This window comes from Rhinichthys klamathensis, unplaced genomic scaffold (assembly GCF_029890125.1).
Source record: "Rhinichthys klamathensis goyatoka isolate OS25496 unplaced genomic scaffold, OSU_Roscu_1.1 h1tg000695l_1, whole genome shotgun sequence".
NCBI lineage: Eukaryota > Metazoa > Chordata > Actinopteri > Cypriniformes > Leuciscidae > Rhinichthys > Rhinichthys klamathensis.
The window spans coordinates 99,882-234,075 of NW_026607121.1; the positions used below are offsets into that span (position 1 = coordinate 99,882).

The following is a 134,194-nucleotide window of genomic DNA, read 5'->3' on the forward strand; positions in this document are numbered from 1 at the left end:
TCTGAGGACTCGCCTGGCATCATTCTCCGAGCCTTCACCGCAGCCCGCCGTGGTGCCGCGCCGCAAGAAGCGCCGCGCCCAGCGCGCTCCCGAGTTTTCTCCAGCCCGCCAAAGCTCGCCGGTTCGCCCGCCAGCTTCGCCGGCTTCGCTCGAGTCGCTCACTGACGGACAACGGCCGCCACCTGCCGCCGCGTCCATCCACGAGTTTGACGAACCCACCGAGGCGTGTTCTCTTCTGGCATCCGATAGCGAGGATTGGGCGAGCTCCGTGGACCTCCCCTCCGCTAGCGTTTCCCGCCAGACCACTGGTAAGAGAGCCGGCATTGAGACTGAGCTGATGCGTCTGCTCTCTCAGGCCGTGGAAAGCATCGGCCTCGATTGGGAAGCGCCCGCGCAACCGCCGCGCAACAGGCGAGCTCTGTGGACCTCCGCCTTCTGTCCGCGAGTCGTCAAGGAAACGGGCCAGCATCAAGACCGCGAGCCCTAAAACCGCGGCTAGCTTTCTTTCCGTTATAAGAAATCTACCCCGCCCCTCATTGGCGTGCGTCACCGGCAAATGAGAAAAGAGTGTGTTTTAGTCCCCGCCGAGGCCGGACTAATCTCCATTTCTTAAACATTTCTCGGCTCCTAGTTTGAGCGGCTGAAAATGTCATTATTGCAGCAATGAGCCTGTTGTATAACACGCACACCTGCATACAAACGCCGACACACACAAAACTGTGTTGACGTTCTCTTATCTGCTTGCGCTAGTGTAGTTCTCCCTGTGGCCCTGTGGCGGAACCCGAAGCTTTCACGCGAGAGACCCGTGTTCGATCCCGGCTCTCGCAGCAGATAAAAATTTAGTCTCGCCGCGGCCAGACTTCCACCAAAAACTTTTCGCTCGTTCAGTTCCAGAAAATGCGACTGTTCCAGTGTATTTTGCAGTAAACAAGCTGGTACCACGGCCCGCTTGCCTGCACATAAAGGCCGTTTCCACGGCGACCCAGAAAAATCATGTAATCATTGTATTTCTGGTTTTCCGGCCACAGCCGATGGTGTTATAAGTGTAATAAAATGCTCACAGCCCAGTGTTCATTTCTACACACAAACACAGCCCGCCACGGTACAGGGCTCGCACAAATTAAATGTAGTAAATGTGCCCACAACCCAGTGCCCACAAACACTACCACGGTTTCTGTAAAACGAAACCAACACAAGTCTTCCTAGCCTCCTAGGAAATCGACGGTGTTTCAGTCTCGCCGTGGCCAGACTTCCACTGAAATTTTCGCTCGTTCAGTTCCAGAAAATGTGACTGTTCCAGTGTATTATGCAGTAAGCAAGCCAGTACCATGCCCGCTTGCCTGCACACAAATGCTGTTCCCACGGCGACCCAGATGAATCACATAAATGGTGTATTTTCTGGTATTCCGGCCACAGCCGATGGTGTTATGAGTGTATTGAAAATGCCTACAACCCAGGGCTCATTTCTACACACAAACACAGCCCGCAAAAATGCAGGGCTCGCACAAACAAAATCGCCTCATGTCGATTGTGCACTAAATGTAGTGAATGTGCCTACGTCTCAGTGCCCACAAACACTACACACCACATGTCCCACGGGTTCTGTGAAAACGAAACCAACACGCATTCAGTCAGCTCAGGCCGACGGTGTTTTTCAGTGCAGTAAATGTGCCCGCTGTCCTGCGCCCACATTCACTCACAGACATGTTAAGCCCCACGGGGCTCGCCCCGCTCTCTCTCCCTCAGCAAACTGCTATAAGGGTTTTGAGCGCGGCCAGGCTGCCCGCCGCGATCGGCGCGCCCCCCGTCTCACACACTGTAAACACAGTGTCTGCGTTACAGCACGCCGGAGCTCTCTTGCCGTCACTATGTCTCGGCCAGAGCCCAGATCTCATTCTACCCCTAGCTATTCACGCGAAAGTGTGGGCACAGCTTCCTGGGGTATCAGAATGGGTGCTGAACACTATAAATAGAGGCTATTCGCTACAGTTCGCTCTACGTCCCCGCCGTTATACGGCGCGCGTCGAGACGACGGTGGAAAACGAAGTATCTCATCTACTTCGAGCCGAGATAGCGAAACTACTGAGCAAAGGTGCTATAGAACCTTTATCTCAAGCTCAGAGCAAAGGGGGCCTACACAGCAGATATTTTCTGGTACCGAAAAAAGATGGAGGTCTCAGACCCATTTTAGATCTGTGACAGCTGAACAGAGCGCTTGTGAAGCGCCAGTTCAGAATGCTTACGACCAGGAAAATCCTCGCGCAAGTGCGCCACGGGGACTGGTTTATGTCAATAGATCTGAAAGACGCCTATTTCCAAATACAAATGGCGTCCCATCACAGGCGATTCTTGAGATTCGCTTTCGAGGGCCAGGCATATCAATACACAGTCCTGCCGTTCGGCCTGTCCCTAGCACCTCGTACATTTACGAAGTGCATGGACGCGGCGCTCGCACCCCTGAGACTTCAGGGCATGCGAGTCCTGAACTACTTGGACGATTGGCTGATTCTAGCTCGATCACGATCGGAGCTCATAGAACACAGGGCCGCATTACTCGAGCACCTCGAGGAGCTGGGCCTCACAGTCAATTGGGCGAAGAGCTCGCTGTCTCCCAGTCAGAAAATTTCCTTTCTGGGAACCGTGTTGGACTCGCTGTCCATGACAGCACGCCTGTCACCAGAGCGCGGGCTAAATATTCAGCACGGCGCGAAATCCTTCCGCCACGGCGCGATAGTTCCGCTCAAAAGGTTTCAGAAAATGCTGGGGCTGATGGCCTCAGCGGCCTCTGTACTCCAGTTGGGCTTGCTGCGCATGCGCCCTCTGCAGATGTGGCTGAAAGCGCGGGTTCCACCCAGGGCATGGACAGCAGGTCTGTTTCGCCTCAGGGTCGACCTTCAGTGTGTTTCAGCTCTGAAACCTTGGAACTCAAAAATCTAAGACTTTTTCTATGTACACAAAAGACCTATTTCTCTCAAATATTGTTCACAAATCTGTCTAAATCTGTGTTAGTGAGCACTTCTCCTTTGCCGAGATAATCCATCCACCTCACAGGTGTGGCATATCAAGATGCTGATTAGACAGCATGATTATTGCCTTAGGCTGGCCACAATAAAAGGCCACTTTAAGGCCCTGTCCACACAGACACGGGTATTTTTATAACCGTGACTTTTTTTACGCGGTTCGGCCGTTCGTCCACACGAAAACGCACTGAAACCGAACATTTTTGAAAACCCCTGCCAGGGTGACGATTTTCAGAAACGCCGGTTACAGTGTTGTCGTGTAGACAGTGAAACCGGGGTTTTTGCCTTGCGACGTCAGAGTGTGCGCCGTTATCAGCTGTGTTTGACGTCAGATTTGCGCTTCTGATTGGCCAACGTGGCTTTAGGGTTAAGGTTTATATCGCCGCCTGCTGGCGTGGCATGTTCTTGACCGCGCTTGATTGCGTGTTTTTACGTTTTCATGTAGACGGAGACCGAGCATGTGTGGACGGGATTTTTTTTAAAAACGCTGTAGGAAAAACTCCGGTTATAAAAATACCCGTGTCCGTGTGGAAATGGCCTAAAATGTGCAGTTTTATCACATAGCACAATGCCACAGATGTCGCAAGTTTTGAGGGAGCGTGTAATTGGCATGCTGACTGCACGAATGTCCACCAGAGCTGTTGTCCGTGAATTGAATGTTCATTTCTCTACCATAAGCCGTATCCAAGGGTGTTTCAGAGAATTTGGCAGTACATCCAACCGGCCTCACAACCGCAGACCACATGTAACCACACCAGCCCAGGACCTCCACATCCAGCATCTTCACCTCCAAGATTGTCTGAGACCAGCCACCCGGACAGCTGCTGCAACAATCGTTTTGCATAACCAAAGAATTTCTGCACAAACTGTCAGAAACGTCTCAGGGAAGCTCATCTGCATGCTCATCATTGACCTCATCGGGGTCTCCACCTGACTGCAGTTCGTCGTTGTAACCGACTTGAGTGGGCAAATGCTCACATTCAATGGCGTCTGGCACTTTGGGGAAGTGTTCTCTTCATGGATGAATCCCGGTTTCTCTGTACAGGGCAGATGGCAGACAGCGTGTATGGCGTCGTGTGGGTGAGCGGTTTGCTGATGTCAACGTTGTGAATCGATTGGCCCATGGTGGCGGTGGGGTTATGGCATGGGCAGGCGCATGTTATGGACAATGAACACAGGTGCATTTTATTGATGGCATTTTGAATGCACAGAGATAACGTGACGAGATCCTGAGGCCCATTGTTGTGCCATTCATCCATGACCATCACCTCATGTTGCAGCATGATAATGCACGGCCCTATGTTGCAAGGATCTGTACACAATTCCTGGAAGCTGAAAACATCCCAGTTCTTGCATGGCCAGCATACTCACCAGATATGTCACCCATTGAGCATGTTTGGGATGCTCTGGATTGGCGTATACTACAGCGTGTTCCAGGTCCTGCCAATATCCAGCAACTTCGCACAGCCATTGAAGAGGAGTGGACCAACATTCCACAGGCCACAATCAACAACCTGCTCAACTCTATGCGAAGGAGATGTGTTGCACTGCGTGAGGCAAATGGTGGTCACACCAGATACTGACTGGTTTACGCCCGGACCCCCCCAATACAGTACAATACAGTAAATCTGCACATTTTAGAGTGGCCTTTTATTGTGGCCAGCCTAAGGCACACCTGTGCAATAATCATGCTGTCTAATCAGCATCTTGATATGCCACACCTGTGAGTTGGATGGATTATCTCGGCAAAGGAGAAGTGCCCACTAACACAGATTTAGACAGATTTGTGAACAATATTTGAGAGAAATAGGCCTTTTGTGTACATAGAAAAAGTCTTAGATCTTTGAGTTCAGCTCATAAAAAATGGGGGCAAAAACAAAAGTGTTGTGTTTATAATTTTGTTCAGTGTATATATGCACTTATGCACGCACCAACAATGCGCCTGAACACACCTCGTTTTCAGACATGGGCACACAAATGGGCGCAAATGCATTTGCTATTTAAACAACGTGGCGCATGACGTGAAAATGATAACTACATCGGGCTGAAGCTAGTAAATGGAAATTTTGCTGATCCTTGACGTGATCGCGGGCAGCAGAAAGTTGATTCTGTGCTATTTTGATGTAATATTTCTTTCTTTTTAAAAATGTTGTAGATGTAAGAATAGCAAATGAGAAACGATGAAATTATTGACTACATTTTGAAACAAATGTCTTCTTAATGATTTTCAGTTTTGTTGAAGGAAATTTCAGAAACAGTTTTTCAATAACGGAAGAATTATGTAAAAGTATATTGTAGTCCTTCACAAATCAACCCTCAACAAACTACTTGTCTGGTCTTAAAAATGTATAATACAGAAATTGTTGTCATGTCTGCGTAGCCACGCGAACTGGAATTATCCCAACAACGTTTTATCTGTACAGAGGTAAATGTCACCGGGGTTAAGGCCAAGGGTTTATTCACCACACTCCGGAGGAGCAGACACCAGAGGACACCAAGAGGCAGACAACCACAGTGACTTTAAAAGGTAAGTTTTTATTCAGTTTAAACAGGGTAAAAGCAGGGACAGGGACGTTCGTGGCTCTTTGCGTCGTCAGACTCGTCGAATAGGCTCATGGGACAGACAGTGACTCCTCTCGTCGTCAGGGTCGTCGAATAGGCTCGTGGGACAGACAGTGACTCCTCTCGTCGTCAGGGTCGTCGAATAGGCTCGTGGGACAGACAGTGACTCCTCTCGTCGTCAGGGTCGTCGAATAGGCTCGTGGGACAGACAGTGACTCCTCTCGTCGTCAGGCTCGTCGAATAGGCTCGTGGGACAGACAGTGGTTTAAAAGCTTACTTCACCAGCGATGCTGCATACTTCCAGACTCGGACGGTAAGTAGGACAGGTAAGGATTCTTCACAGTACCAAAGTACTCTTCATCGGTGCACAGTAATGAGACAGTGGTTTAAAAGCTTACTTCACCAGCGATGCTGCATACTTCCAAACTCAGACAGTGAGTAGAAAGGTAAGGATTCTTCACAGTACAAAGTACTCTTCGGTTCACGGTAGTGAGACAGTGGTTTAAAAGCTTACTTCATCAGCGATGCTGCATACTTACAAACTCAGACAGTGAGTAGAAAGGTAAGGATTCTTCACAGTACAAAGTACTCTTCAGTTCACAGTAGTGAGACAGTGGTTGACAAGCTTACTTCATCAGCGATGCTGCATACTTCCAAACTCAGACAGTGAGTAGAAAGGTAAGGATTCTTCACAGTACAAAGTACTCTCCAGCTCAGCTGTATCACTCTGGCTTCTGATGGAGAGCAGAATAATAACAACTTTCCACAAACGTGTAAACATGGATTGAGCCACTTCTCAGCAAAAACACCCCACACTCGTGTTCACTTCAAATCCATAGCCAGGAATCAATGTGTATCAATAAGGCAAAAGCACTGCAATTCACTCACATGATAGGGCTGATCAGAGGCCTACGATCCGTCTGTTACACTCACGTGGGGGAGATTCGATCTCCAGTTCCTCCTCGACACACTCTGCAACACACACTTATCTAATAGTCGGTTCACACTCACTGCATCCTCTTCAGGCTGTTTGAATGTTCTCAAGATGAAATCAATGCACTTATCTCTCTCTCTCTCTCTTCGCAGTGCAGGTCCAATCGATAACTCGGTCCAGCAGATTTCCCACAGACGATCACTCGGATCCAGCAGACTTCAAATGGGCGGCTTTCACACCCAGACAATTTTCCCGAGGAAGCTTGTGCCCAAAACTGCACCGAGGCAACCAGCGCGCCTGCGCTGAGGCAACCAGCGCCTGCACTGAGACAACCACTTCTCCCCTGCCTGTACTCCAAGCCCCTCTCTTTATACTCCTTTTTCCCGGGCATGTAGTTCAATGAAGCACTACTCATTGGCTTCAGCTGGCGCTCATTATGGTCGGCGGTCATGATGCGTAAACCCAGAGCCGGCCCGGTGTTACACCGGCATTTCTTCCCCCTGGAAACGAGTCAACAAAATTTTTTTGGTTCCCGGTTTGTTCACCCGGTGACATAAAGGGAGGGAGGCCTTCACAGGGGAGAGACTAGTTGACACTTCAGGACTGCATTGTCGTCATGTCCAGGCGCAGGTCCTTCATCAGATCTGAATACGGCCTGGATCCGGCAGACTGCGGTAAACCTCGGGATAAAGAAAATAGTAAACTTTGCTAAAGGGATTGTTTTGAACAAGTATGGTTTATTTTCACACAGAATCTGTTGCTCCATCAATGTTCAATACAAACACACATATACATATTGTATATATATATATATATTTGTTCTGCAATCATACACTATGGAAGAAGTGAAAAGCTATTTTTTCTTAAGCTGTGCCTTTAGCCCCGTTGTACCCTATGTTTATGTCATTTAAAATATATATCCCTGCAACATTTCAGCCGTAAATAAATTATAAATGTTAGCTAGATTTTGTTCATTACCTGTCTATCTTTGTGTGTTTATGCTGAAACATATATAACGGTTGGTCCCACTTTATATTAAGTGGTTCTCTTACGAGAGTATCTCTCGTACTGCGTAATAGCTTACGCTAGGGGAAAAACTCTTTTCCGCGAGATATTGAAGCCAAAAATTATCCTTAATTTTTTATTAATGTAAAACGCTTTGCAGCAGCAAGCAGACATAGGCGAAACAGCTCGCGCGCCTATTGGTTGCTCTGCAGCAAATGCAGCAGCCTATCGAGAGAGACTCTGCGTGACGTAATGACCAATGGGGGCAATTCGCGCCCATATCGTCACGTCCCGCCAGAAGGGGCGTGGTCTCACCCTATAAATATGCTCGTTAGGCTGATACAAGCTGATTTTTACCTCTTCAGCGAAGCACACGCATCGCTGGATCCGGAGTGAGAAGCCGCGCCGTCGAAGCAAGTCTTTCAGCGGGACGAGCTCTGGAGTCGCTGGCCTCGCCGCCTTCAACTGCCGTACCAGCTGCGCTTTCCGGCGTTCTATATCCTTTCATACTCTGTGTGTATTTACTCTGTTGAGAGTGTTTGCTCGCTTACTTGACGCGACTCACACTTCTCTCACAAAAAGAGCTGCGTCTTTTTAAAGATGCCTTCCTGTGGCTCGTGCCGCGCCCCGCTCAGCGATGGAGACCGGCACGTCATCTGTGTTTCCTGCCTGGGTGAGGATCACGCGGCTCTCGCGCTCGCTGATGGCGGATGCCCTCATTGCGAGCTTTTGCCCATGGTGACTCTGAGGACTCGCCTGGCATCATTCTCCGAGCCTTCACCGCAGCCCGCCGTGGTGCCGCGCCGCAAGAAGCGCCGCGCCCAGCGCGCTCCCGAGTTTTCTCCAGCCCGCCAAAGCTCGCCGGTTCGCCCGCCAGCTTCGCCGGCTTCGCTCGAGTCGCTCACTGACGGACAACGGCCGCCACCTGCCGCCGCGTCCATCCACGAGTTTGACGAACCCACCGAGGCGTGTTCTCTTCTGGCATCCGATAGCGAGGATTGGGCGAGCTCCGTGGACCTCCCCTCCGCTAGCGTTTCCCGCCAGACCACTGGTAAGAGAGCCGGCATTGAGACTGAGCTGATGCGTCTGCTCTCTCAGGCCGTGGAAAGCATCGGCCTCGATTGGGAAGCGCCCGCGCAACCGCCGCGCAACAGGCGAGCTCTGTGGACCTCCGCCTTCTGTCCGCGAGTCGTCAAGGAAACGGGCCAGCATCAAGACCGCGAGCCCTAAAACCGCGGCTAGCTTTCTTTCCGTTATAAGAAATCTACCCCGCCCCTCATTGGCGTGCGTCACCGGCAAATGAGAAAAGAGTGTGTTTTAGTCCCCGCCGAGGCCGGACTAATCTCCATTTCTTAAACATTTCTCGGCTCCTAGTTTGAGCGGCTGAAAATGTCATTATTGCAGCAATGAGCCTGTTGTATAACACGCACACCTGCATACAAACGCCGACACACACAAAACTGTGTTGACGTTCTCTTATCTGCTTGCGCTAGTGTAGTTCTCCCTGTGGCCCTGTGGCGGAACCCGAAGCTTTCACGCGAGAGACCCGTGTTCGATCCCGGCTCTCGCAGCAGATAAAAATTTAGTCTCGCCGCGGCCAGACTTCCACCAAAAACTTTTCGCTCGTTCAGTTCCAGAAAATGCGACTGTTCCAGTGTATTTTGCAGTAAACAAGCTGGTACCACGGCCCGCTTGCCTGCACATAAAGGCCGTTTCCACGGCGACCCAGAAAAATCATGTAATCATTGTATTTCTGGTTTTCCGGCCACAGCCGATGGTGTTATAAGTGTAATAAAATGCTCACAGCCCAGTGTTCATTTCTACACACAAACACAGCCCGCCACGGTACAGGGCTCGCACAAATTAAATGTAGTAAATGTGCCCACAACCCAGTGCCCACAAACACTACCACGGTTTCTGTAAAACGAAACCAACACAAGTCTTCCTAGCCTCCTAGGAAATCGACGGTGTTTCAGTCTCGCCGTGGCCAGACTTCCACTGAAATTTTCGCTCGTTCAGTTCCAGAAAATGTGACTGTTCCAGTGTATTATGCAGTAAGCAAGCCAGTACCATGCCCGCTTGCCTGCACACAAATGCTGTTCCCACGGCGACCCAGATGAATCACATAAATGGTGTATTTTCTGGTATTCCGGCCACAGCCGATGGTGTTATGAGTGTATTGAAAATGCCTACAACCCAGGGCTCATTTCTACACACAAACACAGCCCGCAAAAATGCAGGGCTCGCACAAACAAAATCGCCTCATGTCGATTGTGCACTAAATGTAGTGAATGTGCCTACGTCTCAGTGCCCACAAACACTACACACCACATGTCCCACGGGTTCTGTGAAAACGAAACCAACACGCATTCAGTCAGCTCAGGCCGACGGTGTTTTTCAGTGCAGTAAATGTGCCCGCTGTCCTGCGCCCACATTCACTCACAGACATGTTAAGCCCCACGGGCTCGATCGCCCCGCTCTCTCTCCCTCAGCAAACTGCTATAAGGGTTTTGAGCGCGGCCAGGCTGCCCGCCGCGATCGGCGCGTCCCCCGTCTCACACACTGTAAACACAGTGTCTGCGTTACAGCACGCCGGAGCTCTCTTGCCGTCACTATGTCTCGGCCAGAGCCCAGATCTCATTCTACCCCTAGCTATTCACGCGAAAGTGTGGGCACAGCTTCCTGGGGTATCAGAATGGGTGCTGAACACTATAAATAGAGGCTATTCGCTACAGTTCGCTCTACGTCCCCGCCGTTATACGGCGCGCGTCGAGACGACGGTGGAAAACGAAGTATCTCATCTACTTCGAGCCGAGATAGCGAAACTACTGAGCAAAGGTGCTATAGAACCTTTATCTCAAGCTCAGAGCAAAGGGGGCCTACACAGCAGATATTTTCTGGTACCGAAAAAAGATGGAGGTCTCAGACCCATTTTAGATCTGTGACAGCTGAACAGAGCGCTTGTGAAGCGCCAGTTCAGAATGCTTACGACCAGGAAAATCCTCGCGCAAGTGCGCCACGGGGACTGGTTTATGTCAATAGATCTGAAAGACGCCTATTTCCAAATACAAATGGCGTCCCATCACAGGCGATTCTTGAGATTCGCTTTCGAGGGCCAGGCATATCAATACACAGTCCTGCCGTTCGGCCTGTCCCTAGCACCTCGTACATTTACGAAGTGCATGGACACGGCGCTCGCACCCCTGAGACTTCAGGGCATGCGAGTCCTGAACTACTTGGACGATTGGCTGATTCTAGCTCGATCACGATCGGAGCTCATAGAACACAGGGCCGCATTACTCGAGCACCTCGAGGAGCTGGGCCTCACAGTCAATTGGGCGAAGAGCTCGCTGTCTCCCAGTCAGAAAATTTCCTTTCTGGGAACCGTGTTGGACTCGCTGTCCATGACAGCACGCCTGTCACCAGAGCGCGGGCTAAATATTCAGCACGGCGCGAAATCCTTCCGCCACGGCGCGATAGTTCCGCTCAAAAGGTTTCAGAAAATGCTGGGGCTGATGGCCTCAGCGGCCTCTGTACTCCAGTTGGGCTTGCTGCGCATGCGCCCTCTGCAGATGTGGCTGAAAGCGCGGGTTCCACCCAGGGCATGGACAGCAGGTCTGTTTCGCCTCAGGGTCGACCTTCAGTGTGTTTCAGCTCTGAAACCTTGGAAAATAACCGACTGGTATCAGTCAGGTGTGAGTCTGGGGACCGCTTCGAGTGTGAAGGTGGTGTCTACGGACGCCTCCACCTCGGGGTGGGGAGCGCTGCTCGAGGGCAGACCGCTAGCTGGCCTGTGGTCAGAACGGGAAAAGCTCCTTCACATAAACTGCTTGGAGATGATAGCAGTCGACAAAGCGCTACAGCGTTTTTGTCCCCAGGTAACAGGCCACCACGTCTTGGTCCGGTCGGACAACATGTCAGTGGTGGCATACATAGATCGCCAGGGCGGCGTCAGGTCACGAAACCTTCACAGGCTGACGGAACGCCTCCTGGTCTGGGCTCAGCACAACCTGCTCTCACTGAGAGCAGCGCACGTGCCTGGTCACCTGAATGTGGGACCAGACAGACTGTCCAGGAACAATGTTCCAGCAGGGGAATGGTCGCTGCACCCGCAGACGGTCCAGCTGTTGTGGAAAACGTTCGGCAGAGCACAGGTGGACCTATTCGCGTCCCACGAAAACGCTCATTGCCCGGAGTTTTTCTCGAAAAGCAAGGACGCGCTGGCTCATGTTTGGCCCCGCTGCCCCCTATATGCTTTTCCTCCTGTCTCGCTCCTGCCTCAGGTGTTGGAACGAATCAGGGAGAACGGATGCCCAGTGCTGCTCGTAGCTCCGCTCTGGACAAACCAGACGTGGTTCCCTGCCCTGATGCAGCTGACCAGCACTGCCCCATGGCCTGTACCATTGAGGAGAGACCTCCTCTCTCAGGCGGAGGGCTCGATTTGGCACCCTCGCCCGGAGTTGTGGTCCCTGCACGCATGGGCCATCAACGGGTACCCGCTAGCCTCCCAGAAGGAGTGTTAAACACGATCGCGCAGGCTAGAGCTCCGTCTACCAGGCGGCTCTACTCCTCGAAATGGTCTGTTTTCTCTGCATGGTGTCAAGCCCAGAGCTTTTCACCTGTGGAATGCGGGGTTTCGGAAGTGCTTTCCTTCCTTCAAGAGCTACTGGATAAGGGCAGGACCCCATCCACGCTCAAAGTATATGTGGCGGCCATAGCAACGTTTGCAAAACCGGTGTCTGGCCAGTCGCTGGGGAAAAACGACTTAGTCGTGCGTTTCCTTAGGGGAGCTCGGAGGCTGAACCCTCCCAGGCCCCCTTCAGTCCCGCCGTGGGACCTTTCCACGGTCCTGGAGGCCATGAAAGGCGCCCCGTTCGAGCCAATCCAGCTGGTGGACATAAAACACCTGTCGTTCAAAACAGTGTTTCTCATGGCTCTCGCTTCAGTGAAGCGCATAGGGGACTTACAGGCGCTTTCAGTAAGCGCGTCGTGTATGGAGTTTGGGCCTAATGACTCGAAGGTCATTCTCAAACCAAAGCACGGGTATGTCCCGAAATCCCTCAATACACCGTTCAGGGCCCAGGTAATTTCCCTGTCCGCCCTTCCGGTTCTCAGTGAGGAGGAGGATGCGAGTCTCCTTTGCCCCGTCAGGGCATTGAGAGCTTATGTGTCACGCTCGTCTGTTTTCAGACAGACGGAGCAGCTTTTTGTTTTGTTTGGCGGGCGTTCCAAGGGACTCGCCGCCTCAAAACAGAGCCTATCCAGATGGATAGTGGATGCCATTGCGCTCGCTTTCTCTGCGAACGGCCTACAGTGCCCCTTGGGTGTCAGGGCGCACTCCACGAGAGGCGTGGCCTCTTTGTGGGCATGGTCGAGCGGGGTTTCCCTGCAAGATATCTGTACGGCCGCGGGCTGGGCCTCGCCGTCTACATTTATAAAATACTATAACCTGGAGGTACCCGCCTTACAAGCTAAGCTTTTGGCGGTCTAAAATTCAGTGCTATCTGCCCCGCTGTGCGGCCCAGATGCTGAGTTTACTGCAGCCCCATGAGTGTTGACACACGTATGGCCACCCAGATCAGGCTGAAAGCTTTCACCCTGGCTGCGCGTTTTATTGTCATATAATAGCCCCGCTGGGTGCTTTTTTATAGGGAATGACGCTTCCAGCCTCTCTTCCTCCACTCTATGTGAGTTTATGGTGATTATGCACTACATGAGCCCTGGGCTTCGGCCCCCGGGACTTTGGTGTTGGATCCCTGTACGCACGGCGTGTTGCATTGTGTTCCCCTAGCGTAAGCTATTACGCAGTACGAGAGATACTCTCGTAAGAGAACGTACTCGGTTACTAACGTAACCTCGGTTCTCTCTAGAGAGGGAACGAGTACTGCGTATCTTGCCGTGCTTGGAATACGCTCTGGTTCGCTTCAGTGATAAAAACCAGCTTGTATCAGCCTAACGAGCATATTTATAGGGTGAGACCACGCCCCTTCTGGCGGGACGTGACGATATGGGCGCGAATTGCCCCCATTGGTCATTACGTCACGCAGAGTCTCTCTCGATAGGCTGCTGCATTTGCTGCAGAGCAACCAATAGGCGCGCGAGCTGTTTCGCCTATGTCTGCTTGCTGCTGCAAAGCGTTTTACATTAATAAAAAATTAAGGATCATTTTTGGCTTCAATATCTCGCGGAAAAGAGTTTTTCCCCTAGCGTAAGCTATTACGCAGTACTCGTTCCCTCTCTAGAGAGAACCGAGGTTACGTTAGTAACCGAGTACGCTTTAAGTACTAAAAAAACAAAAAACAAAAAACAAACAAAAATAACGACTTTATTCAACTAATCATTTCCTTCTCTGTGGGCCGTGATATTTCACGTAGTGAAACTACGCAAAGCTTCTAGGTTGTACATCACGCATCACACACATGACCAGCGTCGGCCAATAGTGAGCCTACGTGTGACGTGCAACCTAGAAGCTTTGCGCAATATCACTACGTGGAATATCACGGCCTTACAGAGAAGGAAATGATTAGTTGATTAGTTGGTGCAAGAGTTATCAGTCATCATCGTAACTGTATTCATTTTATTATTTATTTAAACGAGATTTGGTTTTCTCTGTGACACTTTTGTCCTATGTTGTAAACAGTAAATATTAAAATAACACAGTTGAGACAAATGTAGCATGTGACTTTCTGGAAAGCAGGATCACTACAGGCGGATGGCAGGTGGACACAGCGTAAAACAGAAGCGAGAGCGGGCGGGTCACTGGTGAAGAGAGAGCACATGAAGCGCAGGATGAAAAAAGTAGTCCCTTGCAGACTTCTACACAGAAATAACTAAGCATTAGCTGTCAACATGCTGAAATTTCATGCATATACAGACATTATGAGTTCTTAATCTTATTTTATCTTAATCTTTCTTTGTGCTTTATTTGTTGTTCCCTTTGCTTCGGTAAATGAAGTAGCCTACCACAGAATTTACATGTCGCAGAGGTTTTCCTTTTTAAAGTCTTACTGCATATGGATTCTTTGTGGCTCTTTTATGCAAACTGAATAATGGATGATTTAGCAGACATTTTCAATACATAGTTGAGCTATAGGCTTATGACATCCTGACCTGACCTGAGTCCTGCTGCCTTTGCGCTAACGTTAGTCTAAGTCATGCGCAGTTTTTCACAAGAAAATCACCAATCATTGGACGTGTCAATCAAACATAAATTTGAAGAAATATTAACATACAGTAATAACCATGAAAAATATTTTGAATTGGACTCGAGTGGACTCGGGAATAAGTCAGAGTCCTAATATGTTCGAGTCCGAGTCAATACCGAGTCAAAATGTACACGAGTCCATGACAAGACCAAGACCATTAAAATATGGTCTCGAGACCGAGTCCGAGACGAGTCCGAGTCTCGAGTACTACAACACTGCATGAGGGTGAGTTATTACTGACAGAATTTTCATTTTTGGGTGAACTAACCCTTTAAGTGAACATAGTGAGCATTGAGGCTCCCTTATTTTCACGGTGCATTCTGGAAGTAGCAACATTTTCAATGCACTGGTAGGATTTTGCTATTGAGACAGCCCTTAAAATGGCCAACTTCCTGATCAGTGCCCTAACTACTGAACTAGGAAGCTGATTGAGACACACACATTGTCTTTAACATTAATACCAGGATAGATGCAATAGATTTAAGAAACAATGATTCCTTATTTGTTATATAATAAAAGAGGAGAGGATTGGGTTTGTTACACATTCCTGCACGTTTTACTGCCAAATCACTAAAGGTGCCCTAGAATGTGTTGAAATAATATTTTAATTTTGTCTCTGATATCTACATAGAGGGTATGTGGCTTATTTAAGGGCATTTAAAATGTTAAAATGGTTTTGCAGGTCCATTTTCAACTCTAGAAATTGGCCCTAGAATGAAATGGTCTGTTTTTACCTTATTTGGAAGGGTCATGAATAGTAATGAGGAGTTCTGCTTTGATTGGCTGTTTCACTGTTTCACTTCACACACTCTGAAATACAAGCGTGCAAAATAATCAAACATCAGTTTTCAAAAATTAAAACATTTTAACAAATGGACTAACGTTAGATGCCTTGTCAAATAAATAGCTTCAACTTACACTCACCTAAAGGATTATTAGGAACACCTGTTCAATTTCTCATTAATACAATTATCTAATCAACCAATCACATGGCAGTTGCTTCAAAGCATTTAGGGGTGTGGTCCTGGTCAAGACAATCTCCTGAACTCCAAACTGAATGTCAGAATGGGAAAGAAAGATGATTTAAGCAATTTTGAGCGTGGCATGGTTGTTGGTGCCAGACGGGCCGGTCTGAGTATTTCACAATCTGCTCAGTTACTGGGATTTTCACGCACAACCATTTCTAGGGTTTACAAAGAATGGTGTGAAAAGGGAAAAACATCCAGTATGCGGCAGTCCTGTGGGCGAAAATGCCTTGTTGATGCTAGAGGTCAGAGGAGAATGGGCCGACTGATTCAAGCTGATAGAAGAGCAACTTTGACTGAAATAACCACTCGTTACAACCGAGGTATGCAGCAAAGCATTTGTGAAGCCACAACACGCACAACCTTGAGGCGGATGGGCTACAACAGCAGAAGACCCCACCGGGTACAACTCATCTCCACTACAAATAGCAAAAAGAGGCTACAATTTGCAAGAGCTCACCAAAATTGGACAGTTGAAGACTGGAAAAATGTTGCCTGTCTGATGAGTCTCGATTTCTGTTGAGACATTCAGATCGTGGAGTCAGAATTTGGTGTAAACAGAATGAGAACATGGATCCATCATGCCTTGTTACCACTGTGCAGGCTGCTGGTGGTGGTGTAATGGTGTGGGGGATGTTTTCTTGGCACACTTTATAGGCCGCTGTACGTGAGCTGTATCGTTCAGTTTCGTTCCGACAAACGGGGCACTACATTTTCTTTTGCTCAATATGTTCAACGTTAATAAAAGGTATCCAAGCAAAAAGTTCTCCACGCATTATCCTGCAGTTAATGAGAAAAGTGTAATTTATTGGCGCACCATATTGACTGCGTATTGAGACATATAAAACTGTTTAGCTAGATTTTCAACCAATCAGCATCGAAAATGTAAGTAGGTCACAGCCAAAATCAAGCTAATATCACTACGCACATGTAAACATTGAGGAGGATGTAAGCAGCGCATCTTCATCTGATAGCGGCGATCAAGCTCGATTAACACCCGTAAAGTGTATTCTTCATGTCGGAAAAGATGGCTGGAAGGTCCGCAGCCCTTTACTGAACTCCGATGGGAACAAATCAAGCAATGTGCGAAGGAATGGCTCAAAACGTCGGACACTACGGAGCTAGCTAAACCATGCTGCAGGTAAGTTACTTTCATAACATATCAATATTTGTTCATTATCTTTGGGTGATGCTAATTTACAAACTTCCCGATCAGAATCCCGATAAAAACATCGACACGATGAGAGACGTTGTCCTCCGTTGCTTGATCTGTTATCTGGGTGAAAAATAGGATAACCTCATCCATGAGTACAATGTAAGTGACAAGAATTATTCTATATATTTATGGTGTTTTGAGAAATGTATTTGTACATAGTTTTTATTTATAAAAATAGAAATGCAACTTAAACAATAATCTTTTTTCTAATTAAATTATATAAAGCTAATGTGAAAATATTTAACACAAAATAGATTTTTGTCAGCCACTTATATGAAAAAAGGTAACACTTTATTTTGATGGTCCACTTTAGACATTCTACTGACTATAAGTAACTGCAACTACATGTTAACTTACTCTATTAACCCTAACCTAGCAGTCTACTAATACTCTGTGTTAGTTGACATGTTACTATACAGTTAGTAGAATGTCTATGGACCAGCTAAATTTAATTTCCCCCTCTACATTATAGTGTCACCAAATGTAATTTTAAATTTATTAAATTTTTTCTTCCTGAATACACCCTCTGTCATTGGTGAAACTGTACTTATGTTATTGTGACAGTCTTTGTGGTCCGCAAAGTGGTGGTCTTTGTGGTTTCAGTGATTACAAAGAAAATAAACTATAATGGTGTCTTAGCATTTTAAGCTGTTATAAGAAATTTTTACAACCGTACACAAATCAAGTTTATAATTATGGACAGACTTATAATGAGACAGACGAGATAAAAATACTTCTTTAATGTTTGTTTTACAGTGTGACAATGGAGATATCCTGTAGCACATAATGAAAATTGCCATCTGCAAGAGGGATTCTCAGGAGGATTTCAGCATCATCTTGGAGGGGATGCAAGTCATGGCTGGCTTGGAAAATCTGACCAGGGGCCTCATTTATAAAACTGTGCGTAGGATACTTACTAAAAGTGTACGTGCGCCCGAAAGCCAAAAATGGCATACGCAAAAAAATATTCAGATTTATAAAACCGTGCGTACGCCAGAACCTGCGCAGAATTCACTTTATAAATCCCGATAAATCTCAGTCAGCGGAAGATTGTGCGCACATGCGTCTCCTCCCCGAAATAACCATATATGGAGCTTACAACGCCTAGTTTTGCTATGCATATCCTCATCTGCATATCATTTGCATATGATTATTCATCCACGTGATAACATGTTTAACGGTACAAGACATTAGGAAAATATGAAATAGCCTAATACGGATGTGCCGTCACATTACATTAATAAAAATAATTTAGTAGCCTATCCTTGCCTTGTTTTTAAATATAAATAAATCAAATAGTGTAAAATACATTTCAGAGAAAGTTTTCACAATCTTTTCCACTGACCAAATAGCCTATTTTTAATTGATTTATATTTTTAATGGAAACAGATAGACTGTTGTGCATTATTTGCACGAAACTATTTTCTCAGACAATCTGCTATTATCATGATAAGCAATTATCTCTTTAGTTAAAACATTAAAACACAGCATGCCAGAGGAAAAGTGTTCAAAAGCATTGCATCCACAACAAATATTTATATTTATTGAATATAAAAAATGTTGTAACTTCTCAGTAATGGTTTCATGTTTAAGTGTTTAACTCCATCAATGACAATGGCATATTTAATCTAAATGTTTATATCAGAAGTAAAACAGTTTAAATCATTCTTTTATTTATTTAAACTGTTGTGAACATGCACAGTTTTTATGATTAGGACTCTGTCGTTAGATAGGCGTTAGTTTCACTAAACGGCCCAACGCGCTCGCTGGCGCGGACATTTAAGAAGGGATGAATATTTGCCTCAAGTGATATGCTTAGTGAGTGAAATTATATTTGTATTATCTTTCTGTATAGCCTATGTATAATTTTCTTTAGATTTTCTGTCTAAAAGTGACCAAAAAGACATTTAACTACAGCTCACCATCGGTGTCGCCAAACTGCTCCGTCTCCAAAACGTTCGTACGCATGGGTCAGAGTTTGCGTGCAGGTGCGCACATTTTTCCGTCAAGTTTGTTTTTATAAATCACATCTTATGCGTCGGAAGTGGCGTACGCCTCTTTCAGGGCCTGTTTTGTGCGTCCGCAACGGTTATAAATGAGGCCCCAGGCCTGTGCTGTTCTGGACTCACGTATGCACTAAACCTCACCTACCCGAAAGAACTGAGGCACACTTTTAAGGCCTTTCAGAAGCTCTTCTTGGAACTGGATGTTTGCAAGTTTTCCCCGAAATTACTAACACTTAAAAACAAACTCATGACTTAGATTGAGACAATGCATTATGACCAAGTTCTGGTGGAAAAACAAACTGCATTGATTGATGAACGTTTAATATTGTTCTACAAGCTTTCAGCAAGTACAAATGATTTGTTTTGCTACAAGTTATTCACAAGTTTTAGTCAAGAATGTGACTTTTCCAACAGAAATTTGTATGCACATGTTTTTGTGTAACAAAATTATTTTTCTCAATGACATGGAAAATGTTAGCATTTTTTTGCTTTTATTTTTCATATCTTAAAACTGCTGTCTTACATTTTATATAGATTTGTTTTATTTGTGCAAAAAAATACAGAATAAAAGCATGTTTGATAACAAAAAGTGCATTATGAAGTCATTATTATCTTAACCTGAAAAATGCAGTAAATGTTATAATTAAGTCAATTTCATTAATACAAACGAGTAAATTCTGCTTAATTTATTATTGAGACAACTTATATTAAAAAAGCACATTCCACACTAATAATATTAAATGCATCATGTGCCATAGACTAAATAATTTAGGAAATTTTACTTAATTTATTTGGGTAGATTTCACACAAAAAAAAACCTCAAAATCTACTCAAATATAATACGTGTAATATTGTTAGCATAATTGTTTTAAGTATAGCATGTAAAAAATGTGTACATGCAGTGCAGTTACTGCTCGTGTATGCGAATTGACAATTCACCATTAAATGCGTTATTTTGAAAAGTGTTTTTTTAATATATATATAGCCTATATATATATATATATATATATATTATATTTTGGCTGAATTCTATTTGTAATTCAGATTTTACCTCAAATATTACCTTTGAATTGGAACAACATAATGAGAAGTAATTGGGATGTTAATGCTACAGTAGAAGTTTTCTTGATAATCTTATCATGTTTACTGTGCCTAGATTGCAACTTCAGGTATATCACATATTTTAAACTGGTTTATTTTGTACCTCAAGTGGTAATTCGGCATTTTTGGGTTTATATGATAAACCGGTTTGAAAGTGCAAAATTCCCTATGTTTTCCCTTTATTTCAAAATGGGCACCTTTAGCATCATTTTTCTCAAAAACTGCAAGGTTGTGTGCGGAGAACTTTTTCCTAAGGAATCTCTATATATTTCTGATGTTAAATATAAAAAAAGTAGGTAGTGCCCCACGTGGTGGAACGAAACCCTATTTCTAGGCCTCTTTTAGGCTACCGACAGCGGCCTATTAGGCCCCTTAGTGCCAATTGGGCATCGTTTAAATGCCACGGCCTACCTGAGCATTGTTTCTGACCATGTCCATCCCTTTATGGCCACCATGTACCCATCCTCTGATGGCTACTTCCAGCAGGATAATGCACCATGTCACAAAGCTCGAATCATTTCAAATTGGTTTCTTGAACACAGGCCAGCTGACAGTCTTGCCTGGGCCCGGGACAAGATAATCTTAGATGGGGCCCCCCCACGATTCTTTTTATTTTTATAAAACACCATATACTTTTACCCAAAATGAATAATAAAAACACGTTTAAATGGGTACATTTTCTATAAATCATGTCTTCATTTTCTTTTCTGACATAGCCTACTGCAGTTCTTGTTAAAACACCCTAGACATGCATAATCTGTGCATTTTGGGCACTTTTTGTGTGAAATCATATTTATTTTTTGTCCATCAAAAGTGTGCTTTCACTTTTAAGCATGAGCAGCGCAGCAAAAATAGACTCGGATCTGACCCATTATCTGTTCACCGATGATGACGATGCATTTCAGCCGGCTTTTTATTTCTCATCTCCATAAATAGTAGTAAAGCTAATCCAAGGGCTATAAATCAATGAATTCTTTGCTAATACTTCCTCGTCATCATGGAGAGCGCAGTTTGCACCGCTTTCTCCTTTCCACAAGCGTTTGCTCTCCCGTGGCGTCTGTCGTTGCTATGCAACAATGAACTTAGGCGCGCCTGTAAAAACGAGCGCGCCGCGTCGCTATTATGAGCTATATCCAAAATATTTCCATATGTAGCTCTTTCCTCCTTTCTTATCAACAAGTGGATTTACAGCCACCACAGCAGCAGCACCGCCGGTCGCCATGTCTCAGCGCTTTTATGAAGAGGACGCAACTGCACGCGCTTTGGGCATGCACGCGCATCCCGGGTTTGAGAAAACCTGGTACCGTGGCGTGACGTTTAAAAATAAATTTGTACCGACTTGGTACCGAAGTGCCGGGTCTTTGACAACACTCATAAACGTTGGCTGCGCTGTTTCTTACCTTGCTCTACGTTGACCACTATTTCAAGGACAATTAGGAAGAAAGCGAATAAAAAGCTTTTATGTAACTCAAATATTAGATATTTTTTCAACAAATATGCCTATTTATTTTTTATTTTTTTTACAATTATTCCATAATTTAATGAGGGCCCAGTTCTGGGCCCCCCTCCCTACCCTGGGCCCGGGACAACAGACCCGTTTGTCCCCCCCTGTCGGCGGGCCTGCTTGAACATGACAATGAGTTCACTGTACTAAAATGGCCCCCACAGTCACCTGGGGCCTCATTTATAAAACTGTGCGTGGGATCCTTACTAAAAGTGTACCTGCGCCCGAAAGCCAAAAATGGCGTACGCAAAAAAATATTCAGATTTATAAAACCGTGCGTACGCCAGAACCTGCGCAGAATTCACTTTATAAATCCCGATAAATCTCAGTCAGCGGAAGATTGTGCGCACACGCGTCTCCTCCCCGAAATAACCATATATGGAGCTTACAACGCCTAGTTTTACTATGCATATCCTCATCTGCATATCATTTGCATATGATTATTCATCCACGTGATAACATGTTTAACGGTATAGACATTAGGAAAATATGAAATAGCCTAATACGGATATGCCGTCACATTAGCCTACATTAATAAAAATAATTTAGTAGCCTATCCTAGCCTTGTTTTTGAATAAATAAATCAAATAGTTTAAAATACATTTCAGAGAAAGTTTTCACAATCTTTTCCACTGACCAAATAGTATTTTTTATTGATTTATATTTTTAATGGAAACAGATAGACTGTTGTGCATTATTTGCACAAAACTATTTTCTCAGACAATCTGCTATAAGCAATTATCTCTTTAGTTAAAACATTAAAACACAGCATGCCAGAGGAAAAGTGTTCAAAAGCATTGCACCCACAACAAATATTTATATTTATTGAATATAAAAAATGTTGTAACTTCTCAGTAATGATTTCATGTTTAAGTGTTTAACTCCATCAATGACAATGGCATATTTAATCTAAATGTTTATATCAGAAGTAAAACAGTTTAAATCATTATTTTATTTATTTAAACTGTTATTGTGAACATGCACTGTTTTTATGATTAGGACTCTGTCGTTAGATAGGCGTTAGTTTCACTAAACGGCACAACGCGCTCTCTGGCGCGGACATTTAAGAAGGGATGAATATTTGCCTCAAGTGATATGCTTGGTGAGTGAAATTATATTTGTATTATCTTTCTGTATATCCTATGTATAATTTTCTTTAGATTTTCTGTCTAAAAGTGACCAAAAAGACATTTAACTCCAGCTCACCATCGGTGTCGCCAAACTGCTCGGTCTCCAAAACGTTCGTACGCATGGGTCAGAGTTTGCGTGCAGGTGCGCACATTTTTCCGTCAAGTTTGTTTTTATAAATCACAACTTATGCATCGGAAGTGGCGTACGCCTCTTTTAGGGCCTGTTTTGTGCGTACGCAACGGTTATAAATGAGGCCCCAGATCTCAACCCAATAGAGCATCTTTGGGATGTGGTGGAACGGGAGCTTCATGCCCTGGATGTGCATCCCACAAATCTCCATCAACTGCAAGATGCTATCCTATCAATATGGGCCAACATTTCTAAAGAATGCTTTCAGCACCTTGTTGAATCAATGCCACATAGAATTAAGGCAGTTCTGAAGGCAAAAGGGGGTCAAACACAGTATTAGTATGGTGTTCCTAATAATCCTTTAGGTGAGTGTATGTGGTGGAGAATGTGACGTTAGCTAGAAGGATCGAGTGAGCTAACATTATCTGTGAGCAACTAAACTAACGTAGTTAGCCCCTGACGTGTTGTTGATGAAATAGATGAAAGTAAAATTATTTGACAAAAGGGAATTTACATACGTAGTATTATTTTGTAGATTTATATGACAACACAGGCAAGAAATATTAACCTTAGCGTAAATACTTTGTCATACTATTTAGTTATGTATGCTAGTTACTTGGAGTTTGCTATTGTTACTGTACTAGGATCTTGCACTGGATCTAGATAACACAGTGTAAATTATATGAAGTTCCTAAACGTAAGTTAGGGAGGAGTGAGCCAATCTAATCTTTCAATCAACAGCCTGAGTTTATAAGCAGCCGCTTACCTCTCCCTAGCATCAGCTGTTCCAGTTCTCTTACGAGAGTATCTCTCGTACTGCGTAATAGCTTACGCTAGGGGGAAAAACTCTTTTCCACGAGATATTGAAGCCAAAAATTATCCTTAATTTTTTATTAATGTAAAACGCTTTGCAGCAGCAAGCAGACATAGGCGAAACAGCTTGCGCGCCTATTGGTTGCTCTGCAGCAAATGCAGCAGCCTATCGAGAGAGACTCTGCGTGACGTAATGACCAATGGGGGCAATTCGCGCCCATATCGTCACGTCCCGCCAGAAGGGGCGTGGTCTCACCCTATAAATATGCTCGTTAGGCTGGTACAAGCTGATTTTTATCTCTTCAGCGACGCACACGCATCGCTGGATCCGGAGTGAGAAGCCGCGCCGTCGAAGCAAGCCTTTCAGCGGGACGAGCTCTGGAGTCGCTGGCCTCGCCGCCTTCAACTGCCGTACCTGCTGCGCTTTCCGGCGTTCTATATCCTTTTATACTCTGTGTGTATTTACTCTGTTGAGAGTGTTTGCTCGCTTACTTGACGCGACTCACACTTTTCTCACAAAAGAGCTGCGTCTTTTTAAAGATGCCTTCCTGTGGCTCGTGCCGCGCCCCGCTCAGCGATGGAGACCGGCACGTCATCTGTGTTTCCTGCCTGGGTGAGGATCACGCGGCTCTCGCGCTCGCTGACGGCGGATGCCCTCATTGCGAGTTTTTGCCTATGGTGACTCTGAGGACTCGCCTGGCATCATTCTCCGAGCCTTCACCGCAGCCCGCCGTGGTGCCGCGCCGCAAGAAGCGCCGCGCCCAGCGCGCTCCCGAGCTTTCTCCAGCCCGCCAAAGCTCGCCGGTTCGCCCGCCAGCTTCGCCGGCTTCGCTCGAGTCGCTCACTGACGGACAACGGCCGCCGCCTGCCGCTGCGTCCATCCACGAGTTTGACGAACCCACCGAGGCGTGTTCTCTTCTGGCATCCGATAGCGAGGGTTGGGCGAGCTCCGTGGACCTCCCCTCCGCTAGCGTTTCCCTCCAGACCACTGGTAAGAGAGCCGGCATTGAGACTGAGCTGATGCGTCTGCTCTCTCAGGCCGTGGAAAGCATCGGCCTCGATTGGGAGGCGCCCGCGCAACCGCCGCGCAACAGGCGAGCTCTGTGGACCTCCGCCTTCTGTCCGCGAGTCGTCAAGGAAACGGGCCAGCATCAAGACCGCGAGCCCTAAAACCGCGGCTAGCTTTCTTTACGTTATAAGAAATCTACCCCGCCCCCCATGGGCGTGCGTCACCGGCAAATGAGAAAAGAGTGTGTTTTAGTCCCCGCCGAGGCCGGACTAATCTCCATTTCTTAAACATTTCTCAGCTCCTTGTTTGAGCGGCTGAAAATGTCATTATTGCAGCAATGAGCCTGTTGTATAACACGCATACAAACGCCGACACACACAAAACTGTGATGACGTTCTCTTATCTGCTTGCGCTAGTGTAGTTCTCCCTGTGGCCCAGTGGCGGAACCCGTGGCTTTCACGCGAGAGACCCGTGTTCGATCCCGGCTCTCGCAGCAGATAAAAAATTTAGTCTCGCCGCGGCCAGACTTCCACCAAAAACTTTTCGCTCGTTCAAGTTCCAGAAAATGCGACTGTTCCAGTGTATTTTGCAGTAAACAAGCTGGTACCACAGCCCGCTTGCCTTCACATAAAGGCCGTTTCCACGGCGACCCAGAAAAATCATGTAATCATTGTATTTCTGGTTTTCCGGCCACAGCCGATGGTGTTATAAGTGTAATAAAATACTCACAGCCCAGTGTTCATTTCTACACACAAACACAGCCCGCCACGGTACAGGGCTCGCACAAATGAAATCGACGCATGTCAATTGTGCATTAAATGTAGTAAATGTGCCCACAACCCAGTGCCCACAAACACTACCACGGTTTCTGTAAAACGAAACCAACACAAGTCTTCCTAGCCTCCTAGGAAATCGACGGTGTTTCAGTCTCGCCGTGGCCAGACTTCCACTGAAATTTTAGTAAATGTGCCCACAACCCAGTGCCCACAAACACTACCACGGTTTCTGTAAAACGAAACCAACACAAGTCTTCCTAGCCTCCTAGGAAATCGACGGTGTTTCAGTCTCGCCGTGGCCAGACTTCCACTGAAATTTTCGCTCGTTCAGTTCCAGAAAATGTGACTGTTCCAGTGTATTTTGCAGTAAGCAAGCCAGTACCATGCCCGCTTGCCTGCACACAAATGATGTTCCCACGGCGACCCAGATAAATCACATAAATGGTGTATTTTCTGGTATTCCGGCCACAGCCGATGGTGTTATGAGTGTATTGAAAATGCCTACAACCCAGGGCTCATTTCTACACACAAACACAGCCCGCAAAAATGCAGGGCTCGCACAAACAAAATCGCCTCATGTCGATTGTGCACTAAATGTAGTGAATGTGCCTACGTCTCAGTGCCCACAAACACTACACACCACATGTCCCACGGGTTCTGTGAAAACGAAACCAACACGCATTCAGTCAGCTCAGGCCGACAGTGTTTTTCAGTGCAGTAAATGTGCCCGCTGTCCTGCGCCCACATTCACTCACAGACATGTTAAGCCCCACGGGCTCGATCGCCCCGCTCTCTCTCCCTCAGCAAACTGCTATAAGGGTTTTGAGCGCGGCCAGGCTGCCCGCCGCGATCGGCGCGCCCCCCGCCTCACACACTGTAAACACAGTGTCTGCGTTACAGCACGCCGGAGCTCTCTTGCCGTCACTATGTCTCGGCCAGAGCCCAGATCTCATTCTACCCCTAGCTATTCACGCGAAAGTGTGGGCACAGCTTCCTGGGGTATCAGAATGGGTGCTGAACACTATAAATAGAGGCTATTCGCTACAGTTCGCTCGACGTCCCTGCCGTTATACGGCGCGCGTCGAGACGACGGTGGAAAACGAAGTATCTCATCTACTTCGAGCCGAGATAGCGAAACTACTGAGCAAAGGTGCTATAGAACCTTTATCTCAAGCTCAGAGCAAAGGGGGCCTACACAGCAGATATTTTCTGGTACCGAAAAAAGATGGAGGTCTCAGACCCATTTTAGATCTGCGACAGCTGAACAGAGCGCTTGTAAAGCGCCAGTTCAGAATGCTTACGACCAGGAAAATCCTCGCGCAAGTGCGCCACGGGGACTGGTTTATGTCAATAGATCTGAAAGACGCCTATTTCCAAATACAAATGGCGTCCCATCACAGGCGATTCTTGAGATTCGCTTTCGAGGGCCAGGCATATCAATACACAGTCCTGCCGTTCGGCCTGTCCCTAGCACCTCGTACATTTACGAAGTGCATGGACGCGGCGCTCGCACCCCTGAGACTTCAGGGCATGCGAGTCCTGAACTACTTGGACGATTGGCTGATTCTAGCTCGATCACGATCGGAGCTCATAGAACACAGGGCCGTATTACTCGAGCACCTCGAGGAGCTGGGCCTCACAGTCAATTGGGCGAAGAGCTCACTGTCTCCCAGTCAGAAAATTTCCTTTCTGGGAACCGTGTTGGACTCGCTGTCCATGACAGCACGCCTGTCACCAGAGCGCGGGCTAAATATTCAGCGCGGCGCGAAATCCTTCCGCCACGGCGCGATAGTTCCGCTCAAAAGGTTTCAGAAAATGCTGGGGCTGATGGCCTCAGCAGCCTCTGTACTCCAGTTGGGCTTGCTCCGCATGCGCCCACTGCAGATGTGGCTGAAAGCGCGGGTTCCACCCAGGGCATGGACAGCGGGTCTGTTTCGCCTCAGGGTCGACCTTCAGTGTGTTTCAGCTCTGGAACCTTGGAAAATAACCGACTGGTATCAGTCAGGTGTGAGTCTGGGGACCGCTTTGAGTGTGAAGGTGGTGTCTACGGACGCCTCCACCTCAGGGTGGGGAGCGCTGCTCGAGGGCAGACCGCTAGCTGGCCTGTGGTCAGAACGGGAAAAGCTCCTTCACATAAACTGCTTGGAGATGATAGCAGTCGACAAAGCGCTACGGCGTTTTTGTCCCCAGGTAACAGGCCACCACGTCTTGGTCCGGTCGGACAACATGTCAGTGGTGGCATACATAAATCGCCAGGGCGGCGTCAGGTCACGAAACCTTCACAGGCTGATGGAACGCCTCCTGGTCTGGGCTCAGCACAACCTGCTCTCACTGAGAGCAGCGCACGTGCCTGGTCACCTGAATGTGGGACCAGACAGACTGTCCAGGAACAATGTTCCAGCAGGGGAATGGTCGCTGCACCCGCAGACGGTCCAGCTGCTGTGGAAAACGTTCGGCAGAGCACAGGTGGACCTATTCGCGTCCCACGAAAACGCTCATTGCCCGGAGTTTTTCTCGAAAAGCAAGGACGCGCTGGCTCATGTTTGGCCCCGCTGCCCCCTATATGCTTTTCCTCCTGTCTCGCTCCTGCCTCAGGTGTTGGAACGAATCAGGGAGAACGGATGCCCAGTGCTGCTCGTAGCTCCGCTCTGGACAAACCAGACGTGGTTCCCTGCCCTGATGCAGCTGACCAGCACTGCCCCATGGCCTGTACCATTGAGGAGAGACCTCCTCTCTCAGGCGGAGGGCTCGATTTGGCACCCTCGCCCGGAGTTGTGGTCCCTGCACGCATGGGCTATCAACGGGTACCCGCTAGCCTCCCAGAAGGAGTGTTAAACACGATCGCGCAGGCTAGAGCTCCGTCTACCAGGCGGCTCTACTCCTCGAAATGGTCTGTTTTCTCTGCATGGTGTCAAGCCCAGAGCTTTTCACCTGTGGAATGCGGGGTTTCGGAAGTGCTTTCCTTCCTTCAAGAGCTACTGGATAAGGGCAGGACCCCATCCACGCTCAAAGTATATGTGGCGGCCATAGCAACGTTTGCAAAACCGGTGTCTGGCCAGTCGCTGGGGAAAAACGACTTAGTCGTGCGTTTCCTTAGGGGAGCTCGGAGGCTGAACCCTCCCAGGCCCCCTTCAGTCCCGACGTGGGACCTTTCCACGGTCCTGGAGGCCATGAAAGGCGCCCCGTTCGAGCCAATCCAGCTGGTGGACATGAAACACCTGTCGTTCAAAACAGTGTTTCTCATGGCTCTCGCTTCAGTGAAGCGCATAGGGGACTTACAGGCGCTTTCAGTAAGCGCGTCGTGTATGGAGTTTGGGCCTAATGACTCGAAGGTCATTCTCAAACCAAAGCACGGGTATGTCCCGAAATCCCTCAATACACCGTTCAGGGCCCAGGTAATTTCCCTGTCCGCCCTTCCGGTTCTCAGTGAGGAGGAGGATGCGAGTCTCCTTTGCCCCGTCAGGGCATTGAGAGCTTATGTGTCACGCTCGTCTGTTTTCAGACAGACGGAGCAGCTTTCTGTTTTGTTTGGCGGGCGTTCCAAGGGACTCGCCGCCTCAAAACAGAGCCTATCCAGATGGATAGTGGATGCCATTGCGCTCACTTACTCTGCGAAGGGCCTACAGTGCCCCTTGGGTGTCAGAGCGCACTCCACGAGAGGCGTGGCCTCTTCGTGGGCGTGGTCGAGCGGGGTTTCCCTGCAAGATATCTGTACGGCCGCGGGCTGGGCCTCGCCGTCTACATTTATAAAATACTATAACCTGGAGGTACCCGCCTTACAAGCTAAGCTTTTGGCGGTCTAAAATTCAGTGCTATCTGCCCCGCTGTGCGGCCCAGATGCTGAGTTTACTGCAGCCCCATGAGTGTTGACACACGTATGGCCACCCAGATCAGGCTGAAAGCTTTCACCCTGGCTGCGCGTTTTATTGTCATATGATAGCCCCGCTGGGTGCTTTTTTATAGGGAATGACGCTTCCAGCCTCTCTTCCTCCACTCTATGTGAGTTTATGGTGATTATGCACTACATGAGCCCTGGGCTTCGGCCCCCGGGACTTTGGTGTTGGATCCCTGTACGCACGGCGTGTTGCATTGTGTTCCCCTAGCGTAAGCTATTACGCAGTACGAGAGATACTCTCGTAAGAGAACGTACTCGGTTACTAACGTAACCTCGGTTCTCTCTAGAGAGGGAACGAGTACTGCGTATCTTGCCGTGCTTGGAATACGCTCTGGTTCGCTTCAGCGATAAAAACCAGCTTGTACCAGCCTAACGAGCATATTTATAGGGTGAGACCACGCCCCTTCTGGCGGGACGTGACGATATGGGCGCGAATTGCCCCCATTGGTCATTACGTCACGCAGAGTCTCTCTCGATAGGCTGCTGCATTTGCTGCAGAGCAACCAATAGGCGCGCGAGCTGTTTCGCCTATGTCTGCTTGCTGCTGCAAAGCGTTTTACATTAATAAAAAATTAAGGATAATTTTTGGCTTCAATATCTCGTGGAAAAGAGTTTTTCCCCCTAGCGTAAGCTATTACGCAGTACTCGTTCCCTCTCTAGAGAGAACCGAGGTTACGTTAGTAACCGAGTACGTATCCCTCCACTTCCCCAAACTCCACCTTCATCTTAGGTAACTCGCCCTTTAATTATCAGGTCCTACATTTAGCCACTGGGGGGTATATCAGAGCTCGAGTTGAAGCTGCTTCATCGAGCCACTCTCCAGTGGACAGCAAGCCAAATAAGTTTAACCTAATATCTTAAAGATTTTATGGGCAAACGAACTCGTTAACGTTAATAAAATCACTAATTTACCACTTGCGGGAATATAGTTGGAATTGCCCCCTTCTTCAGTATGAGACGCTGAGAGAAGCCTGCTTGATATTGTCCCAGGTTAGAAAATAAATCCGTGGTGAAATGCGCAAAGCAAACTAACAACTTCGAATGAAACTGTTGCGGTATCCGATTATAGATAAACATCAACCACGCCTGTTGACATTTATTTTCTGTGGGAAGGGTATGAAAAGTCCTCACATCCCCTGCACAGCCTGGAACATAACATTTGTCTCCATGACCTGCCATTTTCCCTATGATCCTCGCTTGTCTCTTCACCTGCAGAACTTCCGATGATTTAGCTGCGCAGTTTCGCCTGGCATTGAACATGGGCTGGCATGCAAATTTTGGAGGCGTACATATTAATGATCCCGACTGTTGCGTCACAGTCGGTGTTATGTGGAGATTCGCCTATTTTTCAGGGGTGTTTTTCAAAAACGAGATTTAAATAAGAAGGAGAAAACAATGGTGTTTGAGACTCACTGTATGTCATGTCCATGTACTGAAATCTTGTTATTTACCTATGCCAAGATAAATTCAATTTCAAATTCTAGGGCACCTTTAAAAATCAATTAACAAAACTTAACAAAACTTAACTAAACTAAATTAAACTCTGCATTCTCAAAGCATTAAGCCCCTTCAGTTGGAAAACATTTGGAGGCCACCTGTGAAACTTTTTTTTATTATTATTATTGTTGAGAGCACTTTAAATCTCAAAAGAAAGCTCATGAAAATGACGAATTAGTTTCATCATATCACACAGACTATACACTCTCTAATTTCTTACAAAACATTTGCACTATGCGATTTAGCAATCAAGTTTTATGTCTCCTGTGTCTTTGACAGCACCATTTTAAATAGGACAGGTGCAAAGAGTGGTGCAGTCTTGACTTATTTATGTATCTGTAGAAGCAATGTTGCTGGGTTTTTTGAGGGACTCAATATTAAATTCCTAGCCCCAAAATCCCCATCCGCCCAGCACGGCATAAATGGGTTTAGACCAGGAGAGTTGCCAGGCACCCCCTTGGCTTTTGTCTTTTAATTAACCTGCGCTAGTTCTGTTCAGTGTTCTAAATGTGCTTCAATTGATAAGGTGCTCTGAATGATTCATTAAGCACACACCCCCATGTCCACTGCAATATTTAGCATTTGCATTACAGTTTGGTTATAATGGTTTGGGTGAGCATACTTACAGAGAGATCTATTTTATTTTCAAGAAACAGTTTGAAAATAGATGTTTGCCTACAGTGCACCTTCAAAGAAGAAAACTATAACAGAGTCATATGTTAAAGCAGAAATAAATACAGAGAGCAGACAAACTACAATAATCAAGTATAAAGCGATTTGTTGGCTGACCAATGGACTAAATCCTTCAAAAGAAGTCTGCATGTGAGCAAATCTGAAGCAACCTTCCTTCTATGGTCCATTTCTGCCCACCGTAGATGAGCTCTGGCGGCTTCCCAACAGCCCACTCAATGTCTCCATCAGCCAGCACCGTGGAAACGGTGTGATTAAAATGGGCGCCACTGGCACACCCAGATGGGCCATTGTTCCATATGCATTCCACCTGCGCCACCGAAACCCACGCCAAGCGCATGGGCACAACAGTCACTGATTGGGAGTTTCTATAGCAACGCTGGAAGCTGGGTTGGGGGTGGGACTTAAAAACCGCAACCTGGGAGTATTTTTCGCTCTTCTCACTCTCTTTTTCTAATAACCAGGCTTAGCACAGGATGCCAAGTTAATTAATCACCATTAATAATAATTTGCATATGGGGCCTGGTGGAAGTGTGCGGTGTCACTGACTGCAGGTAAGAAAAGCTCAGCTTATCAAAACTAATGCAGTAAAGCTGGCACCCCTGGTGTATAAGCATTGTGTTAGAATCTAAATAGAGACAAACTTTGAGATCTATTTTAAGTCCTAAGTCAAATTATTCTTCTCATTACAGGCTAAGTGTGAGAAAAACGACAAATTATAGTTTCTCCAGAGAAAACTGTTGGCAGTTAGGAAACACTAAATGCAGCACTAAACCATATATTGTAAAACACAAGGGGATGTCTACAAAATGTCACAGTTTAAAGAGTTTGTAAAGATCGTAAGGTCAATGCCTCAACAATTACACTTCAGTCTGTTTGGACATTGTCGGTTGTTGTGGAGTCTGACAGCTTGAAGGAAGACACTGCTTTGGTGGTTTTGGCCCAAATTCTCCAGATGGTATGAGTTTGCATATTATGGGATGGGAAGAGCGATCCGTTCTAATGCTGTGGGGCTGAAATCTTATATTCATTGATAACAAGTCTAAAAGTTTGTCAAATGAAGTGCATATTAAGCAACTAGAGCATTTTATACCAATTCATTTGCAGGATTTAAATTTCCCTTTCCTAAATTTCACAAAATGTTTCCCAAATGCATAAATAACGACCCATATGCACATTGAAATGCATGTTCACCTCCATTCCTCCCTGCTTTTCAGATGAGCATGTACAAACGCTGTGCAGTGGTTCTGTAACTGGAGGGCAGCGTGTCGAGGCTGTGCTCAGCCTGCCTGCAGGATTTAATACGAATATGGCGACCGTCCAGTGGCATAAAGCAAAGGGATTGGCTGAACACCTGGATGAAGAGAGGCAGGGGGGAGGTTCTTACATGATTCAGCTGGAATCAAATCCCCCTCACCTGCATCCAAGTGGAGAAAAGCCATTAAAGCCGCCTCAGGCTGAGAGAAACTGGGAAAATTTCCCAGTCATTTTATTCCTTTCATTTATTCCAAGGCATAAAATTAGATTGAGCGAATATTAAGTATCAAGTTTCCTATGCTTCCCTATTCAAGTTTCATTTACTGTATTGACAGCATGAGTATCATATGAGATAAAAATGAATATGTGAAGATTTTGTGTGTGTGTGTGTGTGTGTGTGTGCGTGTGCATTATAAATGGATTGCCTTCTGAAATTGTTGTGGGCAGGTGTACTGCCTGCCATACACATTTTCAGGTATAAGGACATCATGGCAATCTCTTACATGGACAAATGTCTAATTTTAGACCAGAGGCAATATTTACACCTAACAGATTCCACTGAGCATCAGCACTGTGTATTGCTCACAGCCCAGTCAGAGTCACAATGCTGACGGAGACCATTCACATACACATTTGTTTTGTACACATTGGTTTCTCAATGCCCCAGTTCATGTTTACACCACATCCTTGGCACAGGTCTCCTTGAGGCGATATGTGGGCAGTCCTCATGTGACATAGGATGTCTTTATGGAACGATGTATGCGAGGCAGAGCTTGCCAAATCACCTCAATTACTCTGTGGACTGCCATTGCGCACTCGATTGGTTGGGCATGGAGTCAAACTATTATTGCACATGTGGTGGGACAATTAATCTCTTTCGTTGCTGAGGAGAGCAGCTAATTCTGATGAGACCCAATAGTAGTGGGGGTCTGGTTTTGAAATATGGGTGATTTTGCCACCATTTTGTTAAGAGGGTTTTGTGTTGTAGTAATTTTTGTGTTGCAGTGCTTCATTGTTTCATCCAAGAGTAAGTTGTTTCTTATAAATGGAACACTAATATGTGTATTGTATGTTCATTTTTTATATGTATAACAGTCGTTGTCTTTCATTAACCCTCTGGGGACGGCAAACGCACCGGTGCGTTTTGGCAGATTTTTTTCACATAGCAGAAAAATAGACTTAAACTACTCCATCATTTCTGGTCATACAGAGTTAAGAGATATTAAAAAATAAACTGTTAAATGTCTACTTTTTTATGTGCCCACCTACAATCGAAATAAAATATTGTGCTTTTGTAAAATAAAGAAAATAAACAGGGTGTGCGTTCTGCCTCTCCGTGTCCGTGAACTTTTTTTCTGGAGCACGTCTCTAAATTTAAACAAAACTCAGCGAATACTATTCACCCAGACATGAGCAATATGTTTATGATCATTTAAGTTTGTACTTTTAAATGATCTTATTTAAAACTAAAATAAATATTCTCTGTTTATGTAATCTCTATGAAAAGAGAGAGGTGTCAGCCGTTCTCATTATCGTTCTCGCATCTCATTATTCCGCTAATGTGACACGCCCACGGAGAGCGCGCGCTATTCAAACGCTAATGATCTGAAGCAACACATTGAGACGTGTAAACGCCCACATAAACTCTGTAAACACACTATATTTAGTCAGATTAATGTACTGTCGTCTTGCGCGGCTGTGAGGAATAATCCTGGGACATTTACCTACCTCAGAACAAGTGCTGGTTTATTTTCACTTCGAGGAGCGAGCTGGGCTGTAAGTGTTTTATTCTTGTGCTTTGTTCTAATCGCGATCTATAATAACATTAGTGTATAATAACATCTGTAAACGCAAAAATAGCCTACTGTTTAAATTTGAATCATGTTTCTGTGTGTGTGTGTGTGTGTGACTAGTTTTGGATAGATTATAAAGTTTTAACTCTAAAATAGACATCAGATAAGCTTTTGTTAGCAGTTTCTGCTCATATGTTAAATATATAGTATGTTTTGTCAATAAACTAGTCAACCAAGATGTTATAGTGTTTGTTCCAATGCAAGCTATATCAAAATAATGAATCCTTAACTTTGAAATATGTATGATAAAATGTATTGGCCTACTAAGACATTTATTGAAAAAGACTATTTTCTTTTCAAGATGTTTCCAACTCTAACTTTGAACCAATTCTGTAGAATGGCCTATATAACCTATTTGAACAGGATTTGTTTCCAGGTATGACTAAAAATGTGCTTTTGACTTTCATTTATATTTTGATTTTATATATATATATATATATATATATATATATATATATATATATATATATATATATATATGTATGTATGTATGTATGTATGTATGTGTGTGTGTGTGTGCGTGTATTGTCCTTGCATTCTTTCTTGTGTGACACACCTGAATGAAAGGCTCATTAATATTAGTCAAAAGTCTTGTGGACACATATTTAGTATGTGTTTTGTGGCTTTATTTCAGAAACTTTAATTTTTATTTTTTTCAATAATCATGCATAAACAATATTCTCTCAAAAATACAAACATGTACATACATGTTGCTCACATATTATGGTAGCCCTGTTTGTGCTAAATAGAGTGTAATTTCACCTGTGCCATTAATATGTTTATAAGCAACTGAAAAAAGCACAAATGTCAGGGCATGTCAAAACATCTCAAGGACCCCAAAACCACCTTGGTACCCAGAGGGTTAATGGACTGTTTGAAACATTAGTGACATTATTGGACTGGATATCACTTTAACATTATTGGTTGGTGTTAATATGGGTGTGTCAATGGGTGTGGGCATATAAGATTGGCTACATTGTGATCTTGTTGCACACCGAAGAAGGCACGCGCCGAAACGCGTCTGTGCAAATAAAATAAAAGAACATATGCATAGTGCGGCCTCTCTCCTATTTTTCCTATTTTTCATCCAAGAGTAGCAATGATGAAATCGATGCATTCACATGAGGAGAGTTCTTTTTTATTTATTTTTATTAAGGTGATGTGTGTCAATTTTTCAATTTCACAATATTTTCTCCTAAACCATATTAATATACAGACATTAAAATAAACACACCGGTAGAATGTATGCATTGTACGTTACTTGGTTGATGAGTGAATGACTGTCTGCCTGAGTGGATTGCGTTTGTTGCTCTGTAGGCTATAGCTTTGTTTTCAATCTCTATTTTCTATCTTTCCTTGCTATTTATATTGCTTAATATAACTTAATCATCACAATATAGCGGATATTATCTAATATTGTCTGTCACATTAATCTGACATCGCTAGCTTTAATATATCTATCTAATTTAATCTATTGCTAGCACTACGCGCTAGCATTTTGCTAGCCTGTTAACCATGCTTGCCATCTTTTTTTCGGATCAGTCAACAAACACTGTGAATCATCTTCTCCTGTTATTGTCACTTGGACTGCCTGCCACATGTATAGCATAGCAGCCATTCTCTGTCAGAGGTGAGGGTTTAACTTGTGATAAATTCAGGAAGATAGTCAGGCTGATGGAGAAGATTTCAGAATTAGAGACAAGCATCCAAACTTTAATCGAGGATAGTAAGAATGCAAGGGCTTTAGATACTGCTTTTGATGCAAGCTTAGCGAACCCCGTAAATTGTTTGGTTCCGGTTGTAGAGCCCATGCAGCAGGGCAACTGGGTGACTGTGAGACGGCATAGTCGCAGGACGATTTTCAACTTCACCAGTCAGAGATCACTAAAACTAACATTAAAAGAGGTGTGTGAACTCGTAAGTATGATGTCAGACACTGTAATATGCTCTGGCCCCCTTCCTGTTCGCTGGAGTGATACTTAGCAGACTATCCTTACTCAATGGCTGGCTGTCTAAGTGGTGTCCGCAAAATAATATAGGGTTCATAGACGATTGGAGGTAGACCTGGCCTGTTGAAAAGAGATGGGATTCATCCCTCATTGGGTGGTGCCACTCTTTCCTCTAGTAATATGGTTTATAGTCTTAGAGCTGAATCTTGACTAACTGGGGCCCAGGTCAGGAAGCAGACAGACTAGCTAAACCGACCATCTGCTAGCTGTCTGATGTCACAGAATCAGATAAATCCCAACACATAGATACTCTTTCACCTAGATATCATCATTTAGTGACTGTGTCTGTTCCCCGAATTAGTAAATACAAAAAACACTCTAGAAATAAGCTACACTATGTCACTTTTGTCCCTCTGGCAGTAAAACTGCATTTGTTTCGCAGAAGAACAGAGTTTTGGTTGTGCTTCGGCTCTGCAGCTCCTCTGGACGAATGGTTTGAGGCACCAGTGTATACATGGTGCACACTGTACACATTATCTGAGTGGATGGAAAAAATAAATAATGTTTTATTTTTGTTTTGTTTGTTTGTTTGTTTGTTTGTTTTCACAACAGGGGATTCACTGGAGGTTTGCTGTTTTGAATGATCCCTGGTTAATTTTTTCTCATTGTCTCAAACTTTCAACGTCACGCTAACCACAGCCGGAGCTGCTTTTCTTTGTGTATGAATATGATGTGACACGAACCTACCAATGACAAATGCATGATTTTTCCCATGAAATTAGTCACCACAGCTCTAAAATAGAATCATTATTATAGTGAAGACATGATAAGGTCGATTTTTTTAACTCTCTAATTAATAATATTTTGTTCTTTTTTCATTAAAAAAAGTTATGGTCTGCCATGGTCTGAATATCAGCAAGACAGTGTTATTTAGAAAAACAACACTTTCTTAATTCTACTTAATGTTTTTCATTTGCACTTTTTGTTATACTGGTAGAAACCCTTTTCACCTCCTGATAGCAATCAATAATAGAAGTGGTCTAAATATTATATATATATATATATATATATATATATATATATATATATTAGTGCTTTCAAACGATTAAAATATTTAATCGCGATTAATCGCATTAATGTCATAGTTAACTCGCGATTAATCGCAATTAATCGCACATTTTTATCTATTCTAAATGTCTCTTGATTTCTTTTTGTCCCATTATTTTTTCTCATTTTAATGCTCTAATCAACATGGAAAAGTGGATCGGCTTGCTTTGTGCAAATGTTTTTTTTTATTGAAAACAACATTGACAATACTGTTCAATTTCACACTAACATTCTCACTTGGAGCAAATAATCTCTCACACAATGTAACACTGTCTATCAATAAAAGGGTGAAAGAAATACTGACAGGTCCTGATATTGACGAGGGGGCGGAGAATTCGCATCAGCTGTGTGTGTGTGTGTGTGTGTGCTTGGCCATCAAGTGGTGTTTCAAAAGAATTAAATTCCTCTTCTTTATTTTAATTATACATGTATACCTCCTTTCCATTGTTTTTTTTTCTTTCTTTCTTTTTCTTGTTTCTAATATGTGATTCGAATGTTCTTTAATTTCATTGATATGAATGTTATCTTTAATGCTCTTCATATCTTATGATGATTTGTAATAATTTAGAACAGTATATGTGAAACATTTATATCTACTGTATTATGTCATATAATAAAAAAAAAAAAAAAAAAAGTGGTGTTTCAGACTGGACGTGCTGCGATGATGATAGCTCAGTTCACAACGACAAAACACACAGATCACTTTGGTCTTGTCAATGGAACCGTTTGGCAACTTTTTAAAAGTAAACTTTCAATTCAGAATCTTATTGACATCCATTTCGGCGTCTCGCGCTCGTCATCCACTCAAAACGTAACGTTAACCAACTATTTGGCCGGCTCGCAAGCCCAAACGAGTGTGTGCGGCGTCGTGCCTGTTGTTTTGTTTCCGGTCTAGCTAGATCCGCTTGCGCTTTGGTCGACGAAGCAATAAAACGTAGCAATAACGAAGCAATAAAACGCCGCGCATGCCGCGTCCTGTTGCAAAAAGCATGTGAAAAAAACCTACAAAGTTTGCTAGGCCAAAAAGACCGTTAATCGCGCGATAAAAAAATTAACGCCGTTAAAATGGGTTTGCGTTAACGCCGTTAATAACGCGTTTAACTGACAGCCCTAATATATATATAAATGAGACATGAGATAATTTAACACTGCATCTTGTGACACTTTGCAGACTCTGCTCTGATGTTCATGTGATTTGAGAGGGTGTGAGCTTTTGCTTTCAAAACTAGCTTGCTATTGCTAGCCTCTACGAAACTGCACACCCTAGCTTTAAGATTAGTCTGGAGCACCTTGACATTTGGCTAGGGTAAGCTCTCTTGGAAAGAGTATAAATATTACAAAGCCAAGTAAACTTTCAGTCTACATTCATTGCATGCAGAACGCATCCACAAGGTCTGGAAATGGTCCAAGCATTTATTAAATATAAATATGTTCTGCAATCAGCCCTTTCATGCTTTACAGTATTTGTTCAATCACTAAAACTCTTATAAAAACATACTAAATCAAACCTCCCCAACATACCACAGCCCTTCATGAGGACATCAAGCAGTCAAAACATCCTTGCAAAAACACAACCATCAGCTTCAAAGACTCAACTCCCTCTTAGAAGAAGCGGAGAGCAAATGAAAGATAAAGCCTTTAGCCATCCCTGTTTATCATCGTAGCCTTTGATTCAATCTGTGAGCGACTTTGGTGGGGGACGCAAGTCACCGGGCTTCCATAGAGATAGTCTTCTGGCTTCGCCTCAGCGGAAGTGACCTTTTTAGGGGCTGCTTAAAAATGCAGAGCCGCTGACCTGCGGCGGAATTACTGCATCCCTGTGGCCGCAGACAGCTTGGCCTCGCCTGGGCGCTGCTGCACAAAGGCCCTGCATTGGGGAACAGTGCTGCTAATCTACCCAAAGCTCCAGCACAGGGGCTTTTAGCCACAGACTCAAGGGTACAGCCACACTCCAGGGGTCTCTTTTGGCCCCTGATCAGACAGGCGAGGGGTCGGCAGGGGCTGTGCTGTCCTGTGTACCTTTGCTCTTGCACCAGATGCTGTTTTGCCCTTTGGGGAACGGAGTAGCTCTGGAAGGGGGCACCAAAACACCAGAACCAAGGCGAGAGGAGATGGAGGATTGAAACGTTCCGCTGGGGGGCGGATGGCATTTTAGAAAGTGCTTGCGAGTGACTTACTGAATTATAGTCCCTGCTTCTCCTGTGCCTGCGAAAGGTTTACAAAAGAAAGCACAGGCAGAGATTAAAAGCCCAGCTGGAACACCCAGGGGAAAGGTTGAGGGATTAAATCACAACAGAATTCTGTTCAGAACTACTTCTATCTCCAGAATATGTAAATTGATGGTTATCTTGTTTTTCTTCTTTAGCCAGATATTATTTTTAAAGGAGGAGAGACAGTTGTGCCCAGCTGTATTTGAACATCCGGGTTTTCCAGTATCTCTCTAAGCACATTCAGCCACAGGGATTTGATTTCTCCTCTTTTATGCTTGATTAATGCTGTCTTTATTTTGCCAAGTGTAAGACTTATGCACCTCTAGTTTACTTTAAAAAAGGTGATTTGCAGGTCTTTTACATAACAAATGACTAGGCACTTTAATAACTTAGCTGTTATAACAAGCCCATTGTGGGAGTTTGTAAATATCAAATATGTTATACGCATTGCATTAAAATAACAAGTGAAAAGTTAGGTCAGTGCCTCATGCTTGATGATTTTCTCCTGCCAGTATTTCAGCAAAATCTTTTGTTAAACATCTGTTGAGGTGCAGTCAGCACTAACACACTCAGAGGACACCTGGCTCTTGTATCTGCTGATTTGCAATCACTCCATGCATTGTCCTTAGCATTACAAACACTCAGCATTAAGAGGACAAGCCATTAGCAACATGTTAATGAAGAGTGCCATTTACACTAATAAGAGCTGCGTGGTGACTGTGAGAATCAGTGCAAGGTTTGTGGCTCATTTAAAGCCAGGTTTAACTCTGAAAACATATGTCCATGCGACTCATTTCAATGCATTTCAGTTAATGTCAAACACTTTGGCATTGCTTCAGGCTGCTCATAAGGACACTGGTGAGCGTAAAGGCAGAATGGGGGGCTAGGGGTGGGGGGATCCTACTGTGGTGGACTCCATTTAACGGCCTGGTTCTTCCCAGGCAGGAACCCCAAATCAAAGCTCTTCTTATCAACCGGAGGTACCCCGACAGCGACCTTGGCCCTTGTTGAGGAGGGTCACATGTACTGTACACATGCAGGGGATTATGGGATGAGAGAATGCCACTGGCTGTGAAATTGCCTGATTTTTATTAGGGTGCAAAGGGGAAGCTTTCAGCTGTGTATAATTATGGGTATTAATCCCAGGGACAGGGACTAGAATACATTTTTGTGTGCAATTGTGTTTTCGTAGACCCGTGGGCATCCGTTATGCAAAAAAACTGTGGGAACTATAATTTTACATATCTGCGCAAGTGCTTTTTTACCACAGAAATTTAGAAAGGTTAGTTAAAGCAAAATAAAATCCAATGAAATCATAAATCATAAAAAGGAAATGGCTGATATATGGCAGAGATATTGTCTGGGTTTACCATTGGTTTTGCAGTCGACTGTGAACCTCAGCTGGGTTGGATCTCTATCAGTTTGTGGTATTATGAGAGTATTGTTGGTGCATTTGAATCCTAATCCTGCCCTTCACTCCCCCTGATAAAGCTCTATACTTCAGGGAAGACTTAATGCTTTGTGTAGGGTTTATCATCTCTCTTCCAGCTTGAGAAAAGCGAGAGCTCCTGATGTTAATTTTCATAAGAGGCCAAGGACTAGCGATATAAATGATCATATTTATTTTGGCAACTAACAGTGTTGATTAGATGCTGCCGATTGATATTTCTCTTGCATGTGAACTGAATGAGATCTAATATGTCAGAACGTCATACAAGATGGAGGGCCTGTGTGCTTCCCTATCCTGTTCAGGCTGGTGCTGCTTCTTTCATACTGGATTGAACACTCTCATATTTGAAGAAGGAATGTCGAAGCTTGATCCAGCCCAGGATCAGAAAGCCCATCTCTTTCCCAGAGCAGCAGGTGACAGGCAAACACACGGCACAAATGCCATCAAGGCTGCAGGACCCGAATCATCTCTGGAGGCAGAACTGGCTCATCCAAGCACTGCATAGCAGCAAGGCTTTAATACATATTATTCACAAAGAGCATGATTGATAATGCAAATGTGTCCAGCTGCTAGGGTTGGCAGGCAGAGCGGGTTAGCAGCGCCGCTCCCGGGGTTTTGCCTCGAATCGCAGATCCGCATTAGATCGTGTCCCCTGACACAGAAGTGGCGTGTGGGAAGACCTCGCTTCTGTAGATGCTTTCTCCCAGACGCTTGTTTGTGTCCTTACTTACAATCAGTGATCCGTATGGTACTGAGAGGTCCACTGGGACAATGGGATGTGCAATGGCTTTGTTTTTGTCTATCAAAATGCCCGTCAATACAACATGAGAAATCTGCGTAAACCAGAAATCTGATCACCATGCTTAGTAGCACAGCACCCCCTTAGGACCAGAACATGCAATGTAACTAAAAATATCCTTAAAACAATGAAACAGAAAACATTAAAAAGACATCAAATTATAGTAGAATTTCAGTTTGAATGTTCTTTATTGGATATAAATAATACATTTGACAACATTTTAAAGAAATGATAAATGTATTGTCCAAATAATATTAAGTAAACAGTGGTGGTGAAGGCTACAAAAAGATCTACTAAAGTCTTCAGAAGTCAATCAGAGTTCATGTTATTAAGCATTAAGTAAAATATAATTAAAAAAACAAATAGTAAAATAGTGAATAGCGGGATATGACTAAGAGTCATTAGATTTTAGTATTGCTCTGACGGACTAAATACTAACCTAATCTCATGGGAAAAATATTTTACTTGGTGGCACTTTCGTATGAATGTGTATGAAGTGATTCATATGAAAACATGATTTAAAAAAAAAAAAAGGAAGCATGAAGTTCCACCCCTAACCCTAACAAATTTGGGATTGTACGAATTCATACAAATTAGCCACCACTTCGCTAAAACGTAAAAAGAGTTACAAATTGCCGTGATATTGTGCTAATATAACCTACAATGTATCAGTTCCTGTTTAGTGCATTTGTTCAGAGTAGCATTCAATCCTCAAGCAGGATGACTGAAATAAGACAAAATAAATGAATTCATTCATTTGACATACAGGTGACAACACATTGTGGCAATTACTGCATTACAGGTGTGTTATGTTTTGGCTCAATCAATACAACTTACAAAATCACTGTGCATATTTTTATTTAAAGAAAATGATAAATGGTTTGTTTGTTACTTACTTTTACTGCTTGTCTGCCTTCTTCAAGAAATTTGACTATTAAAAAGAATAGATAATATATAAGACTACTAACTGGGTAAAACAATCTGCTGGCTAAGTATTATAGAATTCTTGAGGAACAGTACATGTACAAAATGTCCCTCATAAACTCACATTCTGTCCTTTAAGAGATTTACTGTAGAACTCTGTGTCCAGTTGCTGGCTCGCTCTTCGACACTCATTTGCAGATGCAGCTACACAGAATACATGTACATACATACATTTAGCACCACAGGGAAACTTCCCCACCTCAGGCCTTCAATAAACTATCAGACACTTTTTTCATGAGTATACAGAGCTTAGTAAGGGGTGGCTGGCTCTAGATGGTACTTTGACAGTCACATAAATCGCAGAGACACTCTTACAGAAGTATATAAAAGGTACTACGTCTTCTCAAAGACTTCCATTTTTCCCAGACACAGAGACTGAAACCTTTGTGTAAAAGCCATTCTTCTCGCTAACAGTTCCCCTGAGACAAACAAAAAAGCCGCATTGCCACAGATATGGAGGAGACAGATACAGAGATGTAACAGCAACAGAGAAAGTTCTCTTACGAGAGGTTCTCTCGTATTGCGTAAGCTAGCTTACGCTGCGGGAAAGATTCATCTTTGCTGAGAGTTTGAAGCCAAAAAATTATTTCATAATTTGTATCCATTGACAACGCAGTTCCTCTGCGGCAGACCTAGAGCAGGCTAGCTAGCAGCTCATTGGTTCGCTCAGAGAGAACTGCTTAAGCCTATGGGAGAGCGGGGCTGAACCCGCTGCCAATGAGAAGCGCCCGCGCGCTCATTGCATCATGGCCCGCCAGAATGGGCGTGGCTATGGTGTATATAACAGTCTCTCCCAGGCTTATATGTTGATTCATTTCATCTTCAGCAAGCTACACGCTTCTGCTGTCCTGAGAAAAGCCGTTGCCGTCGAGAAGGCATCACTCTAGCGAGCTCCCGGACCCTGAAGAAGCCGGCCGTCTTCGCCACCTTCAGCCGCCCTGCAAGCTAGCGCCATCCGACGACTGTATCCTTCTTTTCTCTATATCTAAAAGAGCCGAGCGTCTTTTTAAAGATGTCTCGTTTTTCCTGCGGCTCTTGCCGCGCTCCTCTCGAGGACGGAGACCGCCATGTCATTTGCGCTCTCTGCCTGGGACTCGAGCACGCAGAACTCGCCCTCGCGGATGGAGGATGCGACTTCTGTGAGAGCCTGCCGTTGTCGTCCCTGCGGGCACGACTTCTGGCGGCAAAATCCGCTCCCGCGCCGCCTCTCTCTTCGCCGCGTAAAAAGAAACGCCGCTCCCAGAGGCCGCCGGAGCCCCCTGCGGAACCATGCGGGCCGCCGCCGCCGCTTCCCGCTTCCCGCTCTCCCTCCCCGCCCCAGCCGGACATACAGTTGCCGCCGAGTGGCCGCTCTGTCGCTTCCGATGACGCCGCGGAGGAGAAGGATTCCTGTTCACTGCTCGCGTCAGACAGTGAGGAATGGTCATCTCTCGGATCCACGAGAGAGTCGGCGGGGATCCGCGCCGGGATAGAGGAGGAACTAATGCGCCTCCTCTCACAGGCCGTCGAACGCCTCGGTCTCGAGTGGTCTCCTCCACCCGAGCAGGCCCCGAACCGGATGGACGGCAGCTTTTTTCATCGGCGCTCGACCCCCGCGTGCAACCGGGCCGCCCCATTCCTGCCTGAACTTCACACAGAGCTGACGAAGTCCTGGAATGCCCCGCTCTCGGCTAGAAACCGCTCCGATATATCCGCCTCGCTGCGCTCGGTGGACGGAGCCGCCGAAAAAGGTTATTCAGCCATGCCGCCCGTTGAGGACTTGGTCGCCGCACACCTCTGCCCGCCCTCTGCTAGATGGCGCTCTTCCCCCACGCTTCCTTCGAAAGCTTGCAGAGCGACCTCGAGCTTTCATGCTCGCGCCTACGCCGCCGCCGGTCAGGCCGCCGCAGCGCTGCATTCTATGTCTGTCCTCCAAGTGTTACAGAGCGATATTCTCCGTGAGTGGGCCGAGAGCGGTAGAAACCCCTTCCCCGCTGTCACGGATCTGAGAAGTGCTACGGACCTCGCCCTTCGCGCCACTAAAGCCGCCGCACAAGCTCTGGGGAGATGCATGGCCAGCCTTTGTGTATCCGAGAGACACTTATGGCTCACGCTCGCCGACATGGGAGATTCTGAGCACGCCGCGATTCTTAACGCGCCCCTCTCCCCGACGGGCCTTTTTGGATCTGCTGTCACGGGAATCGTCGATCGCTTTTCCGAGGTCCAGAAAGCCACTCAGGCCATTAATTTGTTTCTGCCCCGCCGCGCTAGCTCTTCCGCAGGCCGCTCTCGCGAGCCTCCTGCCAGAGCTCCACCACAGCGCCCTCCTCCGCAGACTCAAACAGCCCAGCGCAGACAGGGCGGCCGCCCTCGCTCTCGCTCTGACAGCCGCCGCAGACCGCCGCCCCCACGGGGCCCGCGACCCAAGATCACGCTGAAGCCTGATCATCAGAAGTCTGCCTAGCAAAGTTAAGAAAACGACGGCGCTCTCCCGCTGCGGCCGGACCGCCGTCAAAGCTTCGCCCTCTGCCAGTCCCCGTTGTTTCGCCGACTGCTGTAGTGTTGACCGCCACAAACAAGCCGGTGTCCCAGCCCGCTTGCGAGCGACAAAAAGCCGTTTTCACGGCTACCCAGAGAAATCTCAAAAAGAGAAAATATGCCAGTTGTGTAGAAAATGTGCCCACAATCATGTGTTCACCCATACACACAAGCATAACATATCCCGTGTCTCTCTCAGAGCCCCATCACATGAAACGGGCACAGCCCGCTCTAATATCAGAGAACATAAACACGCCCACGAGCTCATGCGCGTGTCCCCTCTCTGCTCGCTCTGTTTCACGGCCCATAGACTCCTCTCTGAGTGCAAATCCCGTTGCCACACACATTCAAAGCGCGCCCACACACTGTGTCCAGCCCGCTATGTGCAGCAATCAGGGCGATATAGCCATTCGGCCACTAGCCGCATGCTCCAAAGCGTGGGAAGCCATTCCAGGCATTTCCCCTTGGGTGCTAAGCATTATAAAGAACGGCTATCTGCTACAGTTTCGCCGCCGCCCGCCTCGTGCGCGCGCTCGGCTCGAATCTACTGTCAGCCCGCTGGCCGCCGGCACGCTCCGCTCAGAAATTGCGATGCTGTTGCAAAAGGGCGCCATAGAGAGAGTCCCACCATCTATGACCGAGTCGGGGTTTTACGGCTGTTATTTTCTGGTTCCCAAGAAAGACGGCGGCCTCAGACCGATTTTAGATCTCAGGTTTTTAAACAAAGTGCTCATGAAGAGACCGTTCAAGATGCTCACTACCAGGAAACTCCTCGCGCAGGTGCGCCAGGGGGACTGGTTCGTCTCTCTAGACCTGAAAGACGCCTATTTTCAGATCCAGATAAATCCCCGTCACAGGCCATTCTTACGTTTCGCCTTCGAGGGTCATGTTTATCAATACGCCGTTCTCCCGTTCGGCTTATCCCTGGCGCCCCGTACATTCACGAAGTGCATGGATACGGCGCTCGCCCCCCTGCGGAGCCAGGGGCTGCGCATATTGAATTATCTGGACGACTGGCTGATTTTGGCCCAATCACAGACGGAGCTTCTGTCGCACTGCGCAGTTCTCCTCGACCATCTGAAAACGCTGGGCCTCTCTGTCAACTGGACAAAGAGCTCCCTTCAACCCAGTCAATCGATTTCCTTTCTAGGAATAGATTTGAACTCGGTCATGATGACGGCTCGCCTGTCCACACAGCGCGCGCGCAGTGTTCAGCGACTGGCCGCCTCGTTTCAGATGGGCACCCGCACACCTCTGAAAACTTTTCAGAGGATGCTGGGTTACATGGCCTCAGCCTCCGCTGTGCTTCAGCTGGGCCTTCTGCACATGCGCCCGCTTCAGCTTTGGTTAAACAGCCGTGTACCCCACCGCGCGTGGAACACGGGCCGCCAGCTGATCAGAGTTACGCAGACATGTCTCACGGCGCTGCAGCCATGGACAGTAGCAGAATGGTTTCGACAGGGTGTCACGATGGGGACCTTTTCCCGCCGAAAAGTCATCTCGACAGATGCATCCAACACGGGTTGGGGTGCAGTCTGCGAGGGCTCACCGGCCTTCGGCCATTGGTCGACACAGGAAAGCCCCTTACACATAAACTGTCTGGAAATGCTTGCGGTCGAGAACGCGCTCTCGCGCTTCCTCCCGCTCATTCGGGGACACCACGTCCTGATCCGTTCGGACAACATGGCTGTGGTCTCCTATCTCAACCGTCAGGGCGGTGTCAGATCCAGGAATCTCTTCCTACTGACACCGCATTTTAGTTTGGTCTCAGAGCCGCCTGCTCTCGCTCAGAGCGACGCATGTGCCGGGCCATCTGAACGACGGTCCAGACATACTGTCCAGGAACCTCATCTCCTCAGGAGAATGGTCCCTGAACACACAAACGGTCCAAATACTGTGGCGGCTATTCGGCAGAGCAGAAGTGGACCTCTTCGCGTCAGAAGAGAACGCTCACTGCCCAATATTTTTTTCAATGAGCGAGGACGCGCTAGCCCAGGAATGGCCTCGCCGCCCGCTCTATGCATTCCCTCCGATCGCTCTGCTACCACAGGTAATTCAGAGGATCAGGGACACACGCCACTCGGTGCTCCTCATAGCCCCGCGTTGGGAGAGTCAGAATTGGGTTCCGGAGCTCACTCAGCTGTCACAGACAGCCCCGTGGCCCATCCCAGTCAGAGCAGATCTCCTCTCTCAAGCTCGCGGCACGATCTGGCACCCCCATCCACGGCGCTGGGCGCTACATGCATGGGTGATCAACGACTATTCGTCGATTTGCCAGAGGGAGTAAGAAACACTATCATACAGGCTAGAGCACCTTCCACGAGAAGGCTCTATGCGTCTAAATGGTCTGTGTTCTCAAAATGGTGCACCGACAAACATCTGGACCCACGGTCATGCGAGGTGCCGTCTTTGCTTGTTTTCCTTCAAGAGATGCTGGACAAGGGCAGGTCCCCCTCCACTCTCAAGGTTTACGTGGCAGCCGTCGCGGCGTTCTCTGAACCCCGACGCGCTCAGTCCCTGGGCAAAGACGAGTTAGTCATCCGCTTCCTCAGGGGAGCTAAGAGGATGAACCCTCCGCGCCCCCCTTCGGTTCCTATCTGGGATCTTTCTATAGTTCTCGAAGCTATGAAAGCACCCCCGTTCGAACCGCTCGAGTCTGTGGACCTAAAATACCTCTCGCTCAAAACCGTTTTTCTGACGGCTCTGTCCTCAGTAAAACGCGTGGGGGATCTTCACGCGCTCTCATCCAGCGTCGCGTGTCTTGAGTTTGGACCGAATGATTCTGTTGTCATTCTCAAACCTAGGCATGGCTATGTCCCGAAGGCGATTGGTACCCCGTTCAGGGCTCAGATTATTTCCCTATCGGCTCTGCCTTCATCCGATAGTGAGCGCGACGCCAATCTCCTCTGCCCGGTGCGGGCTCTGAGATTGTACACTACGCGCGCTGCCGCGTTCAGACGCGCTGAGCAGCTTTTCGTGTCGTTTGGGGGGCGCACCAAAGGTCTGGCCGCCTCTAAACAGACACTGTCTAGATGGATAGTCGACGCTATCGCCTCTGCTTACGCATCTAAAGGCCTGCCCTGCCCTCTGGGCATCAGGGCGCACTCCACTAGAGGCATGGCCTCATCGTGGGCATGGTCCTGTGGAATTTCCATTCATGACATTTGTGTGGCCGCGGGATGGGCCTCCCCGTCCACTTTTGTCCGATTTTACAACTTGGAAGTTCCCGCCTTGCAGGCAAAATTACTAGCTGTCTAACGACCAGCTCCCTAAGAAGCTGCATTACTGGGAGTCCCTCACACAACCGGTTCGCCCCTTGTGCTCTCCTTAGATGCTTATGTATATACTTCATGTGCCCGCTCTGCCGGCCTCATATTACATTCACTCCACGTTAAAAATCCCCCGGTATCACCCTGGGATTCATGAGTGGATTAATGGCGTTGACCAGGTGTTCCCGCAGCGTAAGCTAGCTTACGCAATACGAGAGAACTTCTCGTAAGAGAACGAATCGGTTACCTAACGTAACCTCGGTTCTCTCTAGAAGAGGGAACGAGTATTGCGTTCCCGGCCGTGCTTGCGCTACTAGCGTTTCGCTTCACGCTGAAATAAATCAACATATAAGCCTGGGAGAGACTGTTATATACACCATAGCCACGCCCATTCTGGCGGGCCATGATGCAATGAGCGCGCGGGCGCTTCTCATTGGCAGCGGGTTCAGCCCCGCTCTCCCATAGGCTTAAGCAGTTCTCTCTGAGCGAACCAATGAGCTGCTAGCTAGCCTGCTCTAGGTCTGCCGCAGAGGAACTGCGTTGTCAATGGATACAAATTATGAAATAATTTTTTGGCTTCAAACTCTCAGCAAAGATGAATCTTTCCCGCAGCGTAAGCTAGCTTACACAATACTCGTTCCCTCTTCTAGAGAGAACCGAGGTTACGTTAGGTAACCGATTCGTTTTCTTGCTTTCATGACAGGGCACTTACTTGGCGTGTGATGAATAATGCTGATTTTATCTGATGGAGAGAAAAGAGGCTTGTTAACTGACATACTATATATTTCCATTTCGTCTTGTTCACCCATGGTGACTTTATTTATTATTTTTTTTCATATTCTCGCTGTTATCTTTACAGCAAGGATTATATCTCGCTGATCCATGAGATGTTTTCTCTCAACTGATTGGCTCTGCTTCTATTTTGAGATTGATTAATCATTGTGCAGAATGAACAACACAAGCAGAGAAACAGTCTTTTGATGTCTATCCAATCAGAACTTATAAAACACCTTTTTGTAAACTCTTGGAAGCATCAAAGAGCAATTTCTAGGGCCTTGTATCAGACTTTGTATGAGCGATTTATCTCACATTTATTGAACAGATGCAATAAACCTACCATAGACACTTTCATCATCCTCTTTGTTGCTGATGATTCTTGCCCTCAACTGCTGTATTTTCTCCTGTGGAAAACAATTTGTTGAAGAGGCTTTAATATGCACTTTTTAGGAGCATACCAAGATGATTCAAACATGTATTTGTTGGTAGTTTATAGAGCACACACACATATATTGTAAAACACTCTAGTAATCTTTAGTTTATTTACAACTTTGAAAAATATTTTTTTTTTACAGTGATGTAGTAGTAATCACAATAACTAGGTATTAAGCCTGAACTTAACCTTAACCCATCTGCTTATTTTACTCATTACTTTCTTGGGTAAGTACACTGTAAGTGCACACATTTGTACTGTAAAGTAAAGTGCCAATTTTGAAGTACTGTATGTCTGCTTTGCAGGTTGAGGGGATGCACGTGTAAATAACCTCTTACAGCAGTAATGATGGAGATGACTCAGGTGTGCACAACTACAACTCTCATCTACATTAATTATATACTACTATATACTAGTATAATATATACTATAAGTATAAATAATATTTGTGTATCAGTCCCTTTATACACAGTATAATTAGACTTTATTTCGACAGTCCACTTTAGGCAATCTACTAACTATAAGCAACTTTGCAACTGCATGTCAAACAACTCTCATTAGAGTATTAGTAGACTGTTGGGTTAGGGTTAGTAGAATAAGTTGACATGTAGTTGCAAAGTTACTTATAGTTAGTAGAATGTCTAAAGTAGACTGTCAAAAAATAAAGTGTTACCCATGGTTTTTATACAGTACATTTACAGTCCTTGTGTCACTGTTATGTTCAGTTAATTTAAGTTTGCATGGACTTCTACTTTGTTTTCATTTGTCACATGTGTTCCTTTCTTTAGATTCTCGCTGCTCTTTAGTTTCCACGGTTACTGTTATTAGTTAGGTTGGCTGTGTTCACCTCGTTATCTTTAATATATAAGTTCCTATGTGTTCCCTTTGAGTTTGTCCGGTCTCGTTTCAGTTAAGTGTGTGTTTCCCGCTACCTGTCTGGATTTATACCTATTCGGATTCTCATATTAAACCTTATGTTGGAACTTTATTTGTGTTCATATATTGTATATATTACATTTGTACCTAAAATATGTTGCATGATCCACTACTGTCAGGTAGAAATATTTTTATTTCATTGTTGCCTTATGAGTCCTTAGTTAGTTTTTTGTCCCACTCTTCTTTACAATGTTACTTCAGTTCATTGAGGTTTTTGTGGGCATCTGATATGCACAGCCCTCTTAAGGTCCCGCTGCGTCTGAACTTTGACTGGGCCAGTGCAACATCTTGATTCTTTTCTTTTTCAGCCATTCTGTTGTAGAATTGATCATTGTCCTGTTACATGGACCAATTTGAGCAAAGGTTTAGCTGTCGGACAGATGGCCTCACATTTGACTCTAGAATACTTTGGTATACAGAGGAGTTCGTGTTCGACTCAATGACTGCAAGGTGCCCAGGCCCTGTGGCTACAAAAAAAAAGCCAAAAAATCATAAACCCTCCAACAGTTGGTATGAGGTGTTTGGGCTGATATGCTGTGTTTAGTTTTCGCCTAACGTGGCGCTGTGCATTATGGCCAAACATCTCCATTTTGGTCTCGAATGTCCAAAGGACATTGTTCCAGAAATATTGAGGTTTGTTCAGATGCAACTGTGCTGCCATGTTATTTTTAGAGAAAAGAAGCCCTTCCAAACATGTCATACAGTACTTGTCTCGTCTTTTTCTAATTGTACTGCCATGAACTTTAACATTTAACATGGTAACTGAGGCCTGTAGAGTCTGAGGTGTAGATCTTGGGTGTTTTACAATTTCTCTGAGCCTTGCATGGTCTGACCTTGAGGTGAATTTACTGGGACATACACTCCTGGGAAGATTGGCAACTTGAATGTTTTCCACTTGTGAATCTTCTAAATGGACTTCAAATTGTTTGTAAATGGCCAGATAACCCTTGCCAGATTGTGTGTGTGTGTGTGTGTATATAAATATATATATATATACAGTATATATATAATTATTATTATTATTATTATTATTATTATTAAATTATAACAGTCCCACACTTGTGGAGCCTGACATTTTGCCCACCAAAAAACACATAATTTAATTTCAATTTTGGCAAAACGTGATTTGTTTCATGATAAAACAGTTGTCAATTTTTATTTCCAAACATGTTAACAATGTAATTTCCACCGCAGAATGCTTTAAACACAATGCAAGGTTTAATATGTGATTAAAATGACTTGTTAAAATATTATTATAATACACAAACTAGGATTTTGATATTTTAAAGAGAGACACTTGAAGAAACACATAAACATGTTGTTGAAATCCTAGATTTGCTTTCCTCACCTGTTGGGCGCTGTCCATTCCCTTCTGAAGCCTTTGCCAGTCATTGAATCGATCCAGAGCATCATCTATACTTAGAGTGCCCATCTTCACCTCCTCCTGAAGTTTGATCAGCTCGTCTAGTCCTGGCGGCTGACTGGGCACAAAGGTGTCATACGTGGACGAGATGCTATCCCTCTGCCTCGCTGTCACAATGGAGACCACAAAGCAGTTAAAATGTTGGACGTATGATTTATCAATATTTAGTAATTATTTAAACACAGTAAGAATATAAAAGGCTTACAGCAGATCCAAAACATGAAATCTCTTGTCATTTCATAGTTTATACTGTATAAAACTATGCCATTTTCAGACAAACAAATCTTACCCTGTCTAGCAGGAAGAGAGTATAGTGTTTCAGCATCTCCTTGGGACTTTTTCTTTTGGAATACTGTTCAAATAAATCACATAAATACAGCACTATTATAGTTGTGTTTATTGCTTCCACACTGCATCAGTATACCAAACACATCTGAGAATGAGTCTGCATTATCCTGGAAAGTCCACAAGGTGGAGGCATGTATTCAAAAACATTCAACTCTCCCAGTCTCACAACAAACAGCATGAATTCTGTTTCAAGATATGAGGTGTGTCAATATTGGATAATAATCAAATGTTAAATTCTCTCTCTCTATATATATATATGAAACAGTTTCACAATCCTCATTGAAATAATTGAATGAAATATAAGGCCCAATGAGATCAATGAGGGCAAGCAAATTGATTTAAAGTGAAGCATGCAGTCAATGATAAAACAGATCATGCTTTAAATGATATGCTGCATGCTCTCTGTGTCCCACTGCCATACGACTTTGAACCTGATCCTTTTGTCATTGTTTGAGGCAGTTGAGAACAGTGGTTCTCAACTCCGGTCCTATAGGGACCCACTGCTCTGCACATTTTGTATGTCTTCTTTATTTAAAACACCTGATTCAGATCCTCAGCTCTTTAGGAAAGAGCTCTATGAACTGATCTGAGTGTGTCATATAAGGGAAACAGTGAGTTTAAAGAAGTTGAGAGTCACTGCCTATAACATACTCATGAAGAGCACCACAATTTCCCAGCATTCAATTCAACATAGATTTCAAAAGCTGCAATAATGGGGAATTTTATGTGGCAATCCTGCATACTTGGGAATCCTCTTTCATTCTGTCGTGGTCCCCTGAGAAAATAAAATTTCATTCTCTGTTATCAAGGGTTTCGTTACACTTGTGAAGTCCAAGTTGCCGTAGTTTGAGTCCAAAGGCACAGCACACATTGGTACAGCACACATTGGCCCCTCCCCCGGAGGCTTTCTACCTCGTGAGTAGGCGAAGAAATCTGATCAGTGCGTAGGCGAAAGACCCTCTGTAGGAATGGATGGAAAAATCTTGCTTTCTTGCACTTAGTATTTTCATGTTGTAGAATAAGAGAGATGGAAAACATATGTAATGTGCAATGCTGACCCTACTTGGCCCCTGCTCTAAATGGTTGCAGATGTTGTCATAGTGGTCTAAATGGTGTGTGTGTGTGTGTGTGTGTGTGTGTGTGGTAAACCCTACGTTGTGGGGACAAAATGGACATTTTTAGATCCCCATTAGGAACACAGATTATAAATCATTCAGAAATGTGTTTGTTGTTGTTGTTTTTGTTTTTTGAAAATGTAAAAATGCAGAAAATCTTCTGTTAAGATGCTTGCACAATGCTGCCCTACAAAGGCAAAAGACCTTAACTCGCTAGAGTGTGGAACTGAGAAAAATGACTTTAAAGATTTTTAGTTGTCCCGCCAAATTAATTATAGGTAGGACACTGAAAATCTGGCAATTAGATGTTTAAGTAATGACAATTATCTACATAACAAAATTTTGAGCTCAAACTTGACTTTTGACCACTATTTTAAAGTTACTGTATTCTGCCTTTGTATTGTCAGCAAAAAGTGAGAAGTCATGCCAAGCCAAAAGGCATAACTTCCACATTATTAATATTTGGTTGCTGATCACCATTAACAAAATCATTATAGTAAAACCTGTTTAAAATCTAGTGATCATGGCATTTATTTTGTATGACTTACAATTACCTAGCCTTCTAGTTATTGTGTTTTGGTTCCGTTCTGGTGGCCCTATTAATACATTAGACATGACAAAATACCTCCAAATCGGTAAAGACTAAATATCTTCAAGTGGTAGCCTACCGAGTGGCATAAGACTTGCTAAACACGCGTTATAATGTAATGTAATGATCACGATAAAACAGATCCTCGCGCTCATTCGACCCGGAGACTGGTTTATAGCGGTGAATCTGAAAGACGCATATTTCACAGGCGATTGTTTACCGAGATTCGTGTTCGAAGGTGTCATGATCCGTTCACGAAAAGTAGCCAATGCAGTGCTTTATTCCTTAGGACTCAGTAGGGAGCGCGTTCTGGACTACTTAGACGACTAATGCATTTATAGCACCCTATTATGCTATAAATGCATACCCTATTATAGTGCGTGCACTTCGCTCGTTCCGCGGATTTATTCCGGACGCTGTGTTTTGTATGCATGCTTTTGACAGCTGTTCTGATGTTGTATGCACCAGCACTTCTTGCTTCATTATGCTGTATGCGCCAATATTATTATCACTCTGTGATATATTAGTCCCGCGTCGGCTCGACCGTGTTCAGGGCGGAGCTGAAGGCGCCGGCGAAGTTTTGGCAGTCTGCTGCCAGCTAGATGCATGATGGTTTCAACTAGGTCCGGTACCCGAACTGGGTGAGGCGGGGCTTTAGTTCTTTGTTGTATTGACCTGCTTCGGCATGTGTAACATTTTTCTCTCAACTCTGCATATATCCGTCGCGATCGATATCGCACGTTTGTCGATGGAGCGGGTTAGAGCATAGCCTACTAAATGTTCTCACCGCATTAGTGCAGGACAAAGCTCTGAGGACATCATAAGTTACACGGACGGAGGGTAGCTGTACAAAGTACACAGGCTACATCGTAATTTAAATTTTAATGGAGAGTAAAACAAAGGCAGAACACCGTATAATCTGATAGCATTATTTGATAGAACGCCAGCACCGTAACTTCATATTGACGCGCGGCTAAACAAAGACAGAGTGCCGTAACTCAATATGAGCGTTCCAAAACTAAGCCAAAGAGCCGTAACTGGTGTTACGGTGTTCTGCCTTGGTTTCTCATGGGCTTTTGGAAGTTACGGTTAAGACAAACCATTATTTTCTCGAAAAAAACAACGGAATTGACTCAAGATACTTATCCACATGATAAAGGAGGTCTTGAATGTGCCAAAAATATCAATAACTCATTTTCGACCAAAAACGAAGTTACGGTCTTTTGCCTTTGCACGGCAGAATGAGTCCGAAATTCTCGTCCGAAATTTTCATTCGTTAAAAAATAAATATGACCTCACGTTGTGTCAATCATGTTTAAGGTCCTAGCACACTGAGTCCGAAATTTTCGCATGCGTTTTTTCGTATTCGTCATTCGGTGGCTCTGAATTGTCAAAACACCATTCAAAATGCTTGCTTACGGATGCGAAAAACACAGAAAATCTAACCTGATCCGAATTTTTTTTATGATGGACGAAAGTTTCTGAGGCAGTGTATAAGCGTGATTGACAAAACGTGAGGTCGTATTTATTTTTTAACGTGCGACAATTTCGGACGCGAATTTCGGACTCAGTGTGCAAGGACCTTTAGGGTTGTGTTTAGGGGTAGGGTTAGGGGATAGAATATACAGTTTGTACAGTATAAAAATCATTATGTCTATGGAAAGTCCACATAACATAGTCCCCCATCCCGGCTCCCAATGTAAAGACCAGCACATTATGACACACAGTATTCCCAGCAGTGAGACTGATAAACTCTTCCCAACCCCCTCTGAACCCAACACACGCATACAGTACACACACTCATGTTGACTACTGCAGCACTGCCACACAGACACAGCATAATGACAGGGAAATATGACTCTAAAACAGTAGCGGTCCCTACACCCTAAAGACTTGTTCAACAATCTGTGAAGAGAGTGATGATGTATGATGTACTTGGTTTCCTCAGTTTCAACCACTCATGTAACTAATTTAATAAAAATGATTCATGGAAAATAACATGCTTCAAGTTTTTTTTTACTTTGCTTTGAACATTGTGCACACTATATTTAATGTGCTCTGATGATGTATGTGAAATATATACAAGGTCATTTTAACTGGTCCATGTTATTCTTTCTAAAACTTTCACTAAACGTCAGTGATTAGTGGCAATCAGTGGTTAAAATGAACTATGTAGACTCCCTCCATGATATAAATACAAATGCCCTGATAATATGAATTTGATGTAAGCCTGTTGTGATGTCTGTATAGAATACAGAAATATATACAAAAGGAGTTTGTATATCAGGAGGAGGGGATTTCAGAGAGAAGCTGATAATAGCTATCCTGAAAAATAGCACATATCTTTGGCCTTCTTTTTTTCCATCATTCATCATCGTTCATTTTTTCTTCTCCTCATATTTCAGTCCAGAAACCTTAGCCAAGATTTTGATTGTCAATCAAAAAAACAGTCTTTAATACTGAAATTATACAACGGAAATTTTAAAATCTGAAAAAATACAGACAGATAGGCAAGATAACTGTCGACAGACAAGCAGATAGGGACACTACTACAGACAGACAGAGAGATAGACATATAGATAGACATATAGATGGACAAACAGGCAGACAGACAGATAGACAGAGAGAGAGAGAGAGAGAGAGAGAGAGAGAGAGAGAGAGAGAGAGAGAGAGAGAGAGAGAGAGAGAGAGAGAGAGAGAGAGAGAGAGAGAGAGAGAGAGAGAGAGAGAGATTTTCTGAATGTGAGTCATTGCAGTGCATATGTTTTCATCTACTCTGCATTAAAATATGAGGCTATTACAAGGCGACCATGGCAACACTAGCAAGTTACCACCTGTTAATGCAAAATAGCTTCGGATAGTGTTGTAAATATATTGTTGCTTTGCCTTACAGTGTCGTCCAAAGGACACATATTTCAAGCGTAGCATCAGTTCTGGCTTGTCACGTTAGTCAAGCTCGCATCAGCTGGCTCTCAGCTGATCCACGTCTACCTATAGCAATACGACGCCTATCACTGTATACATATATAAGCTCCTTCAGTATTATCAGCAGCTATCGCATTTCTCAGGAGCTAATTACCCTCCACCATCCCCAGCTCATCCTATCATCAGTCAGGATTTGGCATTCTGATTCCCTGTTAATCAGACTAAAATTCTCTAATTATGTTGTACAATAAAATTAATTAATGATATCTGCATACATTCATGTTGGTTTTGTTCTGTTTACCCTAAGGGAGGTTATTGCTGCTCTCCCTGCTCTTATCCATGCTAGGCTGCATGGATGCGCAGGGAGTTCTTTCCCAGAACAGAACCATACCGCCAATCCAAACTGGGGCCGGTTTCACAAAGCTATTTTAGACCGGTCTATAGACCTTATGTAGCCCCGCCCCTTTTCAGCGCTGCACTCGTTGTCTTTTGTCTTCCGGTCTGTATTTTCACAGTGATCTTACGTATTTATGAATGAACGGCTCGTTTTAAAATCTTCCCGGTCCACTGACATTTGTTAAGACATCTGCTTTAAACATTACAATCCTCATGATAACTTTCGTTAACTTTACATTAAGTAAATCCACTTCAAAAGCGAATTACTCCTGGACAGCAATGCCATAGAGATATACAGAGCGACCGCAAAAACGGAAGTTCAAAGACAATATTATGTATAATATTAATATTAATATTAATATGGCAGCGCCCTTGTTTCTCTGCCGCATAAGGTCTATAGTGTTAGACAAGTCTAAAATTTGCTCATAGACTAGTCCAGGGATGGGCAACTTCAATCTTTTTCCAAATTAAACATTTCTTCTTGTTACTACATTCTCCACTAAATTTCCCAAGTAAAATGTCCTTGTAACTGTTTTACTCCTCCAACAAACACATATTTTCCGCTGGGGTAAACTGCACTGAGCGGTTGAATGCGCTTCCTCGATCCGCCATGGTGTCTTATTTTACCCAGAATGCATTGCAGTGTAGTCCTACTTAAGATAGTCAGAGTCTTAAGTGCTTTGTGCAACGGTCTGATTTAGATGTCTATCTGAAGTCTGACTATCTACTATATCTAAGCCATAATCAAAGTCTATCTTTGTGAAACTGGCCCCTGTATGCTAACTGTCAATCGTATGATAGTGGTCCTGACAGAAACTGGCTCATACTCACAAACACTGCTTTGCTGCTCAGACTCTAGTGTTAAATATGAGAATAGTGACACATATAAGGCTATTAAAAATGCTGTATGCCTCCAAAGAAACAGTAGCAATTAGCTAGAGACATGGCTGTGGACACTTGTTAGAAGTTTGATGTGTTGTAACTTTTAGTTGCTAAGCAATTGTTCCTCTGTGAGTGCTGGTCAAAGGTGATGCAGGAATTGTGTGTTTTATTGTTTCACAAAAATAAGACATAAGTTATATCTGGAATCATGCTCTGAATTTGCAAGGAATGTCTAACAAGGGTAGAATACTGTTGTTCATGAGATCTTTCGGTCATCAGAAGCTAAAATGATTGTGATCTACAGTAGGAAGAGTATGCTTCTTTTATGCTTTATGAATACAGCTCAAGAACTGGGTAAATTATTGATAAAGCTCTAACAATACAAGTCACTTGGCACCTTCATCTAAATGAATTATTAATGAAACTGAAATTGAACATTTAAGAATGCTGCCTGTGATAAACGGTCCATATTAAGGTCTCTTTTCTCCCAGTCTATTAAAGGATTATAGGGGAAATAACAGTCTGAAATATTATTAAGTATTTATAAATACTGAGAACTGACTGAACTGGGCCAGCACAGCGGCACCATCCATTGAAATATAGGCAAAATTGAAGGAATCATTTAGACAAGCATCAGCTCTTGGAGTTATTTTTTTAATATGTTTTAATGTCACAACAGGTATTGAATAAGTGAATTTGCTGTAAGTGTCACCAATCCATTAAAGGTCCTCAATTGGCCAATGACAAAAACTGCAAAAATAATTATTATTATTTCTTAATCTTAATAGAAAATTCAAACCTTGTGCAATGAAAGGAGTCTTGTCCTCCGGGGTGGGAAGTGAATCAGGCCGTGGGGTCGGTGCAGGGGGGCGGTTCACTATTACCACAGGACTGCTGGATGTAAGGATGGTGTCATACTTTTCCTCATTTCTACCCAGAGGAGTATAGACATTCTCATCGTAATTGATTTGGTGTTCCTCCTTACGATCACCCACCCGAAGATTATCTGTGTAAAGAACAGCAGGGGTAAATTTCTTGTCTGTGTTTGCGTGTTCCAGACTGACGGTCAATATATTCAAAATACTATTAAAAATACATTTAGAAAAATACTTTATATTAAAAAAAATCTTTATATGATCTTACTTTTATTAATACGATACAGTCAATATGTAACGATCACCAGCTGGAGTGCCCTCGAGAGCCACCAGAGGGCGCTCCACAATAGACTTTGATCACTTCCTCACTAACTACATTTCCCATCACTCAATGCCCGGATTCATCAGCATTCATCATCTCATTCACCTGTGTCTCATCACCTGGTTGGTCTCTGATTGCATTCACCTGTTTCTCATCACCCTGTTAGTCCCTGTCTATTTATTCCATGTTCATTCACTCACGGCAACACTGCATCTCTGAGCGTTTACCTGGTTTCATGTATTTTGGTTTTTTTGCCCTGTTTCCTGGATTGCTCTTTTGCCTCTGGTCCCTCCCTGTTTTGTTTGTTTGATTCTTTGTTTGGACTGCCTACCTGTGTTTTGACCCATTGGCTGTACTTTGGATTGCCCACAAATAAAGCTGCGTTTGGATCTTTACTTGCCTGTCTCAGAGCAGTTTCGTGACAGAAGGTAGAAGTTTTCTGTCACGAAACTGCTCTGAGACAGGCAAGTAAAGATCCAAACACAGCTTTATTTGTGGGCAGTCCAAAGGCATAATCCAAAGTACAGGCAATGGGTCAAAACACAGGTAGGCAGTCCAAACAAAGAAACAAAGAATCAAACAAACAAACAAAACAGGGAGGGACCAGAGGCAAAAGAGTAATCCAGGAAACAGGGCAAGAAATCCAAAAACCAAAATACATGAAACCAGGTAAACGCTCAGAGATGCAGTGGGACACAAACAAAACTTCGCCATGAGTGAGTGAATGAACATGGAATAAATAGACAGGGACTAACAGGGTGATGAGAAACAGGTGAATGCAATCAGAGACCAACCAGGTGATGAGACACAGGTGAATGAGATGATGAATGCTGATGAATCCGGGCATTGAGTGATGGGAAATGTAGTTAGTGAGGAAGTGATCAAAGTCTATTGTGGAGCGCCCTCTGGTGGCTCTCGAGGGCACTCCAGCTGGTGATCGTTACACAATGACAATACTCTGTTGTCTTCCAGAGATTTACAACTTGGGCAGTTTTGCGTTATGATTTTTTATTAAATTTACAGCACAGCAAAATAAAAATGTTTTGAATTTCATAATGAACTTGGGCAAGCTCTGTGCTGACTCCGCAAATTATTTTACGTGACTGAAATGTGGTAAAGGATTTACATGAGAATGTGAAGGATACACTTCAAAATATGCTGAATGAAGGAAGTGAAATGAAGGCTTCCTTCCAGGGATACTACACATTGAGAAGGCCTTCTAAGATGCTTGATGATGTTGGAACTGAGATATGCCGTCTTACTAAGACACAGCCTTCCAATAGAGAAATACTCGAATGACTGTCTTAATGAGTGAGCCATTGGAATCACTCATTCGATTTGTAAAAAAAAAAAAGCTCATTCATGGTGAAACACCACTGTGTGTTGCTCAGAGGAGCAGCGGTTAATTTTGCTGTGGCTTCTTTTGTCAATATGTTCACTGACAAAGGAAAAATAAACAAAGTAACTGGCAATATTGTGTCCAAAAAGTTAATAAATTACTGTGTTTCACAATTGCTTTGACTCAATTCTCAAATGAAATTCTCAAAACAATACATTTCTTGTTTTTAACAATTAGTTTCTTGTGTGTTACATGTGTTTTGGCATAAAATAGAAATGTTCTCAATAACTAAATGCACATGACTTTCTAATCAAAACTGACGAGTTGATTCTCAGTAACGTTGTCACAACTTCTAAACATTATTTCATTGAGTGAGTCATCACATGCAAAATGATCAATTCAGTTGTCAAAATCTGTCAACATACATTTATGTTCTCCAAATGTATATGAGATGGAATGTAAAATTGGCAAATGACTTGCTATAGTAATAAAATAGGAATCACAATCTTATCAACCAATCAAGTTTAGAAGCATATATAGGGAGGTCATTTTCTGGCATTTTTTTTGTTCACTATATATGTAAGATTTACATGTAAGAAGTGTGTAAAATTGACATGCAAATGGGAATGTTTACATGTAACAAAATACATGTACTGTATACATAGAAATGTGCATATTATTTTTATGTGTACTACAGTATTGAATTTTCCCAGTAAACTTTTACCTATACTGTTGTGATACACAATATCATTCAGCTACATGAAATTAAATGTTTAGGGTGAGTTATTCACAGAGTGGTGATGTACCACAAAACTAATGACTAAAAATAATGACAAATGTGTTTGAAACAAAAAAACTTGTTGAATTGCACAAATTGAAAAAAATTAATGTAATTGTACAAAACAAATTAATTGTATTTTTAGGGCTTGCATTTTTATTGGATGAAATTCAACATGGTCGTATATTTAAACTGTGAATATTTCAAATCAAAACATTTCAGAAACATTTTCAGTATTAAAAATTCAATAATCCATATTCACCTTTAAGACTTAATTTTAAAAATATTCGGTCTGTTTAAAAATACAACTTATTTGATGAGAAATTTTCAGTCCATTTTATTTCGCTTTACAAATTAACTTCCACAAATTCAGTGGTTCAAATTCAACACAAAACTCAACATTGCATCTAAATAAAGAAAACCTGCAACTTTTTATTTATGGAATTGTATAAGCAATGTTACACTTGCTACTGGTCTGAGTATCAGCTGATATTCGAAAGAATAGCACTCTTGCTCATGATATTGCTTAAATATACAAAGTATTCATCATATTTTCACTAACATACCTGCTCTGCCCATCAACTCATATACACCGGTGTCAGTGTTGCCATCATTGTCATCAAAAACCTATGAGAACATTGTTAATGACACATGAATGACAAATGACAACATTTTAAAATAGCATATATTTGACCAAAAAGATCAACACAATACTTGTTAAATGTTTAAACATCAAAGTAACATACATTTTTGCAAGTGCTTTAGAAAAGAGTAAAATGTTTGGTTAAACTGCTTGATGTACATCAGGGGCCCGTTCTTTGTACGTTGCTTAAAACATCCGAGATCAAACGAGACATCCAAGATAATATCATCGTGCTCATCATGATCCGGCTAATTAGGTTCTTCGAACACTCCTGCCGGTTATGATTAGTATAGCTGGATTGAGTTATCTGAGATAATTGCGCGTTCATGCGCTGGGTTAAAAGGGAATATGTATCGATAGTAGAAACATTGATCAGCAACGCTGCTATTGGCTGCTCACCGAGGCCAAAGAGCGCGCTCAGTTTTTTTCTCCACAGAAGAGCAAGAGTTATTGCTTAAAGGATATGCAGAATTTGAAAACTTAATTAAAACGCCAGGGAACACCTCAAAGTGTGCAAAAGCCAAGAGAGAGGGCTGGCAAAACGTAGCAGACAAATTAAGTTTGTAGTTAGATGTTTTTATCACTTATTAAAGTCTATATTTTGATATTTTAATAATTTCTAAATAATTAATAACTTTGTTCATTGTAATGTCAGAGTCACCACCCACTACTAGAACATGGGAACAAGTAAAAGTGAAGTACTAGAATATTCTACATAATAGTAATTTCTACTAACTAATCTCTTTTAAAAAGGCACTGTTAATAAATGTTTGCCTGTTTATAAAAGCAACCAAGAAAAAGGCTGAGAAAAAAGAAAAGAAAAACAAACAGGTGGTGGTCCTGCACCCCCACATTATACCCAGGCAGAAGAGCTGACCCTTGGGATGAGTGTGAACCTTGTGGAGGGCATCCCTGGGTTCAGCTCTTCCTCAGACACACAGCCAGAGGCCAGGAGCAGAACACCTTCACTGCTGGTAAATTAACTTTAAATGATCCTAGTACACTGTAAAATAATTTGTTGCTGCATTAAATTAAGTAGGCCTATAATCCAAATGGCTGTCCAGTCATATCAGCTGTTAAACCTTGAGTAGCAATGAATTGCTTTGACTTGTGAAAGTCTACATGTGTGACTGTGAAACTACATAGTTAATGTAAAAAAAAATATGTTGCCATGAGTTATTGATCACATTTCCCCCCAGTGTACTTCATTGTAATGAAATTGTGTTTTCCTCTCTTGTGCAGTATTAAACAATACACCAACACTTTTATGTGTTCCCAAGCAAGTGGCTGAAGCATGTGCAGTAAGTGGACTTTTTCTAATGTTACATCAAAAGGGAAGAAAGTAGCTACAACACTTTGTAATGCCCATTTCCCCCCCCAAAATGCACAGGACAGTGAAGAAACCCTCTCAGGTATCTTTAAGTGCATAAATAACTTTACTTAATTTACACTTGAGTACCTATTATTTCTAATATGAGTTGCAGGAGTCCACATCTACAGAAGAGTCTGCACAAAGCAGTGATGCAGAGGTGGGCAGTGTTGTACTTTTCCTTTTAATTTTTGATGCATAAGCCATGTGTTTGACAGGTTTACCCCTACCCCTAGAAAACAGAGTATTTTGAAAATACTTGACAACTTAAAGAAAAAAAAAACTGGCACTAGAGATAGAGTTGCTTAATAGGAACTTCAGAGTAAGTGCTAATATATTATTTCACACAGAGTACAATATATATTATTTGCAGGCAAAAGATGACTTGATCACTGGCTTTTCTTTACAAAGAACAATTAAAATAAAAATCAAGGAACTAAGGCATATTTGTCTTGTCTTTTATTAAACATTAATGAAATGTTTTATATTTTTTCTGATGGTGCAATGTTGTGTAATATGGCCCATGCAATGTCACAGGCCCTGTCAGGTGCAACCCTCAGACTTTTCAGATACTTTAGTTGGCTAAAGTTCACTTCATTGTGTGCCCTTGTCCTGGCTAGAGCTGCATTGTAACTGGTCTGGGGTTTGGGTCAGGGAATGGGGTCATAAAACACCTGTCTCCAAGCAGGATCCTGTTGTAATCACCTGTTTAATGGAAAAATTCAGTTCTGTTAGGATAAGCATTCGTGTATGTAATACAGTGAGCTTGATATTTATATTTTTCCTTACCACGTTCAAATAATGTGCATAAATCTCTGAAAATTCTTGAGTCATGCACAGATCCTGGCCATATTTGTGATATGGAACTTAGTCACACACCATCTAAGAGATTTTAGTCAGTCAACTGCCTTTTTAAAATTTGATATAATACTAATCTGGATAAGAATCGCAATAGTAACTTGCCTGCACTGTTATTAAACCCCGACTCCGACGAGTCGAACATTTATGCGTTTCCAACAAATTAATGATGTAAACGACATCTTCACGAGTCATGAGAAAAATGATATCTCTCAAAAAGTACACTATCGCGCTGCGCTAAAAGACTTCCCGTATCAGCTCCGCTTAAAAAGCCGCGATCTAATCCTGTTAACATGAAATAAGCCTGCTCGCGAGCAGGTTCAAGCTTGCGCACCTGTTGCTATGACAGCAAGTCCAGGATGAGCGTCGAAGAACCAAACAATCCAAGATCATGCCAAATCGCCAACAATCAAATCCAGCTAAGTGAGTTAGCGACGTACGAAGAACAGGCCCCAGGTCTTCTATGATGATACAGATCTGAATTTAAATTAGCTTGAGTATTAGAAAAGAGAAGATAATATGTCGTTTACTGACAGACTGTAAAGTTGGTCAGTTCAACCAATTTTAAACAGTTAAAACAATAAATACAAAATGATGATAGTAGGCACACTACAAAGTGTTAACTTAAGTGTAATGCACACTTCTTTCTTACTGCCGCTCTCTGTCTACTGTTCCTTAGCAACCTGCTACTATTCACTTGTGATAATAGCCTCCACTTCTTTCCCTTCAATATTGATTATGGACATTATGCATTCAGTGTTATGAATATATTCATTAGAGTAGAAAGGGAGAATTAACAGATAAACAAGACAAGCTAATTACACATCACAAGTTGAGGGGTTGTGAAAGACAGCTGCTTTGATGTTGGACATGAGTGTAACATTATCATTTATCCACAAGTGCTCTCTTGTTGTGATAAATAATTTAAATATTTTTCTGTTGTTAGATAAATAATCTGACATGTCATCAAACTGATTGACAGACAAGCAATAAAAAAGACCAAGCTGTGGGTTAAGTCACCATGTTGCTTATTAAAACTATATTTGGAAATGATTTGGTTCAGTTTCAGTTTTTAATAACCATGTTTTCAGATGCATGTTTATGGCACTGCTCTTGTCCTAAAGTTACACATCTGATCTAGTGCATGACTAAAGTGTAAGCTAAAAAAAACTCTTTCAGCTGAGACTGACAATCAATGACAAAGAGTCAATTACAAAGTGTGTATAAGACAAATAAGAACCTTCCTCCTAAAATGTAATATATATAGATATTAGTATTTAATTTTTGCCAAAAACTTTAATCCGAAGCAAATTATTGGGATTTTCTCGGTGTCACGATTTGGGTTGACGAGAGACGAGGATTCAGTTGCAGAGTAATTTATTAAATGACAGAAAGGCAAGGTACAAACTCCAAAGCTCTGATACAAACAGGAAGGTACACAAGAAACACGTAACTTTGTACAACAAACTAGCACAGGACTGCAGACACAGGGAGATTAAATAGGGCAACAAACAAAAGAGGTAACAAGGTAGGCAGGTGGGGGAAATTAACCAATAACGCGATAAGAAGGGCGGGGTTAGACAATAGACAGGAGAGCACATGGCACAAGGAAATAACATGACAGCCATGTGCTCACAACAGACCAGACAAACACAAACACATGACAAACCGGGAGTGTCACAGCTCTGTCACTAACCCAAGAGAAAACCCAGACAAGGGTGACAGAACTGTGACACTCGGGGAATCAAAGCCATAACCTTTGCATCATTAGTGCCATTCTACAGGAATTACAAGGCATTGCAAGAACTCTAAAACATTTCATAGGGCAATAAGCTATTTTCCTTTCTGCCTGCTGCTTCTCCTTCCAGCCATACATCTGACCTGGGCAGGACATGTTAATGTGATTGAGAGGGGAACAATGAGACATCAATATATATATATATATATATATATATATATATATATATATATATATATATATATATATATATATATATATATATATATTTGGAGTATATGTGATTCTATGTATCAATATGTATTTCTCTTCAATCAAGCAGCAATTATGGTGACATTGCCAAATGGTCATAAAGTTTACCCTAACACTAGCTATATCATGCTTCAGGCTTCAGTGGGGTTAAAATCCCCCCTCTATAGCTTTTTAATTTATGATTTTTAAATCAAAACAAATTTATTTTACCATTTATTTCAACACAAATTATGCTGTGTCATTAATTACCAATGAAAATACATTTATTTACATTAATATGGATTCTGCCATATGGAAACCTATATTGTGTACCCTTCCTAAAACTACATTTAAAGACCTCATTGTGGCATCACATCACACCAAGTGACACAAAGTTTTTCTGTGAATGCAGTTTGAGTGACTGAGAATGGAAATGTACCTCAATAAAATCACAGTTATATTTATTAGCATGCAAAAATGGTCATATTTGAAATCCAAATTGCACCAAAAAGCCCACAGCTGAATTGTGATAAGACCATGTTACTCATCTATTTTGTGAATATGTCATTTGAGTCAGAAAGTGTCAACAACGATATACTTTAAAGCAAGCTAAAATGTCTTATAGGGGAAATGTGTAAAGTTGATTTGACTATTATACACTAACTGAAAGCCCCCACTGTTAAACATTACAGAGAAGGATGCTGTGAGGCTGTTATTCAAATATCAAACAAATCTCAGTGCCATGCCAGTATCCTGCTGGTAATAATGCATTCATTCAATGACTGTGCTCCAGTTGGACTAAAATCGCAATACAATTTAATGGCTGTTTGATGAAGGATCATTAGTAAAGATGGAACAAACCATGGATGTTCAAATGTAAAGGGAGACTGTTCTCTCTCTGAGAAAGTCGAGACGAGGATCTTTTTTTCCGTTCTTTTGTACCCGTTTATTCTTCTTGATCGTTTTAAGGGTTTGTTCACTCAAAAATGAAAATTCTGTCATCATTTACTCAACCTCGTGTTGTTCAAAACCCGTAAGACTTTTGCTCATCTTTGGAACACAAATAAAGATACTTTTAATGCAATCTGAGCAATTTCAGTCCTTCTATTGATAGCTTTGCAACTAACATTTTGATTCTTCAAAAAGTTCATAAACTAATCCAAAATAATTGAGTGGTTTTGTCCAAATTTTCTGAAGAGACTTGGTCACTTTATATGATGAACAGATGTAATTTAGGCTTTTATTCACATATAAACATTCATCAGTATATCAGAGCTCGAGCTGAAGCTGCTTCATCGAGCCCCTCATCAGTGGACAGCAAGCCAACTAAGTTTAACCTAATACCTTAAAGACAATATGGGCAAACTTACTCATTGAAGGACCCTTAGAAACCAATCCACCCCTCGTATCAATATGGGCAAACTTAAAGACAATATGCAAAATATGCACAAACATTAAGCAATTCCACTCCTCTCCATTCAGGATTCAACCTACATACTAAGTGCATGTCAACCCAAAGCTATGCTGGACTCCTGCAAAACATGTCTACCTTATAAAATGGATAATATTCTTTTAATGGCAGCATTAAACTTAAAATTTGAGGTTATTCGAGATTTCCGATGTTCTTGGTACTTTGGGTCTATCAACACTGGGAGTTGTATTAGTGTGGGGTGTAATGTTCTAGAGGTGACATGCTAATGTAAAGCAAACTGAGCTGTCACTGAAAGCTTACTGAAGTTAATTTAACATAATTTATATTATGTGGTGTATTAAGGGAGTTAGCACAGATAACACTTTCTTTAGTCAAAAGAGACCGCCTTCATCCATAACACTCCACTAAATGCAAAATGGAATATTTAAACTTCAAAATGGTATACTTAAACTTCAAAATGTTGATTTTGTTTAAGCAAAATGTTTCTGACAGCTCAACGCAGTGCTGAAGTGCCAACTAGCCTCTCCCTATGGAGGATCCCTATTCCAGTATACAGATAAAGCGTTGTGGAAATTAGGGTTCACGTACCAACCCCGAAGTTATAGAATAAAATAAAATTCTGTATCAAAACTTATAGGCAAGACAAGTCGTTTGTTTAGGCATGGTTTGTAAGGAATTAAGGAATTTGTAAGGAATTACAAACCTGCGCACATATATTCAAACGCACATAACTATAGAATCAATTCTTAATGCGCACGTGAACGCCATCAGCATTTATCACAGGTTCGCGTTTAAAGTCTGTTTAGAGAGAACGGTGTCGTCTTAGCGGCCCCTAATTCAATAACAAATGATCATTTCACCGTAAGTGAATCAATCAAACCTAACTTTAGCTGGAAAATAACATTATTCAGGAACCGGTATAAAACCAAACCAATCTCTGTTACCTTAAATTTTATTAAGTTTATCTCTGTAAAGCTGCTTTGAAACAATCTACATGGTTAAAAGCGCTATATAAATGAGGATGACTTGACTTGACTGTTTGTCAGTTTCTAGCTAATTTTTGACCAGCATTGCAAAGCTTACCCTGAAGGGCTTAAAGTGCTTGGCCCTGTAATGGAGCTGACCTGATGTTTGTTGATGTGAAATTTGTGATGATTTATACAATTCTTGCACAAAGGTTTACCAAATAGAATGTAAAAGATATCTGTGAACCAGCCCTTGATCTATGGAAAATATGACATAACAACAACAGAGCATTTGCATGGTAAAAATAATTACTGCAATACAATTTCTCTGCTTTTTCCCCAGTTCAAAACCTCCACAAATTAACCCATACAGAGAACCATCTGTATGAGAGAATGAGAGGGTTACACTTCTTTAGAATATGGTGAACAAATGAATAACACAAAATTAACATTCTAGTAACTACTATTAACTATCAAGAAACTCTGATTAACAAATTAGTAAGTAATAACTGCATTAGTTCAGTATTAGCTAAACTGTAACTTCTCTCATACCTCTTCATACCTTTCAACTACAGTTTCATAATCAATGTGAAATGTATCAACATGCAAAATAACATTTTAACCACTTTTACAACTAAGCTTACATATTCAAAAGTTAATAGCAGACTTATGATTAGGGTAAATTGTTAATTTTGTTAAATTTTAGTACATCAGTCCTGTTACAGCAGTTAACTATGGATAATTTGAAAGAAATTGCTTTTTATTAGGTTTTTGGGACGTTGTTCCTGTGGGCAATTATTGGGCATCCCTCTGAACTTCACCCTTATTTGTATTCATTTTCCCTGCCACATTATTATTACTACTTAAATAAAGAGAAGATAGCTTAGGTGAGATCTGATCTCACCATCATTGAGTCTGTCTGTGATTACAGTACATGAAGAAACAGAAAAACTCAGACTAAATCCAGAAGAACTGCGGCAACGTCTCCAAGACACTTGGAGAAACCTACCAGCAAAGCTACAGTACTGTGAAACGTTTTAGGCACTTGTGTAAAAGTGCTGTAAAGTAAAGAGCTTTCAAAAATAATGTCATAAATAGATTTTATTTATCAATTAACTTCTATTAACTAAATCAAATCAATATTTGGTATGTCCACCCTTTGCGTTTAAAACAGCTTGTGTCCTAGGTACACTTGCTCACTTGTTGATATTTCCTACTGACACAATACAGCAAAATATATAAATAACTGGCTTAAAACCATTTATTTTTTGGTGAAAATACAAACGTGTACAGGCTTTTGCACAGTAGCCTATTGTTCCCATTCAGTCAGTCACGTTCGACGTTGTGTTGATACTGAAGTAATAGGGTTTCGCCTGGGAGCCCAATCACCTCCAAGTGCAAACTAAACGAGCCAATGGACATTGACCAGTGAGATTTGCATGCTGAGTCACACCCACCCACATATACAATAAATTCATTCATATTTTGCTTTGGGGCCAAGCGGTTGTGACAACGATCACTCATTCCAATCTTCCTTCTATGAAAGCATTTCTTCAGAGAAAGAGCGCACAGCTAAATTAATTGCTAAAGGGGAGTTCATCTCCAAAAATAGCTATTGCTTTGAAAGCAGTTCATCTCTCTGCCGGTGTGAAGGCACATCCAGCAGGGATTCCCATCCAGCCTGCTGTGCACGGATAAGTGCAGCGTTTCACCTCTCGGTGCTTTGCCGTTCAGAGCAGGCAGGTGGCGAGCGTCTTTTTAAAGATGTTTTTCTGTCTGTGTTTTTCTGGATGCGGTCGTTTCCTGACTTCATTTGACGGCCATGATCGCTATCTCACGTGCCTGGGCAAACAGCATGCTGAGAGAGCGCTCGTTGATGGTACATGCTCTCACTGCAAGAGCATGTCCATGTTGGCACGGCGGTCGTGACTCTTCTTTAATACAGAGGTATGAGTCCTTCTCATAGCAGAGCCACGGGTCTTGTTAACACTTTGGGAGACCAGAGGGTTACAGTGGGAGCTCTTTCCGCTGGGCCAGCCCCCACAGACCTCCCACTCCTCTAGCGTGCCATGTGCCGTTGAGTGGCCGAATGTTGGCGCAAGTCCCTCTCGTGGGGCAGCTATGAAGTAATATATGATAATCCATATATTTTTCTCTAGTGTAGTGTTACTGAAGTGTTCCTTTATAACGATTTATAGGCCGCCTGCTATAGGCTATTGTTATTATTATTTTGTGCAGCCCTACACGTATATGCCTACAAGTCACAACAAACCTGGTGTTCATTATATATATATATATATATATATATATATATGCAATTTTATTTTATAAAATTGCAATGTAGAGTTCCCTTAGTCAGACTTGACGAGGACTGCAGCTTCACAACACTGTTCAAGTCTTTTACACCTTTTTTTACACCTCTCCTCATTCTTTGTGCAATGTTCCTCATAATGATAGGGCCTTATAGCACCTGATAGGGCCATGATGGGAGGGTCTTTCTCAGGTGTGAAACAATATCAGTATTCATAATGATTCATGCCCTCCTCGCATAGACCTTTCTTACACGAAACATGTCTTACAAATTTTAAATCAATATATTGTTTTATCTGAATGAGTATGCAGGATGATTTTCATATAGTTTTGAAGCAAATATTCTAGGCTACGTGATACAATTTTCAAAAGTCTTGTGAAGAAATAATCAGTATGGGTTTCATGACCTTATTTCAGTGACAATCTTTTTTTTTCACAAACCACGCATAAATGTCATTATCTCAAAACTACAAACTTTTACATACATGCTGCTGACATATTATTGTAGCAGAGTTTGTGCTGAATACATTTTAATAAGACTTTAGCCATGAAAATGTCACAAGTAACCAGTGGCGGCTCCAGACAATTTTGATTGGGGGGGCAATGGGGGGTCCTGGTCATTTCAAGGGGGGTCTCATGAAAACCAACAAAAAATACAGTGGACACGGCTAATAACTGCATATTGCTGCTACTTAACAAATGGTAAATGGTAAATGGACTGCATTTATATAGCGCTTTCACAGACCCAATGGCCACCAAAGCGCTTTACATATTGCCTCACATTCACCCATTCACACACCGACGGTTTTTTGTTTTTAATTAATTAATCAATTGCAGTTTGCAAACAATATGCTCAAACTTTAATTGCCATAGCCACACCCATGACAGAAAACATATTTACAAAATAGTATCCTCCTCATCCTCCAATTCCTCGGTGTCCTCTGTTTCCAGTCTATACTAAGAATTCCTATGAAAAATTATTTACAAAATCTTCTGCAGGACAGTTCAATTCTTTACAATAATATAATATATTATAAAAGAAAATTAAGCTGTTACACTGAGATGGTTTAGGAAATCCATAAAGTGTTTTTGTACAGTCAATTAATTGTACAGGCAGCATTAAACCATCAAAGTTAAATGATTGTTTATAGCTTATGAATTTCCTAGCCTATATTTTCTTTAGCAGGGGGTTTCAAACTTTTTAATGGCAGTGAGCCCTAAACAATACCCTTGTGAGATTCTTTATTTAGGCTTATAATATAATAAAATATATGCCCAATATAATATAATATAAAAAAATGAATTGAAGTATTTGAAGTGATAGTTTAAATGCTTCAATTTGTTTTCATATTATATTATTATAATATGAAAACAAACTGAAGCATTTACTGTAAATAGCTAGATCTAATAGCTAAATATTTTCAAGAAAAGTCAATATGTGAACTCTTTTATAGTAGCCTAATCTAACCATGCCTGAAACTATTTAAATCTATGTAAACTAATGATGTATTTTGAGTTTGCACGCGGGTGGGTGTGTAATTGTTACCATTCTGTGTCCATCATCCGTTATTTCCACCACTTTAATCAAACCACTCTTCTTTAAAACATGATATTGTGATTTTATTTCAAATGTCTTTGCGTTTCTCGTCGCCTCTCGTATTGAGATATTTGGTCCGCACACACGACTCACTGCCAATCACACGCGCTCACATCATTCTCTTTCTTTGAAACATGTTAACTGCACTCACCAGTTTGAGCACTGCAATTATTTCTCACATTCAATCAAATGGATTTCCCCACACATTTCGCGTCAGTCCTCCGCGTGGCATATTATTCTTTTCTGCGCGGCCGCGGCATCAGAAGTGCACGACCGCGCACGCGCGCAGCTTAGAGGGAACGTGATTCTTATGTTTATATATTTTGTATGTCGAATAAATTATTAATTATTATTGTTCTGCGTAGTTTGAAGATAAACATTTTTAAATATTTATCCCGGATATATATATTTTTTAATCAGGAAGGGGGTGGGGGGTCAAATGGGGGGTCAAAGCATTTTTTGGGAGGGTCTTGAGACCCCCCAAGACCCCCCCTGGCGCCGCCTCTGCAAGTAACAGACATAAGCACAAATGTCAGAGCATGTCATACCTCCAGGACCCAGAAAACATCTGGACCCCAGAGGGTTAAACAATATGTCAAGGGTGTTGGTGCCAACCGGTACTGGAAATTCAGCGTTGAATTTGTAGTCAGGAATGACAAGTGCAAGTGTGGAGACTGTTTCAGCTTTTCCTGCAATTTTTTCTGGGAAATGTATGCTAACTTCAGTATAGCCCAAGTATGGTACAGTCTGTCCCCCAGCTCCTTCAACTTCAATAAGATCATTAAGAAAGAGGAATGGAGAGGATGACAAATATGTGTCGCAAAAAGACTTGGACACAGTGGTCACCTGTGACCCTGAATCAAGAAGCGAGTTGCAAACTTGTCCCTCAAAAATGATATCAGCTATGCATTTAGGACAGATTATGCCAGAGATTAACTCACTTTCATGAGTAGGAAGACTTGAGTGAGCTTGACATCTTGCTTCTTTTTGGTTCAGTTCATTGGGTCATTCTTTGCTACAATGGGCCCTAGTATGTCACGTTTCTGAAACCCCGTCCAGTTTAATGGCACTCCCTTTTTCACTTTCCATTCATCTTGTTTCACCTTGAGCTCTTTGTACTTTTGGTCCAGACTCGCTTTGTTGATGGAACCTTTACATGTCCTAGTTATGTGGCCATCTTCACCACACTTGTTGAGCTTGCATCTCCACTTTAGGTGTCACAGTCTTTGGGTATTCTGTTAATTTGGACTTATGTTTCTTCTTTTTCTTAGATTTGGCGGATCTAAGCTGCATCTGGAGATCAGCCACCTGTTTTCTCAAAGCCTCTGTTTCCGAAATATAGGTCTGCAACACACTTGAGTCTCTGTAAGGAGACATGTCAACAACAGATTGTATGTGAATTAGAACTTTGTGCTTCGAACTGCCTACGTGTTGTTGCATTCTTTCCAAAAGCTCTGCAAAGTCTGGTTGTATCTTGGCTTTGGATTCCAGCTGAAGGGTAAATATTAACGAATGATCCCAGCAGCCACGCTGAAATTGTTTCAGCAACTAAATATCTGCAAATGACTGCTTTACACCATTTCTCCTAACCGCAGTACTAGATGCTTTCTCACCAGGATCTTGGTTGGTGTTCAGGAATCAGGCAAAGATTTCATCCCTATCATCAACTAACCCATACGCAGAGTCTAAGAGCTTCACGTAGTCTCTAGGACGAGCTGGAGAACCAAGCTCTAGAACCACATCGGAAGCTGGTGGTAAGAGGCTTTCTAGGATTTTCCTTCGCTGGATATCTATTGGAAGAGAATCCTGCAACAGAAGGTCAACATGAAGACACCAGGTATCAAAGTAAGCTTCATCTGGGAGCTTTGGTACTTTTCCTGAGAAGGAACGCAGCCATTTGGAGTGTGTCTGTGCAGAAAAGGCAGCATTTTTGATGACATGCTAGACCACACTGTATCTCAGGAGGGTTTAGGTCATCATTGTTAAGTGTGTTAAAGGCAGGCTTTGGCATATTTTTCCTCACAGCAGGATCAGACTTGCTGTCTGAGCTAAGGGCACGTGACTTTGATTTTGGCTTCTTAAATGTTTTTTATTTTTTATTCCTCTTTGGAATAAAGTCACTGTTTTCAGAAGAGACCTCTTCGGGAACAGCATTATCACTGTCATCACTTGACTCAATGGACAAACCTTGCACTTGGGTATGGGGCTGTGCAGAGAGCTGTGCTAACATTTTGATGTTATCTGCAAACCATGCAACTGCTTAACATTAAGCAGTAATTAATGTTCAAATTAACATTTGAACTCTCTCTATTGAAATTAGTATCACCATTCGAGACGCAAGTCTCACCTAAGCATCATCCTAATCTACATCTCTTTCCCTTGACCCGCCATTCCCCCGTTCCTTCTCTCTCTCATGCTAAGATCACCTAAAATTCACCCAATAATGTATATGGTTTAATGTGAACAATTATCATACAACACTATACATGTTTGGTATCATTTGAAATGTCTCAGTGCGACTGGTACAAAGGTATCATTCCAACAGAAGTAAACCAAAAAGGTAATAAGGTGTGGAGAGTTTAGATATATCTCGTTAACCCTTCAAAGTCGACTGACTCTAGAGCGTCAAAGTGCGCACCCCTGACATATCTATTAATAGCTTCGGAATGGATTAAGGTATTAACTTACTTTTTTTTCTATGAAAAAGCTGACATTCGTCTGCGTAATAATGAATAGACTGTGTTGATTTCCGCGAATGATAAGCCTTCCGTATTTGAGTGCAAATCTATAGCATTTTACCGCAAAACAGAGAAATGGTACTTTACCCTATCTAATGATATATAAATCTGTTGGTGTGTGAACCAATCACAGACCAATATAAAACAACAAGGACGTTGTCAGCTGTTATCAATATAACACCATGTCCATTTATCTACTGTTGGCAAGAGAACTGGTCCCTGACTGAGCCTGGTTTCCATGGCTTTTTCTCCATTTCTATCATCCATCCATTTCATTTATATCCTTCTATCACTCTGTCACCTTTGGCTTGCTTTGTTGGGGACACTTAATAATATTATTGATATGACTATACTGACACTATCGGATGAGAACAAAACTTGAACTGCACTGAATAATGACACTTTTGTCTTCAGACAATAATTTTTTTTGATAAAAAAAAATTTAATAACTATGTTTCAGAAGTTTCACTCACCAATGACTCCTGTAGGAGGATGTAGAGCTCGTGTCCATGTACATGTGCGAGATCCAACGGCGTATTTCCATGACTGTTGGAGACCTTTAGGGCCTGCCGGGATCCAGGACACTGCAGCAGAGCACTAGCCAGATCTCGTAATCCATGCTGGGCAGCAAAATGCAGGAGAGTAGGAATGTCCTCTGAGCTACACTCTGGTAAAGAAAATCAATGCCGTTTTGTCAGGTGACCTAAAAAATGTGCTTCATGTTGTAACATTTTATTTTACTGGTTTTATTTACTCAGTCTAAACTATTATTTTAGGTTATACCAAATAAAATAATTTCCGTGGAATACATTTCCAAGTTTGACAGTGTAGATCTAATTAAAAGTGCTCCATTTAAATGAGTTGACTTTCAATAATTTGTCACAGCGAGGTAGACAGCATCTGTTCTCTTAGATCATGTTTTCCGTATTCATGGCGTCTCGGTGAATGTGGTCACTGACAGGGGTCCCCAATTTGTGTCTAAGTTTTGGACAGAGCTCTGTCGACAGCTTGGGGCAACTGCGAGTCTATCCTCCAGGTATCACCCGCAGATTAACAGTCAGGCCAATCGTGCTAACCAGGATCTGGAGAGGGTCTTGCGCTGTGTGGCGTCTGCGGAACCGTCATCTTGGAGTTCCAGATTAACCATGGTCGAGTACGTGCATAAATCCCTCCTGGTTTTATCTATGGGTTTGTCTCCCTTCCAGTGCTGTTTAGCCTACCAGTAACCGTTATTCCCCTCTCAAAAATCTGACGCCATTGTTCTGTCCGTGCATGCATTTATTCAGAGATGCCTCCGTACATGGAGGATCGCCAGAGAAGCAGTGATTCGGACTGGCAACAGGAACAAGGCATCGACGGACCGTCACCTTACTAAGCCCCACATGTTTGGTCATAAGGTCTGGTTATCATCCCAGGACATTCCTCTTAGGCTTCCCTCACGTAAACTGGGGCCCAAATTTATTGGATCATTTTTATATCACTAAGGTGCTCAGACCGATGTTGGTTCAACTCAAATTAACCCCGTTTAAATATAGATGAAGAATATCTCTAAGATCAAGCCCGTCATTTGTTTCCCCCTTTAGCCCCAGACCTCTGTCCCTAGACTCATCGAGGGGTCACCAGCTTACATGGGACGTTTCCCCCTTTCTCTATCAAATTTATAGGCAAGACAAGTAGTTTGTTTAGGCATGGTTTGTAGGGAAATTACAAACCTGCGCACACATATTCAAACGAATATAACTATAGAATCAATTTTTAATGCGCATGTGAACGCCATCAGGTCACAGGTTCGCGTTTAAAGTCTGTTTAGAGAGAACGCCGTCGTCTTAGTGGCCCCTAATGTAATAACAAATGATAATTTTGCTGGAAGTGAATCAATCAAAACCAACTTTAGCCGGAAATAACATTATTCAAAATCGCTATAAAGCCAAAACAATCTCTGTTACCGTAAATTGTATGTTTATCTCTGTAAAGCTGCTTTGAAACAATCTCCATTGTTAAAAGCGCTATATAAATGAAGATGACTTGACTTGACTTGACTTGACGGTGGCTCCTTGATGTCAGACGAAGGGGTAGAGGTCATCAATACCTGGTAGACTGGGAGGGCTATGGTCCGGACGAGAGATGCTGGGTTCCAGCTAGTGCAATTCTGGATCATCTGGATTGCGCTCTCATCGTCCTCCGGGCGTTTGAAAGTGATTAATGCGCATATGTCAGTCAGCACGGCATCGCACATCAAGTTCGTAGAGATAGATTTATTCAGTCCATTTTAAATTCTGATTCTGGCCGTTAATTCATAAATTCATAATTAAGAACATAATTTAAGCGTCAAAAATATATGTGTGCAATTCACAGCTGTTAAATTTAATAAATGAAGCGAAGCTAGGGCTGTCACGATGTTAGATTTTTCACACCACGGTTATTGTGGCCAAAATAATTCACGATATTTTTTTTTAAACGATATTAATTTTTTTTGCATTTTTACTTCTTGCGTTCTCAATATTTGAATGCCAAATTTTGTGAAGACAGACAAGAATGTGAAGTATATCTGATTTTAAACTGGAGCGAAACACTGTCTGAATGTTTCCTGAAGAACGTCTCAGGTTACTACTGTAACCATAGTTCCCTGAGAAAGGGAACGAGACGATGCGTCACTTGACGCTTTGGGAACGCCCCCAGCGTGAATGCGTCTGAGCATCAATGTCAACTAGTCCAATGGAAAGAATGAGCATCACGGGCGGGTGACGTCATGACCAGGAAGGCATAAGAGCACATCCGGTGAAACGCGGCATTAGCTTCAAAAAGTCGAAGCAAGCCGATCACAGGGATGCAGGAAGTATGGCAGGGTGACGCATCGTCTCGTTCCCTTTCTCAGGGAACTATGGTTACAGTAGTAACCTGAGACGTTCCCTTTCGAGGGAACTCGCGATGCGTCACTTGACGCTTTGGGAACGAGAATACCCAAAACGCCAGAATTCCAAGTGCCTGAGTGTCAGTCTGTTGGAACTAAGCACTAAGCACCTGAGAACCTGGGGCAGCATCCAGGTCCAAACTGTAAAACCTGACGAATGTGAGCGGTGAGGACCAGCCTGCCGCATCACAAACGTCTTGGAGAGAAACCCCAAATAACAAGGCTTTAGAGGCCGCCATACCCCTCGTTGAGTGAGCTCTGACCACCAAGGGACACGGATGGTCAGAGTACTCGAATGCAAGTGAAATAGCCTCGACTATCCACTTACTAACCGTCTGTTTAGAAGCAGGAAGACCCTTCTTAGGTGATCCAAAGCAAATAAATAACTGGTCGGACTTCCTCATTGAAGATGTCCGATGAACATAAGTATCCAGTGCTCGCACTGGACACAAGAGGTTCAGCCTTTCCTGGTCCGCAGATGTAAAAGGAGGAGGACAGAAAGCCTGCAGCACGATAGGCCTCGGAATCAAGGTCGGCACCTTAGGGACGTATCCCTGTTTCGGATATAAGAATGCCTTGACCATCCCCGGTGCAAACTCAAGGCAAGTGGGGGAAACCGAAAGGGCCTGAAGGTCTCCAACTCTCTTAAGGGACGAAATAGCTAGTAGAAAGATAGTCTTAAGGGTAAGAAATTTCTCTGAAACCGAATCTAAGGGCTCGAATGGAGCCCTAGACAGGCCTTCTAGTACTATTGCCAAATCCCAAGCTGGCACCCTAGTGCGAGTTGCAGGCCTCAGCCTCAATGTGCCACGAAGGAAACGTGTAATCAGGGGGTCTCGACCCAACGATGTACCCCCCACCAGGGCGTGGTAAGCCGCAATGGCCGCCACGTAAACCTTAAGTGTGGAAGGACATAAACCTGACGTAAAGCGCTCCTGCAAGAACTCGAGTACTGTGTTCACAGAACAGTTAACCGGATCCCACTGATGTCGGTGACACCATACAGAAAAAACTTTCCATTTCAGCGCAAATAGTTTCCTAGTAGCTGGAGCTCTGGAGCTTAGGATGGTCTCAGCAGCCTCAGCTGAGAGACCACTCTCTATGAGTTGGGCCCCCTCAGAGGCCAAACCCACAGGTTCCAAATCTCTGGTCGAGGGTGAAATATTGTGCCCCCGGCCTGAGACAGAAGGTCTCTCCTGATCGGGATCTCCAAGGGAGGACCGTCTAAGAGATGGATCAGGTCCGCAAACCAGATCCGACTCGGCCAGCGTGGTGCTACAAGCAGTAGGCTTATTCCGTACTGGCGGACTCGTTCCAGAACTCCTGGGAGCAGAGCAACAGGGGGAAATGCGTACAGACGTAGCCTCGGCCACGTCTGCACCATAGCATCCAGCCCCAGGGGGGCTGGGTGAGTAAGGGAGAACCAAAGTGGACAGTGCGTCGTATGCTGAGACGCAAACAGATCCACCTCTGCTTGGCCGTAAAACTCCCAAATTTTCTCCACCGCCCATATTCTGGTCCCCAGGAATATACACTGCCCTCAGGGAGAGTACCTTCCCCAGAGACCACAGGAGGATCTGGTGCGCCAGTTTGCAAAGCGGACGCGACCGCAGACCCCCCTGACGGTTCAGATAAGAGACCACTGATGTGTTGTCTGTTCGTACAAGCACATGATGGCCCCTCAGGTCTGGGAGAAACTGTCTCAACGCATTGAAGACAGCCATCATCTCCAGGCAATTGATGTGCCACGAAAGATGATGACTTTTCCACAGACCCTGAACCGAGCGGCCTTCCATTACCGCTCCCCAGCCGGTGAGGGAAGCATCTGTCGAGATCGTAACACGATGGCAAAGAGCTCCCAATACCGGACCCTGGGTTAAGAACCAATGTTTCCTCCATATAATTAAGGCACGAAGGCACCGCCGCGTGACCTTGATCATACGAAGTGGGTTTCCCCTCGGGGAGAATCCTCTGGTCCTTAGCCACCACTGTAAAGGTCTCATGTACAGCAGGCCAAAAGGTATCACGTTGGACGCTGCCGCCAAGAGACCCAACAGTCTCTCGAACTGTTTCACAGTGCGTGACTGGCCTAGCTTTAGCTCTTTGGTGGCTGTCAGGATAGCAGCTACACGAACGGGCGATAGAGTGGCCCGCATCGTCACTGAATCCCATACCACACCAAGGAAAGTGGTTCTCTGTACTGGAGAAAGAACACTCTTCTTGGCATTGAGCCTCAACCCCAACATCTGCACATGAGCGAGAACGACACCTCGGTGCCGAACCGCCAACTGCTCTGATTCCGCCAGAATCATCCAGTCGTCGATGTAGTTCAGAATACGTATGCCCTGAAGCCTGAGAGGGGCTAGAGCTGCATCCACGCATTTCGTGAACGTGCGGGGTGATAAAGCTAGACCGAAAGGAAGAACCCGATATTGGTATTCTTTGCCCCCGAAAGAAAACCTTAGGAACTTCCTGTGCTGAGGGAGGATGGAGATATGGAAGTAGGCGTCCTTCAGATCTATCGTGACAAACCAGTCCTCGGATCTGATTTGAGTCACGATCTGTTTGAGTGTCAGCATCTTGAACTTGAGTTTCTGTACTGAACGATTCAACAGACGAAGATCTAAAATGGGACGCAACCCCCCATCCTTTTTTGGAACAATGAAATAACGGCTGTAAAAACCCGACTCTCTGTCGGGTGAGTACACCTGTTCTATAGCTTCCTTTGCTAACAGGGCCTTTACCTCTTGCTCCATTACCAGAGCCTGCTCGGGATGCACCACTGTGGGCAGCACCCCGTTGTAACGAGGAGGACGAGAACCAAACTGGATTCTGTATCCTTTCTCTACAATCTGCAGGACCCAATGAGAAATATTCGGCAGAAGCTTCCACGCTGCCAGAAAATTTACTAAGGGAACCAGCCTCTCGAGGCTGGTCTCTGGTGTTATCGAGACAGCCAATTCCGGAGCCTGAAACATAATGGCAGGAACTAGCCGCTCTGAACTGGCCGCTCTAAAGCCCCCCTCAGAGGGCGCGAAACCGATGCTGTGCCGCAGCATAGCATCAGCGACTCGCTGGAGACCGCTGCGCCCTGAAGCACCGAGGGTGGCAGGGTTGGCAGAACGGGCTCGTGAGGACCCCGAAATGGAACGGGCACCGTATGATGAGGTGTACACCGCTCTATTTCGGTTCGGGGCTGTCCTCACAGGCCTGATGCATGAACATCAGGACCTTTTTTTTTTCTGAGCCGAAGTCTTCTTCGCCTGAAGAACGGTCCTCAGATCCGGCTTCGACTTAGAAGACTTCGGCTGAGAGGGTTGCGTCTGTCTCCAGTTTCCACGTGGAGGTGCACGAGACGCAACACTCTCTTTCTGATGCACACGATATGATGAGCTAGATGGCTGGGGCTGCTCACGCCCAGCAGCCCCAGGGGGCTGGACACGGCGAGGGATAAACTTTTTGAAAGCGTCCGCTTGCTTTTTTGACTCCTGAAATCTCTCGACGACCGTATGGACTGCGTCACCAAAGAGACCAGAAGGTTCAAGCGGAGCATCTAACAAAAAAGCACGATCTTTTTCTTTAATCTCCGAAAGATTCAACCATAAATGTCTCTCAGTAGCTACCAAAGCTGCCATAGACCGCCCAATTGCTCTGGCGGTCTTTTTAGTAGCCCTGAGAGAAAGATCGGTAGCCCGACGAAGTTCTCGAATATCGTCATGACTAACTCCCTCACTATTATCCAGATCCCCCAGCAGGTCAGCTTGATAAGCCTGAAGCACTGCCATAGTATGCAGACGTGGCTTTGAGCGGTCTAGTGGGCAAAGCCGAGGCTTTCAGAGATGATGCGGGACCAGGGGAGAGATAGCTAGCTAAATTCTGTTCCGCCTGGGGCATCGCCTCATAACCATACTCTTTCAGCCCTCTAATTTTTGAATAAATTTTAACTTGAGGGCTGAAAAGACGTGATGAGTATGGCTTATTCCATGATTTAGAAATCTCATTGTGAAGATCAGGAAAAAATGGAAGCCCTCGTGGTGGAGATGAAGCAGTAGAAGATAAAAAGCGCTCATCTAATTTACTCTTAGGACGAGCGCCCCTCTTATCAGATGGCCATTCAATCTTTAATTTATCTACAGCCCGCGACATAACATCCACCAGCTCATCATATGCTGGGGAAATAAATTGTGAATCTCTTTCCCCCATGTGTGTGCTTTCACTCTCCAAACTCATCGCATCGACCTCCTCGGAGGAAGAGCAATGAAGTAATGGAGGGCTCTCTCCCCGGGCGGAAGAAACCGCAGAGCGTGCTTCCGACACCGGGGGGAGAGCGCTGGATCTCTCGGGTAAGGAAGGAGAAAGAGCCCTCGGACCCGTCTCCAACCCCTCCGAAAGTTCCTTTTGCGATCCCCAGGAATGCATTCTCCGCGCTGCCTCAGCAGACGCGGGTCCTGATCCCTGCGGATCGCGAGCCTGCCCACTCTCTTTATCAAAGAGTGACAGGCGAGAGCGGAGCATGCGAAGCGGTAACATCTCACAATGCTGGCACTCAGCCCCCTCGAAGGCTGAGACCGCATGCTCCACTCCCAAACAAATGACACAAAGCTCGTGTGTGTCCGCACCCGTTAAATAACGCGGGCAGGGAGAAGCACACTGTTTGTACACTTGTTTAGTTTCCATCCTTTTCCGCAACAGACAACAGTAAATAGACAGAGACAAAATGACACAGATCACTTGCTGAGACACAGAAGCTAATGCCGCGTTTCACCGGATGTGCTCTTATGCCTTCCTGGTCATGACGTCACCCGCCCGTGACGCTCATTCTTTCCATTGGACTAGTTGACATTGATGCTCAGACGCATTCACGCTGGGGGCGTTCCCAAAGCGTCAAGTGACGCATCGCGAGTTCCCTCGAAAGGGAACTAAAAAGCTCTTAAACCTATTGATGCGCCGGTGCAAGTCATGCAGATTTGACCATAAAAATCAAGTGCAAATACAAATACAAATGAGTAAAGAAAACGGGGTATTTAATAATCACCCTTTATTTAAACATATGAAAACAGAAACCCGCTGTTAACAGGTTAATGTCACATTTCCCATTTCATGACTAGTAAAATAATCGCAATTTACTCTCTGTAAAATAGCGTAATCCGCAGGGTGATGGACACGGATATGGGTAAAAAGGTTGGTGGTACACATTCTGCAGATTGGGCTTAAGGGGGTCGCACACCGGACGAGAAGCGTAGCTCCGCACCGCGTCGCGTGTAGCACACTGGACGCACACTTTCTCAGTTCATGGCCAGCAATATTGTTATGTTTAAGGACATTATGAAATTAAGATAATGGGCCCTATTTTAACGATCTGAAACGCAAGTGTCAAAGCTCAAAGCGCAAGTAACTTTGTGGGCGGATCCCGGCGCTGTTGCTATTTTCCTGGCGGGATAAATGCCTCTTGCGCCTGGCGCAAATCTAAAAGGGGTTGGTCTGAAGTAGCTTCATTATTCATAGGTGTGGTTTGGGCGTAACGTGAAATAAACCAATCAGAGCGTCATATCACATTCCCTTTAAGAGCAGGTGCGCATGTTGCATGGCGGATTGCTATTATAACGGCGGATTTACCAGGCGCGCGCCAGGAGCGGTTCATAGTCGAGGAGACCGACGTTCTTGTCAGGACCGTGAAAGACAGAGAAGTGACGTTGTATGGGGATGGGAGAAACCCACCCAAATCAGTGTCGCTTAAACAGGCGTGGGAGGAAAAAAACGAAAACATTTTTTACATCTTCATGGACACCACAATGATTTCCCTCATGTGTTAATATTTTTATTTGTTATAATGTATGATTTGCAAAAATAAAAACTGCTGCATCTGTGTTGATGAGAGAATCAAAGTGTATGCGCGTTACATTATGGCCAAGCATGCGCGCTTAAAATAGCATTATGAACAACGCGCAACGCGCCACTGACTTTAGACTAGGTTTTTTCTGGTCAGGGGCGCAATTGTTTTCTGGAACTGCAAAATAGCACTAGGGAATGTTTGCGCCGAAACACGCCTCCTTTTTGCGCCGACCCGCCCAGGGAGCACAAGTTAATTTCCTAGTTTACCGACGTGCGTCTGTGGAGGGAAAAGCTCGCTTTGCGCGGGTGCAAAATACGAATGATACATGCGTCGGTGTACAAAGTCAATTGCGCTGAGTGCAAGATAGGGCCCAATGTCTGTACTATGATATGATTGTGCTGTACAATTAAATACAATCGTTGCTAAGTCTGCAGTCTGAACACTTTACCTCAGTCTGAGCGCATCCGTTAACTGAATGAATTGAGAATCTCACCTGAAAATCCGAGCCATTGCTGGCACCGCGGACAGACGAATAGTGCTGTCGGTGTGTGTAAACTCGAAAATAAATAGAAAATAATGTGTTTGAATTTTAAAGACGTGGCGCTGCGCTTCTCGTCCGGTGTGCGACCCCCTTTAAGGTGCTGTTTTCTTTGAAGCCGAAGAACTCCCATACTGGCAAGCTTAATAGGTTGGTTTCACGTGACGTCACGCTGCTGCATCGCGAGAGCGCGAAAATTCAGATTGAGGGCAGGAAGTGAAATAGCTGAGGATCTGCCATCAATGTTTTGTGTAGTTTACGACGGCTCCAATCGTTCTAATCGAGAAAAGGGAAAGGGTTTTTATAGAGTACCAAAGATTGTCATTCATAAAGGTGAGAAATGTAAAAAGCTCACAGAACAACGCCGTAAAAAGTGGATTTTTAACGTAACGTTACGTCTGCGGTTTGGGAGGAGCAGAGTCTGTTAATGCCGTGTCTCTGCAGCGACGGTATGTTAGCTAGCCAACATGCCAACAGTTTTTTTTTTTTTGTCTGTGTTTATATAGCATTAGGTTGTCGTTCAGCGGATCAGTGGGAATGGGACATTAAATGATCAAGGTAAATTAGACTCAATACGGACTCTCCGCAACGGTTTCCTCCATAGACGTATTCTCCATGTTTACTTCCTGCCCTCCATCTGAAATCGCCCCGCCTTCCCGCGTCATCATAATCGTCATCATAATCACGTGACTGAAACCCAGCTATTTTCTCGGGTGTTTCACGCTCTCGCTCAGACGACATTCTTCTCAGAGTGGCTGCGCGGGCGCGCGCTGCGTCTTATTCTTATTTGATAGATGTCAGCGGGTGCAATACTGCCACCTGAGAGGTCAACCAGATACTGGCGCTGGAGTATTTACGTGTCATGTTATCATTAAAGTCCTATTCATTTTAAACATCGCCAATACCGGTATATTGTCACACTCAAAATTAACACAATGTCGATATTTCATGCTTTGAATATCACGATTATCGTCGATACCGGTATATTGCGACACCCCTAAGCGAAGCAAACAGATAACAAATTGTTCGTCACTACAGCAACAGTAGACCGACCACACTGGTGAACGTGATTTCACCAAGTACCACATGTTCCAGGATCAACATCTTTGTTGATCCTGGATCAACTTTCCAATCAACCAATCAGATTTGAGAGACATGTTTACAGTTTATGTCAAGTTTAGGCTTAGAACCAGGGTGAAGTACTTAAACATCAGTGTTATTTACCTATCATTACCGTATGATTTTAGGGAAAAGTTATGGGTAGGGTTAGGTTTAGGGGTAGGGATTGGATAAGGACTACATTTTGGGACAGGAATGTTGATCCAGGATCAACAAAATATGTTGATCCAGGACGATGTCTTACTTGGCAAAATCACGGTGACCCCCCGTCACTATAGCATCAACATGTGAGTAGGATGTTAAAGTCAACATGCATCGCAGGTCACATCCCATTTTAATTCCCTAATCTAAGTGTTCAATAAGAAAACATGTAGGTTGGGACCTGATTTTATCCATCAAGAATTCATTGAGTGATTCAAATAGGGTGTAACATCCAAAATGGATAGAGGTGGTTGGAGGGGAAGGGCTAAAAAGTAATAGGAATGTGTGTCATCAGTAAAGGTGCAATTACATGAGTGAAATTTTGGCAAAAATTGGCGGACAAAAAAGGTCCATTCTCAATAGTGTGATGCAAGAAGCACTCATATCACAAAAGTCACTTTGACACCAAGCAGCTTTCTGTTTGCTCGATCATGCAGATTTCTTTTGAAATGCCTTTATTTCTATTGAAATGCCTTTGCCTGCACAATTTTGCTACTGTAAATGTGAATGCACCTTAATAATGATGACAGCATATACTGTAATAAATCCTAAGAAGGTTGCAGAAGAAGTTACTTATTTCTTATTTCTTATACTTAGTTCAACCTATTGACTTTTCAGCTTTTATTGTGCACTGTTTTGCAGACAATTTTTTGTGCACACACAATAACACTGCCAATTGCTCCATGTTAAACTGCAGTGGATCTGGGTCATGCTGTATTTATGTGGGCAGGGAGGCACATGTCGAAGAAACAAGTGCACAGTAATGCACTTCAGTGGGCTGAGGTCACTTCATCATTTATTCATGCCTATAACAGACTGTAAAATAAAGTGCTAGTAGCATTAGCCTTTTCGTGCTGATCTAGAAATGGCTATCTGCAAGCAGTGGGTGAGAGTGAGACCTAAAATGGGTTAAAAGCGCTAAACAAAACTAGAGAAGCCCTTACCCCCAGCAGGAGACTGATCACACTGCAGGCCCTGGAAACCTCCTGTCGGCATTTTCTGGACCAGACAAGAAGCTAGAATTTGATCCAGCTTTTCCAAGGAAGACACCTGAAAGGCCTTAATATAAACATAAGAAACATTATAAATCCTTTACAATTCTTGAAACCTGAAGAGCGTTACACTAGCATTAGTGCAAATATAATTCCCAAACACTCCCCAATTTTCCATTGGTCAGATAAACAGATGGCCCTGTCGCAAAGTCACTCCAGTAGTTGAACCAAAGCTAACACATTGGCTGCTCAAACAAACAACAAGTTTTGATAGCACCACATGCCCACTTTTCAGGGGAATCAACATGTATTATGTCTCATTTACAGTTGTTTCTACATATTCAGCTGGGATACAAGGATGTATTTTAACATTGAAAAGTGATACACCGTTAAAATAAGATACACCTTTAAATTAAATCAGTTAAACTGTTAGAAATACAGTATTATACAGAATCAGAATACAGAATAAAAAAAAAATCAACCCAGAATACCAATAAACATAAGATAAAAATATAGTTAAAGATGACAGCCATCCATAATAAAGTTACTTCAATAAAGTAATAATAAATAAACCAATAAAGTCTAACATGCTTTACCACCCTTTAAAACTATTCAGAATGTGTCTCTATTGCATCCTTCTTATTTCTTACATGCAGTCAATTAGGAACATGGAAAAAGCGTATGGCTTAACCCCTATTATCTTGAAGATTGCAAAAGTAAAAAGGGAGGATAACCACTTACGTAAATACACCCTAGAGAAACTCACATAAGATTAGAGCTTTAAGGGATTAGAGCAGAAAATATAATACAGGACTGATAAAAGAAAAGATTGATGATGGATGGTGTTCAATATTTCTTAGATATTAAACTGTTTTCTAAAAAAAGAAAATGTAATAAACGAAGCATTAGAGCTGTCATTTAGCACTTTGTATACTAATTTGTACAAAATATATGTGGTCATGGGGCACAATAAACCATTTGCATGACTATAACATTGTATATTGTCTTGCCAGCAATAGTAAATGTTTATTTTAATTTGTTATGGAAATTGCCTCATTGGCCACTGACTGCAGACTGTAGCAACATTAAAGCCTGAACACCAGCAGTGGATGGCAATCAAGCTGAAAGTTTTCAGCTTTATGAATTATTTGCCACCTTTGCTTAACTATGGCTAAACCTAATTCATTCACAACTGTCCAAAGTATACTTCTCTAGTTCGTGTTCTGCGACGGTCCGCACAATGTCCACATGATGTCGTTTCTTTCATTTGGAGGGTCCGCGGATCCCCGCGTGAAGCCTACCCAAATACCAGTAGTACCTCATTGCAGTACACGAGATCCAGGGGGCGGAGTTGGATCCAGATCTAAGGGGTGGAGATGGGTAGCATTAGGGGTGGGGTTAGGGATCAGGGGGTGGGGATGGGTAGGATTAGGTATATGTAAGGTGGGAGGAGTTGGATCTGAATCCAACTCCTCCCCCTGGATTTCGTGTTCTGCAGTGAGGACCATCTTCCAAATACGCCGTTCCAAGAACAGTAAACAAAGCACCATATCCTTCTCCATCGTTTTTGTTTGATACCCAGCTATACCTCCCTTTGAAAATTATGACATGCACTCTTTGTTAGGCTGTCTTGCAGAGGGTAGATGCTGGCTGGCAGCTAATTTTCTTATTCGATGAATGAATCTAAAACAGAAATTTTAGTCTTTGGACCACCAGCATATATTATACAGATAATCAACAATCTGGGTCCTTTATCTGTGAATTCTCATGCTCATGCTAGAAATTTGGGAGTGATTTTTGATAACGTCCAGAACTCGATAAACAAATCAATTCAGTGGTGAAGAGTGGCTTTTATCATCTCAGATCCATTGCAAAATTTAAAGTGTTTTTATCAGTAAAGGATTTGGAGACAGTGAATCATGCTTTTGTTTGCTCTAGGCTGTAACTCACTGTACTTTAAAGGTGCTCTAAGCGATGTCACGAGTTTTTTAGGCCAAAACTTTTTTTGTCACATACAGCAAACATCTCCTCACTATCCGCTAGCTGCCTGTCCCCTGAACACACTGTAAAAAACGCGGTCTCTGCAGACACCCCAGGCTCCACAAACGGCAACAAAAACAAACTGCGGCGACCCGCACCACGAAACATAACAAACTGTTCCAGCCAATGACCGACAAGAAGGGTTTGGGGGTGTGGTTTGGGGGGTTAGTGTGCGGATGAGGAGGAGGGAGGGTCTAGCTAGCCTCCGTTTTGTTTGACAATATTTCGAACGTCAACAAGAAGTGACGTCACCCAGGATCGCTTAGAGAACCTTTAATGTGGCAGTCCTTCAGTTTGCCTTCAAATGGTACAAAATGCTTCTTCTAGGCTTCTTACTGGAATTAGAAAAAGGAAACATATTTATCCTGTTCTGGCTTCATTACACAGGTTGCCGGTTAAATATTATGTTAAATTTAAGGTTTTATTATATGTGTATAAGGGGTTAAATGGCCCGGCCCCACAATATATTACAGATTTCCTTCTCCACCTTCCTTAAGATCTTCAAATAGGTTGATGCTGACCGTGCCAAGGTCTTGTTTGAAGTTAAAAGGTGATTGTGCCTTTTCTGTTGCTGCTCCACGCCTGTGGAATGATTTGCAAGTAGCCTATGCATTCTGTCGTCTTCTGATGTTGACAGTTTTATGTATTTTATTGTTTTATTTTGTCATATTGTATAGCACTTTAGTCAGCACTGCCTGATTTTAAATGTGCTTTAGAAATAAATGTACCTTGCCTTGTTTTGGTTCTTGTTCTTAACTTTGCATGCAATAGACCTTATTCACAGCAGCGCCATTTTTAATGGTAATGAAAGCGAGGCTGTGAAGAATAGACATGCATCTCGTCAGTGGGTTGTACAGTTTTTGGTGTTTTTGGATTGTTCTGCAGATGAAACACTGCAAAAATATCTTTCCAATAAATTTCAGTAGACAAAAAAACTCTCGACGTGTAAAATTATAAATGATCTAGGAGCTTTTTTTTACAGCTTTTTACAATGGATGCCATTGAAAATACACTAAGTCTATCCCTAACAGCCTTGCTTAAATACCTGTCATGGCGCTGCTCTGAAAAAGGTCTATGGCTGTGTCATGAGTGATTCACTACTTTTTGTCTTCAATCCTTTCGCGCAAATGTCCTGTTACTGACGTGACTCAGTGCTGCCCTCTGACGTCTGGAAGAGTATAAATACCAATTGCACTGCACATGTATCGAACTTGTCCATCCACGCTCATTCGCAGTTGAGTATACTTTTAAAGCTGTGCATACATGACTGTGCGCAAGACGGAGAGGAATGCGGAAAATGAAGTATTCCTGGGCCTTAAGCATGTGGGTTAAAGCTTAATTACAGATTAAAAGCCTATTTACACCAAGACACAACAGACATGTGGTTACCTGGCACATAAACTTCACAGGATCTGCAGCCTGCTGGAGGAATTGGGCAATATCTCCCATGATGGTGTAGTATTGTAAGCAGGCATTGCCTTTAACCTGGCCTTTACTGTAAAGTGTCACAATCACCTCTCCAGTAGTAAAATCTGCAAACACAGATTATTTTACCACCAAATAATAATAGTATGAATACTATAGCGTTTCATTAATGATCAAAACTTCATCAAAACATGAAAAGTAATTTACTCACCATCATGTCATTAACATATTGGTCATTCTTTTCAGTAAAATTAAAATGAATAGGAACTGGCTTTAGATTTGTGCCGTGTGAGTCATATGACAGTTCTACTTTTTTTTCCCAAAGCTCGAAAGCTTTATTTCCAATTCATTGTAATTGCACGGAAAAGAACGAGAACAAGAAAGTCATACACGTCTGTAAATACTGCCAGTTTTCATTTTGTGTCATCCATTGCTTTAGAATGCCAAGTCAAGTCAAATTTATTTGTATAGCGTTTTTTACAATACTCGTTGTTTCAAAGCGGCTTTACAGAAAATCATGTTAAAATTTATAATATATGATTTTTTCCATGTAGCATAGTCATATTGTTTACACCCTTTCATCAAAAAAAAAAATGCCTTAAACATATGTAGGCCATTTTACCAGGTGCAGTGACACTCAGTGTGCTCTCATTCCAATTCACAGGCTTCACTCTCACTCTCTGCTTGTTCCCACTGAACTCAACCTCTGCATCTTTGCTGGCCATGATCTCCTGCAGAAGAATGAATATCTTCCCTGGATTCTGTTAAGACACAGAGCATGGCAATATTCAGTCTAACCTACTTTGTGAAAAGCTCTATCTCAGTTAGATGCCAGTGTTAAGCATTCGCAAAGAGAGTGCTCTGTGATCTCCTGCTCTATATGCCCTTGACTAATAGACTGGCTATGAATGACTTGTAAGATACATAATAGCAACATTTCTCGAAAATCACAACCAAGCATTTTTTAACGTGTTCAAGATTCATATATACAAAACTGCTAATGCAGTTTTATTATGGTTACCTGTAAATGTAAATGCTTAAAGGGATAGTTCACCCAAAAATTCAAATTCTATCATCTCAGATGATAGAATTCTCTAATCAGAGAATTCTCTGATGATAGAATTCTCTAATCACCCTCATGTCATTCCAAACTCACAAGACTTTCATCTTCGAAACAAAAATAGATATATTTTTAAAGTGACCTGAGAGATTTCTGTATATTAAAAGTCCAGTCCATCCAAACTTTCAAGCTTCAAAAACTGCATAAAGACATTGTGAAGAAAGAAATTTTCTTCTGAAGAGACACGATCACTTTGTATAATTAAAGTGTTTAATTTAGCCTTTTATTCACATATATTCATCAACACAAATACATAGAGCACAACAAATACAATCGCTGCATCCGAATATGCTTACTTTCATACTATATAGTAGGTGAAAAACAGTAGTATGTCCGAAGTTCATAAAACAGTAGGTGAAAAGTACCCGGATGACCTACTACTTCTGGCAAGATTCTGAGTGCTCATTCAATGGACACATTACTATCCCATGAGGCCACGGGAGAGGATTTGTGAATGGAGGTGAAGCGAAACAACTGACGCAGCAGGTCACATCTCAATGAAAACATGGCAGATGAAGTATGTCCGAAATTCATTCATACTACACATTCATAATATATAGAACATGCTTTTTTAACGGTCACTAAGCAAGTTTCAAACCAAATGTAGCACTTACTATGAAGTTTGTGACTTCATATGCAGCAAATGTCTTTATTAACTTTATGAAGCTTGAGAAATATAAAATATCTCAGGTTTCATAATAAATGTCTTCATTTCTGTTTTGATGATAGACGAAAGAATTATGGGTTTGGACAACATGAGGGTTAGTACTTGAGGGCAAATTTTTCTTTTTTGGGTGAACCATCGCTTTAAGTAGCTGAAGATATTTCAGGATTCAGAGAACTGTCCATAAGAAGGTGAAGAAAAAAAAGTAACACACAAAAAAACTTTGTGTTGTGTCTTACCTCACATGGTACACGGCTGGGTAGGACCAATAAAGTCTTATTAGCGACAAGAGCACCACTAGACAGTTTCTTCTCTACTTTCAACTCCTGGACTGATCTTCCATCCACTGCTGCTGTCTGTACACCTGGAGAAGCATGCCGTGTGAATGAACAACTGATGATATAAACTGTGAGGAAATATAAAGATGCTCACAGAGAAAGGACTGATATCTCTTACACATTTACTGCACATTTTTTCCCTCTGTGGCAGGTTATGAAATTAATTTCTGTTTTTGAACACATTGCCTTACATCAAGACTTACTGCGTTCCAGACTTACTGAAATGGTGTTTTGGTTGGCTTGCCAACAAGCTCTATCAAATACTTACAACAAAGAATTGAGCCGTATAGAATGTGACTTGTTCTACACTGCGGAATCAAATTATTCCATAATTTAAAGTTTCTATGAAAAAAAAAGTTATATTTAAAATTAAAATATTTATTATAAATGATTTGTCTTTGCACATTATTATTTTAAAATTCATGTGCACTCATTATTTTGAATCAAAATAACGTGGGAACGCAAATATCTTTGCGAGGGAACGCAAAAGTTTTGCTTGGGAACGCAAAAGTTTTGCTTGGGAACGCAAAAGTTTTGCTTGGGAACGCAAATAACTTTGCGAGGGAACGCAAAAGTTTTGCGTGGGAACGCAAATATCTTTGTGAAGGAACGCACAAGTTTTGCGAGGGAACACAAAGTTTCTCGAGGGAACGTAAAATATTTGAAAAAAAAAGTTTTTTAAATGTTTTCCACCACCCTTTAGGGGCTCCGTAGATATATGTCACAATAGGGACAAAAAGACTACCCAACTTCCATTTCATGTTGACTTTAAATCTCCTCACTAGTGACCTCTTATTCATTTTAAAATGTATTTATGGGGTTCCCCCATACCTCAGCAAAATGATTATTATATACAGTAAACTCTAAGCTAGATCATTCACATTGTCACATTGTGTCTTTTGTTTTGTATGGACTTCTTTGTCCGTTCTCGTGGTTTTTGTGCACCCTCCCTGCTTTTGGTTTCTGTATGTCCCTTTCGAAAGGGAATGGTATAGGGAATGACTGGTGTCTAAAGCATGAGTCTAAACACGACAATGAACTTGACATTGGCGGGGGGCAGCCTATGACGTCACAACTAGTGTGACCGTGTGTATAAAAGAGCACCTGTTGAATACGTCATCGTCTTTCTCGCCTTCATGAGACTGTTTGTTTGTAAATGAGCGAGGAGCACACACTTTTAGCTCTTGAAGGAACTAAATGTGCGCATTGTGAGGATTTCTCTATGAAAATCTCAGTTCGCGCTGTCCCTATTCTTGAGGGATGTAGGGCACGCATTTGAGTGAAAGCTGTCAACACTTCAAAGAAGCTGAATGCGTTTGGTATGATGCATTCACTAAACTGACAAGTGACAGGTAAGGAGGTGTTTTACTTTCTGCTCTTTCCTGAGGGATAGTAGTTGGCATTTGCACGACCGCGTTCTAAGGCACTCATAGTGATGCGTTCGTGTCTGTTCTCACTTTTCGCGATGCGGTCCCAGTAATTGGTTCCACCTAGGCTTGACTTTCCCGAGGGATGATAGTTGAGCGCCTGCAATGTCCAGTTCGGATCTCGCGGCCGACATTACGGTGACGCGGGCTTAAGCGCGGGGTTGTAGGCAGAGCACGGACGTGTCAAACAGGAAGTTTCATTTTTGTCTCTCTCCTGTTGTTGGTTCAAATAATACTATTGATCTATGCATGTATCTAATTCTGAGGAATTAGAGACAGAAGAGTGTAGTAATTGTTATTTGTAGCAAGGTTAGTTGTTGTGGGATAAAGGAGGCAGGAACCGGCGAACATTCAAGAAAACGTTCCTCTCTTGTCCTTCACGATCGTCGCTCCTCCTTTTATCCTTCCGCTCCTCCGTGAGAGATACGAGACCGGTGCATTGCGAAGGTGTCGCTCATCAGTAATCACGCCACCGGCCTTGCACCGTTCTCTCATGGCCCTTGGCCTCGTCCTGCTCGCCACATTATTATTATAACAATAAGGGAGTTTTGCATGAGATAGACTTTATGTAAAACATTTCTGTCTGCACAAAACTGCCCCGCTCCTGTGGATCATCGAGCTCTGTCTGGATAGCAGTATCGAGTCGTTAGGCATTCTGTAAGCCTCCTTGGTAAGCTGTCCTGAGCGTAGGACGTTGTAAGGCCGCCTCTCGCTTTAGAGAGTTCTTTTGAGTCTTCCGCTCCCTAGAGCTCTGCCCAGACAGTGAGTCTGGGAAGCAGTATCAAGTTTCTAGGCACTCTTTGCGCCTCCTTGATGGCTATTCTTAGCATTGGGCATAGTAGACCGCATCTCGCTGTGGAGAGTTGTCATGCTAAGACCTCTGTCCTTAGAGCTCTACTACGCAGTAGTGTCAAATTGTTAGGCTCTCCTGAGCCGGTTTCGCTACTGCCTTTAAATGTTGCTAGGCCTTCATCCTTCGAGCCCTCCACTCCTTAGAGCCGCTTGAATAGCCATTCCAAATTGTAGGCTCTCTGTGAGACTCCTTGGAAGCTGTCCTGAGCGTGGAACGTTGTTAGGCCTCCTCTCGCTCCACTGAGCTCTGCCCGATATTGTGTCAAGCTGCTGGCCCTATTATGTAGCTGCCTTGACAGGCGTAGGACTTAGTGCTGAGGCCTCTGTCCCATGAGCTCAGCCAGGGGCCAAGTTACTAGGCTCTCTGTGAGCATCCTTGGCTAATGCACCTAAACCGGAGCGTTTGCTAGGCCTCCTCTCGCTATAGAGTGTTATCCTGCTGAGGTCTCCGCTCCCCAGAGCTCCACCTGTATGGCAGTCCTGAGTTGTTAGGCTCTAGGAGAGCCTCCTTGAAAGCTGTCCTGAGTGTGGAATATCCTCTCACTTTAGAGTCGTCATGCTGAGGCCTCCATTCTTAGAGCTCGACCAGGCGGTACTACTGAGTCGTTAGGCTGCCCCTTAGCCTCCTTGGTTACTGCCTGTACTATGGAGCATTTTTAGGCCTCCTCTCACTATAGAGACACTTTATAGAGGTCTCTGCTTTGGGTCAGTTAGACTTAGTTCTTTAGCTCTTTCTGAGCTTTCTTTGTACTGCCCTTGGGTTAGAGAGTTGCTATGCCTCTTGTCTGAGGCCTACACTCTTTAGGGCTGTCTCAGAATGTCTGAGTGTTAGGCTCTCTGTGAGCCTCCTTGGACGCTGGCCTGAATATGAACGAAGTTAGGCTTCCTCTCTTTATAGTCATCCTGTTGAGAGCTTCGTTCTTGAGAAGCTGCGGTCTATGACTGTGCTGCTGGTATGCACCTTAGGGGTGAGGACTCTTCTGAGTCCTTCAACTTAGCTCAGCCAATAGGGCACTCATCCTTTGTCTTTAGCTATTTCTGTCCAGAGACTCTTATGTTGAAGTTTTCTGTTCCTGTAATATCCGAGTTCCAGCATCTTGTTTATTTCCTATTTCCTGTGTTACCTTGGTAACTAATAATGTGTCCATTGCTATAGTTACTAATTTGGATTTCACCTGTGTCTTATTTAGTTCATTTTTACCCTGTGTATTTATACTTCTCAGTTTCCTCATGTGACAGGTTGATAATCTCTAATAATTGTTTTGGCTCTTGGCTCATTAACCATTTTTAATGGTTGCGTATATCTCAAATGGGAAGACACACCCACTGGCGTTGACATTTATGCACACCTCTGCGGCTCAATCATGGAGGTGTGGTAAGTTCTAGTGGCTTTATAAAAAGCATGTCTATGTGCGGTGTTGTCATTCTTCTCCGTGCTGTGTGTAGTAAAAGGCTCTTCGTTTATATTTCCTGTTGCTTTTCCTTGGTGAGTCGTTTGATTTATTGCTCTTTCTCACACTCACAGATCACGGTCTAAATATATGTTTGTCATTGGGAATGTGTGTGTGCGTGAAGTGGCGAGCGCAGGTAGCATAAAGCTCACTGTTGTCTATGAATCTCACCTACGAGGTAAAAAACGTTTGTAGAGACTTGGATAAATGTTTGGGTTTCTAAATAACTGTCGGGGTTTTTTTAAATGAGAAGAGAATTTTATTATTTGTATTTGGGTCTGAATAGATGCATACATATGCAAACAAAGTGTTGATGGACTTGGTTTTTTTTTTTCATGTTCATATTTGAGACATGTTTATAAAAGGTTTTTTTCAAATGTGTGTGTAAGGGAAAACAAATCATTCAATGGGTGCATTTTATTGTGTTTTCTGAGAGCGTCACTCTGACGATGAGAACTGTGTACTTTGACCTCTGAAGTTCAAGGGGCAAGGGAAAAAAAATGAGGAGTCAGGAAGTTCGGCGCTGAGAAAGCGGACAGCAGTAAACGTTCACAGACATTTTGAGTGGCAGCTGGTGTGACGAGAGTTTGCGGCGGGAGTATGGTGTGAACTGGGAGAAGTTCACGCATAAGATTCGGTTTGCAGCACGGAAAAAGACAACATTGCGAGAGAGTCTGATGAGAGACTGCGCACTTCAGTTTCGCGTGAGTCAGATAGACGGAGGAGACCTAGCACGAGGATCCCATGTGAGAGAATCTGTTTTTTCTTTTATCATCACGTTTATCTGTTTTATTAGTTTTAGATCGTGAAACCCGGAAGAATATTCCCGTGTTTATTTTCTCAAGTTCAGTGATGCAGTTTAAGTTATAATAACTTAGTAGGCTAATTTGTTTGAAATCCGGAAGAATATATACCTGTGTTTATTTGGTTAATTTTGGATAAAAGTATCGCAGTGGTGTAGGCAGTTGGGAGTTCATGTCAAGTGCATGTTTTTTTTTTCTTTACCACTGAGAGATCGTCGAAATCGGGAGGTCTGTGTTGATTTTCGCGGATCCTTTTAACCAGTTCGAGGAGGGAGGAGTTCATCGACATCCACTCAACATCGTTGTGGGTTGCTTCACGGATGCTGTTTGTCATCTCGTTGGGGAGTGAAGAGTGTGGATGACTATTCACCAATTGGAATTTTTGGTTTTCTCTGATTCGTGAGTACACTGGTTTTGCATCCAAGAGCTCCAACTAGCGCGCCATCTGTGTACTGAAAAATACCAGCTGCGTAAATTTTGAGTATTACATTGACATTTGGGTTTTTTTGTGGGTTATGGTGATGATTGGGATTCATGGCTGTTGGGTTGTGACTTTGTGAATTCAATTATTTGTTCATTCAAAGAGGAAAAACAAACAAAACAAAAGAGTGCTGAAAGGAATAAATACACATTTATTAATCTGTCATAATTTTGTGTGATTTTGTTCATTTGTTTGTTTCTTTGAGGCATTTGTATTTTCAAATCTAAAGAAACATAAATCTGACACTATCTATCAGGTGAAGATCTGAGATCTGGGTTATATGTGTTGATACTGTAACTGAAGGGAAATGTGCCTTTACCGGGGTAGTGGGTAAATTTAAGATCCCCTCGACAGATTACTACCTTGTGAGCCACAAGATTCTACCCGGCGGGAGGGCTACATTTTGTGGGGGCTCGTCCGGGATTAGTCAGATTATTCAGATTGTGTTTCAGAAACAGTGAACTTGTGTGTTCTTTGAAAACAAAATTGTGATTTTTTTTTTTTTTGGAAGTGATTTATGTGTATATTGTTTCTTTGAGAACTCTGTGAAGAAAACTTTAATGTTTAACATTCATAACCTTTTTTTTTTCCTGAGCACATACTGTTGAGGACACAGGTGAACAAAATGGAGGTTAGTGAGATTATTGATTGGTGCAGAGAGAAAGGTGTTGAGTTGGACAGGGTTATCATTCTGAGCAACGTACCTGCAGATTGTGAAGACAGAGTAGTTTATGGAGTGCTGGATGCTGCTCTGGGAATGAGGAAATGCAAAGTGATTGGTCGCCTCTTTGATAAGACTAAGCGACAGCAGTTTCTTCTGATTGAGACAGTTAGCAAGGTTTCTGAGATGTCTATACCGGCAGAGCTCGGAGGACCTGAAGTAGGTACCTGGTACACACAGGTTGTGCATGTTGCAGCTGAAGCATCTAAACACAGTAAGGAAGATGAGTTTCAGACTAAGCTGATGTCTTTTCTTCAAGCAGAGGGAAAGTCGCTATCTGACATTCCAAGTCTGGCTTCCTCTACACCTGTGCTTGACACTAAACTGGTTGATGCCATAAACTCCCTTGTTTAAACATGTCATGTGGCTTCATCTGAGGAGAGAGCTGGATATAGGAAGTTGCGTCCCTTCTCTGGGTTCATTCCCACTCCCCATGGAGAGGATGAGTATGAGGTCTGGGTGGAGCAGACTACTCACATTCTGGAAGCGTGGCAGTGTTCGGATAATGTCAAAAAGCAGAGACTAGTAGAGTGTCTCAGAGGTCCTGCAGCGGACATTGTAAGGTTCGAAAAGACCGGTAACCCATCTGCTGCTTTCAGTGACTACCTCAGTGCGTTAGAGTCAGCGTTTGGCACCACTGAGGATGCTGCAGATTTGATGTTAAAATTTAGGAGCACTTACCAGAGTGAGGGAGAGAAGCTCTCAGCCTACATAATGAGGTTGGATAGGATGCTACACAGTATGCTGAGGAAAAGAGGCATTGAGTTCCCTGCAATGAATCGTCTTCGGATGCAGCAAATAGTTAGAGGTGCTCTTTCAAGTGACCTGGTGGCAATGCGCTTGAGGATGACCCATAAGCTGTGTGCCACTCCTTCCTTCAATGAGCTAATGAAAGAGGTGCGAGAAGAAGAGAGCATGTTGAAACAAAGGAGCTCAGTGCATGCAAATGTAGCTGTGTCTGGGGTGCCCCCTGCAAAGACTGAGTCATCTGGTAACACCAATCTGGCCAATTCAGAAGTAGAAATGCTGAAGAGGGAGATTAGGGGGTTGAAGAACGAGGTGTCTCGCTTGTCAGCTGTGGCGAAAGAACCAGCAACTTATGATCGTTCCGTTACGTACAGTTTAGCTGCGTTTGCTGAGAGCAAAACACCAAACAGACCAGTGAACAAGGCTAACATTTTGTGTTACAGATGTGGAGAAGATGGGCATCTGAAACGTGACTGTACAAAGGAAGAGAATCTCAGGAGAGTAAACCAGCGGCTCATCAGAATGAGACAGCCGTCGGGAAATGCCTCCGGGGCTCAGTAGAGGAATGGCCTGAAGCTCCGGGGAAGACACGTTCCACAAAGTGCAAAAGAGCAAGAGCAAGAGCTGAGCAAATAGATCTTCCGAGCGGGTTAGTGGGACCTAGCTCTGTCCTTCCCATCCAGCTGGAAGGTATCTACACTAAGGCTTTGCTGGAAAGTGGATCGCAGGTCACGCTGTTATATAGATCCTTCTATGAGAAACACTTGAAGCATCTGCCATTGACACCAATTGAAAATTTGGAGATATGGGGATTAAGCTCGGAGAGATACCCTTATGATGGCTGCTTGTCTCTAAGGCTGGAGTTTCCAGGATCTGTGGCAGGAGTGGTGGAATCCATAGATGCACTTGTGTTGGTCTGTCCCGATCCTGTCATGAAAGGAGATGTCAACATTCTGGTGGGAACAAACACGGCTGTGGTAAAGAAGCTGGTAGAAGTTTGCAAGACGAAGATGGGAAATGATTTCCTTCATCCCCTGACTGTTCATCCTGAGATCAGAACTGCCTATGAGCGGGTGATTGCTGTTAGTAAGTGTGATGTTGACGACTGTAGAGGGACCGTCTGGTTTCCCCGCCTTAAGCCGTTGAAGTTGACTCCGGGAGAGAGTGTAAGGGTTTCTGAAATTCTGAAATACCCAGTCACATCATCTGCTAAAACCCTGTTAGTGGATCAGCCTGAGGAGTCCCGTTTTCCTGAGGAACTGCTAGTGAGAGCTGAGGTGCAGTCTGCTACTGTTGTCCAGTCAAAAAGAATTGGAGTCACTATTAGGAATGTCTCTTCTTGTCCAGTGACGATTAAGAGAGGAATGCCTATCGCCCATGTGTTTCCGGTTGACGTTGTGCCTACTGTCTCTAAACCCAGAGAGAGTAGTGGTCAAGGCAAACTGACCAAGGATTCATTTAATTTTGGCGATACATCGGTCTCTGTAGAATGGAAACAACGGCTGGCCAAAAAGATGTTGGAGAGAAAGGATGTTTTCTCCTGCGATGAATTTGATGTGGGATGTTCGAAGATTACTCAACACCACATCAGACTGACAGAGGATAAGCCTTTTCGTGAGAGGTCACGGCGGCTTGCACCAGCCGACATCGAGGATGTTAGGCAACACTTGGAGAAGCTGAAAGAGGCTGGAATTATTGCAGACTCCAGAAGCCCCTATGCTTCACCGATCGTCGTAGTCCGAAAAAAGAATGGACAGAGAAGGCAAGGCAAGTTTATTTATATAGCACATTTCATACACAATGGTAATTCAAAGTGCTTTACATAGGAGAAAATAAAATAATCAAAACAAATAAGAATAATTAAAACAGTTTAGAATAAAAAATAAAATAAAGTACAGTAAAAACAGTCGGACGAACAGTGGCACAGTGCTCATTCAGTAATTGCATAGCTAAACAGATGTGTTTTGAGTCTGGATTTGAATGTGACTACTGTAGGAGCACATCTGATCTCCTCTGGAAGCTGGTTCCAGCTGCGGCTGGCATGATAGCTAAAAGCGGACTCGCCATACTTAGAGTGAACCCTTGGTATTTCTAGCTGATGTGATCCTAATGATCTGAGTGATCTGTTTGGTTTATATTTAGTGAGCATATCTGCAATATATTGAGGTCCTAGGCCATTGAATGATTTATATACCAGTAATAATACTTTAAAATCAATCCTAAATGTAACTGGGAGCCAGTGTAAAGACCTGAGGACTGGTGTGATATGTTCATATTTTCTGGTCCTGCTCAGAATCCTGGCAGCAGCGTTCTGGATGAGCTGCAACTGTCTTATGGTCTTTTTAGGAAGGCCAGTGAGGAGTCCATTACAATAATCCACCCTGCTGGTGATGAAAGCATGCACAAGTTTCTCTAAGTCTTGACTGGAAACAAAGCATCTAATTCTTGCAATATTTTTCAAATGATAGTATGCTGATTTAGTTATTGCTTTGACATGACTACTGAAACTAAGGTCTGAGTCTAGAGACACACCAAGATTCCTGACTTGATTTTTAGTTGTTAGACCCCTAGAGTCAAGGTATGCATTCACCTTGAGAACTTCATCTTTGTTTCCAAACGCAATGACTTCAGTTTTGTCTTTGTTTAACTGAAGAAAGTTTTGGCACATCCAACTGTTTACTTCATCAATGCATTGGCACAGGGAGTCAATGGGGCTGTAGTCGTTAGGCGATAGGGCTAAGTAGATCTGTGTGTCGTCTGCATAGCTGTGGTAAGAGATTCGGTTCTCTCTCATTATTTGGCTCATTGGGAGCATATACAGGTTGAATAGGAGTGGTGCAAGAATTGAGCCTTGGGGGACTCCGCATGTCATGGATGTCCAGTCAGACTTATGGTCTCCTATACTCACATAATAACCTCTCCCTTCTAAGTATGACCTGAACCATTTTAGGACTATACCAGAAAGCCCCACCCAGTTTTCCAGCCTGTCAAGAAGTATGTTGTGATCGACAGTGTCAAATGCAGCACTGAGGTCGAGTAGTACCAGCACTGATAATTTGCCTGTATCAGTATTTAAGCGAATATCGTTTATTATCTTTATGAGCGCTGTCTCTGTGCTGTGATGCGATCGGAAACCAGATTGAAAATTGTCAAAGTATCCATTCAAGATAAGGATGTGTGTGGACTACAGAACGTTGAATCGTCGCACAATCCCTGACCAATACACCGTTCCACGCATTGAAGATGCTCTGGCCTGCTTAAATGGAAGCCAGTGGTTCAGTGTATTGGACCTTAGAAGTGGATATTATCAGATCCCCCTGTGTGAAGACGACCAAGAAAAGACAGCTTTCATTTGCCCAGTGGGGTTTTACCAATTCCAGCGGATGCCACAAGGGATTTGTGGAGCTCCTTCAACTTTCCAGCGAGTGATGGAAAAGACGGTGGGAGACATGAACCTGTTGGAAGTGTTGGTCTACTTGGATGACCTCATTATCTTTGGACGGACTTTGGAGGAGCATAAGGAGAGGCTTCTCAAGGTGTTGGACCGCTTGCAGAGCGAAGGGTTGAAGTTGTCTCTGGACAAGTGCACCTTTTGTCAGACTTCTGTCAGCTATGTTGGTCACATCATGTCTCAAGACGGTGTCTCGACTGATCCCTCCAAAATTGAAGCTGTCAAGTCTTGGCCCAGACCCCAGAACGTGACAGAGTTACGTTCTTTCTTAGGTTTTTGTGGGTACTACAGAAGGTTTGTTAAAGACTATTCTAAAGTGTCTTACCCACTCAACCAGTTGCTGCAAGGGTGTCTTCCTAACAAGAGTTTGAAGAAAATCAAGGCTGGAGACAACCCAGATAGAGTTGTATATAAAACCTCGGATCCATTTGGTAGTAGATCGACTGATGCCTGTGAAGCTGCTTTCAATGAGTTGAAGTTGAAACTTACCCAGGCTCCTGTGTTGGTCTTTGCCAATGCTCGGCTCCCGTACGTCTTACATGTTGATGCCTGCTGTGAAGGGTTGGGCGGGGTGCTGTATCAGGACCAAGGGCAGGGATTGAAGCCTGTAGCGTTTGTCAGCAGAAGCTTGACGCCTTCTGAAAAGAACTACCCAGTCCATAAACTTGAGTATTTGGCGTTAAAGTAGGCTGTTGTTGACAAGCTACATGATTACCTGTACGGAGCAAAGTTTGAAGTGCAGACGGACAACAATCCGCTATCTTATGTTCTGACCACAGCCAAACGGGATGCTACGGGACATAGGTGGCTGGCGGCCCTCTCAGCATATGATTTCAGTCTCAAGTACAGGCCTGGGAGACAAAATGTCGATGCGGATGCTTTGTCTCGTCGTCCTCATAGAAGAGTGAAGGACCAGGAGTGGACCAATATCTCATCATCTGGAGTAAGATCTCTGTGTAAGCTATCAGGACAAGACAAATCCAACTGCTTCGCAACTGCCAGCAGGGTTGTCACGTCATTAGGAGGATCTCCTAAATCAGTCCCTAGAGCTTACTGTAACTTAGCCACTCTGGATACTTCCATGATTCCAAAACTGAGTTCTGCAGATCTGTTATATGCTCAGCAGGGGGATCCTTGTCTTGGAGAGATATGGAGAGCTCTAAAAGGAGGAGATCTTACCCAGGTAAAGAAGGAAGCTTGTATTGCGTGTACAATAGCAGCCTGAACGAAGCCACAGGATACTCGCCCTACTTCCTTATGTTCGGAAGGGAAGCCAGATTGCCCATAGATTTGAGTTTTGGTGTGTCTAGCGATGGTACTTCCACTAAGTCTTACCAGCGTTTTGTTAAGACCATGCAGCAAGAGCTGAAGTCTGCATACGAGCTGGCGGAGGAAAAAGCTGGGAAGAAGAATGCAGGAAATAAGAGAAGATATGATCAGAAACTGCATTACTCTCAACTTGTTCCTGGAGATAGAGTGCTGATCAGGAATCTTGGATTGCAAGGGAAGCACAAGTTGGCAGACAGATGGAGTGCTGAGCCCTACATTGTCCAGAGCCAGATGCCTCACTTACCTGTGTTTCGTCTTAAGCCAGAGAGTAGACCTGGACCTGTCAAGATTCTGCATAGGATCACATTCTTCCTGTTGGACAAGGGTTGAGACAGCAACAAGTTTCTAACAGTGTCCCGGAACCCAGAAAGAGAGTTCTCAGGAAAAGGAAGAATGCTGGACAGACACAGAGTCCAGAACAAGAAGGTGAGAATGCACTTGTAAGACAGGAAACAGAAGCTAGAGCTGATCAGAATTGTGATGTGAGTTCAGAGAGTGAGGATGAAATGTATGGAGTGTGGTATCCCGTACCTGAAAATCATCCTTTGACTCCTAGGAGAAGAGACACTTCTCAGAATGATGCAGGGGTTTCTAATAATGCTGTTTCAGAGACGGTTGAACATAGTGTTTCTGAGAAATTTGAGCATTCTGGAGCCAGAGTTGAGATTCCTCAAAGAGTTGAGACAGATGAGTCAGTAGAGTCTGTTTCAAGACTGCTACCAGAAAGTGATTCTGATAACTTGCAAAGTGTGAGTAAATTGTCAGATATTGGTGATGATGTTGCAAGTGATGTGCAAGACCTTTCACATGTGAATGAGGATGATGTAAATCAAGGTATCTCTACGGAGGTAATTGAAGAGGAGAGAAGGTCTCAAAGAGAGAGAACTGTGCCTAAGAGGTTTACCTATGATACTCTTGGGAAGTCAAAATTTGAGCCTGCCATTGCTCAAATTAAAAGTATAAGTCCTGTTAGATACTGTTCTACCGTCTTTTTGTGGATGTATGTTCCTGCAAGAAGGTTAAGTACCTGTTCAGTTGACTTAACTGCTAGACACTAATTTGAGTGATTTGTTTCAGTATAGACATGGGTCTATTGTGATATTATTTTGCTCATTTCATATGAAAAGTGGATATTTGTATACATATGTCAAAAGAGCTAAGATATTGAAATGCAAATTGTGTGATTTTCAGTTTTTCCTCGTTATGAGGACATAACGATTCTTGGTGGGGGGAGAATGTAGAGACTTGGATAAATGTTTGGGTTTCTAAATAACTGTCGTTTTTTTTTTAAATGAGAAGAGAATTTTATTATTTGTATTTGGGTCTGAATAGATGCATTCATATGCAAACTAAGTGTTGATGGACTTGGGTTTTTTTTTTCATGTTCATATTTGAGACATGTTTATAAAAGGTTTTTTTTCAAATGTGTGTGTAACGGAAAACAAATCATACAATGGGTGCATTTTATTGTGTTTTCTGAGAGCGTCAGTCTGACGATGATAACTGTGTACTTTGACCTCTGAAGTTCAAGGGGCAAGGAAAAAAAAAAAGAGGAGTCAGGAAGTTCGGCGCTGAGAAAGCGGACAGCAGTAAACGTTCACGGACATTTTGAGTGGCAGCTGGTGTGACGAGAGTTTGCGGCGGGAGTATGGTGTGAACTGGGAGAAGTTCACGCATAAGATTCGGTTTGCAGCACGGAAAAAGACAACATTGCGAGAGTGTCTAAAGAGAGACTGCGCATTTCAGTTTCGCGTGAGTCAGATAGACGGAGGAGACCTAGCACGAGGATCCCATGTGAGAGAATCTGTTTTTTCTTTTATCATCACGTTTATCTGTTTTATTAGTTTTAGATCGTGAAACCCGGAAGAATATTCCCGTGTTTATTTTCTCAAGTTCAGTGATGCAGTTTAAGTTATAATAACTTAGTAGGCTAATTTGTTTGAAATCCGGAAGAATATATACCCGTGTTTATTTGGTTAATTTTCGATAAAAGTATCGCAGTGGTGTAGGCAGTTGGGAGTTCATGTCAAGTGCATGTTTTTTTTTTTGTCTTTAACACTGAGAGATCGTCGAAATCGGGAGGTCTGTGTTGATTTTCGCGGATCCTTTTAACCAGTTCGAGGAGGGAGGAGTTCATCGACATCCACTCAACATCATTGTGGGTTGCTTCACGGATGCTGTTTGTCATCTCGTTGGGGAGTGAAGATTGTGGATGACTATTCACCAATTGGAATTATTGGTTTTCTCTGATTCGTGAGTACACTGGTTTTGCATCCAAGAGCTCCAACTAGCGCGCCATCTGTGTACTGAAAATCCCAGCTGGGTAAATTTTGAGTATTACATTGACATTTTTTTTTTTTTTGTGGGTTATGGTGATGATTGGGATTCATGGCTGTTGGGTTGTGACTTTGTGAATTCAATTATTTGTTCATTCAAAGAGGAAAAACAAACAAAACAAAAGAGTACTGAAAATAATAAATACACATTTATTAATCTGTCATAATTTTGTGTGATTTTGTTCATTTGTTTGTTTCTTTGAGGGATTTGTATTTTCAAATCTAAAGAAACATAAATCTGACACTATCTATCAGGTGAAGATCTGAGATGTTATATGTGTTGATACTGTAACTGAAGGGAAATGTGCCTTTACCGGTGTAGTGGGTAAATTTAAGATCCCCTCGACAGATTACTACCTTGTGAGCCACAAGATTCTACCCGGCGGGAGGGCTACACGTTATTTGTGGGTTTTCTCTTTTTTTGGGAGGGGTGAAATCATTTGAAATTGATGCACTATTCGTGCTTTTATTGCAGGTGCGGCCCAAGAGCGCTAGCTGCTGTTTTACATACCCGTTTGTACTGCTGTTTCACCGTCCTGTTCGTACAGCTGACTGTGTCAGACTACAGTGGACGTTGCTGTTTTGAACCACAGTACTACCGAGTGTTTTAAGACTTCTGCCCTAACAGTCTGTATGAAATGTGGACATTTTTGTCTTTTGGGCTATTATATTAAACTAGCACGCCGGTAGTCTGGTCCATTGAAGCAGCTTGAACGATTTTAAATAATATTAGTTGTGATTTAAATAATTGTCCCGTTTTGATTGTTTATTTAATCTTTTCCCTTTTTTTGTTTTTCCTTTTTTTTTGGTTTCTTTTGTTGGTATGGCAAGTTTTTTTTGCCAGTGTATATCCACATGTAAATGCTTGATGAACTGTGATACCGAAGCTTAACAGTACTAATATTCTCTTATGGATTTCACTATTTCATCACAAAGTGGTACTCCAATAGAGAGAGTGACTTCCTACAAATACCTAGGTATTTGGGTGGATGATAAATTGTCTTTTGTTACCATAGTTTACTTACCATACATTACTTACCATAAAAGGGTTTATAGGACAAGGTTCTCAAAAAAATACTATTAATTATTCCATCAACAAGAACAGAACTAGGTAAAAAAGCTTTCTCATCATATGGTGCAAAGGTCTGGAATGAACTCCAAAACACTTTAAATATAGAATCACTTCCACCTATTAATACTTTTAAAAACATTTTAAAGTCAACTCTGACTGAACAGAGTAATTGCTTTTAGCTAGGTGCCTTTTAAGTTGTATGTCTGTATTTGCTTACGTTAAGTATAATGTCTTGTTTGTGTTTTAATATGTATAGTGTATAGATATTTGTGGTGTAGTATATAACCTTTGTCCTGTCTTTTATGTATTTTTGGAAACTTTTGGCCGCCAGTCTTGGCCAGGACTCCCTGGGAGAAGAGTTACTGTAACTCAATGGGACTTTTCCTGGTTAAATAATAAAAATAATAAAAATAAAACAGAAGGGGAGAGTGTTTGTTTTTCTTTTGGTATTGTTCTTTTATTTTGTTTATCACTTGCTTTAAGAAGCTTTATTCACTGATTTGCTGTGTGGTTTGTCCCTTCTGTTAAAGTGGGTTTATTATGGTCTCTTATCAACTGCGGGTATTTAATTGGTAAACTGTGTAAGAGATCCATTTTTAGGACGTTTTAGAATTAATGTTTTTTTTTTTGTGTGAAATAAATTTTGTATACTTTTGGAAAGTCACATCTCTGTCTTTAATGCAATCCGAAGCAGCAGGGTCCTTCATATTGTTGCAACTCTTTTTGGTTTAATTCTTTTTGGGGTATTTATTTTATTTTCCTGGGTGGAGAAATAACCTTGGTGGTGTAGTCGGGTTTCTTTAATATTTAGCCAAAGGTTACACTCAGTTAGTTGTTGGTTAAGCATTGTCTGTGTTGTGTTTTACGTTGTTTATTTAAAACTGCTGCCAAAATCCACGTCCCTGCTAAAATGTAACAAAGGGATAGTTCACTGAAAAATTAAGCTTCATCAAAAGTCATTTACTCTCCTTTATGTCCTTCCAAACCTGTATGGCTTTCTTTCTTCTATAGTACACAAAATAAGACTTTTTGAAGAATGTTAACAACAGTTTTGGTGACCACTGACTTCCATTATATGGGGGGGACCTGAAACATTTATCAAAAATATGTTCCACAGAAGCAATAAAGTCATATGGAACAACATGAGGGTGAGTAAATGACCGATTTTTGGGAAAGCCATCTCTTTAAATCTAGTAAAAACATTAGGTAACACTTTATAATAAGTATACAGTGATAAAGTACTTACAAATCATTTGCAAAGTGTTAGTTTATAGTTAATTCATAGTTTATATTGTAGTCTCTACATTGTTAATATAGCAATGGGCTATATACAAATAGGCCACGTTCACACAGCAGCAGAATACGGTTGTCAGTCCTGTATTTGAATCCTTAATATGGTTATGTTCACACACAGTTCGGTTATTTACGGGAGTGACAACCTCATTCTATAACCGAACTCACACCCGTACATTTTCAGGACTCACAACGTCTCGGTTACTAACGTAACCTCGGTTCCCTGAGATGAGGGAACAAGTATTGCGTAAGGCTAGCTTACACTATGGGAAAACTCCTTTTCTCGAGAATATTGAAGCCAAATTTTTAAAACGCTGTGTAGCTGCACAGCAGACACAAGCAGAGCGTCTAGCGCAGTTATTGGCTGTGCTGCGGCAACTGCACGAGGCTATGGTGAGGCGGCTCAGACGCGTGAACCAATCCGGCTGCTTCGCACCCTGGCGCGTCAGAGCCCGCCAGAATGGGCGTGGCTTATGTCTTTATAACACGCATTCTGCCATAGGCAACCAGGTTTAAATTGACTGAAGCGATCCCCTGATCGAAGCACAGTAGCACGGCGGGTTACGCAATACTCGTTCCCTCATGTCAGGGAACCGAGGTTACGTTAGTAACCGAGACGTTCCCTTTCGAGAGGTCTCTCGTATTGCGCAAGGCTAGCTTATGCTATGGGAACCCCCTTCAAAATGCCGTGCATGCTTAAAACTTCGCCTCTATAGTACTATAATACTATAGCCCAGGGCAGGATGCCTGAGCCCCATAGAAAAGTAATGTTATGAATCCTAATAGAAGCCAGTCCAGTGACGAGCTTTGTATAGGGAACCAAGGAATGGGCCTAAAAAGGGCCAGGTCCTTTATAATATATATATAAGAACCGTAGTTCGAGTTCAACCCGGACCAGATATGTATCGGGCCCTAAGGTTTAGGGGGATTGTGCTTGCAAAGCGGGAACTTCTAGGTTATAAAACCTCATAAATGTGGACGGCGAGGCCCAGCCTGCCACCGCACAGATATCTTCAATAGGTATTCCACTTTACCAAGCCCATGACGAGGCCATGCCTCTTATGGAATGAGCTCTGATGCCTAAGGGGCAATGAAGGCCCTGAGACTCATAAGCCAGCGCGATAGCGTCCACTATCCAGTGCGATAATCTCTGCTTTGTGACAGCGAGCCCCTTCGTGCGGCTGCCCAAAGCATACAAAGAGCTGTTCTGACTGTCTGAACGAGGCAGAACGCTTCAGATAAACTCTGAGAGCCCTGACAGGGCAGAGTAGATTCACGTTTCTTTCGTCCTCTGGTGAGGGAAGAGCTGCTAGAGAAATAACCTGTGCTCTGAACGGAGTAGAGAGCACTTTAGGAACATAACCATGCCTTGGCTTAAGGACGACTCTGGATTCGCTAGGCCCAAACTCAATGCAGGAAGCGCTTACTGATAGCGCTTGCGAAAATTGCCCACCCGCTTGACTGAAGCTAGTGCCAGTAAAAGAGCGGTTTTGATCAAAAGAGGCTCCAGGTCCGCAGACCGAAGCGACTCGAATGGGGCACCCTTCATGGCTTCCATGACCGTGGTGAGGTCCCAGATAGGCACAGATGGGGGTCGAGGAGGGTTTAACTTTCTGGCCCCTTTAAGGAAGCGCACGACGAGGTCATTTCTTCCTAGTGATTGCCCGGCCACAAGAGCGTGAGATGCTGTTATGGCCGCCACATACACTTTGAGCGTGGAGGGGGTACGACCTAGTCCAAGAGCTCTTACAAGAAGGCGAGTACACTTGATACTCTGTACGAGTAGGGGTCCAGGCCCTGTGCTGCGCACCAGCCAGAGGATACTATCCACTTTTGAGTGTAGAGACGCCTAGTTGAAGGCGCTCTCGCTTCAGTGATGGTCTTTAGCACCCTTTCCGGCAGACACCCGAATACCCATTGAGGGGCCATACGTGAAGGGCCCATTAGTCGGGGCGGGGATGCCAGATTTTCCCGGTTGCCTGTGTGAGGAGATCTCTCCTCAGCGGTATCGACCATGGGGCGGTTTCCATAGCTGCACCAACTTGGAGAACCATGCCTGGCATGTGCACCGGCCTCAGCGAGCGCAGGTTGTGCTGAGCCCATAGAATGAGACTCTTGGCCATGGTGTGCAGGTTGTTCGACCTGAGACCACCCTGGCGATTTATGTAGGACACCACTGCTATGTTGACCGTCCGGACCAGGACGTGGTGGCCTTTTAGATATGGGAGAAAAGCTTTCAGTGATAGAGCGACCACTCTAATCTCTCGACAGTTTATATGTAGGCACCTCTCCGGACTTGACCATAGGCCAGAGATGGGCCTGCCCTCGTATAGGGCCCCCCAACCTAGGTTTTATCTCCTACAGCGAACTCCCCACTTCGCTGATCTCTGGATAAGAAGCCTTCTCGTCGCTGTCGAAAAGCCTTGACCGGAACAAGCCACCTGCCTTGCAGTTCTGAGGACGCCGGCTTTCCTGGTTTTTCAAATGGACGCCGCCTTCAGCCAGCTGTTCTGCTGTGCCATCCGGCGCGCTATATATCCTTTTGACGCATTAGTGTGTTCGCCGTTACAAAATAATAAAATAGCAAATTCAAGACGCCGTCAAGGACGTGAGACTCAAGTGAAACGATTCAACATTACATTGAAGCTTCTGTTGGTTAATGAAGATTTGACGGATAAACTCGTGGCTCAATTGGACTCAAAAGTGATTAGACTCACACCTATAAGTAAATAAGGTTGTCAATTCCAAAAATGTGACAATGTGAACGTAGCCATAGTTCAATTACAATGTCACTGTAATCAAAATTATTATTGTTTTATTAGCTCATTTGTAAAGAGTTTGATAATTTTTTATGCTGTGTTAACAACTTAGTAGCTAAAGTTCTTATTAGGTCATGGAAAATGTAATTAATGAAGTGCTTTAACCAACATTTATTGGACATTAATTGCATTAACATTAAGGGCCCTATCTTGCACCCGGCGCAAATGACTTTGTACACTGACGCATGTATAATTCCTATTTTGCACCCGCGCAAAGCGGGCTTTTCCCTCCACAGACACACGTCGGTTAACTAAGAAATACACTTGCGCTCCCCGGGGCGGTTCATCGCAAAGAGGAGGCGTGTTCCGGCGCAAACTTTCCCTCATGCTATTTTGCTGTTCTATAAAACAATTGCGCCACTGACCAGAAAAAAACCTAGTCTAAAGTCAGTGGCGCGTTGCGTGTTGTTCATTATGCTATTTTAAGGGCGCATGCTTGGCCATAATCAATGTAGCGTGTGCACAATGCGCATACACTTTGATTCTCTCATCTAAGCAGCAGTTTTCATTTTTGCAAATCATACATTATTACGTACAATAGATAGATAGATAGATAGATAGATAGATAGATAGATAGATAGATAGATAGATAGATAGATAGATAGATAGATAGATAGATAGATAGATAGATAGATAATTTATTATAAAAGCATGTGTAGCTTACACATTTACCCAAATTATCATACGCCTGTTTAACAGAAGTTAATTTGGGTGGGTTTCTCCATCCCCAATGAATAATGAAGCTACTTCAGACCAACCCCTTTTAGATTTGCGCCAGGCGCAAGAGGCATTTATCCCGCCGGGAAAATAGCAACAGCGCCGGGATCCGCCCACAAAGTTACTTGCGCTTTGCGTTTTGACACTTGCGTTTCAGATTGTTAAATAGGGCCCTAAGTGATATTGATTGGTGACAAGCATGATGCAGGGCAACAATTCACTGCGTGATGGAGCCTCTGGAATGCAGTTAGAATGGCTCTAAAATTAAAGATATCAGGGCAACAATCCCAGTGTAAGTTTTTGTCTTATATTATACGGTATAGGATATTGTTAAGCAAGTCACTCTAGTAACAAGCGCATTATCACACAAGTGTTTTTGTGCAAATGTGATATTGATTATATACAACAGTATAATACATAAGTTAATATTGTGTTATTTTAGACACAATATTGTCTGTTTTTCCTCAATTTTGCCTACGAAAATGTTACATGTAAAGCCAGACCAGAACCACATGTCTCCAAACAACACACATCAGTTTCATTTCTGAATAAATCCGCATTTTGAGTGAATCAATCGGGTAAACCAATGCTTGAATAGCCTATTCATACAGATAGCCATTTACTTAATTCCTGAATGAATCAGCTGTTGAATCAAATTAATGAATAACTATAGTCAGATTAACCATATGGACCATGTCCAGGGGTGCACCACGCAAAAAAAAAAAAAATAGCCATGGCCTATATACCCTTTCACCAGAACGTTCTAAATTCACTGATTGTTTTATTGAAAGTTTTTTTTAGTTTCCTCTGCGTGTGGACGCGCGATCTACCAACAGATTCACACATACTTAATTTGGAGCATGAAGCTCAACTTCTATATGAACTGAAAATGCTAACTCTACGCCAGTGGACACGCACCATTACAGATTCTGGGAGTGTGCTGTGCGGTGTTGCGTGACTCTTCAACCAAAATTAAACTGCCTCACTCATGTATGTGTAAATGCACTATGGAGCATCAGCCTTGCACTTTCATGTTGTACTTTGCAAGACAGTTGTAGAAAGGGGCAGAGTGTAAACAAGTGAGTTTTTACATTTTATTTTCAGTTCAAACCTCACAAAACTATAGCTAGAGGTGTTATTGCAAGACCTTTTGTTGGCCATAGTCTGAAGTGATTAACAGATTGGATTTTCATGATGTCAATACTCAGTTTGCATTGCAATATTAAAATCTTAAACGTATATTGTTACGATACGTGGTATACCAGGAATCACAAGAAGACCAGGAGGAACAGGAAACAGGATTTTTAATGAGGAACTCAGGAACATTAACACACGCTTGACATAAACAAGAACGGACCAGGAGTGAGGGAGAACACAGGGTTTAAAAACACTGAACAGATTAGCGAAACAAGGCACAGCTGGGGCAAATTAACTAAACACAGGTGAATAAACTGAACACTAATGAGGAGCGGGAAAACTGACAGGACTAAACCAAAAACACTATGACGGGGGAACTCAGGAAAACAGATACAGGACAGACATAACTATAACATTACGGCCTTCCTCGAAAAGGCGTGTCCCCACACCGTATAAACATCAAATAGGGGCGTGAGGGTGGGTGCCCTGGAGGCTGACGAGGGCGTGGCTTTCCCGGAACAGGAAGCCTCCAGGGCGGAGCAGGTTGTGCAGGTGGCCAGAGTGGAGATGCCCCTTCCGGTGGCCATGGCGCCCCTTCGGGGGGCCATGGCGGAGACGCCCCTTCCGGTGGCCATGGCGGAGACCTATATCCCCCCCAAAATTTTCTTGGGGAGAGTGACAGGCTCAGGAACGTGCTCAGGGACCGGGACAGGCTCGGGGATGGACAGGACCAGCGGAGAAGGCTCGAGGCTGGACGGGACCAGAGGAGAAGGCTCGGGACTGGACGGGACCAGAGGAGAAGGCTCGGGACTGGACGGGACCAGAGGAGAAGGCTCTGCAGGGCTGACTTGAAGCTCAGGCTCATCAGGCCTGAAGTGAAGCTCAGGCTCGTCAGGGCTGAAGTGAAGCTCAGGCTGAATAGGGATGACGTGAAGAAACACTGGCTCAGTGTCAAAGTCTATAAGCCAGTCTACATCAAACTCCACTAAAATTCCCACTGGCACAGCGGGCTTGACGTGATGCGCAGGCTCGGCAGGGCTGACGTGGAGCGCTGGCTTGGCAGGCGTGACGTGAAGCTCTGGCTCGGCAGGCGTGACTTGAAGCTCTGGCTCGGCAGGTGTGACGTGGAGCGCAGGCTCGGCAGGGCTGTCGCAGTGCCCAACGGTAAATGGAGACCCATTATGCCACAGCACCCACTCGACAAAAGCCTCGAAGTTCCCCTAAGGCCCATCTTCGGGCAGGCGTGCTTTGGTCTCAGCGTTGAGACCTGCCCGGAAGAACACACAGAGGCTGGTGTCATCATAATGAACAGAGGCTGGTGTCATCATAATGAACATGGGGTACTAAGTCCAAATACCTCTGTGTGTGGGCCTCGAGGGACTGGTCCTCCTGGGAGAGAAGGAGGATCTCCACTGCTGCAAAATCCATATTTACGGTCCGTTCTTCTGTTACGATACGTGGTATACCAGGAATCATGAGAAGACCAGGAAACAGGATTTTTAATAATGAGGAACTCAGGAACATTAACACACGCTTGACATAAACGTGAACAGGAGCGAGGGGGAACACAGGGTTTAAATACACAGAGAACAGATTAGGGAAACAAGGCACAGCTGGGGCAAATTAACTAAACACAGGTGAATGAACTGAACACTAACGAGGAGCGGGAAAACTGACAGGACTTGAAGCAGTGCATGCCGGTTCGAAATTTTGTACAACTTAAGACAGCGCCGATGCCACGTGACTGTGTATGCCATCAAAGTACCGCAAGAGCAATTTGAGAGCAGCCTGAAAACTCAGCCAGTGCAGCTTCTCAAGAGCGGCTGCACGAGCTCGGATGACGACACAGCTGTTTCACGATTGGCCGGATTCACCACATGACAACTATCACGTGTTTCGTGTTTATTCTCACACATTCAGTTCCACTAATGCTCACAAATCTGTTTTTATAACAGTAAAATCTCTTTTCATGTAGTCGTGATGTTATATTATTTCATGTTTATCAAAATAAAACTGATTAAAAAAACGTAGACCTCACTTCATTGATAGTATAGGATTATGTTGATCTTTATTTGTGTAGAAACAGACGCTGTATTAAGCAGTACATAAAGTATTGAATTGTATCTGAAAAGTCTGTGTATTTGACAAATATTGCATTTATTTCACTTCAGCTGTGGTAAAGTATGCAAGTATGTCTCCGTTTTCAGCTCCTCCCCGCCTGCATGTGGCAACTCTCGCCAATCGGTTACATCCAGCCACAGCCGATGTCGAACACATCTTTTCTATTTGCTTTCTGTTTTCACAGCCTCCCCACCTAACTTAGTTCATTAATTTGTCACCATAGTTAGTCATTTGATTATGCATCTAGTTCAGCTGTGGTCTAATTAGTTGTCCTTGTTTGTCAGTGTAAGTTCCCTCGTTTCAGTGCTCCTTTGTCAGTTCTCGTTAATGCATGTCCTAAGTTTGGTGTCGTGCCCAGGGGCACCAAAGAATCTTGATCTGCCACTGTGAAAAAATCAACAACTTCCTCATTTAGACATTTTATGCCACCTACTGGCAGTTTTAATTTCTTATTTAGAGTATAATTTTATTAAAAATAATAATTTTATATTTCATAATTTCATATTTTGGGAAGTGTTTCTCCCAAATTGTAAATTCTGTTTATTTACATTTATTTTGAAGAATGTTAAACACTTGACAGCCCTAATAATGCTGTCAATTTTGTGACTTTGCAAATGTACTGTAAGTAAATGTACGTGTGGCAGAAAAAATACAAATACCTATGATATCACATTGTTATAATTTGGCATCAGTTAGGGTTAGTGCTAGGGGTTAGGACACAAAGCATTAAAAAAACTATTTATCTCTTTACATATCTATCTATCCCTTAGGAATACCTAGGGGTCATAGGGCTGGAGCCCATCCCAGTTTCTCTAGGCCAGAGGCAGGGGAAAGCACCCTGGACAAATGGTCAGTCCATCACAGGGCTCTCACACACAGGCAATTTTGACTCTCCAATTCACCTACAGTAACCTACATCTCTTTGGACTGTGGGGTAACCCACGATGACACAGGCAGAACATACAAACTCCACAGAAAGGATGCCTGGCGGAGCTATTTGTGTAAGGATTCCACTGGTTGACATGAAAACATGGATATGAAACAAAAAATCAAAAACCAAACTTGACAATTTAGGGTAATTATATGATTATATTAACAATTTAGAGTATACAAAATATAAACTATGACTTAATTATAAACTAATAGTTTATTGTATAACTGTATACTTATTATAAAGTGTTACCCATCTTAAAAAAAAAAATTCTTACTAACCATTGAAAACTTGCAGGTACTTTCAAGTACATTGTAAAATTCCTTTCACCCCTGTTATCAGAGGAATTATTTTAAAATGTACAGATTTACTTTTTTTTTTTTCAAAAGCATTTGTTGTACTGTCACTTTTAAATGGATCTAACAATAAGAACTGCTAAAGAGAACGTTTACCTCATTGCAAAGTGACCATTTTCACAGCAAGGTAAATTACTCCCAGAGGAGGTGATCAAGATTTACATATTTAGTGATAAGTACTGAGTTTGACGCATGAGGAAGTGCACACATTTGCATATTGTTTGTCCTGTGCTGAAGCATCCATCAGCATCAAACTGTAAAAGAACAGTGAACGGGCACGTCGCTGCATTTCTGTCATTATAATCTGAATGATGTTTGGCTTACAGTATTTTATGAGTAATATGGTGCAAAACTACAAGTGAAACCAACCACTTTGTTCTTTATTAGATAGCTGTTAATTTGCATAACTGTTTTAAGATTGAGCTTCAAGCAGCTGTACAGGCATTAAATGTGGTGAAACTCTCGTCTCTATTACACATTAAACACTGGTTTAAAAAAGGGTCTAAGTCTCAAAACTGATGTAGCAAATACACTATAATTGCACTCACCGCTTCTCACTCAGTGGATAGTACAGTACACAGTGTTCTCATATCAACGTGTGGCAAACTTTTCACTGCTGCAGAAGGGAAAACTAAATCAGACCTCCTCATGTCACGCATCAGGATTCTGAATGCCACAAAATGCCACAGTAGATTTACTAGTGAGAGTTTTAATGGCAGAGCATTACCTTTTGAGATTTACCTGTGAGATGATTGAGGTCCTTTGAGGGAAACATTTATTCATTTACTATTAATTATTCAGAGTGACTTATGCTACTTTTTACTACAGGGACAGCCCCCTTAGTGCAATCTATGCTGCCAAGCAACTTCCAAAAAGACCCCAAACCTTCACCTCCTCACCTTTGTGTACAATCTCTGCTACAGCCAATCGATAGTCCTTGGGGTCCTGTTCGCTGGAGATCTGGAGGCACTCCTCCCCCTTCAGTGGAACTAGCTCCAGCAGAGGATCCAGGCTCTCCACCCCACACAGGAGAATTACCACACGGGTCTCCGGGCGCAAGACACGAGCCAGAAAGAACCGCCAGAGCTGGCATAGCCCCTCCAGCATGCCACGTGACAGGATAAGCAGCTTACATTTGTACTCTCCCAGTCTCAGGAAGTCATCCTGGCGACTGGTCACCATAGCAATATCATAACAACAAATACCAGTCTCAGGAATGGGGCCTGTCAGCTGGAAGCGCAGGTACGATGCCCACTGCTCTGCCTCCACCTCATAGATGATCAGGAGATCTTCCGCTAAAAAAAGATGGTGACAATAAAATATGCATCAATAGTTCTTCAATTTTGTTAGAAATGTAAAGAGTTTCATTTGAATTCTGAATTTCTAAATATTTGTGAAACATGTAATTATGTGTAATATTTAATAATTTTTGTTCTAGTTAGTGGTGCTTATGATGCAAAGCATATTACTATTTTCCTGCATACTTCTCATAAATTCTCCCACAGGTTTGTCATACAACCATGAATGAGGTGTCAAATATTTTGACTCATAGAGAGGAGAGATGTGCTATGGCTTTTATAATCCATGGGGAGTACAAAGTTCATAGAGACATGGGGGTAGGCTTATTTGATTCAGGCAGCCCACCGCTCTGGAAATATTACCTGGACAACTGTCTAGCCACACCTTAGCAACACGCAAAAGCCATATCTTGGCAACAGAACTGGACATGGGAGTTGGCTCTATTGTAATCAGGTCACTGCAACATATTTTGTTGATCCTGGAACAACATTCCTGTCCAAAAAATTAGTCTTAACCCTATACCTACCCATAAACCTATCCCTACCCACAACTTCCCTTGTCCAGTTTATTTTAAATGATCTAGTTTAAATTTATATTTTATGAAAGTATTCAACTATTATGTAGCTCATTTATACATTTTAAGATAAAGTTAAATCTGTTAAAGATGTAGTTAGATTTCACAGTTTTGATATAATACAATTTAAATTTGTTATAACATTTGTATTATTATTTAAAATATCTCCAGTTAAAGCAAATCTTGTGAGTAACAGATATTTACAACATTTTTTAAAGTTAGGTAGTAAATTAACTGAACAACAAACAACTCAACAAGTTAAAGACTCAAACACGATAAAGAAATAAAGGTAAACTTACATGTGTTGCTCATCTCTCTATCTGTACCGATGTGTGCTGCTGTGTTCGATGGTGAAGTTTGATCAAACAACGGCACCTTTGTGCACTCTGACTAATCTCTCCACGCTCTGCTAGTTTCCGTGTCATGGAGGCACAGGTGTCTGAATGGTTTTCACATGCATGTTTATTTAAATATAGGAAGTTGAAGTTGATCATTTTAATGTGCCATTTGTCTCTTAATGAACAGAAATTATAAAATAAACAATAAATACAAATATTCAGTCTCCATATTTTGATACTTTATAAAGCTTTGAAAAAGTTTTAAAGTAAGTTTCATAGAAATCATAAAAATATAGTCTGGTTCCAGCTGTTCGGAGTATAATGAATATCGAAAAATACATAAGAGATAGAATAAGTGAAGGAGAGTTAATCAGAGTGGGCACAAAATTCTCTAAGCACATACTTGTGTTGCCTGGGCAATCTCACAAAAAACAGCTCATGGCCAGCAAGTGACATGGAATAATCATGCACAATCAAGCAAGATAACAAAAGGAGTGATGGCATCCCTTCCTACAACACATCAGTGTTTTCTTGCATGTGAATAGACTTTATAGAGCTTAGAGCTTAGAATAGAGCTTTCGAAAATGTTATGATGCCTTTGCATCTAAGTCCCCATTCATTGTAATTATGAAAAAGAGCAACAAACGCAGTCGAGAGAGAGAGAGAGAGAGAGAGAGAGAGAGAGAGAGAGAGAGAGAGAGAGAGAGAGAGAGAGAGAGAGAGAGAGAGACTTGACTTTTAAATTCTGCTTTTAATTTACAATAAATAATATAATGAATCATAAACAGAAACACAACAAAATTCTTTTTAGACAAAAATAGTGATCTCACAGTCTGTATATACACTCACCTAAAGGATTATTAGGAACACCATACTAATACTGTGTTTGACCCCCTTTCGCCTTCAGAACTGCCTTAATTCTATGTGGCATTGATTCAACAAGGTGCTGAAAGCATTCTTTAGAAATGTTGGCCCATATTGATAGGATAGCATCTTGCAGTTGATGGAGATTTGTGGGATGCACATCCAGGCCACGAAGCTCCCGTTCCACCACATCCCAAAGATGCTCTGTTGGGTTGAGATCTGGTGACTGTGGGGGCCATTTTAGTACAGTGAACTCATTGTCATGTTCAAGAAACCAATTTGAAATGATTCGAGTTTTGTGACATGGTGCATTATCCTGTTGGAAGTAGCGATCAGAGGATGGGTACATGGTGGTCATAAAGGGATGGACATGGTCAGAAACAATGCTCAGGTAGGCCGTGGCATTTAAACGATGCCCAATTGCCACTAAGGGGCCTAAAGTGTGCCAAGAAAACATCCCTCACACCATTACACCACCACCACCAGCCTGCACAGTGGTAACAAGGCATGATGGATCCATGTTCTCATTCTGTTTACGCCAAATTCTGACTCTACCATCTCAATGTCTCAACAGAAATCGAGACTCATCAGACCAGGCAACATTTTTCCAGTCTTCAGCTGTCCAATTTGGTGAGCTCTTGCAAATTGTAGCCTCTTTTTCCTATTTGTATTGGAGATGAGTGGTACCCGGTGGGGTCTTCTGCTGTTGTAGCCCATCCGCCTCAAGGTTGTGCGTGTTGTGGCTTCACAAATGCTTTGCTGCATACCTCGGTTGTAACGACTGGTTATTTCAGTCAAAGTTGCTCTTCTATCAGCTTGAATCAGTCGGCCCATTCTCCTCTGACCTCTAGCATCAACAAGGCATTTTCGCCCACAGGACTGCCGCATTCTGGATGTTTTTCCCTTTTCACACCATTCTTTGTAAACCCTAGAAACGGTTGTGCGTGAAAATCCCAGTAACTGAACAGATTGTGAAATACCCAGACCGGCCCGTCTGGCACAAACAACCATGCCACGCTCAAAATTGCTTAAATCACCTTTCTTTCCCATTCTGACATTCAGTTTGGAGTTCAGGAGATTATCTTGACCAGGACCACACCCCTAAATGCATTGAAGCAACTGCCATGTGATTGGTTGATTAGATAATTGCATTAATGAGAAATTGAACAGGTGTTCCTAATAATCCTTTAGGTGAGTGTACATATTTATTTTAAAAACAATTCAAACATACAAATTTAGAAGACCATCATCAGTAACAACAAATACAAATATTAATACCCCACTTGAATTTAAACATCTCTATATTCTCAATCAATTAATAATATGCAAACTCAATCTTTACACAGGATTTAATTAGTCCAATTAAAACAATAGGTTACTGTCGTAACCCCAGTTCTCTGAAACATCGAGTGAAGAGATCCACCTATGGGAAGGGTATCCGTACCTGACCTCTGCAGAAGCATCCAATTGCACCAAGTCTGGCTAGACAGACAGAGGCGCGCAGCCAATGCCAGGTAAGGGACCCCCTGTAGATTTGAAAATCATGCTTTCCCCATTATTGTTGAATCACGGAAGCTACTCCAGTTACTTTGCCAAGAGATCTCTATTTATTATTTTATACATGCATCAGACATAGGAGGGAAACAAGCATAGAAGAATAAGGCTACATGAGAGGTGGTCTTCATTACAGATTTCTCTGTTCCCCATTTCTCTATCCCCTCACCCCATCATGCCAGCTGTAAATGGTTTCTCTGTGTTTCTCCTCCCTCACCCCCTCATGCCTTTATTTTTCTCTGAATCAGTACAGTAAGATTGAGCTTATATACAACACTGAGCGACTTTCAACTTCCTTGTAAGGTAGCAAATACATGTTGCTTATGTTTTAAAATGATTTCTCTGATGTTTGCGCTGTTCTGGATTAGTGGGAGTGGCTTGTGGAGCTGTGCAATGTGGTGCATTGTGGGAGTTGTTGTCTTACATACAAATGCGCCCTAAAGTTATATTCTGTCTTTTCTCGGTCATGAGGGCACTAAATTCAAAATTTCTTTTACATTTCGACTACATATATGACCCACTTTCAATAAAGATTAATGTTGAAATGGGTGAAGTGCTCCTTTAAAGCTGCAGTCCGTAGCTTTTTTTTGGGTTAAAAATGATCCAAAATACATATTTGAGAAAATACATAACCAGCCAGTGTTCAAAACTATCTGCTTGCCTTAGCTCGATTCAAAGCGGTAAGCTTGTAATAATGTTTTTAATTCCAGTGGTACTGGTGGATTTCCGCGGGAGATTCGAGCATGTCTTTGCGTCATTACGTCACATCTGTACACATAAAGAAGGAGTCTCGGCTAGTAAGCTATATTAAGTTGGAGGATGTTGGAGGAGGAGATTTATAGCCTTTTCTCACAGCACTTGATATAATTAAACTTATCAATTTGATGGCGGATCCAGAAAGGTTCAAACGACAATTACTAGTGACAACTGGAGATTCACCCGCTGTAAAATGCAAAAGACTTCGTTCGGACTTCGGAGTGGCCACAGAAAAAAAAAAAGAGACTGCAACCGGACCCATGCGAAAACAAGGATACATATCGGAAGGGCATTACATGTAGTCACTCAATGCTGACGTTGTTAACATTAACAATTTGAGAACAAAGTTAAGTATAAGTATAATTTGGACGGCCACAAAAGTGGATGTTTCTTACTTGTTCAGATGACATTTTCCGGTGAAAATTATTATGTTGTTGGTCATACTTCCAAAAAGAATAATCTGTGATTCTGAATGCCAGTATCCACACCGGCGCGGCGACTGACAGCCTCACAGTCTCCTCAAACATTGTGTTCATCTGTGCTGGGCCGTGCGAAGTACAACTCACGTAAAGTTGATAATTCCGCGAATAACTGAAATTCCAGATTTCGAACAGAGATGGCGACAAAGAGGAAAAACTGCGGACTGCAGCTTTAAACACATGTCCATGCAATCTATAGTCTAACTCATGCATTTTAAACTTCATAAGATAATACAACTGATTATGAATACTAATAAAACATAATAATACAGATACATAATATTAAAGAATGAAATTATATTGAAATATTCAATTTTAGTCTTCATCTCCAGAGGTGTCAAGTAACGAAGTACAAAATACTTCGTTACCTTACTTAAGTAGAAATTTTGGGTATCTATACTTTACTGGAGTAATTATTTTTCAGCCGACTTTTTACTTCTACTCCTCACATTTTCACGCAATTATCTGTACTTTCTACTCCTTACAATAAAAAATAGCCTTGTTACTCCTATTTCATTTCGGCTTGTTTTCATTCCGGCTTGCCATCGTTCAAAAAAAACAAACAAAAAAAACCTATCCAGATAAATCGCGCCATCCGGAGAGAGTGCATTTGATTGTGGTTGGATGATAAGTATAAACATATACCATTTCGACACCCTATTGGTTTGTACGTGGTCCATCGCACCTGCAATGTGATATTGTTGCAATTAGCTATATCAGGGCTCTCAAGTAACTAATTTCAGGGCTCTTAAGTCACTCATTTCGGACTTTTGTATTTCTCACACGGTAAAACTGTTTATAATATATTTAATATACCGCAGCGCCCAAAATGTCTCTGGCCGCGCCGCGCCGCGCCGCGCCGCTCTCACTGGAACGGGCAGGAATCAAATGGGTCTCCCCTGGAGTTATTAGTCTAGCCTGCTGCCACTTATCAGCCAATCAAAAAAAAGAAAGGGGCTACACAATAGCCAATCAGGAAATAGCACTACTGTATCTGGGTAAGATTTAACGCAACAACCAATGAAAAAAAAGCATATCCTGGAATTGTTCACATGATTCTGTCACTCTTGCCTGTCTTCAAAACTTCAAAAGCCCTGCTACAGGCTATATAATTGAGCATAGTGCATACCAATAAGATATCAATCAGGAAGGTATCAATCAGGATTATGAGTTATTTTAATTTTTAATTTTTTGATTAATCACTTGGATTAATCATTCATTTTGACAGCACTAATGTTTAGTGTATATAGACAACCATACAATGGTATTTGTTACTAAGCCTGCCCTGGTTACACCAATTTTCTTGTCCGTTGCCCTCACAGATTCCTGCAGCTAAGCTTATGTACATTTATATTCCAATTAAGAATATTGATAACATGCCTCTAAAGTTTGACTTTTTGCACCATTACAATACTTATAGGCAACTAGTCATCATATCTTCCGTTCCACGAAACACATGTTAATGCTCAGTAGTACACATATATGGTTCTTTAATGTATTTGCATTGTACTAAAATGCGTTCATTTTCAATGGGTATATATGCGGCTGAAACGAGTAGCCTAGTGCATCCCAAATTTTTCAACATTAAAGGGTTAGTTCACCCAAAAATGAAAATTAACTAATTAATTACTCACCCCCATGCTGTACCAACCCCGTAAGACCTTCGTTCATCTTCGGAACACAAATAAAGATATTTTTGATTAAATCTGAGAGCTGGATCACTGCTACATAGGCTTCCTAAGGGAATGACACTTGACGGCCCAGAAAGTCATTAAAGAAAATGTTTAAATATTCCATGTGCCTACAATGGCTCAACTATAAGTTCATCAAGCGACGAGAATACTTTTTGTGCGGAAAAAAACAAAAATAACGACTTTATTCGACTATTCCATTGCTTCCTTGTGGGCCTGAGACGAGAGTTCAAGAGATTTCCAGGACGCATGCGCGAGAACTGACCTTCTTCTTCTACTACTATGTACAGCGCGCGATCCTATATAATTTCATTGATACCCTTCTTCTAAGGGTTCAATCCTCAGCGTGTTTAAACATTTTAGGGTTCTTCTATACTGCACTACCTCAGAGCGCAGACCCCGCCACTTTAAACCAATATAAATCACCACTTATCACACTATCAATTCAAATAAAACTCAAAGAACTAAGCATATTTGTCTTGTCTTTTATTAAACATTAATGAAATGTTTTATATTTTTTCTGATGGTGCAATGTTGTGTAATATGGCCCATGCAATGTCACAGGCCCTGTCGGGTGCAACCCTCAGACTTTTCAGATACTTTAGTTGGCTAAAGTTCACTTCATTGTGTGCCCTTGTCCTAGCTAGAGCGGCATTGTAACTGGTCTGGGGTTTGGGTCAGAGAATGGGGTCATAAAACACCTGTCTCCAAGCAGGATCCTGTTGTAATCACCTGTATAATGGAAAAATTCCGTTCTGTTAGGATAAGCATAAGTGTATGTAATACAGTGAGCTTGATATTTATATTTTTCCTTACCACGTTCAAATAATATGCATAAATCTCTGAATGCACAGATCCTGGCCATATTTGTGATATGGAACATAGTCACACACCATCTAAGAGATTTTAGTCAGTCAACTGCCTTTTTAAAATTTGATATAATATTACTAATCTGGATAAGAATCGCAATAGTAACTTGCCTGCACTGTTATTAAAGCCCGACTCCGAGTCGAACATTTATGCGTTTCCAACAAATTAATGATGTAAACGACATCCTCACGAGTCATGAGAAAAATGACATCTCTCAAAAAGTACACTATCGCGCTGCGCTAAAAGACGTCCCGTATCAGCTCAGCTTATAAAGCCGCGATCTAATCCTGTTAACATGAAATAAGCCTGCTTGCGAGCAGGTTCAAGCTTGCGCACCTGTTGCTATGACAGCAAGTCCAGGATGAGCGTCGAAGAACCAAACAATCCAAGATTATGCCAAATCGCCAACAATCAAATCCAGCTAAGTGAGTTAGCGACGTACGAAGAACGGGCCCCTGCTCTGCTTTTCATCGTGTTGTTTGTGCTGTGCTGTTTACCTTGGATTTACCTCAGAAGAATTAGAAGAACACAGTTTGATTATGAGAACGATTTTTAAGGTAAGACACTAATAGTAGCATGTTATTGTTGCATAAACTTTGCATTGTAGCTACTAGTTAAACTGGTGCCAGACTAAAATGTACGTTATGAAATGTGATTGTAAAAACATGAAGCCTAATGCTAAAGTATAGGCCTACATGTACCACACGAGAATGTTTTTATGTTCAATAATTAAACACAGCACGATATAACAGTAGGCTTGTATGAGTGTTTATTCATGGTGAATATTATAATGTTTAGATCTGTGTTTACTGTTAAATACTATGTTTGTGGATATCTGCTCACACGTAGATATGTATAATATGGTAACAATAATGTTTCATAGTTTGAAGCGGCTCGATCGCTTCAGTAAATGTCCTCTGCACGCGCTGTGAGTTTGAGTCACTCGCGCTGTGGGTTTGAAAAGATAAACCCACCAAACATTAGGCTTCATGTTTTTATTTCAATCTCATTTCATAACGTCGTAACGTATGGAAACATTTGAAGTAACATATGATAATCCATATATTTTTCTCTAGTGTAGTGTTACTGAAGTGTTCCTTTTTAGCGATTTATAGGCTGCCTGCTATCTAGGCTATTGTTAACCCGTTTAATGCCACCGGTCACAATTGTGACCGCATCTTTTTTCTTATTTCTGGAAGCTCTAAAAATGTTGTTATTGACTTTGGGCAAGAAATTCAACTTTTAAATGACAAAATAGATTGTCTTGATTAAAATCTATTAATGTCATGTGACCAGTGTGAAAGGTCACATGACCAGATCAGTTTAATTCCTGCTTGCACATCTAGAAGAAGATGTCTTCCTCAGACTACTACAAAAAGTAGTTTGTAAAACATCTTAACACATAGAACTATCATATTTTGTACATATATTCTTTAAAGGGTCTACTACTGATATATTTTGAGAATTATACTCCTGCATACATATTTTGCTCGTAAGACTTGTAAATTTGTTAACGGTCACAATTGTGACCGGTACAGTACTTCAATTGAAAACACAGGTATTGGCAATCCTACACTGAACATATGCCACACCTGTGAGGGGGATGGATGATCTTGGCAAAGGAGAAGTGCTCACTAACACAGATTTAGACAGATTTGTGAACAATATTTGAGAGAAATAGGCCTTTTGTGTACATAGAAAAGGTCTTAGATCTTTGAGTTCAGCTCATGAAAAATGGGGGCAAAAACAAAAGTGTTGCGTTTATAATTTTGTTCAGTGTAGTTATCAGTATCCCAGAAACTTTCAATGTGTTGGACCTTCTAGACATACGTGACCCCCCTCCCCCTTTCTCAGGTGTCAAACCCATCAATATTAATGGGTGCTTAACGCCTCCCCGCATAAAGCTTTCTTACACAAAACATGTCTTACAAATTTTAAATTAATATATTGTCTTATCTGAATGAGTAGTAAGGATGATTTTCACATAGTTTTGAAGCAAATATTCTAGTCTATGTGATACAATTTTCAAAAGTCTTGTGAAGAAATAATTAGTATGGGTTTCATGACCTTATTTCATTGACAATGTGTTTTAGTTTTTTCACATGCATAAACGTCATTATCTCAAAACTAAAAACTTTTACATACATGCTGCTGACATATTACTGTAGCAGAGTTTGTGCTGAATACAGTGTAATCAGACTCTAGCCATGAAAATGTCACAAGTATAAGAAAAAAGCATAAATGTCAGAGCATGTCAGAACACCTCCAGGGCCCAGAAAACACCTCAGACCCCAGAGGGTTAAAACCATTTTTCCCCACAGCAATCTAGCTGGAAGCAGTGGTCCCACATCATTGGAACTGCACCACAGAGTATTAATCTTTTCCCAATTTATTTTAGCAGATTCAGCCTTTTCAAAACTCTCTAAACTCTCCTTCAAAAAATCAACATCTTTGCTGTTCTTTATTATAACTGTTTCGTCATCTGCAAATGCAGTTATTTTATTGGAATGTTGTAAAGCAGCAGTATTAAACTGTAAGCCTGTAACACCACTCCTTAACTTAAAAATAGAAAGGGTTCGATAGCTACAGTATGCTTGCCCTGAAAGTAAGGCAACCTTGTCTTATACCTCTCTTTACTTTTATAGGAGTACTCAAACCACCAGCCATTAATATCATGCACGTAGCATCAGTTATAAAGTAACTGAATCATTGAAAGAATATTTTTGCCAAACCCAAAAGATTGTAGAGTCTTAAAAAGAAGAAAATTGTGTTCTAAACCTTTGCGATCAAAACCTTTTTCTTAATCGAGTGACAAAATGCCGACATTACTGTTGTTACAATGAGCATAATCTATAAGATCTGATCTCTCATTAGATGTAAATTATCTGTGATAGATCTACCTTTAACAAAGCATGTCTGGTCTTTATGTATTATTCCATCTGTGATAGATCTACCTTTAACAAAGCATGTCTGGTCTTTATGTATTATTCCACGGACTACCTTATTTAACCTATTAGCTATACACGGATACAATCTTATAATCAGATAGTAAAGCTGTAAAAGCCACAGGTCTCCAATTTTTGTAATGCAAGTACTACCCTTTGACTAGCCTGGGAAAACCCAGACAACTTCCGGCAAATTTAGATTTGCTCTGAAAGTTAGTCTGGCAAAGAGCTCATTCAAGCTCATTTCCAATCCGCTGAAATCGAGGCACCAATCAGAAACGTTGGGGCGGGCTTTACACGATGACGACAGCACTGGGATTTTGAAGCAGATTTTGTAGCCTACATTACAAAGATGGATGCCGCCGTCGAACATCACTCGTTCGAATCAGCTATCGCGTCTGTTTTAAGCGATTTGAACGTTTCCTTTTTGTTAAAAACCGAGCAAAGAACAACACTCGGAGATGTTTCTCCTCCGCTCTGCATACGTCATCTCATTCATCGCTCTGATTGGTTTTAGGTCTATCCGCGACGTCCGTTGGTGACGCCCCTCTGGAAATGATTTGTCTATGACGCTTTGCCAGTCCATAACTCAGTTACAACCATAGGGTTACAACTGAGAATGCTCTGGTTTTAACCAGGCTACCCTTTGACAGCTCTTAGGAAGAACTCCTTTAGAAATACAGTCTTTTACTACTTCAAAATAATCAGAACCAATTTATTTACAGAAAGTCCTGTAAAAGTCTGTGGGAAGTCCATCAATACCAGGTAAACGACCCAAGGAAAGACTCAAAACTGCAGCAGTTACTTCCGCAAAAGAGAATTCAGTCTCTATAGCTTCTTTATGCTCTGAGGAAATGCAAGGAAGATCTTTCAACAATTCATCTCTAATCTGTTCATCTGTATTGTCCATGGCATAGAGATTGGAATAAAAGTGCAATTTGAAGCATTTTAATCGGATCTTCTGTATATTGTCCATTATTGTCCTTTAACCGATACATTATCTTTTCTTGTCCAACTTTACGCTCTGAATTTAAATAGTATGATTTTGGACCATCCAAGCCCCTTGTAGACAGATATCTGCTTCTCACAAGAGCCGTTTTAACTTTTACATTTAAAAATGAACACAGTTCTTGTTTCAAATCAGTCCTCTTTTCTTGTATTTAATAGAATTGGTAGCAAACATATTTTCCTCAATAGCATTAATTTCTTTTTCAATCCACTCTAAAATCATTTTCATACACATTGTGGAATGAGAAACATATTGTTGACAGAACCCTTTAATGTGTATCTTCCTAATTTCCCACCAATGGATGTTCTCAAATCTTTAATTTTCTTTTTTGCCATGTTTCCCAAATGTTTTGAATTTTTTTTTTTTTTTTGTGAAAAATGTCAAAAAGTCTTATTTTTCATATTATCTGATACATACAGTAAAAACAATCTAAACATGCTGCAGAGACTATATTAGTGTTAAATTTCACCCAAGTATACTGTTGTATACCTAGATTTTTCACTCTTCACACATCGGAAAAATTATACAATTCAATAATATTTGCTAAAACAGCTGCAGATTTTGGATACGATTCTTCTCCATTTCTATCCATTGTAAAATTGAGTGTACAATTCCAATCTCCTCCTAAGACAATGTAATCACTATCTTGCTGTTGTGTTAGAACTTGTTCCGATTTATTAAAAACATGAATTATATAATTCCCTTTATTATGAGCATAGATGTAAAAAAAAAAACAAGGTTTCTAATTTCTACTCTCACTACAAGAAATCTTCAAAAAAAAAAAATATAAAATGTTAGCCTTTATCCACCGTATTCCTATGACGCTTTGCGCGAATTATGGGTGTAACTTCCGTTAAGCTGTAAACAATCAGTGAAAGGCTCGCTCTATGAACGCAATAAGTTAAAAAAGTGTCACAATGAGATGACATTAATCGACTCACCCTTCAACCATCGAACATTAAAATGAAATAAAAAAGTTTAAAAGAATCAACAGACCAAAAATAGCCCCAAAAGCGCGAGTCTTTGGTTAAATCACTGTAGTAGGCAAATATATATCCGTATTGGGTAACACTTTACTTGAAGGGGTGTGCATAAGACTAACATGACACCTTCATAATCATGACATGACACATGTTATGAATATGAAGGAAGTTTTATGCATGTTTGTGACAACTGTCATTAAGTGTCATTCGCTCAATTATGACATTTTTAATGCAAATATGACATTGTTTGAGATGTCTTTGTTATGACACCTTGACATAAACCAATACATCATAACCTGTCAGTGTCTTTGTCATGACAACTTGACATTACTAAGACAACACAACCTGTCATAAACATGACATAGCAGATTAATTATCAAACTTAAGAAACCACTTAGCTTTATTGGTTAACATTACATTAAACTGTCAGGTGGTTGGTTTTGACATCGGCTGTCATGAAGCCATTATAACTGTTTAATGACAAATTCAATTTGTACCACTGTAGTTGAGGTCACGAAAAATATTCATGACACAGTTATAATGGCCTTATGACAGCCAATGTCAAAACCAACCACATGACAGTTTAACTTAATTTAATGTCAAGTTGTCATGACAAAGACACTGACAGGTTATGATGTTATGGTTTATGTCAAGGTGTCATAACAAAGACATCTTAAACAATGTCATATTTGCATTCAAAATGTCATTATTGAGCGAAAGACACTTAATGACAGTTGTCATAAACATGCATAAACCCTACTTCATATTCATGACATATGTCATGTCATGGTTATGAAGGTGTCATGTCAGTCTTATGTACACCCCTTCAAGTAAAGTGTTACCCTGTATTGTATAACAAGCCTTAATCAAAAATTTTCATTAACTTCAGCATTACGTGACACTATATCAAAGTGATTTCCGTCATTTTGACAGATTATAAATTGCACTTACCTGTGAAAACAAACCTGGAAAGAGACGTGAGGATTTAAGGAGAATAACGAGAGATTCTTCGTGCATTCCAGTGAATTATTAATGGAATATCGTAAATTAAATTTGGGAGAACAGACCGCAAATGTACCGCATATGTTGTGCTTTTTCATACTTTTACAGCGGATTGCAAAGGAAAAAATAAAAATCATCACGAGGAAAAGAAAGCAGCGACTGAAAAGAGCTCTTGCCATAGATATTCTTGTTATAACATGTCACGTTAAAATACCAATAACGTTATTCTCATGATGTCTGAAAATAAATCATGAAGGAAAATTGACAGCTCATCCAGTCAAACTGACGGATCAGCTTTATTTGTAGGGCAACCTTATGATTTGAAATGATTAGTTTTAGCCTTTTTGAATGGAAGTTCCCAAAACCGGAAGTGCCACCCATAATTCAAAAGTAATTAGGGAGTAAGGTCGTCAGGAATAAGGTGGATAGCAGTAGAAAAAGAATTGCAACTCCTGCACTAGTATTAGAATCATGGCTTAAGCAGCTTTCTCCCTCCCACCATAAACTCTAGTCTACCTCATTCCTATAATCACGATGAGCTTCTTGCAACAAGATTTTCAACTTAATTAGTTCTAACAAAGCATCATTCTTTGCCTTATTTCTCAAACCATTAACATTAAGAGATCCTACTCTTAAGACCCCCATGAAAGAGATAGTAAAGAAAAACAGTAAAGAAAAAAAATAGTAAAAGAAGAAAAGATACAAGCCATAGTGATTTATCTATTTATCTATTCTTGCTTTGCTGGACTTTTTTCTTATTGCAGTTGATTTTTGAGACGGAAACTTTTCTGCTGTGATATTTCTTTGTAAGAGCTGTTTTTCCTTATCGATGTCACAGAAGCTACAAACTTCTCCAAGCCTGAAAAAAAAGTCCCACTTTTCCTTTTGTCTCATCCAGAAATCTAGTAATTTCATCAACAGTATACAAGTCCTTTTTGCCACATCCAAACCATCTAACCATTGCTCATCATCTCTTGAGCCATCATCCGTGCATTGAGAAAGTACTTCCAAATCATCACCTTTATCGTCTCCCATCTCCTCCTCTGATAGACAGGATGTAAAGGCTTTGGATCAAGCAATCTCAGCAATGTTTACAGCCTTTTCCAATTCATCATATATCAGCATTTCCAAAATAACTACAAATTGGCTTTTTACTTTTCAGTTTTCACTCACCTCATCTGTAGTCTTTACACTTTTTACTTCAGGTTGTTTTAAGCTTCCATTACTCTTTGTATCTCCACTTTCGATTGTTTGTTCTGATGATGGCAGCAGTTGATCATTTGTTTATGCAGACAAGAAAGACGTTTGTGTCCCAAATCTCCAAAATGAAAGCACCTTAGATTATTTGTCACGGAACACACACAGGAGGCTGAAAATCCAAGTGCAGTAATTTTAATTTAAAGGGCAATCCAAACTCATAGTCATCCAGGCAGGGGTCAGTAATCCAAACAATCCAAACACAAGCACAAGCACCAAACCAGCAACACGAAAGCAGACCAGGAAGTGGTGTGACATTATACAACGAATCCGTACACATACAAACACAGACAGGGCATATATACACAGATCTAACAAGACTAACAATGAACAGCTGGGAACAATGATGACGGGGAACAGCTGAGTGCAATGAACTGATGAGTGACAGTGACAGACAGAATGCTGGGAAATGAAGTCAATAGTGAAGGACACCGTGATAACGAGGACCTCTAGTGACAAACAAGGGAACACAACCAGACACTGTGACATAACCCCCCCTCTACGGAGCGGCTACCAGACGCTCCAAGACATAGTACAAGATAACACAAAACTTCAGGAGGGAGGTGGAACGGTGGAGGATCAGGGGGAGGGATGGTGGGACAGGTCCATGAAGGGAAACAGGAACAGGGGGTGAGGGTTTAACCGGGGACCAGGGTAAAACAGAGAGTCCATCGGGCGACCAGGGCGAAACAGAGAGTCCATCGGGCGACCAGGGCGAAGCAAACAGTCCACCAGATGGCCAGGGCGGTGAAGACCCTTCGGGCGGCCAGGGCGGTGAAGACCCTTCGGGCGGCCAGGGCGGTGAAGACCCTTCGGGCGGCCAGGGCGGTGAAGACCCTTCGGGCGGCCAGGGCGGTGAAGACCCCTCGGGCGGCCAGGGCGGTGAAGACCCCTCGGGCGGCCAGGGCGGTGAAGACCCCTCGGGCGGCCAGGGCGGTGAAGACCCTTCGGGCGGCCAGGGCGGTGAAGACCCTTCGGGCGGCCAGGGCGGTGAAGACCCTTCGGGCGGCCAGGGCGGTGAGGACCCCTCGGGCGGCCAGGGCGGAGACGGCCCATTGGGGCGGCCAGGGCGGTGAAGACCCCTCGAGCGGCCAGGGCGGTGGAACAGGAGCAACCACCGGCTCAGGAACTGCAGCAGGCACCGGCTCGGGAACTGCAGCAGGCACCGGCTCGGGAACTGCAGCAGGCACCGGCTCGGGAACAGCAGCAGGCACCGGCTCGGGAGCAGCAGCAGGCACCGGCTCGGGAGCAGCAGCAGGCACCGGCTCGGGAGCAGCAGCAGGCACCGGCTCGGGAGCAGCAGCAGGCACCGGCTCGGGAGCAGCAGCAGGCACCGGCTCGGGAGCAGCAGCAGGCACCGGCTCGGGAGCAGCAGCAGGCACCGGCTCGGGAGCAGCAGCAGGCACCGGCTCGGGA

General features: G+C 42.8%; 2 protein-coding genes across 2 annotated transcripts; one reads left to right on the forward strand and one right to left on the reverse strand.

Annotated features, from left to right (window-relative positions):
• Positions 1–42,511: 42,511 nt before the first annotated feature.
• On the reverse strand, positions 42,512–119,430 carry LOC130076851 (B-cell scaffold protein with ankyrin repeats-like). Its single transcript, XM_056242123.1, has 15 exons — positions 119,330–119,430; positions 118,057–118,452; positions 93,015–93,139; positions 91,614–91,752; positions 90,956–91,098; positions 87,479–87,593; positions 76,406–76,599; positions 62,618–62,678; positions 59,537–59,743; positions 52,772–52,834; positions 52,408–52,589; positions 50,031–50,094; positions 49,626–49,655; positions 43,192–43,271; positions 42,512–43,074 (listed from the first exon to the last, which is right to left on the reverse strand). Exons 1-15 carry the CDS (start codon positions 119,340–119,342, stop codon positions 43,042–43,044), a joined length of 1,845 nt encoding a protein of 614 aa, XP_056098098.1. The 5' UTR covers positions 119,343–119,430; the 3' UTR covers positions 42,512–43,041.
• On the forward strand, positions 98,714–99,343 carry LOC130076852 (paraneoplastic antigen Ma1 homolog). The gene has a single exon (XM_056242124.1). It carries the CDS (start codon positions 98,753–98,755, stop codon positions 99,200–99,202), a length of 450 nt encoding a protein of 149 aa, XP_056098099.1. The 5' UTR covers positions 98,714–98,752; the 3' UTR covers positions 99,203–99,343.
• Positions 119,431–134,194: the final 14,764 nt, after the last annotated feature.

Coding starts and splice junctions, on each gene's coding strand:
- LOC130076852 (XM_056242124.1), top strand. CDS start 98,753: ATGGAGGTTAGTGAGATTATTGATTGGTGCAGAGAGAAAGGTGTTGAG.
- LOC130076851 (XM_056242123.1), bottom strand. Junction 62,679..76,405: donor TCCTCCTACAGGAGTCATTG/GTGAGTGAAACT, acceptor ATGTTCTCATAG/GTTTTTGATGACAATGATGG. Junction 52,590..52,771: donor CTCTCTTCCTGCTAGACAGG/GTAAGATTTGTT, acceptor CCATTGTGACAG/CGAGGCAGAGGGATAGCATC.